Genomic DNA, 144,179 nt, shown 5'->3' on the forward strand with positions numbered 1-144,179 from the left:
TGACAGTCTGAGTAAAGTTTATAAAGGAATATGTGAGCAGTAATCCATCCGGCCTCGCTTTATTCCCATCGTTTTTGTTTAGTTTGTGTATATAGTGTGGGTTTGCGTTTACGTTTGTAACTGTTTTTGATGTATTGAACGATCATTCCACCTCACAGCTCATGACCATGCCAGCTATTCAAAAGTTATTACTGCCATTTTAATATTTCCTTTTATTTTAAATATATTTTTTTTAGTTGAAATGAGAATTTAAAAAATAATTAATTAATAACTAGAGAAACTGAGGAATGAAAGAAAGAGAACGGTCTATCATTAGCTGGCATTTAAAACAAACATGCTGGAATTGTGTATATAATTTAAAATAGGAATTGATACAGTTTGTATCTTACCTGTAAAATCAGATTTTAGAAGAATTTTAGAAGGAAAAAAAAAGAAGTTATGATTTGGTCTACTGTTGGAAAAAAAACCCAGCTGTTGTAAATATAGAGTATAGACTTTATTTTGTTTATAAAAGTGTATAAGTTAAAGGTGTACATTTTCCCTGTATGTTTTGGTTTGTTTTGAGGTTTTAATAAAAAAATAATTGTTCCTTTTTTGCAGTTAGATTTGATTCTTTGGTTTTTCCTTAAAATGGATATTCACATTAGGCTTACGAATTTCACAACGTTTCAATGGAGACGCAAACTTTCAAATGTGGAGAAAAGTGCAGCTAAAGTAAAAGTGGTGGCATGCTGTTATGGGAAAATAATCAGCGCCAGAGCGGTGTGATGAGGCGGGATAACTGACCACCCTGACGTTGATTACTTTCCAATAAATAACACGTCCCTGAAGTGATTCATTTCCTTTATACTGCAGCAGTATTGTACATAATTTTTCATTAAAGAACCTGATGACATACTTTTTTATCCATTTATGGTTACATTTCATGTCGTGGAACATCCACAAAACAAGTAGGTTCCTGTTTTCACTTACATTACAGCAGCTGTAAACAGTCCTTTCCTACCCTGCCTTTTATTTTCTCTAAGAAACATCAAGATAACATGACATTACAGCTTTACCTCTGACACTGGAGCCTCCTTCCATAAATGTTAAACAAAAAATCTCTAATCAGAAACCTTTTAAAAAAAAAAAAGTTATGTGGAGCATCAAACATGCAAGTCCCTGTTTAAGTTGTTTACTATAGAAAGTTATACAACCCACCCCACCCCACCCCCAAAAAACACAACTTCAGACAAATCAGCATCAAGCACATTCTATCATTTCTTACACTACTGAAAACTTACACAGACTTGAGAGCAACGCTCTGATCTCACACTATAAGGGGGGAAAAAAGCAAAATGTAAGCGTGACTCCAAATTAGCCTTGGAAATTCGACAGTGTGTGCGAGTGTTTGCTTCAGGATATCCTCGATAGAAGACTTCCTGTGCTCGCTTTCCGAGGAACAGGGAGTGAACGCGGGTCATGAGACAGAGGAGACGGGCAAAAGTTCAAGGATGAAACCCAAATAAAAGAACACGCACTAAACCGACACGTTACACGAATCTCCAGGCAGCGCTTTTCTCCTTCATATGGAAACCAAGAATTATAATGAACAATGTAGGGTTGAATTATTGATCTATTTTTAAGATGTTGAGTTAAAATGATTGCATTGCCACAAAAATAAATAAATAAATCTAGCTACTGAATGTAAAAGGTCAGCAAACAAACATCTTTGTGTTGCGACGTTATAGGAAAATAATCATGTGATGAAGTTACTCTTACCATCTCGAAATGTCCTGAACTGTTTTATTCCTCTTATAGCTACTACAACAATTTGCCAACACCCAACACATCATACTTTTTATCCAGTTGTAGTTACATTTAGACTTGTGCAAAGTCCATGAGACAAGTTAGTTCCTGTTATCACTTATGCTATAGCAGATATATATCTATATATATATCTATATCTCTATATATATATATCTCTCTCTCTATATATCTCTCTCTCTCTCTCTATATATATATATATATATATATATATATATATACACATCTCTCTCTCTCTCTCTCTCTCTCTCTCTCTCTATATATATATATATATATATATATATATATATATATATATATATATATATATATATATATATATATATATATAAATTGTTCCTTCAACTGCCCTGTTGTTTTCCCGTCTTGATATTAATTACAAAGAAACCACAAAGCCTAAAAATACCTTCCAATGTGTTGAAAACAAACTTGGACTGATACAAAGCACTTAAAAACGGAGACTCCTTCAATAAACGTTAAACATCTCGTTCTGGCCAATCCGAAGAGAGAATTCTACAGGGCCGCTGTAAGAAGACGATCAACCTTCTAATGATACTATTCAGTCTGGATTATTCTTTTTCACGGTAAGTCCACACATCTTACTGTTGTGTTCAAGTTCCAATTATGATGGCCAGATGACTGGGTCAGAGCACTGGGTCCAAAATGGCCCAAGGAAGGACAACCGCTAACCGCTGACCTCTGTCCACTGCTGAAAGTGGCACCACATATCTAAACATTGTCGCAGACCAAGTACACCCCATTCATGGCAATGGTATTCCTTAATAACAGTGGCCTCTTTCAGCAGGATGATATGCTGCAAAAAAATTGTTCAGGAACAGTTTGAGGAACATGACTAAGAGCTCAAGGTGTTTAGGGCCCATCTCATAGCTTACAAGACTTAAAGGTTCTGCTGCTAACGTCTTGGTGCCAGATACCACTGCACACCTTCAGAGCTCTTGTTGAGCATGTAGAACATTTAGAGTTTTGCAAGACCGACCATTAAAAATAAAAGCGTCCCCCTGAACAACAAACGAATCTGGAGGAGCTTGTTGAACTTGCCTTAAAATGGGCAAACCAAAGCATTAAATGCTTACTCAATTACTACATTTAATAATTAAATTCAACTAAATTAAACCATTATTCAAAATGAGAATGTAATCATTTACTTTTAATAATTGAAAACTACTTTTAAAAATGTAAGTTAAAAAAAAATTGAATAATAATAATAAATAAATATTTATTAACTTTGTGGTGGTATTTTTATTTAAATAAAATAGCAGTTTAAATCATTCTGTGGTTTCATAATATAAGAATAAATCCCCAAATATATGACTTATCTGACATCTTTGGTTGAATGCTACATGCTGATACAGATATTCTTCTAATAACATCACTGTACTTCAGCTTACTGGTATTTATTAACACGAACTCCGCACACAATTCTCGGTGAAATGATTAAATGACAGTTTTAATTCAGACATTTTTTTTCTTTTAATGGAATTCTTTAAGAACAAAAATGTTAAATTACTCTCTTCGGCGCTTGAGCCGAGGTCGAAAGGGTCATTGTACAGTACAGTATCGTCTTTTTCACAATATTTCACAGTATTTACATTCACTTCAAGGTCACATGTGCTCTTCACCGCAAACCTACAGCGCTCTCTGGTGGTGATGAGTCTATACACCTCCATACAACTCCTGTTTCATAGTGACCATGAGAAACACTAGGAACTGGTCCAGTCCAATTCCAGGTACAAAATGGTAATGTCGAGATTAAGAGAAAACACACTGTTAACTGTACACTGGTTCAAGTCAGTTCAGTATATTCACAGAACAAAAACAAACAAACAAACAAAAAAAAACACCCAAAAAACAATCTATCACAAAAGAACTGCAAGCTGAGAAAATAGCTGTAATGGAAAAATGAAAAGAAAAAAAAAAAAAAAAAAAAACAATAATAAAATATTTAAATAAATCTAAACACTGACTGATGCAATGAGTTACATTAAAGATTTTTAACACTAGTGCTACTTCATATGCATATTTTAAAAAACATGGCCCTTCACTTTCAAGTTGGTTTGTACATTTTTACTGTGTGTGTGTGTGTATAAATGTATATTATATATTTATAACTCCGAGCTTTTCAGATGTGCCTAAAAAGACCAAAATTTAAGTACTGGCTTTTTTTCATCCCTCTCAGAAATCTCAGTACCAAATGGTAACTCTCCTTGTCGCCAGGCTGGTACCATTTAGTGTGTGGACCTTTGATTCGCTTTTAAAGCTTTAAAAAGGCTCACAAATGCTCCTTAAGGTCCGGTTACATGTCTTAAACGAACATGCAAAAGATGTCCTTGATAGTGCAATGCTTGCGCCAAAGAAAAGTACCTTTTTGGTACCTTTATTCCAGAATGACCGTTAGCATCCGTTTGTGTTTGGGGGTTTTTTTGTGCTAGGGGTTTTTTTTGTGCTAGATTATTTTCTTTCTGGGACCACCTTAATGAGCAACATTCACATATATACACCTACAGAGAACATTAGTGCATTTCATTACAGCAGCCACGCTCTCAAATAAAAAGGCAGCAAAAGGTATGGTACTTTTACGCTGGTCTGGTGTGGTACCGTTAAGGGTACATCGTTCGTTTGTATCTATATTATCTCTCTTTTCACCTTTAAAAATACCGGAAGGTATAAAATCGGACGTTGTACATTTACGCTAAAAGCGGATTAATTGTAAAAGACACGCACTAAATGGTACTTCAGTGACAATGATCAAAGTCAGTTCAGTACCTTTACTTCTGAGAGTGCAGAAAAAAAAGAAAGAAATTTGCAGACTCACAAGCAGCAGCACTCATAACCATGTCTCCAAAAAAACAAAACAAAACAAAAAAAAAAAAAAACCCCTAAGAAATCCTAGGAAGTTTTCATAAAAACACTTAAAATTGGAATAAATAATAGACGAAAGAGAAGAAAGGAGAAGTCAAAGCCAGGACAAACTCAGCATGGTGACATCAGATCATTTAGGATCATTAGTGACACAGTGGCTACAAAATTATTCATGGTGTTTCTGAAGTGCCTCTTGGCTCCAGTTATTGCCCGCAGGTTCGCCTGATTCATTATTAACCAGCGTCGTCAACCATTAATGCACCTGCACCTGAGCGGCGGGGACGCAGGATAACGCACGGCTACATCTAGCTCATCGACCTCGGAAATCAATCTATTTTTACTTTGGTGTGAAAATGCCACCTGGTTTGAGAATAGGATCAGGATTCGCACTTTGGTGAGGAAGAGATTCTAGTTGGAGAAAATGTCAAAAGCAAAGCAAGAGATGCAAAGGTCAAACAAATGACATGAGGTTAAATTAGAGCAATACCCCATCATTAACATGACTTAATATCTTAAAATATAAAAGTTATTACATCTAAATAATATTTTAAGTTAAAATAATTTTAAAAATTTTACGTTGAAATAAGATCTTAAATTGAAATAATGACGATCTGTAATAAAGTTCAAACAAAATGTATCTAGATATTGGCTATTAAATTGAAATATTTGTCGTTACGACAACTTAAGTCGTTATTTTAAGATCTTACTTTCAACATAATTAAAAGTCAAGCTATGGCCTTATTTTGACGTAATGTCTCATTATTGTGAATTCATATTTTCCAAGTCGAAATAACGATTAATAAGTTGAAATCACAACCTAGCTTGAAAATAAATTACGTTGAAATAATGGCACAATATCTTGAAATGAGTTATTAAAGGCAAATAATGAGATGTCATTATTTCAACTTAACTCGTTATTTCAAGATATGATTATTTTGATTTAATGCAAGATTTCAAGATGTTATCTCTACGTGATGTACGTCAAAATAACACAGCTTGAAGATCTTAAGAGCTCGTTCTTTTGACAACTCTACTTCAAGGTACGTCATTATTTTGATGTAATCTCATTTTTTTAAAACTCATTACTCTAAGATACGTCCTCATTCCAACTTAAGATCTCATTACTTCATGAGAGGAGATGTCGTTATTTTGACTTGGTATTGTATTATTTCAATATAATGTTGCAATTCTGTCTGTGTCGTATTATTTTTATTCTCATAACACTTAAAATGGACAGAACGATCATATCACAGCGCTCGTTTTGTTCGTTCGAATTTGACTCGTTCGTACCTGAACGCATTTTAATGAATTAATAATCACTAGCCATAACAAATGTGTGAACTGAATTTCCACTAAAGCAGCGCCTGGCTTACTGACTATCAGGGAAACAGTTTACAAAATAATAACCGTAAGCTAATACACAATAAATTAATTTTTATTGTTAGATTGTGAAATGTTAAATATTAAGCCAGAATAACAAGATATGTTTAAAAAAAAAACTAGACAACTCAAAACAACAACTTTATAAGAAATACGGGCATATCTCTATTAACAGTAAAGCTTTTGTTCCAAACAGAGGACAAGCTAAAGGACGTGGCTTAGTAAGGTGCTTTGGGCCACCACGAGCCACCAGTACAACATGAGTACACCTTGAAAACTATTTTACACCTCTTTGGAACTGGATTGAAGCGATGAACACCAGAAGACATTCTCTGAAGTGGTTTTTTGATGATGATGGTGCTGGAGAGCGCTGTCTAACTTCTCCCCTCATACTGTAAGTGTCCGATTTTGTTGAGATTTGATAAGTGTGAAGGCCATAGCATACGAGTTATATCAGTTTTGTCCTCACTGATAGATTTATTGAGCTGTCGTGCTCTGTGAGTGGGGGCGGAGTCAAGTTGGAAGAGACCACGCCTCTATTCAGGATTGAAACATAGACGATCACTCGTGATAACTCTGCAGTGACACTTCACTCGAACGGGACGAGTGGAACCAAAAGATTGGCAGCAAAATATATAATCCTAACCTTGTGGCCCAGGTTTTTTTTCCCCTTTCGTTTGTCACCTGTCTGCTGTGATCATTAATAATATGCACTTCATTAGTGTAAAGGTTATACCTGAATCTATTGCTTCAAGATCTAATGTGTGAGGAACTCGAGCCACACAAAGCCTTAACATCTGCTGGATCAAATTATGCAACGAGCTTAAATAACCTCCAGCACCTTTTTTCTTTCAGGAATTGGTTGAACAGATTGACGATTTTTTTTTTTTTTAGTCATTAGAAAAAAAATTCCCAGTCAAGCTTCTGGGACTTTGGTTGCCCGGTATGTCCCTCGGCAGGTAATGCGAGGGCAAATGGAGGAGGCGGAGGCCGGGGCTGAGATTTTTCCATCACCTGCGCTGAGTGGAAAATTCAACAGAGTTACTCGTTACCATAAAAGCTTAAAAGGCAGAGAAAAAAAAACCCTGGTCCCCAGAAAGAGGAGGACGATTGGCCCCGGTGGCCTTAACCTCTCAGGAATGTCTGGAGTGCAAAAAAAAAAGAAGAAAAAAAAAGAAAAGTCAAAAAACTCATGCTTAACCAAGCATAGGATTCCAGACTACCACATATGCTGCTTCAGGTCTGAAAACTAATTTCTGATTACAATTTTTTTGGACAGCAGAAACTTTTCTCTCTCTCTTGCTTGCTCTTATATATATATATATATATATATATAAAAGAAATAAAAAAGAAAGAAAGAAAGCAAAGGCATTAGTTATATAACTGCAGATACACACTGTAAAACTCCACTGCAAAATAAGTTTGGGTGAATGCATGCAATAATATTTATATAAAAGTGAGTCAGAAATAAATAAAGTGCACCAAAAAACAAAAAACAAAAAAAAAACAACAAAAAAAAAACACGCTTTATGATGTGATGAAATGTGGAAGTAAATACACACATGTGGACCGAGTTGTGTTTGAGTGGAGGGAACCAGGAACTCGACCTGCCCTCATACCCACCCGTGCTGTACCCCAGAACCCTCCCCTTTCCAAAAAAGGCTTCTCCATTCCCAAGGGCAAAGCAGCAGCTTAGCTTGTTGTCTCCTCTCACTTCGGGATCTTCAGGGCCATGACATCCGGCTTGGTCTTGAAGTACTGGTTGAAGCGTAGGACGGCGTATCTGGAGGGGGGAGGGGTGGAAAAAAAGATCAGGGGTACTCATTTTACAAAATTATTAAAGGACTCCTAATGACACGACTAACTGAAACACATACACCAAAATTCCTCAGCAATTATAAGTTCTGAAGGTTAAGTTAGCTTTAATTACACTAGAAGATAAGATAAGATGTACCTTTATTCATCCCTGAAGGGATTGAAGTTGAGTGCAAAATCTTTCAAAGGCCAAATAGCCAAGTAAAAATAACCAAGTACATTCTTGGCACAGATTAACATTTAGCCACGCCCACAATATAACAAAAGTTCTCGAAACATGGAATAAAGCTTGTTACGGTGCTGTACGCCTCAAATCGTGTCTAATTCTGTTCACCTCGACTGTCAGATTGTTATTATAATCACACAAGGACACACTGGACTTCAGGTCTTCATCGAACCCATTTGTTTTGTTGTGCGTGCAGTGCGTGTTTAAGACTGGAAGTCATAAGATCCAGTAGAAACAGAAATCCTGCCACAGGTTGATGGGGGTAGTGATGTGCCAGAGCCTGCCGGTGCTTTCTGTTGACTCATGTTTCTGTGTTTCCGCTGCAAACAGATACCGGCGTCCTTTAGTAACTGTACCAATGGCGTTTGGTACTTTTTATTCAGGCGAGCAGACGAGAAAACCGCTACGTCCCCTAGTGAGGCTTTCATTCACATTCCACCCCACACAGATGGGCAATGTATTTTTAAAACAGAAAAACATTACCCGATACATACACTAGCTGCGACAAGCATCGTTTTACATGCTTTAAATATTTGTCGAGTATCTGACTCAACTTGTTCTTGAAAGAAATATCACTTTCATGATTCAACCATAATTCTGCTTATAACTGCACTTCAAAACGTATCCAAAATTCGGTCGAGTTTGTTTTGAAACATTTTGTCCGAGTATTAATTATGCCAGGGTTAATAATAAACCTGAGCACGGCCATAGTTTTGAATGTGTTCTATAGATCAAATTTGCTTTTTTGTGCGATGTTGATTATTGCCTTGCTTGTGATTTACCATTTTTAAAAAAAAACAAAAAAAACCCCAACAACAATATAAATGATGTAATCTTCTAGAACTGACAGCTTAAGACAGGAAAATGAGCATTTCTACTATTTCAGGTTTAAGGGGTGTCAGGGAGTGCATAATATTATCTGCTTGCCAGGGCAAGAAAGAAAAAAAAAACCCAGCATATTTAATCACGTTCTAATTATAATCAACATTATAACTGGAATTGAATATAATTGTTTGTTTGTTTTTTTAAACTAAACTTTCTTAGTCAAATAAAAGCCAATGAGATGAGAGTGCCTTGGGAGAGCTGCTTACCCAAGGAAGTCAAAGTCAATGGTGGAGTACTTGGCCTGGATGAGGGCCCAGAAGCCCCAGAAGAAATGTGATGCCTGTCAGAAGAGAGGAACAAAAGGTTCATCATGATAAACGTCACTCTCTCAGGCTTCGTCCATGCCTGTACAGATATTTTCAAAAATACATTGTTTTTGGGTGACTGAAAATGAAGAACCTGTTCTGTAAATTCTTATTTAAGAACATGTTTGCAATTTCATTTCAATTTATTTTGTTATTAGTAAGGGTGAAAACCTCAGGCTTCCACATGATACGATGGTACAATTTCCATTCAGAGTTATTAGCAAATGAACAAATGAACTATTTACACATCACGTACACTACCAATCAAAAATTTAGACACACTCATTCTTTATTTCTATTTATTCCCCCCACATTTTAGAATAATAATAATAAAGTAATCAAAACTCTGGAATAACACAAATGGAACTATGGGAATTAAGTTGTGATAAAAAAATCCAAAATAAATCAAAATAATTTAGTATTTTAGTATCTTCAAAGTAAACATCCTTTTCGCCCAGAATTTCCAGAAATGTATTTTTGGCATTTTCTTAACTGATTTCTTGAGGAATTTCCCTGAGACGCTTTTTAAACAGTATTAAAGGAATATTTCGCTCCATTTTTAAACATTTAAATCATACACCTTCAAATCAAAAGGTTTTTAAGATCATGAGAAAGATTTCAGTCAAGTGTCCACAAACTTTCGACCAGTAGTATATTATTTTGCTCCCCACACCGGTTGTCTGTCCGTTTTCAATAATAATATTTTATAAATAACTTAAAATCAGCAACAATCTATTTATGATTGTTGCCTTGATTCGTTTCAGTCGTTGCCCTTTAAATCGATTCATCGATCCAAATCGTCAGTTACATTTTGGATAAGACCCGGGCGAACCTTTAGCAGTAGTTCCACTTCATCATTATCCCCCCATCCCCCGCCCCCCCTTTGCCATGATGGGGTTTTGTTTCCCACATTTTGCCTTTCTACCGCTCAATACGCAGCTCATAACAATTCTCAAGCCATTAATGGTTTGTGTTATACTATCTCAGTGATGAGAAAGTTTCTCTTTTTCCACCTTCACACTCTCATTCATTTCCTCACCAGTGAAAACTTGTTGACCTGAACATAGAGTGTCTCAAGCTCAAGCTGGCTCACTTCCTCTCCCTTCTTGGTGAAGAGTTTGTAGGCCTTCAGGTAGGTGTGCAGCCAATCCAGCTGCAGCTCCCGACTCGGGTACAGACCGTAGTCCAGTTCACTCATGCCTGTCTCACACACACACACACACACACACACACACACACACACACACACACACACACAGCACATGACATCAAAGCATTAATGCTCCGGGCTACAGTATTCATCATTCTGTGTGACTCACTCACCTGCAAACTCGTTGAAATGGTTCCCAATGTCAAACGCCTGGTAGTTGTAACTTGAGTACTCGTAGTCTATGAAGCGAACGTAACCTGTAAAAGCAAAACAGCTGGAAAAATTAACAGAGCCACACTCTGATCATTTTACTCAATAACCTCGAATAAACGTGCTTTCGGGGGATTCGAGGGTGTGGATATCCTGGAGGAAACTTTCAGTCACAAAAAATGCATGCTACGCTCGCTAGCCAACTATAACGAATAAAGCGGTTAGGATTGTTATGGTGTGTTTCAACAAGCTTTGAAATTCATACACAGGATTGCGAGTTAAATTACTTTGTTAGTTAGTGGTATCACACTGTTCAAGACAGCTAAAGATGTCTAATTTGCATACTTGTGCATATTCATAGATGCTGACATTTTGAATGATGGTGTGGAATGATGTCGAGATGTTACGACACCGTTTTAGTCAGCTTTTCGTGATTAATTGCGTGCTGTTATAAGAAAATAATAAACGACTGGCTGGCGCGATTAGGCCCGCTACGTCAAAGTTGATTATTTTTAGATAACAGCATGTCCAAAAGTGTGTTATTCCTCTCAGATTATTGCAATTTGCCAATAATTCAACAGTTCCATGAAATAAGTTAGTTTCTGTCATCACTTATGTTACAACAGCTATAAACAGTCCTTTTTTAATTTTATTTTTTAAACTCAATAAGGCCAAAAAAAAAAAAAAGAAAAAAATTGCAAAGCGTGGACTTCACATCCACACACCTTCCTTCACATTGTGGACGATATTTTTGCAGAGCAGGTCGTTGTGGCAGAGCACCACGGGCGAGCCGAGCTGAGACAGGTGTTCCTTCATCCACGACATTTCCTCTTCCAGAACTTCCTTACTGGGAACTTCCTCTCGGATTCTGGGGAAGAGAAACGTAAATGGTTCAACCCATAATTTTATTGATTTATTTTTTGGGAATTTCTCCAGGCATCCCGCAATGCTCTTCAACATACACACACTTCAGAGCTCTTGAGATGCTTGAAAAGAGAACCAGCTTATGATCGATGCTGCTTGATAACCGATGTAACCAATAGCCAATGTGGCATGGAGGATCAGCTTTATTATGATTGTTAAACATTAAAATGATATGTTTTCCCCCCTCATGAATACACATCAAAAGGCTGTTGGTCCATGTTCAGAATGTGCTCCTAGACTCATAAGCTCTGAAATGTTTTTTTTTTCTCCTAAAATACAAGAGAAAAAAAAAAAAACAGAAACAAATGTATGTTATGCTGTATGATACTCTAATACATCTAGTACAACATAATGCTAGTATGACTCTCTTCCTATTAGTGACCAAAACCCCCCCCCCCGAAAAAACCAACTGCAGGCATGTACAGTATTACAAACATGTTGTGTGACCTAGCTCAGATAAACCTTATTATTTATTGTTTATGTATACCATCGCTTTATCAGCTGCTCCGCACTTAATGAAGCGGTGCGCTGAAACCGATCAGAGACCCATTGCCATGGAGAACTCTCCTTGAGTAATGGATTTAGGAGACTAATTCTGGAGCTGAAGTCGTCTGCAAACACACAAAGACACAGAGACACACACACAGCAACCACGACTGACCCTCCCTCTCTCTCTATTGGATTGGAGCAAGTCACCCCTTGACCCTAATCTGAGACCTGCTTCATCAACACAGGTAGTGAGTCTGAAGGAAACAGCTGTGATGACTAATCAAGTCCGTGATATCACTCACACGGTGTAATACGTAGAGCCTACGGCCAGGTGATCGAGAGAGAGAGAGAGAGAGAGAGATTATATATATTTATATATAATAGAGAGAGAGAGAGAGAGAGAGAGAGAGAGATTATATATATTTATATATAATAGAGAGAGAGAGAGAGAGAGAGAGAGAGAGAGAGAGATTTTATATATTATATATATATATATGAGATGAGATCTGGATAACATGATGAATGAAATCACAACCGACTTTTTGGAAATATAACTAGTATTGTGATTTATTTATTTATTTGTTTTTAAACAATTTTATAAGCAACCGTTAACTAGCTAATTTTGTGTTAAAATTGCTAACTGAATGTTGAAAAGTGCAAAATGATATAATTATTATTATTAAATTTATTTGTTAAATTACGCATGACCTCACAGCATGTACTATTGTTTATTTTCATTGCTGCTCATCATTATGCTCGATACGCAATACGATGATATGATCGTCAATATTGTGAAAAATTTATACCTCACAATACGTTTTTATCTGACACATTTTCATCACAGCTAGTATTGTTGACCTGAAAGAAAAAAAATTCTAAAATCCTTTGTACTGAATCCTAAAATCTGTCAAATATGTCACTATTACACGTTGTTTTGCTGTTGTTGCCGTCATTAGAAGATTCGTTATTGATTAAAATTGAATAGTTATCAGAACGTATTATTTTTCTCCTTTTAAAATTTTAAATCATTAATTCGTGCAGACGTTATGATAATAATAATAATAATAATAATAATATCAAACTGTACCGAGAGAGATTTTGCAGAAATGGAGCCGATAATACGGATTCAGTAAAAACTTTCGATTGCTGCCCTGCTCTCAATGACCTCGCAGACGGTCTAACGGCTGATAACCACCACTGCCGTGTCTACACGATGCGTCACGCTGTTCCTGAAAAACGGAGGAATGTAAACATCTGCAGGGCTCCGAGAGCCTGCGTCTCTGTAATTCACCAGCTGGTGATGACTGACTGTTCCTACATAATGGACTTACAGGTGCACAGTGACACTGATAACGCTCGTATCGTCAATAATTCTGCTCGAGGAGATCTGCTGCAGGGTGCAAAGAGAAATAAAATGCACCGTCACTTTTACAAGTTACAAGAGGGAGAAGGAAAAAGAAAGAAAAAAAAAAAGCATTAAAAATGTTCAAATATTGTATATAAAAACTCAGTGCAGCAGTAAAAGAAAAATACAGGCTACATATGCCTGTTATTAGACCTACAAGTGTCTGAAATGAATTCTTTTATTTTTTTGTGGCAGTGTTAATTACATTAACACCATGTAAAACTAGGGCTGTGTTGTGTTTTGTCATCTGGTCATTTATTCAAAGTGCACAGTGCGTCTGAAGCTCGTTCACGATAACGCAAAGAAATGACTTGTCATGTGACCTGAATTAATCGCTTTAAGAGCGCCGTCCGCTCATCCAGGAAAAAAAAAAAAATGCACAAAAAATCATGTCCGGCATTGACGTCATCTTTTTTTTTTTGCTGTTAAATAGCTTAAAGTGGATTATTTCTTTTTTAAAAAAACTTTAAGGATCACAAGATTAAATCCTGAAGACGCCACAGCCATCTGTGACCGAGAGCCAATGAAACAAAAATGGCCGTTCTGTCTGGATGGGAGAGACAGCGTTATACTCTATATATACACACACTACTCGACACAGCGTTATGTCTCTCTCTCTCTCATTAATCACATTGACACTAGCCAATTGTGGGCATCAGTAAGTTCATGTGTGCAGAAGAGGGCAGATCCTCAGCAGATATAAATAATTTAAAAAACAAAAAACAAAAACATAACACCACAGAATGGGGCTGATTTCCTTTCTAGCCCAGATTCCCTAGCCCAGATAGCCCCTGTAGATTCTCACAGCCTATTAAGGGACAGTCATCTCAGTTCAAACTGCCTTACAAGAAATAAATAAGTGAACATAAATGATCCAATCAAAAGTATATTGTTTGGGTTGAAGGAAACCTCTGCCTATTCGGAAGAGATGGGACATGATCAGCCACAAAAAAAAATGGTGTTGCATTTATGTGTCTTTCAGTGTTTGCATTCCCATGTAACGGTTTCATGCCTACGATAGGACCCAGTGCTACACGGCTCAAGTATAACGGTTTCACAATAGTAGTCTTATACATATTCACTGATCGTAGCAGACGTCATATCCATCAATTCTGAAATGACTTGCTGGTGCTCGCTCTGTTTTGGGCGTTTCTGTATCGGAGCTTGGCTTACCTGGCGTTGGAGGCTTGGTCGGTGAACTCGGTGGCCACTAGGGAGAAGTACTTGCGCATCTTGATCCACAGGTTGGGTTTGGGGATGCAGCCATTGTGTGCGTGGATGGCGTGGATGCGGGCCATTTCTGTAGCAATGAGTCTAACGAGACACATACAGATGAGATTAAGACTCGACGTCACGTGCAGGAAATTAAAAAAAAAAAAAAAAAAAACCCCACCAGACGCTTAATAATCCTAGCAGTGGAGTATAATTTCTCAAGGTCAGGACTGGGTAGTCTATCTACATCCTGAAGACAAAGGAAGGACATTCCTTCACGTGCAACATCATAGAAGGAACACAGCTGGTTTGGAAGTGGAGTGAAGGACGACGAGCTGGACGGACACGCCTGAACGACCATTATTACTCCCAATTCACACGTTATCATGTTTCATGACGTTATAAGTGTGAAGCCTCTATAAAGATCTACGGTAATTACTGTATTTTCCCACCGTCCTGTAGAACTGTTGAAGCACCTCGATTTACACCAAAGGTCTGTAACTCAAGACAACTACAGAAGACCTGCCATGGACTTGTTTTTTCAAAATAGCCCTTGGAAGATCACATGTCTGAGGTAAACACCAGGCACCTGGGAGATAAACCTGCCACTTGTCTGCTATAGTTGATTCTTTCTTTCTTGCTAGACGTTACATTGAGTAATTAATAAGAAAGAGTCTGTTGGGCGTCCTCTTGCTACCTCACCTGAGCAGCACGGGGTCCCTGACGTCCTGCGTGCCGAGAGCGTCTCCTTGCATGAACTCGTAGCAGATGCCGTTGTTGAAGGTGCAGTAGAGTCGAGGAGCACAGCCGTTGGCGTGGAGAACCTGGAAGCTCTTCAGCTCATTGTCGCGGTCCACAATCAGCTCGGTCTTGTTGCCGTACACCCTCACCAGCACCACGTCCTCCGGGCTCTCGTCCACGTAGCAGCCCACCAGCTTGTTGGTCGTTCCTTCTGTGAAAAGCTAGCATAAGGAGACACGTGGTCAGACATGAGGTGGAAATTGTTTATATTTCCACATTTCTAAATTGTAGTCTTGAAGAAACTATACAAGCTGAAAATATCTGCGTGAAAAACAGCTCAACTGACAAGTGGTATTAATAACAAGATATCCCTGAATAGTTCTTTTAACAAGGTTAAAAATTATACATTTTATCATATGAATAAAAAAAATATATGATGAATGAACAAAAAACCTTCCACACCAGATGTACAAAAGGAGTCCAATTCTGTGTGGAAAAACAGAATATTATAAATATTATTGTTGTTGGTATTATTCAATCGCAAGTAACAGATGACTGTTCTTTTATAACTAAATGATAAATAGCTAAATAACCATAAACTTATTTAGCTATCCTGGAGGTTACTTTTCTTCATACAAACTTACTTATCCTGGAACTATTCCTGGAGCTAACTTGCATACTTCTCCTGGAACCCATCATTATACTCACTTATTTGTTCTGGAACTTGCTTACTTATCCTACAACTAACATATCCTGAAACGTATCCTCATACTAGCTTACTTATCCTGAAACCTAACCTGGTACTCACTTACATTATACTAACATAATTGTCCTGGAACTTGCTTACTTCTCATTGAACTAACTTACTTGTTCTGAAATTTACCTACTTATCCTGGAACTAAAGACAAAAATAGAATCTGACTTGAATTGATGAAACTTTTACTTCAGCTCGCTGGATGAACCCGTTGCGTTTCAGGGAAGTGCGTCCCGTGAAACCAACCAACACAACCCACAACTCTTTGCCCACCAGAACATTTCTGACATTCCTGACATGGTTTACATCGAGTTGGACCAATGGTGGAGATCCTGGGCACGGATCAGCGCTCATACCCGATTCTGTTGGCCCATTCTTCTGACCAATCTATTCTGGGAGATGAAACAATGAGGCGAGTAACACCTGCTGTTTCTCAGTTACAAACCACTTGGTTCTCTCATTTTTGCTCATGTTAAGCCTGATAAGGCACTCGTTTTTGCTTCTGTTTAGGAAACAGGAAGTTAACCCACATCTTGATGAACCGATAAACGTAACTAGTTTTGGCGGATTCTAAGGCAAGAGAAAAAAATTCAGCGGAAACGCGTTTATGCAAATTAACTCAACACGGTGAGAGGAGTCGTGAAGGGGTAATAGCGTCAAAACGACAACAAAAAAAACGAGTGGAAATGAACAAAGGAGTTCAAGAGAACATTTTGGGGGGAAAAAAGATAAATAACATTTTTTTGGACATGTGGCTCAGGTAGTAATCAACCCAACAAACTTCACTTCGTACCTCTCCTTTGTCTTTCCGGCAGGTCACGTGACCAACGTCACCTCACGTCCCCTAATCATCCTGTGATGAAGGTGACACTGACTGCTGGTAATCGTTCTAATCTAATGAATGATGGTTCTTTGAGGCTCGGGGCCAAACTCTGGTCTCATCTGAATGGCAGCGTGCAGCCCGCAGTGAATAACTCACTGGGAAACAATGCGGCCCTTCTTTCATTTATAAAGCTATGGAGGTTATGTTGAGGGAATGTAAAAGCTAGGGAGGTTATGAAGGAGGAATGTATTATAATAAAAGTGAAACTGATAGTGTTAGGGGGCGATATACCGAGAAATTTCATATCATGATACTTCAAAATGAAATTATTTTTGTACATTTTTACAATTTTAATGATTCAGCATGGAAATATTTACATGTACTCAGCTGCTTGCAGAATTTATATCTTTTCTTAAAAAATACTGATAACACACTCATTATCTCAGATGTGTACTGTGACAATTTATCACGACATTGATATTATTTAAGCAATAAAACAGTCGGAAGGGTGTGCTCTTACACGTTGCCCAGTGCACAGCGTATTATTCTCCAATGACAGCACATCCTGAAGTTTTATTCCTCTTAAGCGCCAGCAACGTGTCAAGAATTACAATCATAAACATATTAAAAGAATGACACATCACAGATTTATCCGTTTATAGTTACCATTACAGTTGCGGAACGTCCACAAACAACTTGACTCCTGTTATCACTTACGTTACAAAAGCTATAAACTTTCGTTCCTCCACCAGCCTCTGTTTTCCCCCCCTCCCTCTCTCTTGAAGTAAAAAAAAAAAAAAAAAAAAAAAAAAAAAAAAAGCAGCTTGTCTTGTTACAGAGAAACAAGAAATTGTAAACTGTAAAAGAAATCTATCCTGAAGACTTTCCCATGGTGGAAAACGTACTGTTACACAGCGTCGACACTGGAGACTGCTTCCATTAAAAGCTGCACCGTATCAACGATTACATGTGTTAAAATAACTTACATATATATATATCGAATCGCTGTGTTAGTTGTACCTGTGATTTTAATTTCAGCCTGGACTATTATCAAAGTCGCCGCTACACCTTCTGACCAATCAGAATCGAGAATTCGACAGTAAAACAACGGCGTCCAGCTGTATGTAGACACCAAGTATAGGACAGTCTGTACTGTAGGCACTGAAAGTTACTCTAGTATTCAACACAGCCGTGACTTTATTGTAACACTAAGAGTGCAAACAAATGACAGCAGGAAGTAAAAACAGGTCACATCCTGCATCTGAGCAGTAGTATAATACGGGTGATACGGTGCAAAGGGAGAAGGTGATTTGGATAATGAGTCATCTGAAATAGACAATGGTGAAAAATCAGAAGCTGCGACATGGCAGGGTCCAATGTTTTGTCTGACCTCAGCGCTAGAAACTTATCGCATTATCCTGTGTTACAGCTGAACCGCAAACTTTCACAGGTTACGTACTCTTCAAAGGTGTGACACCAACATACGTTAAAGCATCTTCACGTGTGTAATGAAGAAAAGAAGAGTGATTATAAAAATTAATTAGTTATCGGATAGAAGGCGAGAAGATTATGTTGGTGAGAAAGAGCAAAGGTATTAAAAATAAATAAATAAATAAAAATCACCAACACCTGATGATACTCCTAGTACAATACTTATAGAAGTGTATTATGGTCAATCACAGCCCAATATTAATAACGTATCATCGGTTTGCGCTTTTTTGGGAAGCAATTTCCATTTATTGCAGCAAATCGATACAAATCCTGCATTTCAGTCGTGATTCCGATATTCCGTATCAGATCAGCACGCCTCTGGATTCGTCCTGATGTCTTGGTTCGACGTGCTCTACGCCATAGCCAAAGTATGAACGAAGGCAGGTGTAGCCGATGTGTGCGCATCTGTACACTTCTGCCTCATTTTCTTCATGTGGACACGCAAAAAAAAAACATTTGTACTTCTTAACGCTCCCGTTGCTTTGTACCGAAGACCTCCTGCTGTAATCATAAAGACTCATTCACAATGCTCATACTCCACACCCTCTGTACTGTTTGTCTCTACTCTTCTACACCTGTAGTAAGGATTTATTTAGAATCCTACTATCCAGGGTCATGGAGAACAGGACCAGTTCCCTTTAGAGCCTGGTTCCTCCTCGACTCCTGTGTGTTCATTAAGGGATCGAAATCGACATCCAGATGTCTGTGTAAATATGATACGCAAACAAAATGTCATCGCACTGTACATAAAGACAAAGTTAAACCTACAGGTTAGTAGCTAGTATTAACAAATCCTGAGAGGTTAATGTAAATAAATGAGAAAGCCTGGAAGTTGAATGTATATAAAGACAATTCCACTCACAGGTTAATTCTGAATTAATTAGCAGGGCGGTTCATTAAGATAGATGGTTACTTAGTTAGTCAGAGTCATGAGGAGACAGACTTCTGAGTGAAAGCTCCATCCCGTCACTACCAGCTGCTCAATACAAGACAGCTAGCTAACTATATTATGAACTCATTGACGTGTTGGAGCTTTTTTATTATTATTATTAAAAAATGTTTTAAAACTAGTTAGATAAATAACTAACATCAAGCACTTAAGCTTTGCGACAAAGCCTCATTCAAATGTTACAGGAGACATGGCTAAGCTTCGGTTGCTATGCTAGGGCTAACGCAGGTATCATTCATAAGCTCGAGCGCTAGCTTAGTCACGCGCGTAAGAAAACAAACACACACACACGTATGTATATATACACACACCTTTTAGTGGTGATATATTTTCGCTTTTATGGTCACAAAGTGGTGTTAAAAAAAGGTAAGGTTAGTTTGGAGTGATAAGGTGTTAATGGAGAGCTAGCTAGTGAACATGACAAGACATGGTTTTAAAATGAAAACGCACAACCTACCTTGGTCTTGACCAGGTTAATGTCCCATGTTGGCCGCAGCTCTTTAATTAATTTTATCGCCCCATCTTTAACGTTATGCTCATCGACGTGTATTGGGAATTTTCTGATTGTCGGCGAGCCCACAGGCACGTGTATTTCCGTCTCCATAATATGTTTTTTTTTCCGTTTTGAGTTAGAAATGCCTGATATTATTCGCTCTTGCGACAAGAAAAAATAAACCAATAAATAATAAAGTTTCACACTGTAGCTGACTGTATGAAAGGACTGTTGGACTTTGCGCACGCGTTTGATATGAGCAATGAGACACAGATTAAGAAGCCGGTACGACTCGATTCAGGCACCGCGCACTATGGCTTCCTCAATAGGCCCCGCCCACAAAGAATCATCCGATCACTGATCACGGACAGATGACGACCCATGGACACGCCTACTTTTCCAGATCACTCCAACGCCCGCCCCCCACTGGAATAAAGTTGGTTTGACGTTGTACGTTCGATATTCGTGGATATGCGGAAATTAAGGGACCGTCTCTAAAGTTACATACGACATTGTTATACACGTTTCTACCTTCAATAGCATTCGAAGGGAATGACATACATTATTAAATTAGATATGAATTTCACTAGAGAATGGGCCCATACGCAAAATATACCATTATTTAAAGCTCAATAGCATTTGAAGGGAATGATGTACAGTCACACAATCAACTGTAAAGTGTTCATCTAGGTGTCAGGTATGACGCACACCTTTGAGATTTTTTATATTTGTTAAACTAAACTATTAAATCACATTTAAATTTGACATGTATTTCATTACTGAATGGGCCCATACACATCATAATTTAAAGCGCAATAGGATTTGAAGGGAGTGACGTACAAATATGAAGCCAACTGTAAAGTGTTCATTTAGGTATCAGTTATAACACACACCTTTTAGATTTCTGATATTTATTCAAATAAGCTATTAAATCATATGTAAATATTGCCATGTATTTCACTACAGAATGGGCTCATATACAAAATATACCATAATTTAAAGCTCAATAGCATTTGAAGGGAATGATATACAGTCACACAACCAACTGTAAAGTGTTCATCTAGGTGTCAGCTATAATGCACACTTCTTAGATTTTTGATATTTAACAAAATAAGCTATTAAACCACATGTAAATTAGATATCAATTTCACTAGAGAATGGGCCCATACGCAAACTATACCATGATTTAAAGCTCAATAGAATTTGAAGGGAATGATTTACAATCATGAAGCCAACTGTAAAGTGCTCATCTAAGTGTCAGGTATGAAGCACAACTTTTAGATTTCTGATATTTATTAATATAAACTATTAAATCATGCGTAAATATTACCATGTATTTCACTACCGAATGGTCCCATACACAAAATATACCATAATTTAAAGCTCAATAGCAGTTGGTTATATGACTGTAAGTCATTCCCTTCAAATGCTATTGAAGTTAGAAACGTGTATAACAATGTCGTATGCAACTTTAGAGACGGTCCCTTAATTTCCGCATATCCACGAATTTGACGTCCAACGTCAAACCAACTTTATTCCAGTCCCCCCCCCCTTCCATCGCGCTCTAAAACCAGACTACGCCCACTTATAATAAGACACATCTACTATAATGACGTCAGCATATACATAAACACGGACACGCCCACAAGCCGCTGACAAGATATTGCGCTATAGATACGTTTTACTAGACGTAATTACTACTTTAAAACATGTATAATAAATAATGTATAAACAGGTATAATAGTTTGACATAAATGTATAAGAGGAACGTAGAATTAGGCTGTTTTTGAGGAATATATTTAATATAATTCATCATATAATAATAATAATAATAATAATAATAATAATAATAATAATAATAACTATTATTGTTGTTGCATTTATTTGTAAAATATTTCTTTTTTTTAAACAGGAAACAATTTTAAGAAATCATCATCATCATCAAATAATAATAATCACTGCATTTATTGGAAATCATCTTGAATTATTATTATTATTATTATTATTATTGTTATTATTATTATGAGGAATGTGGAACTAGGCTGTTTTTGATGGATATTTTTATATACATTCATCATACAACAACAACAACAACAACAACAACAATAATAATAATAATAATAATTGCTATTATTGTTTTTGTTCCATTTATTTGTAAAATGTTTCTTTTTTAAACAGGAAACAATTTTAAGAAATCATCATCATCATCAAATAATAATAATTACTGCATTTATTGGAAATCATCTTGAATTATTATTATTATTATTATTATTATTATTATTATTATTATTATTATTATTATTATTATTATAGAGCGTCAACAAATAACTTGACTGAGCATTTTTACAGTTTTGAAATGTTTAACGCATTATCATAATTATCCCTACTGTGTCATATAATGATCTACATTTCCATCATATTATTGTTTAGTAAATAATCGTTTAGTCTCATTGATGTTTCAGTCAGTGCCTCTTTTACTACCAAATGCAGCGGTTTTCTTTCTTTTTCTTTTCTTTCTTTAAAAAAAAAAAAAAAAAAAAAATGAAATAGCCTACTACTACACTAGCCTTGGTTTTCAGTTCCCTGATGTCAGTTAGTGTACAGAATACACGCTAGCTTTTGTGGTGGATTGCTCATGTAGAGGACATTTATAATTCTGTCATGTGAACCTTACTAGATCTTTCCAGGCCTCCAAGTCACTTACCTGGAGATTTGCTGGGTAATTGTTGTGCATCATCTAGTGGCCAAAACTCAAATTACAATAATTCTCAGTCGGACCTTTCCAAATGTACGTTTACGACTTGACCTTTTGGGTGCATTTTATATAATTCCTTAACATTAAATTATACTTTTTATACATTTTATACATTTCTATACATTTTACATTACATAATCATATACAGACGGATACTGATACTGATGTACGATATACAAATTTTTTATGCCTTCTTCCTAAGCTACGGCATAGACCCTAAAGAGGAGTACGCCAACTTCATACATCATCACTTTCTGTAAAAGAAATATTATTATTATTATTATCATTATTATTGTTGTTATTATTATTATTATTACATCTATTGTAAGTATTAGAATTTAACTGAATATGAATACATTATTCAGAATGAACATGATTATGGTGTAGTTACTGTGCAAAAACTTGACATTCAATAATTCTTTGGTATGATAATTGCACTATAATGATGCTATAATCAGCTTCAATGTACATGTTACATTTTACATTTATTCGGAAGCACTATATAACGGACGGACGGACGGACTTCTGGATATTAATACAGTTAATAACATCACTTCAACAATCAATTAGTACGCATAACCAGCTATAACACTTACTACATATCGACGGCAGAACAATTCCATAATCTTCGAGAAGAAATAGGCCTCCAGATGGTCCTGTTCATCAGTTTTGTCAAGACACTTCTGTGATTTCTGCATGATATATCCAATCAGGTCCTCCTTCTGCATAGTTTTGCTGCAACAGATGTTGGAACAGATGTCTTACGTGGATTACAGCACACACATATTAAATTCCTGACTCTATGGTTTGGAACATTACTGCTTAAAATTAATTTTCAAATTCTGTGTATTATATGAGAGGTGAAAGAGGGTCTCACCTCATAAGAAGACAAGGAAAATGATGCTCAACATTACACTCTTCAGGTTGATGGACGATGTCTTTCCCTGGAGTGAAAAAACTCAGGGTTACAAAGTAATTACACAGACTCTATGCTCATATAAATCTTATTCATTTGACGGTATTGTACTGTTTTTATTTCTAGCCTATAATTATGTCCAGGATGAAAAACTACAAAATAAATATTATTAAGTCTCCTCAGGACTTAACACTGTCTCATATGAGCACTTTTTTTTCAGGCCCAGCTATTGTCTATGAAACATTATGTATCATAGATCCCCTAATCTGTAATTTGAGTCAGATTTGAGAATCTCAAGTTCTCCACAGGATTTATTGTCAGTCAATATTCCTTTACTTCTAAACTGTACTGTGTGTGTGTGTGTGTGTGTGTGTGTGTGTGTGTGTGTGTGTGTGTGTGTGTGTGTGTGTGTCCTACCTGAACCTGAAACATAAGGTTCTGCTCAAGGAAGGGATGTACAATCTGCACTTTGCTTTATTATGTCTGTCATTTCCTCAACTTTCTGGAAAAACTATGGAACATTAGCAGTGTATAAGGTTATTCCTATTCATTTTCCAAGCTCTTAAACACAAACATAATGGTTCAACAGCGGAGACAAAGCTATACCAGCTCTCACCACCAGAGTTCACCAGAACGTCAAACAGCTTATTAAAAAGTTTTATTATATGAATAATATAGCGTATTGAAAGCTAATTGTCCTCCATTTTGTTTAATTGTACATATGGGGTATTATTTGTTATTTTGAAGTATCACAAAATGGCGCTGATCAGAAACGTGGATCGGGGAGTCACAGTTATGCTTTAAAGATCACCTTGAGAAGTTTTGATCGTTAATTTGTTTATTAATAACATGTTAATTTACCCAACCACTGACATTTAAAGTAGTGTCCCTGAAAAATAAATGGAGTGTTTGATATTTTAGGAAATATTTTATAAACTCTGTATATACTCTATACTAGTGTATAATTTATAATCGGACAGTCTCCTCTGCTCAACACGAGTCTAGTGTATACTTCAGTATTTTCAAAAAATACTTCCGTATTTTTCACTGAAAACTTCTCTTGTAACTCTGTGCGAGTTTGTAGCTTCAAATCGAGCTGTGAATAAAAGAAAGTTGTCATAGAAGCCTGCGGTTGAATTCAGAGACCAACAGTTTTGCTGCTGATTAAAACACACCTTAAATGTTATTTTACAAGCATTTGGTATACTCAAAACAGATTTAAAACAGTATTGCACAAAGAAATGTTTTTTTTTTACCTGATTTTGTTTTTGATCTTGACACAAACCTGGATTTAAAAAAAAAACAAAACCTTATAGTCTATTATACATTTTTAAACTTATAATTAACCTTTATAATCATTAAAAGGATTATATCATATCATATCACATATCACATCACATATCACGTCATATCACATCACATAATATATCACAACACATCACATAATATATCATATCATATCACATAATATATCATATCATATCACATAATATATCACATCACATAATATATCATATCACATTATATATCATCTCATGTCATATCATATCCAGGGTTGAGATGGTTACTTTAAAAATGTATTCCATTACAGTTACAAATTACTTCATTAAAAAATGTTATCAGTAACGTAATCCAAGTTTCACAATATGAAAGTAATGTAATCTGATTATTTTTGGATTACCTCAAGGTCACGTATGTAAATAAAGTCAAGAGAAAAGCATTATGATCTAAAATACTTTTATTTACAGCTTATTTTAAAGTTTAAAAACATGTTCAATATTTGGATTTGTTTTAGCTGATTAAAAAATAAATAAACAATGAAACACACAAACAAATAAATTTAAAAAATTAAAAGATCACTGTCCCTGATGCGGGTAACATTACATCACGGTAGCATTTTAGAGAACAATTTGTGTTATTTTCTACCAAATTAAAACTTTGCGCAAAATTTATTTGCACATGCACCTGGAGGTTGCTCATGTGAGCCACGACTGGCAAGAGAGAAAATATTCAAAAGATTCAAAATATTCAAAAGATTAATTTCTTTGGTTTTAAATGAAAAAAAAAATCTTGGTAGTATTTCTATTTTTTACTAAACGTACCTGTAATTTTATTACTTTTTTTTTTACGTAACTGTAACAGATTACAGTTACAATTTTTTTGTATTCTGATTACGTAACGCCGGCCGTTACAAGTCTAATCATATCAGATGAGATCAGATCACATCATATCATATTCCCTACACTGTATTTAAAAGGTCTGTACTGTTAAATAGCAATTAAACATCAACAATAAAAACTATAAATGAAAAATAAAAATGTTTCTAAAACAAAAATAGTAGCCTAATACAAACCAATTCTGTTATTTATTAGTGTAATAATTTGAAAACCTAAACCAATTTTGTTGTATACAATACTTCCTGTTTGCCTTCAAAAATAGTAACATGTGTTAAACAAACTTCTACCTTTAATTTTGTATGCTGACTGTTACATACAGACTTTATTTGTAAATCATTGGTCTTTTCATGAATAAATACAATGCAATAGATTATAAAGCATACAACAGCATAACGACCAATATTTTTGAAGTCAGTTACATGCTACTGGTGTGTGTAATTAGTTTCATAAATTGATTAAATCTTCATAATGTTTGCAGTGACAGCAACAAATGACAACTTTGAGACAACACACGTTTTTTTTTTTTTATTGAAAATGGATTATTTTCAATTAAGAGGTGAGTCTGTAGGTCAGCTACACAACTTAAGGTTTCCATTACTGAGCGCTCGCACACTCTGGCTCATCGCACGCCGCAGCGCCGTCTGCAGGGGAGAGCATGACAATGTAGACTATTACAGCATGCTTTAGCTCGTATTAATTAGGTCTATGTGTCATCACTGTCTTACCTAGACTTTGTCCTGAATTCCCTCAACAAACCACTCGTGCCTGAGTAAGTCCTCGAAAGTTGGACGCAATTGAGGGTTGAAGTCCAGGCACCAAATTAGCAGCTCGAGCAATTCTGTAGTGATGAGAGTATGTAGAGGTTGAGATATAAAAAAATAAATCAATATTTAAATTGATTTAGCTATGCATGTTGTACATTTTTATTATACAGGTATGAATGTGTCTCACCTCGAGACACACCAGGACATAAATTCAGGTATGCGTCATCAAAGCTCTTCTTTGAGTTAAAGGGGTATTTTCCAACGAGCAAGTAGGACAGGAGTATGCCCAGACCCCAGATGGTAGCAGGAATGCCGTTGTAATCTTCGAACAGCACCCGCTCAGGAGGCCAGAAAGCAGGAGTGCCTGAGTGTAAATAAGAGGAAACCACTAGCAATTTCACAAAAAAAAAAACAGCTCTTCACTGCATTCCCTTTCATTCGATCCTATATCTATTATAACATTACCTGCATATTTTTTGTAGGGGGTGTCCTTCAGCAAGTCACCACAGCCAAAATCTATCAGCTTGACTTGCAATGTATCAGTATTTATTAGGAGATTCTGGGCCTTGATGTCACGGTGCAAAACTCCACGGTCACAGCAGTGACGAGCAGCTTGAATCACCTGCAGCATGATGTCTCGAGTCTGTGCCTCAGACAGACAACCGTTCTGAAGTTTAGTGAATTCTTTAAGGTTCATACAGGGGATGGGACGCTCCAGGACCAAGACAACTTGAGCGGGCATGTCAAACCACTCCAGTAGCGCAACTATGTTGCTACAGCAAGGTGGTCGGGACACCATCCTCAATAGTGTCACCTCCTTGTTTGTGTTGTCCTTCTCTCCGGGCTAAAATTAAAACGGACACAGTTATCACGTGTTTGGTGTGAATATATGTAAACTATTTTAAGCAGAGTTGTTACAATCATTATTGGTAAGTAAATGGTGGCATAATGTGGACATGAACACCTCAGAGATATACCCTTCCTGCACCAGAATATTTTAACCAAAACATATAAACAGTAGGGATTAGAAAACTGTCAATTTAAAACTACAGGGATTATAAAACTCTTCCCTCGGGTGCGAGGTGTATATACAGGTGCCTATAAACCACAAAATACTATAAAGGTTACCAATCATAATGTAATGTTATACTGTTGTTCAGTGCATTCGAATGTTGTATAAAATACAGATAATAGATCATTTGAGTAACCCCTTCAATGTAAAGCACAAGCCTTAAAAAATGTTGCTGTTTTTTTTTTATCTGCACATAAATTACTACCCTGAAGTAAATATTTCATTAAAAAAAAAAAAGTACTTCCTTGGGATCGTGTTTCTTATTGCCGGCTATGGTGAAATATCACCATCTACATTAGGCATAACTTTTTATAACCTACAGTTTCTGCACCAAACTAGTTCAAAAAAAGAAAAACTACTCTGAATGCCATAGACTTTACACCCTGATTTATGATCGAACTTACATGTAAGTACATTATATAGTGCTTCTTATTTGGACCCCATTGCTTCCCTCAGAAAATAAACTAAATGAAATAAATAAACTGATAAATAAATAGATGAATAAATTGGTAAACGAATGAATGAATAAATAAATAAGATTACTTACAATGTTAAGGAGTTTGTTGATGTGCCTCTTGTTCACATATTTAATGGCAACCTGTTCACAGATACAAAACATAATTAGTAAGTTCTAAAAGTCATGTTGTTTTGTAATTAGCTTTAATTAGTACAACCGCAATTCCAAAAAAGTTGGAACAATAAGGAAAATGTGGAAAAATGGAACAATGTGGAAAAACCACATTATTAACACGTTATTTGATGTTTTACTTTGTGAATGTAGTATATTTTTGAAAATATACATTCATTTCAAATCTGATGACTGAAACACACTCCAAAAAATTCGGGATGGTCGACTTTGTAACATCACCTTTTCTTTTAATAACATTTATTAAGCGTTTGGACGCTGAGTGAAGACACCATTTGGTTAAGTTTAGCAAGCGGAATTTCCCCCCATTCATCCATTATGCATTTCTTCAGCTGAGCAACTGTACATGGTCTTCGTTGCCTTATTTTGCGCTTCATATTGCGCCACATGTTCTCAATCAGAGACAGGTCAGGACTGCAGACAGGCCATGTTAGCACCCACACTCTCTGTTTATGCAACCATGTGCTTGTAATCATGGACCGAATGTGGTATGGCGTTGTCCTGCTCTGGATGGCAGCATATGTTGCTCCAAAATGTGTACATATCTTTCTGCATTAATGATGCCCTCACAGACATGCAAGTTACCCATGCCATGGGCACTGACACACCCCCATACCATGACAGACGTTGGCCTTTGGACCTGACTCTGATAACAGCTTGGATGGTCTTTTTCCTCTTTGGTCTAGAGAAAACAATTTGAAATGTCGACTCGTCAGACCACAAAACGTGATTCCACTGTGCTTCTGTCCATCTCAGATGAGACAGAGCCCAGAGAAGTCGGCAGCACTTCTGGGCAGTGTTGATGTATGGCTTCTGCTTTGCATTATAAAGCCTTGACTTGCATCTGTGGATGCAGCGGCGAATGGGGTCGACTGACAAAGATTTACCAAAGTATTCCCGAGCCCATGTCAGGATATCCATTACAGACTCATGATGGTTTTTAAGACAGTGACGTCTGAGGGATTGGAGATCATGCGCATTCAGAAGTGGTTTTCAGCCTCTCCCTTTACACACCAAGATTTGACCTGATTCCTTGAATCTTTTAATTATATTGTGCACAGTAGAAGGTGAAATGCCCAAAATTCTAACGATTTGTCTTTGGGGAATGTTGTTCTCAAAGTGTTGGATTATTCCCTGACACATCTGTTGCTCTGAGCCTCGACCCATCCTCGCTCTTGAAGGACTAGGCCTTTTTTGGAGGCTCCTTATATACTATGATTAGATGATTGCCTCACCTGTTTCACATCACCTTCTTATTTCAACTTCTCACTTCGCTATTAGTCCTAAATCGCTCCTGTCCCAACTTTTTTGGAACATGTTACATGCAAAAAAAACTATGCAGTTGATTAGATAAAACATCAAATACCTCGCCTTTATAACTTTTTTGTTTAAATACAAGCCAAAGTACATTTACAAATCACTCCTCTTTGTTCTTATTTGCATTTTCCATACTGTCACAACTTTTTTGGAATTGGGGTTGTACAAATCAACAGTCATTTCATTATATACATGTTAACAAAAGTTTCGCAGAAAAACAAATCTTGTAGATGGTGAGGGAGAACTTTTACCTGTTTCCCATCTTCATTACGTACACCTGCATAGACAGAGCCAAAGCCTCCCTTTCCCAGAAGCTCTCCCATGGTGTACCGTGAATCAAACACATCTATTAAACACACAATAATTCAGTGAATTTAAATTGAATTAAGAATGAAAATGCAGAATGAAATTCTCAGTGTCCACTCTTCTAGTAGACACTTAAGAACGACACCTTAAATTTTCATTTACAGCATCTAGCAGATCCCATTATCCAGTGCAACTTACATTTATCTCATTTACACACCTGAGCAGTTGAGGCTTATGGAGCTTGCTCAAGGGCCCAACAGTGGCAGCTTGTCAGTGCTAGGGTTTGAACTCATAACCTTCTGCCCACCAGTCCAACATTTTAACCATTGAGCTACCAATGCCACCAAATTACAGCATCCTTATGACAATGACTAACAAGTCTTTAGTTCTATAAACAGATATTTCTACAAACTCATATATTATTATAATATATTCTCCCCACACATCACTGTACATAGTTTGCTATGTTATTTTGAAATGTTCAAAATAGTTCTTGTCCAATACTGGATTAACATACCCTCTGGGTCAGTGTGCTGGTCATAAGCAGGGATCTCGCCAGTGATCGGGTCCTGAATCTCAGAACCCAGATCAGAGCTGGTAGATGGCATGCGCTGCTCTGGTACCGCATTAGCGTTTGCATTTGCATCAGCTACTTTGACACTGTGAAGCCGGCGAAGCTCTAGCAGCCACTCAGCTTCATTTTCCTCTTGTAGCTCTTTGTGCAAGTTGCAAGACAGCTAAACAAAATAGGTGATTAACACAACACCGTGCATCTAAAACCTGGAAACCATTTTACAATTAATAATGAACTTATTTACCAAAATAACCCGTTCCATAAAGGTCCTTTTGAAGCTGCCAGGGAATGTGATGACTGCCCTAGCGATGGTCTCACAGTATGCAATGGCTAAATCATAAAGTGCAATCATGGTCAGCCTGCTGGCATAATACAACTTGAATATCTAAGAGAAACAGAGTCATTCATTTTTAGTACAGTGGCTAAATCAATGCCCATGAAAACGTAGAGCAAAGATATACCAACCTGGAAGTTTGGCTGGGCCCGCCCTGAGGTCAACGACAGCACGTATTCATATGTCTCGGTTGTCTGAATGATATCACTCAGGATTCTCAATCCAAATGGCAATCTGGTGCAAATAGAATAATGGGTGAGTGGCAAGTCTGGAACACACACACACACAAACACATACACACACACACACACACACACACACACACACACACACACACACAAATTACCTGTTGCATCCAATCAGATCGAACTGACCATGCGAACCAAGCTCCACTTTCGCCACCACGTAGCAGATATGAGCTGCATAGGTCAGTCCTCTGGAGGCTGCAGATGAAAAACCGAACATGCATGTGAGACTCAGGGTCCATGACTCATCACAGACTTCATGATATGATTACAATATGTTTGTTACGGAAAAATGCTGTTACTGTGGAGCGTATTCGTACCAAAATCGTCTCCCATCTTGATCATAAGCTCTCTGTGCTCACCATCCGGGGAATTGGAACACACAAGTTGCGCGAGAGGAAGGCACCAGTTCTTATAGTTCTTAACACCTCTGAGCTGCAGTAGAAAGTGTCATGTTAGTCAGTATGATACTGGCAAAAACAGTCCAACATTATATAATCATATACAGATGGATTCTGATAATGATGTACGATATACTTACTTCTGATGACTTCTTCCTAAGCATGCCATAGCCCCTAAAGAGGAGGGTGCCAACTTCATACATCATCACTTTCTGTAAAAGAAAGATTATTATTATTATAATTATTAATATTATCTATCGTAAGCATTAGTTATGTAACTGAATATATCAATACATTATTCAGAATGAACAGATAATGCGTTACACATACAAAATACAGTAGTAAGTGCACTATTCATTGTTTTAAAAAGATTGTCAGCTCGGTACTGGGAGCCCATGGGATGCAACAAAATGTTCTGTAAACCATTGTGAGCTTAATTCTGAAATTCATATACATAGGTATACACCTAAATACTCTGGATCTCTGGATACTATTACTATTCAGTTCAACAATTCATTTGGACACATAACGAGCTCTAACACTTACTCCATTTTGACGGCAGAACAATTCCATAATCTGCCAGAAGAAATATGTCTCCACTGGGTCCTGTATATCAGTAGCATTGAGACACTCCTGCGATTTCTGCACCATAAACCGAATCAGGCTGTCCTTCTGCATCTTTTTGCTACAACAGATGTCAGAACAGATGTCTTATGTGGATTACAGCACACACATATTAAACGCCTGACTATATGGTTTAAAACATGACTTATATAAATGATTAAAAAACAGGGTCTCACGTCAAAAGAGGGCCAGGAAATGCAGCCTCATCATCAGGTTCCTCAGGTTTATACATATTCCCTGGAGTCATAACGAGTCATTACTGTACATGACTCTATGCTGATATGAATAGTATTCATTTTACAGTGTTGTAATGTTTCTATTGAATTGTCACACACAATTTTGTGTGGGTGTCCTACCTGCTTCAGGAAAGAATATATAACCAGAACTCTGCTCTGTCATGTCTGTCAGTTTCCTTATCCTTATGTAATACTCTGAAACTTTAGCAGTGTGTATGGTTAGTCCTGTTAATTTGATTAACTCTTAAACAAAAACAAAATGGTTCAACAGAGGAGACAGAGCTATACCAGCTCTCACCACCAGAGGTCGCTGTCACCAGAATGACACACAGCGTGATAAAAAGTTGCATAATTTACTTACGGAGTCAGTACTTCGGTATTTTTCACTGGTAACTTCTCTTGTAATTCTGTGCGAGTTTGTAGCTTCAACTCGAGCGAAAGGATCAAATGTAGAACATACGGGATATCTGATTCTTTTAGCTGTGACTAAGAGTTGTCATAGTAATCCGCGTTCGAATTCAGAGACCAACAGTTTAGCTGCTGATTACAACACACCTTAATTGTTATTTTAAAAGCTTGTGGTGTAACTCAAAACCGATTTAAAACAGTATTGCACAAAGAAATGTGTTTTTACCTGATTTTGTTTTTGATGTTGGTACAAACGGATTTATCCTTAAAAGTACCATATATATCATATCATATCATGTCATGTGATGTCATGTCATATAATTTCATATCATATCATGTAACGTCATCTCATAGCATTTCATCTCATATCATATATCATATTTCATGTCATGTCATCTCATATCATATCATGTCATATAATATTTAAAATCAGATCCTTTTAGCTGTGACTAAAAGAACTCATAAAGATATCATAGAAAACCGCATCATTTCATATCATATCATATCATATCATATCATATCATATCATATCATATCACATCATATCATATTTAGGATTTAGGTTCACATATCTGCATCTGATATTTCATCAGTGTTTGTACTGGACAAAATTCCACAGTGGTAAAGAGCATTTGCCATGAACTGTAAATTGTTCGTGCGTTTTACATTGGCAGGTCTCTCGATTTAAGGACATCACTGGCACAATCCAAAATGGCCTGAGTGCACAAAACATGGAGTAGGACACAGAGTAATGTTCAGCAAGAAATTCCTTATGTATAAGAGAGTAGTGGTTTTATTTGTGATTTTTTTATCTTCAGTCTTGTGATGGTCTGTTTACGACCTGTTGTCATGCCGCTATTGTCATCTCTGTATTTTTCACTTATGTCTCCAGTGATAGATGTTTGAAAGAGGGGTGTTTCTTTGATAGCCGAATCCACCCGCTGGTGCGTTAGCAACCTGACAACTTTGGTACGGGTTAGAGTTAGAGTTTCCTTTCTATCTTGAACATCTTTTCTTGTACAGTACATCTCCTTTTTGCACTTTTCCTTTTCCAAGTTGTGCTTTTCGGTTTCTGAATTTCATTTCGAAGTTGAATCTTCATTCCTCTTGACTGGACTTTACCTTTGCTGTGCTGTTTAAAAAAAGTACAAGGAGTACATATATTCGTTCCTAATTTATAATACATTCTAAAGTAGTTTTGATGTAGCTATATTTTTTATTTACTGTAAGATTATTTAAAGCTCGCAATACCTGGGAATAAGTTTCATTAACATTGGTTTTCACCGTGCTGCATTTGTAATTATGTACAGGCATAAGAAACACACAACAAATCCTTAACAAAATCATTTAGAGAGATGCCTTGCACAATCCTACTCTGCTCTGTGGATTCAGCAGTAATGCCTTGCAGGGCACCAAGCCTTCTTTATGCTTAAAAGTATCCTGACTACATATAAATGACTACATTTTCTTTCCGTCTGCCTAGGAGACCCAAACCTGCAAAGGTCAGAAGACCCATTAAACCACTGGGATACCTTCACCTGTTTGAGGTTGTCATACAAAACTTAGGATTTTTTTCTATGGCTAATGAAATAGAGAGCCAGAGAAGAAGCCACCACACACACACACACACACACACACACACACACACACACACACACACACACAGAGTTTCACAAGCACATTTCATAAAACACCATATGCATTGTTCCTTCTCCTTGTAATGTTGCACAAGAATATTTCCCAAAGCCCAGACACACTTAATAATGAAGTCTTTCCTCACACAAAGCTGTTCTCTGTTGACTTGACTTGACCATGGCTATACGCTGCTTTAACAGTGCAACATGAAATGTATGTGTGATTAGGTTTCCTCCTCATTTCATCTTGGGGAGTTTTTCCATGCCACCATCGCCACCAGCTTGCTCAATAGGGATTAATCCACACACTTAAAATCTGTATCCTGTGTTGATATATTTCTGTAAAGCTGCTTTGAGACAATGACTGTTGTAAAAAGCGCTGTACAAATGAAATTGAATTGAAATTTGTAATCATACGGATTCATAGATTGATTATAACTCCTGATGCGTTCGTGCTGTTTTCAGTGACGGCAATGAACGACAACTTTGGGACGACACTTTTATTGTAGCAAAATCACATCCGGAATATATTCACGTACATAGTACACATTAACGGAGACATTTAACAGTATCTCACCAGAAGAACAACGAACACATTGGCACATAACAGATTAAAACGGCTGTTATGATTTCTGAACTTGCTTGTTTCATGGACGTTCCACAACATTAAATGTAACTATAAAAGTACATGTTGCTCATTAATAAATGAAAATTATGATTGTTTGTCAATCTCTGTGCTATAAGAGCAATAAAACACTTCAGGATGTGTTGTTATAAGCGAGTTGGTTATGTTAACTCCACTACATCACATCACATCACCCTGTTGTTCATTATTTTCCTATAATATGTCCAAGTGGGTTTTTTTCTTACATCAGTGGAAGGATTTTTGGATTTTAAATATTCCAAGCATGTTAATGTTTAAAGGATGAAACACACATACACACACACACACACACACACACACACACACACACACACACACACACACACACTGGTGTCATGTCATGTCTTTACGCTTGCAGATACATGCCCCTATGTCCTGCTTCCTCTCAGCTCATATACTGCTCAGTTGTTCATTGGGAATGGAATGCTCTTTGTCAGTGTGTGTGTGTGTGTGTGCGGTTCATGTGTGTATTCTGGTAGTCATGAACTTGCCACTCCTAAACTGGGACGAGCATTAGGATCTGTAAGCTCTTTCTCCGCCACAGCACTGAGGAAATGTTTGCTCTGACCTCTTTCACTTTCTCTGTGAGATGAATCGACTGTGCTGCTTAAAAACAAACTCACTAATGCACAGAGATTTTCTCTACTATCCTGAGAACATCCACACCCAAGATTCTTCATTCTTCTGTTAGAAGTTCAACTTCAAGTTCATGCTGATACTTCTAGGCTTTAAATTTGTCCCAGTTGTCATAATTAACAGAAGCTTTTTTCGCATCTGGATGAAAGTGTAGTCCAGAGTCCTCCGTGTAGCTCTTACTCTATATCACACAATATCCACCAGTCTGGGAAGGTGAAGGCTAACACTCGCTAGCAAACTTGACCACACAATTTAATCACAATTGTAATATTGCTAGTGAACTTGGATAATAGTTCTAAAACAAAATATATTGCTGGCCTATTGTTCGCTAGCTTGCCACCATTTAATGTAATAATAATAATAATAATAATAATAATAATAATAATAACAATAATAATAATAATCATCATCATCATCATAATTTTAACTGAAAACACAAAGAGATTTTTGGATTGATTTTTATTATATATATATATACTTTTGCTTTAGTGTATGTATTAGATTTGCAATGAAAAATGAACGGTAACTTAAAAATAATATGAAGCAAATAATCAAAGCTAAAAAGTGAGAAAAGTTTTTTTTAGGTTTTTAAAAAAAAAATGTATTTATTTATTGTGTAGAATGTGGAAAAGACTTGCACAATTTGTAATGTAAAACATTTTGCTAGCCTTTTAGCAAACTTAGCTGGCTTCTCCACAAATAGCTGCTGCTGTAGATGGGAAAAAATATAGCTAAACTCACTACTTAGTCAGCTAACATTTGCTCAGTAGCTCAGTGTTTATAGTAGGTAACTTATTCGAACATATATGGCTAATACTGCCCAATCAGAACGTGAAAAAGCTGTTAGGGTGGCAGATGGGAATCAGAATCCATTAATTATTAACTCTGCTCTATTGAAAAGCACATTTATTACCACGAACCTCCAGAAAAACCCAACATGGATCAATAACGTGAAACTCCAGACCATCAAAGCAGTTATGCAAAGTATTATTACAATATATTCTAGATGGATGTGACTAAATATATCCAATTCACAGAAACACCAATGAGTGAGAATAAAATTGTATTGAGATGAAAAAAACAACAAACAAATCCAAAACAAAACATGAATGTATGGGCCTACATACACATCACAGCTCTTAGTCAGCTAGCATCGTGAATCCAGTGCACGAAGGCCATCTGCTGTTTCAGAAGTCTTTATGCCCCTTTTTATGTCTCTCTGAATGGAGAATCCTAATAATCCTCGACCCCCTTAGACACCTCGAGTGACTTGTATAGCCTCACATATGTCCCCGACTATAAATTTTTTCTCTAGTCCTATGATAACATCGCCTTAAATCTCAGAAATGATGATTTTTGTTGAATTTTCTATCAGATTTTTTACGATGGTATGAAAAAATTCACACGCTTTCCAGGTCTTCCTGGTAACTGTATACAATATAACCTTTGCGTTAACAACTGTGACCCAAACTCCAATCTATATAATCAGGACAGCCGTTTTGGAGCTCAGGTGTACCTTAATCCCTGTCTGCAGTGTTTACATTGTGTTTTCAATGTCAGACGTCTCTTAACTCAACCTCCAACTCTCCAATGACACCCTCTGTGATTGAGAATTTCTTTAAGGTCACTTGCTTCATTGTTACTTCTGCAGCACGCCATACAGTGTTATAACCATCACATAGTGCAGTACAGAATCCATGTAAACAGCGAGTTTACTTTCTTATTGACTGCAGCTATAGAGATACGTTATGATAAGAAACTGCTCAAATAACCCTTAGAAATTCTATGACACAACGAATCAATGGCCCACTAAACGTTAAGCATTGAACACTAATGTTTGCCTTGTTTTGGACCTTGACCTTGATTCCGTGTTTCCTCGGGAGGAGTGTGCATATGCGATGAACTGGATACATAACTTTACATTGCTTTGGACTAGATCCAGGTCTGGGAGTGTTTGAGATAGTGAGTGTAGTGAAACTGTGAAGGTATGTGCTGTGTGTGTGTGTGTGTGTGTGTGTGTGTGTGTGAGAGAGAGAGAGAGAGAGAGAGAGAGAGAGATGTAATACTTCGTCTTTATGTGGGCGTTTTTTTAGGATGCTTTTATGCTTGGCGGTTTTGTGTGTGTGTGTGTGTGTGTGTGTGTGTGTGTGTGTGTGTGTGCTGATATAAAGAAGTGGCTCACTTGACGTACACACTGTAACCATAGCGAGACTCTTACCGGTCCCAGCTACTGTGCTATCAGCTAAGTCACTAGCCTAGCTTGCTCTCTAGATTAGATTTGTTATTAGCAGTAATATAGATGAAATAAAGATGTAATACGGAGGTAATACGGAGGTTGTTTTTCTTCGCTGTAGCTTTAGAGGCAGAAAACCCAAGGACATTTAAGCTGAGCGCAAAAGTAGACGTGTTGTTATACTGTATTTAGTTACATTGTAACGTTGGCATATTAGCAAATTCAAACTTTTCACCTCATATTATCTGCTCATGTTAGCTCATTCATATTCTTTGATTGTTTTTTCTCTCTTGCCCACCAAACTGCAACCTGATTGGTCAGGAGGTAAAGAAATAACAACAAAAACACCTGATTTCACTACACGCTTTTCTGAAAAGGTGAACTTTTACAATTTTTGAAGCTCTACTGTGGAGAAAAGCTAAATAAACCAAAAATAAAATAAAAACTGAAGACGTTCTTTGTATGTGTGTTCTGTCACATAAAACATTATCTAAAAGTTACTGCATCATTAATTGAATTAATGACTAAGAAGTGATATATTAGAATGAATGCATTAAAATTAAAAAATTTATATATTAACTAAAAAATGTGCACTTCTTTCTATAAATTGAGATTGGTTTATCCAGTTATTTTTTTTTCTCTTGCTGTCACTGTTGTTTTAAGTTAAAATATTTTTGTCATTAATATTAAAAAATACTAACAATATATTATTTGAGAAATATAATTGGACAAAATAAGATGTATTTATGAAATTCTTCATAAATACTGAAAGAAATAAATAGACTCTAGACCCTATGTCGTGTATTTTGTGTATTCAGTATCATAGCTGAGTTTAATAAGTGAGGTTTCTTGTGTCTGTATAATGTATAGCGAGACATATGGCTCAAACAAAAGCTCAGGTTGCAAAACCCAGGTCAATACTGTAGGCTATGTCCCCTAAATTGGACAAAAACCTAGTGTTTGTCCCCTCCCTGTTCGCTCGTGACCCCTGATTCCACTTCCTTTTATTATACATAGAGTGCTGATTCTCCACAGGCCCATTCAGTTTCAAATAAGATCCATTCAGCCAAAATAAACAGGCTTTGAAGAAGCAGCTGCTGGCTGGGGACACAAAGACGAGGTCGCTCGTCCCAACGTCTCAGTGATCCGACGGAGGTTCGTTTATCTCTCAGCTCATTATTTACCAATGTGGGAGGCTTAAAAAGTCACCATTGACAATTACAGGCCATTATTAGATACGGACAAGGAGAATGGGCATCTCTGTAATTATTAACGTCATAAGAAACATCAAGAGACAATCTGTATAGAACTACAAACAGAATAAAAAATGTACAATAATTTAGTACAGTATTTGAAATAAATAAAATGTGGTAAATCGCTGTGGTACAAAAGGAATAAAACACTTCAGGACATACTGTTATAGGAAAATGACAAGCTCTATGCTTCATCACACCACCCTGTGGTTGATTAATTTCCTGTAACAGCAAACTACAGCGTAATTCATAATGCAGAATACACATTCGTCTAAACACTTATTTATTTATTTATTTATTTATTTATTCATTTAAAATCCACAGAATAAATAAACACAGATGACCTTTCTAGTCTGAGCTTGTCTATTCAGAACGATCCACACTCGGTGTGATAAAGACAGAATGAGAACTCGAGGAGACGTGGCGTGATCTAGCCATACAGATATCACGATTCAGACGAAAAACAACAAAAGCATGACTGGCGGCACGAGTGACTCACTTTCCTACAGCTAGAAACGAAACCTCACCGTGTCAGAAGTTGATATCGCTTTCCTTTGTGTTCAGTGTTCAGTTTTAACAACAGTACCTTTTCGTTATGAGTCACTGAGAAAATAAACGAGGCCCTGTGGTCTGAAGTGATTTAAAGGACCTGGTGAGTGGCGAACAGTGAGGAAGTCATTCGCTTTACCTATCCATCTTACGGATATATGAAGCTTTATGACGCTAAGCTAACAGGTCAGAAGGCGATGAGTCATTTTCTATAATGGCAGCTCTGAGTGTAGTGCAGCAGCAAATCGCAGGTTTGTATTAATGCGCTTCTACAGTAACAACACCTACATGACTGTCCTAAGATATTGCCCGAACAGACCGCAAAAAAGAAATTTCAGAAAATTGAGCGCAAATCATTTTGTTGCCAACATTTTTGTTCACCATGTTAACAATAGCAATATTTTAGATGCGTATTGTATGTATATACAAAAAAGAAGGTCCTCGGGAGCCACGGAGCAATTTTTTGGGGCTTGGCCTAGTGTATAGCCGACCTCTGGTTAATGCTGATTATGAATAGTCCGAATAGTTCGTTCTGAAAGTAGTGCAGACAAATGACAATGTATCATTTATGTGCTCGTTCGAATACGTTATCATTTCTGTAGTAACAGCTCATTCACAGGGACGACTTGTGTAGTCAACACTAAAATGATCTAAGACTAATAATATACAGATTGAAATATGTCTTTATTTAACAAAGAAAAAAAAACACCCATATAATCGCTGATATGGTGAACGTTTCTGTGAGGAGATGTTTATGGAAGGAGTCTCCAGTGTTAGTGGGTTGTAACAATCACAGCATTTTCCTCAGGATAACCTGACAATCTATGTTTGAAAAAAAGTATTTTATAGAGAGAGAAAAACAAGAGCGAGGCTGTTGAAGGAACTACTGTTTATAGCTGCTATAATGTAACAGGAAAACAGGGACTAACTTGTTTCTCTGACTTTACACACATTAAATTAAATTCAACCATAAATGGATAAAAAGTAAGACACTTAAATAATAACATTTATTTTATGGATTATGGACAAATTGCTGTGGGGCGCACATTGCCTTAAAGGTTAGCACGTTTGCAGTGCACCTTTGGGGTTGGGGGTTTGAATCGCGCCTCCGTCCTGCGTACGCAGGCGTTCACCTAGTTCAAGGACATGCATTGTAGTCTGATCGTCATTTCCAGATTGTCCATAGTGTGTGAATGGGTGCGTGATTGTGCCCTGCGATGGGTTTGCACCCCGTTCCAGGTGTCCCTGCCTTGTAGTTCCCTGGGATAGACTCCAGACTCCCTCCAACCCTGTGTAGGATAAGTGGAACAAAAAAATGGATGAATGGATGGATGGACAAATTGCTGTCTTACAAGCGGAATAAGACATTTCTGGATGTGCTCTTATAGGAAAACAATCAACGTTGGGGTGGTAACATTACATTAAACCACCCGGTTGTTGATTGTTTTCCTGTAGCAGCATGTTTGGAATGTTGAAGTAAAAATGATTTATATACAATAGGATACATATGATGATTTTTTTGTAAGGGAAAGACTTTTAAAGCATGTAAACAGAGGAGAATGCATTCTGCAGAATTTATAACTAACCTGATCTCTAGCCCAAAAAACTTTCCCTGCACAGTGTTTTCCAAAACATCCAGTCTGGCAACCCCCGGTCTGATCTTACTGATTGCTGTGCCTGCAGGCGTCACTGTTTTGATCGCGGTTCAAGAGTCTAACCTGTGCGCAGAAGTGATTGGGCGAGGCTCAGAACGTTTGCAAGTCCAGAGCTTCATCTCATCTGTCAGTCCTGCGGGTGGAGGCGGAATTCAGGACTTCTTTCAGCGCGCACACTGAATCCTCATAATTCCTTTCTCTATTACGAGTTCGTCTGATGCTTTCCACTCCATCCCTCCCTCAAGAGCTGCCGATTTCCTCAGCAACTTGCGTGTGACTTTATAACGTCAGAAACGCGAATGTCTCGAGCGTGTGCGCCGCCGCAGCCTATTCGCGCCGCGCGCAAAACCGAGTGGCTCCGCTGCGCCCTCGCGCACCACTTCAGCCGTGAGCCCGAGGTCGAGAACGAGATCGTGGTGCTGGCCACCGGCATCGACCAGTACCTGCAAGAGGTCTTCCATCACCTCGCTTACGCCAGCAGCAGCAGCAGCGATCTGGTGTCCGAACAGGACTTCCGGCTGCTCTGTTCGGTACTCGGTGTGAGCGCGGATGAGGACAGAGCGCGCGAGGAGAGGGAGGTGTGCTCCGAGCTTCCACGCGCGCTCAGCTTCAGGGAGTTTCACTCGCGCCTCTGCGGTTTCTTCGCCGTCCGAGCGCGAGACGCACCGACATCCGCGCGCCTTCCGGTCACCGAGGAAACGGAGCACGTTGAGCGCGAGATCAGGCTCCGGTGGCCGCGAGTGCGGCGGAGAAAATGCGTCAGCTTCGACTTAAGTCGGGACGGTGCTGCAAACAGGATATCACGCGACAGGAAGGAAAACGTGAAAGTGTCCGCACCGGATGCAGGTACAGGGCCCAGGCGCGTGAATGATCATCCAGTGTCCTGAATAAGCCTATATATTTTTATTCTGTAATTGGTCTTTTTTTTGTGGTGTGACAGGTTTACACTAAATGAAAATATACGAATTATGACGTAAGAAAACCACACGACTACATGTTACAATCTTCAGAAAGAGCTTTATCCTGGTTGTTGGTTTCAGAGTATATCCCAGGAACGCTGGGTGCGAGGCAGGAATACACCCGGGACAGGATGCCAATCCGTACACACACACACACACACACATTTGCACACTCATTCACACCTAGGGGCAGTCTATAGTAGCAAGTGCACCTTTCTGGACAGCTTTGGGCCGTGAAGGAAACCGGAGAACCTGGAGGAAACCTACACAGACGCAGGGAGAACGTGTGAGACGCCTCACAGACGATATCCCAAGGTCAGGATCGAACCAGGGATCCTGGAGCTGTGAGGCAGCAAGGCTACATACATTACCATTCCCCATGGGACATTTTGAAATGTTTTTACGTTCTAAACCCAAGTGTATGAGCTTTAGTTTACATGTTGCATCACTACTTCATATTTTCGTATTTGCTAGACAGAAACGCAATCATTTTTCATTTTCTATTTAAATGGCCTGGGCATGTACCTGTCGCACAAAATGAAAGTTGAAAGCAAAGGTGCCGTAGGACTTAGGGCTAAGTACCATGTCACAACAGCATCAATTAAATGTAACTGACCTGGCTAACAAAGTCGGTTTGGTCAGTATAGGCCACTTTTCCAATTTAGAAGCAGAAAGGGTGGACAGTGCGGTGTAGAAAGTTTGTAAAGATGTAATGGGGACATGCTGTGGTGAAAATAGCAAATAGTCTAGAGAGCAACAGAAATCAGGAAAATGATTTATGTTGCATCACGGTGACCCCCTGGAGGTGATTCACATCTTTTCAAAATATGTTGATGTTTTCCTAAAACAGTCAATAAGTGTGGACACTATGAATGAAAAGGTACAGTAAATTAAAACATTTTTTTTTATCCATTCCATTAACTGCAGGACAGCAAGGTCAGCAGAGATCATGGCAGGAACAGGTTGAGCTGGAGAACAGCAGTTTGAGAGAGCTTGTGGAAGACCTGCGTTCGGCTCTCCAGAGCAGCGACGCTCGCTGCATGTCCCTTGAGGTGGCCCTGAGGAGGGAGCGTCTGTACGCACCTGGCAAAAACTCTCCACAAATCAATGAAAGGCAAACCTGCTTTGCTGGCAGTGAGCCCAGACTGACGCAAACTAAACAAACCAGGCGCACTAAGGACCTGCTCCGAGAGCTAGAGTTGATCCGGGCTTCACGTGACGGCCAGCTGGAGGAGGCGATGAGGTTCAACCAGAGGCTGGAGGAGGAGGTTATGTCAGCATACAGTGAGGTCAGCAGGCTGGAGGAAACAGTGGCGAGGCTGAGAAGAGAGAGCGGAGAGATCAAGAGGAGGGCTGAGGATGCGAGAGCGGCTCTTGCTGCAGGTCTGGCGAGGGTCAAAGACATCCAGGACCAGGCGGAGCAGGTCGGGCCACTGCAGGAGAAAGTCCAAAACCTCGAGGTGGAACTGGAGACATTCAGGTAGCTATAATCTGAGATTGTGCTTTTCTGGTAACGATTAGAACAAATCCAACGAACCAACAATATCTCAGTGGAAGAGTATTGTGGTACAAAGTAAAATAACTGCTGATTTTCCAATTTCAACATGAACTCCTGAATCTCCTGAATGTCCTGAATTTTAGTAGCTTGGAATACTGGGTAAATCTAGGAACCTCGAAAATAAGAAGCACATTTTGAGGTACTGATGTCCTAGTTGCAGTTACCTCCAAGTTCATACTCAGGGAGGGAGGTCTCTTAATACATTACGTAAAGAATAAAACTCTGTCTCATGCTGCCATAGAAAAAGAATCAACAACAGAGTGGTGTGATGAAGCGGAGTTACTGTTCCACCCTGAAGTTACAAATATTACCATATCCTGAACTTTTATTCACTTACACCACAGCAATTCTCCAAATTACAATTTGTATTTATTAAAGAACATTACTTCTTTTTATTTATTTATTTATTAAAAAAAAAAAATCCATTTAATGTTATGGATCATACACAAAACAAGTTAGTTCCTGTTATGATATACATTATAGCAGCTATAAATGTAATTCCTCAACAGACTCGTTTTGTTTCTCTCTCTCTCTTGTAGTAAATAAGGGTAAAAAAAAGGATAAAAAGCCATTTGTTATATTAGTGAGAAAACACAGCGTGTAAATTCATCTGTCCGGAATATGTCAGAAAACTTAAAGTTACAGAGTGTTACAGAGCACTGGCACAGGAGACTCCTTCTAGAAGGTCCTGGAAGGTCTCAGGGACAGTGATGTTTGGAGGTGTGATGAAACATGTTTGGTTTTGTTCATGTGGTTTTGTTTTATGAATTGAATCACTAAGGCACTGACTGGCTTTAACACAGGATTAAAAAAACACCAATTTAATCAAAGTAAGCCTGTAATGCTGCTTTACTGAACAACTGTTGTATAATCTTGTGATTAGGTTCTCGAGTTAAAACAGCAGGTCAGTCTATCTTTTCTTAGTTGTCTGAATCATACACTGAACGTATTATAGAATCCTACAATTTCACAGATTGATTGGGATCGATGTGATTTGTTATAACTTAAACTTGTGACACGTAGCATAGTTTTATGGAGAGGTGCCAGAACTTTTGTCTGATTCTCAAAATCATCAATAGGTCAGTACACGTCGTAAGAAACAACCCAAATTCTCTCCGATCGTGTCATTGGGTTTAGTTCTACCTGACTAGTGTAGCAGGCTATTCGTTTTGTATAGATGGCTGTCAATAAAACATGCTCATCAGAATAGTAGGCCACGCCCACCCCAGATTGTTCCAGTCAGTGAGTTCAGTGAATTATTGAGCAGCGATTGATTATGTATTGGTTTTTTTTCTTTTTCAGAATTTTATGGATGTTTACTATGACACACTTGGCATTATGAAGCCTTTTTTTATCGTTATACTGCATTTCTTGTCTTGTATTCACACACACACACACACACACACACACACACACACACACACACACACACACACTTACTTCCACTGTGAAAAAAACAAACCCAGGACTTTCTGACAATGCTTCACTATTGAAAATACACCATCAAAGTTCCTCCTGTTACTCCCATAATCACAGACATTTTTTTTTAGAAAGAATCTCGGTTTTCACTAATGGGCACAGGAGCACTCTCACATCTTGCGCATGTTTAGAAGATTTCATGTCTAGGATATTAATTTGAGCCCCGAGGATAAGGAGGATCACAGATGAGTCATACGATGGGCGTGGTCTGGGAGCGGAATTAAAATCGATGAGCATGTTGGTAGGGATGCGAAACATTTAGGGATGCTCACTTTTCCTTAGAAACGGCATGAGCTTTGTCGCAATCACAATACAGTTCAGGTTAGTTTCCTGTTATAGCCTATTAGTCATTATCCTTTAAGTATGACTAAAGTAGAACACTCACTGCAGCGTGTCATTACAGCATTTTAGTGTATCCTGTGCTAGCGCCAGTTTTACTCTCGAGTCTGGCAGTGAATCAACTGCACACAGATCCCATCAAACTTCAAAGCTGTGTGGTTTATTCTCCTCCCTCTTCAGTCTAGAGCTCACTCTCATTGTGTTTGAAGCACCAGAACAGCCAGAGGGGACGATGGCAGTGACTTCAATTGAGGATAATATATCTTGTCATCTTACACATATACAGAAGATAAAATATCCCAGACTACGGTGTGACACCAAGGCTCTGTATAAAGAAGGGGTTTGGAAACTGCACTAGTAAAATGGGCTCCTGTATTAAGTACGAAATAAAACAGATGGAGGTGTGATATTATAGGAAAATAATCAATGACAGAGTGGTGTGATGAAGCAGAGTGTCTGTTACCACCTTAAAGTTATTATTTTCCATTAACAACACATCCTGAAGTGTTTTATTATTTGTATACAACAGCAACAACACGTCATAATTTCATGCATTTACAGTATAGTTATTGCATTTAACATTGTGGAACGTCTATTAAAAAAAAAAAGTAGTTCTTGTTATCACGTCTTTTCTCTCTCTCTCTCTCTCTCTCTCTCTCTCTCAGTAAGGCAACAAAATAAAAAATAACAGCAACACAAGATTAATAGTAATAATACTAATAGTAATAATACTAAAAGAATAATAATAATACTAATAACAAACTTTATTTTATAAAGCACCTTTAAAAGTAGCTTCTCGAGGCGCTTTACGTAAAAACCCCCCACAATCACGTATAGATACAAATCATAAAAAATAAGCATAGATACCAACATTCATAATAAATAAAACATTTCAAAAGTCAAGTTAAAGCTAACCTTAAAAAAAGAATGTTTTAAGATAAGATGAAAAATACCAAATGTCTGTGCGTGTCTGATTGATATCAGTCTAAGTGAATTCCATCATTTAGGAGTATAAAAGGAGAAAGCCCTATAACACACGGAACGTAAACAAGTCTGATGGACAACTAATAATGCAACCGAAGACGTTCCCACTGACACTGGAGAATCTTTCCATAAATGTTCTTAAACATAAATGTTCTTAGACTTGTTCTTCCATACAAGTCCCGGTGAATGAGCTGTTACTATAGAAACGTATTAGAAACGATCGCATGGATATACTGTAAACCTGTGACTTGCAGCTGCATGGCTTCTGACCAATCAGAATCCAGAATTCCATTTATATACAGTTATGAAATACCTTGTAACCATCTGATTAAGTTTGAAAGGTGTGTGATGAAACTCGAGGTGATACTGAAAGAAATTCCAGTTTTTATGAAGCAATCATATACATATTTGATGTCTTTTTCAACATCACGTTTATCATGATAACTGGTCTGCCCATACGCCTGGGGCTGTGGTTTTAATTAATCTTCAGAGTAGCTTAGAGATGGTGTAATGCTCATTCCTGAAACGTAAACAGACACGTTTCAGCCTGCAGGTTAGCTTACTGTCTACACTGGCAACACACAACGCTGTACCTACACTCACACACACACACACACACACACCTCGTATTAACTATATTGCTTAATATATGCAACTCAGCAGCGTAGTGCTTAAAGCAAAAAATCCACCCTGAATAAAGTGCATGTTAATCTTAACATAATAATTAACATGCGCTTCAACAGAAGCCAATATTTTATTTTCTAATAAAATGATAAGTTTTCAGTTCAAACATCTCGCTCTATTTGTATTATTGCCATTCCACCTGCTGATTGTGGTGCAGTGAGGTTCAACCCTCACTTCATCTCTACTTAAAGAGAGCGATGCAGCGGCACTTTAGTCCTATAGCGTGTCCAGCTCTCTCACCTGGTCAACAGCACACGCTGCTCAAATAGAGCAACTTCCAGAACTTTCATGCTAATCTATCACATCTATCATGCTTGTCATCTCGTAGATCGCGGTCTCTGCCTGCAACTGCGTCATATAGAGTAGCTGCACTGCATTCTGGGCTTTTGGGTATAATGTTTACTTCTGCTTTTACACTGGATTTATTCTGGATTTCTTGTGAATGTGATGTTGAAAAGCGAAACTTGATCACTATCACTTATGTTTGGGATTGTTGACTTTTTTTTCTCTCTCCACTGGATCTGCTCTAGCAAGAATGTCGTCGTCTTGTGACATCGATGCAACACAGAACCGCTAACCTCTCATAGAAATTACAAAGATAAAGCAACAAATTAGCAGCAGAATCACTAAACACATTTCAATATAAACATGTTTAAAGTGTTTCAGGCTGAAGTTTTTCTTTAAAGTGGAAATACACAAAACAATTGAAACCATACAGTACGTGCTGGGCGAAAGAATCTTAAAATCATTCTTAAAGCGCACCTATTATGGTTTTGAAACGTGCCTAATTTTGTTTTAAAGGTCTCATACACTTTAACATGCTCATAATTTAAACTGCAGCATTAACTTTAGCCCCAGTTTCACAAACGACTCGTTAAATGATCCGGTCTAAAGGATTCGTTCTAAACTCCTCCTTTTAGAGAGCATACACTGCTCTGATTGGTCAGACGTCGCAGTCTGTTGTGATTGTTCTACCACTGTCAGTGTGTTTCAAAATGGAAACGTCCACTACCATAACGAGTTTCAGCTCCGTCTGTTAGCGAGCAGCAGATGAAGAGCAGAGGCGGGGCTCTTTGTTATGAACCTACGTAGATTAGTACAGGGAGTAAGTCTCGAATCACTAACGACTTGTTTCAGCTGTTCAGAATCGGTTCCTTCTTTTGGGAGTCGATAAATCCGTTTGTCGTGCGCTTTGATTTTTTAAACTTTGCAGACGTTTTTACATTCACAAACAGCTCTATAACACACTACATGAAAGGTAATATTTGAAAAACCATAATAGGTACACTTTAAATCATTTACACATCTGACCTGAGAATTATAAATGGAAATTAACGTGTAAAAATTTATTGGTCGACCTGAAAAAGGAGACTTTTAGTCGCAAAATTTCCTTGAGTTCTTATTTTACATGCATGTGATTCGCTCACAGATCTCGGTGCACCTGCAGAGCTGACCATGAGAGAAGAACCGAACCTCCAGTCGAGTCAGTGGAACCCACAGCGCGCGCAATTCCCACAGGCCGAGATGAGACGCTCATCAGAGGAGGTGAGAAAGATCAATTTAAATTTGCATACTTATTTTTCACATTATGAAATGTGAAACCCCCCACCCCCACACACACCCTCCCCACTCCCATGCCCAATTTAAAAAAAAAATGTTTTAATATTTTTGTTTGTGGTACTTTAATAGCAAATGTGTAATTAAACATTGAGGAATAAAACACACCTGTGCTACTGTGCCTTTGATTAAAATGATTTTTATTTATCAATATACTTTTATCAGCTTTTCAAATTTTATAACTTTTGTACTTTAATATAATTATATTATAATTGATTTTCATGATTTACTTATGTGTTGCCTGCAGTGTAAATGAATGTACTCTTGACTAATTCATCTCGTTATGGCAGAGGAAGACCTGCAGAGGGCGGTGGAGGGCCGAGCAGCCTCGGATGAGGAGGAGGATGGGAAGGTGAAGGAGGAAGGCCAGTGCTGTCTCCTGGAGGTGAAGCGACTTATTAACAAACTTCACAACTGCGCAAAGGGGTGAGGGGATTAGCACAACACACACACACACACACACACACACACACACACACACACTATTCCTCCATTTCATTATTTTGTTGTTAGTATTGGCTCCTTAAAGCTGCAGTAAGCATTATTTTTAAAGACCACGTCAGCAAAACGTTAGATAGCCCTCACTGAGCGAGACGATTAAAAAAAAGTCTATGTTGCAGTTCTGGGTTTTGTAATCAACTTTTAAAAACTGTCTGCAAACGAGACAGCCCATATGAGAATAGGCTATACCAGAACAGGAAATAAATTGCTAGGGTAATATAATAGAGTAAGAAAACATCAGCTGATATTCAACTTAAAGTGCTGGGTCAGTTGCTGCCAACAAAAATGTAACAACATAAACGTTAGCTTTTTTATAGAGTGCAACAGAAAATTGCCATTATCTATAAATTAATGTACTAGTAGCATCTGTATAGCTACATAAGCTAGTTATATAAGCTAACTATGAGAACAGAATGGTTTGTTACATAGATTTTTTCATAATGCATTTGTGATGAGGTGCTTCTACTCTTTTTTCTTATCATTGCTTTTGAAAGCAGGGAAACAGAGTGGGTAGACTACTTAGCAAGAACAGCTAACATTGCTTACAGCCAGTTTAAGGGTTGGTATTATTTCTTTTGATGGCAGGGATTTTTTGCTTATAGCTGCTTTAAAGAGTGGTTTGATACTCAAATGAAGTTTAAATTAGATGGGGCTCAATAGAGTGTAGACTTCAGGATTAGAATTTATTCAGAAAGCACTCTTTTTTCTTTTAAACACAGAAGCTGTTTGTAAATCTATGTACACACTTGAATATTTTAGAAATATAACGTTCGATTTTTGAAATGTTATATTTCAGCCGGGTTTTACTCAGCCTGCTGTACATCTATGCTAATGTAATTTATTCGAGTAGTTAGCAAGCTGTCAGATTAGCAGAATTATTCTGTAGACCACAGGAGCTGAACTTGCCCTGATGGAATTACAATTCTTTCCAAAAGATAACTTTTGTTACTTGATTTTGTGTAGCCAAGTTTATGTAGTTAGCTTCTTAGCACACTGATAAAGCTATGCACACGATTTCAGTAAAACTGACACTGCAGTTTGCCAAGAAAATTACTTCAACTTCATTTTATTCTCACTGCCAAGGTTAAATGTGTAGCAAGCAGTACCGAGTAACAAGGGAATGATGACGCAGCGCTGACCACACTACTGGAATGCAGGGAGTAAAGTTTTTCTCCTAAATGTATGTGTGTGTGTTTTTCTAGATGTCAGAAGATGGCGTTGTGTCATCTGCTCCTGTCAGAGAACTCTACAGGTCATTATAGCAATCAGACCGGCTGCACTGGTCCACCAGAGTCAAAGACAAGGGGACGAAGGCACCACATGCTTCTGGATGAAAAGAAAACGGATAAAGTACGAACACAGCTGAGAAAATCCTCTTCCTAATCCGCAAAGTAGCGTTTAGGCTATTATTAAGGGTCCAAGCACCGTAGGAGCGAAACCTACTTTTATGAATTAGTCCATGTATTTTTTTGGTGTATCTTGGTAAAATTAAATTAAAATAAAATATAAAAATCAACCATGTGTCAAACATTCTAACGTCTGATGTAGTGAATGTGTTTGTGTGTTCCGTTTTGGATTTCTTTACGAATAATTAATTTTATTAACGTTTTTTGTACCTGAAAAATGACCGGTTGTACTAATAATAGTGCTACACCCCCATCTAGTGGTCAAAAGTTTCACTGCACTGCATCCTACTTTTTGGTGGTGATGAACTTTTTATAACAGAAAAAAATGAGAGAAAACATTTGAAAACACATACTATAATGTACACCCAATTATATTTAAAAATATATCCAGCATGTTCATGTGTAAAATGTGGCCCAAATGTAAGCCCATTTCCTCGCTTAATGTAGGAGTATATCATTCTGTATACTTCAGTCTTCTGTACAGTTTAGTAAAAAGTTCCCCTCAGTATTCCATACAATTCAGTCTTCGGTTACACTTTAGTATTCTGTACAATTCAACATTATGTATACTTCAGTATTCAGTACACTTCAGTGTTCCGTTCAAATCAAATTGTGAGATAAATTTTTCTCAATAATAAGAAAACCTCTCAAAACATAATCTTTTTCTCTTCATCCTGGCAGAGAATCTCGCGGAGAACCCTGGGTAAAATCCTGCTGAACACACTAGATCTGTGCAACACGAAAGGCCAAGGTAGAAACTATAGATCTATTTTATAATTTATCAGCAAAACAATCCTGAAAAAAAAATTCAAACTGAAATGTGGCAATAACCCAAAAGATAAAGCAAATTTACAAATTTTGAAACCTTGAGAAGCATGACTATTTGACACACTGAGGGTGTGATTTGTTTCTTTGATACAGAATCGATTCCCGTCTTCCAGGTCGTGGACGCTCTTTGTCAGCAGCTGGTCTCCAGCGAGCTGGTGTGTGTGGAGGGAGATGTCACGACGTGGCGAGGTGTAAACCCACATCACCGAAACAGCACAAACCCCCTCCTCATCTCCTGCTGAGACTGAGACTTGTGTACTTCATCCAGGTCTTTGAGGAAGATCCTTAAATCCTTAACATGTGATAGTTAGATCTCTATCTAATTTGTTTCACTGCATTATATATAAGATTAAAAGAACCTCATAAAAAAAGATTCCTTTGTGTGTGTCGAAAACATTGTCTCACTTCCAAAAAAAAACCCCTAGTGGTTGCCATTAACACATTTTCCCATCAAGATATAATTGTTTTTCCAGGATTCAGTTACAGAGCCATACTCGTGTATTACAGTATCTCCTTACTTACAAGTGATCCGTGCTGGAAAAAGAAAAAGAAATATCGGAATACACTACAGTGGAATTGCTGTAAATATCTATCCATCAGGATGTAATTATTTTCATGGTTTCCAAAAGCTAGTTTTTTAAAATTATTCAGCTCCAGGATCCCAGATTCAAACGCAGGAAATCTCAGGATCTCCCTGTGTCCATGTCAGTTTCCCAAGGATTTTCTGCTTTCATCCGACCATCCAGAAACATACCAGTAGGTGGACCGGTGAACTTTGAAATGCCGCTAGGTGTGAATGTGTGGGTGAGACATAAATAGATAAGACATCCCATCTAGGGTGTATTGTCACCTCGTGCCTGGTGTGTTCCTGGAATAAACCCCAGGATAACGTGCTTACTGAAGAATGAATGCTTTTAGCTCATTAAGGCACTCACCATTGGAGACCACTGGGTTACTATAGGATGCGTTTGGCTTCCATTAGAAAACCACCAGAGATATCTAGAACTTGTCACAATTGCTAAAGTTTCAATTATATAATACACATTGACATAATTGACTGGTTTTCATCAGATTCGTACAAATTCCTGGTTACTTTGAACCCTTTCCCGCAGTACACCAGCATTCTGTTGCGCTGGCAGAATAGAAATCGACTTATTGGACATTTTCTATCAGTATAAACAAATGAATTATTTTATCTCAGTAAGTCTGTTATAAGATTAGTCAGGACACTGTTGGGTTTCTGTGTCTAGAGTATCATGACTGTGTTAAGCTGCTGGTGAACACACGGATGGTGATGGCAAAGGAGAGGGGTGTGAGCCCCCTGCTGGACAAACAATTCATACATCTCCAAAATAACACTGGTACAGAGATAAAACGGACAGACTAAAGTTTATTTGAGATTAAAATATCGTATACAACTGCAACAGTATAATTGTAGTTATAAAAACAATAAAAATGGCAAATTCTTAAAGCCCTGAGTCATTAACCACTACTATGGAGTGTGACATGACAAATAAATTCCATGCTGAACATGGGCATACCCCCAAAACAGGTGGAAATTCCATTTTTGGCCTCTGGTATAAAGAGTTAAATAGCACTACAAGCCAGTTTGTTATCAGTGCATGATTCCAACAGAATAAAGTCAAATCGGCCATCAGGAACCATTAGGAATCGCACTTTCTGTTAAATTACAATTCCAGTCCATTAGGAACCATTACAAATCCCTGCTAAAGCTTTAGGACTCTTTCGATATTACGTCCCTTCGTCTGGAGAAGCCAGAATTTGTGTAAAACTGTAACGTAACTGTTCCCATTATGTTTCTAAGGAGGAACGTGTTGCAATATAATGAGAGATGTATGGAAAGTATGTTTAAAATGCTTAGAATCCAGCCAGAGTCCAGCCTCTTTGCTATGATGTTAAGCACAGTTGGAAATCTCCAGACATAACATTTTACATTATTAGGTTTGAAGATTGTTTATTGTGTCAAAAGCAACAGTTTCTAGAGGTGGATGCTTATACAGTTACATTTATTACACTTTTCTTCCCAAGGTTGTCATTTTTGTTTGTTTGTTTGTTTGTTTGTTTGTTTGTATGTTCCACCCTTGTTTAGCACTCTGGTGAGAGACGTTTCGACACATCTGTGTGAGAACAATGACAGTCAGTCATTTTCCCAGAGCCTGCCTCTTTCTCTCTCATAAGAGCGTTTTGTTCATGACCCTACGGGACACTCGGGTCCGAACGTCTCCACATTCCTCCACGTATCTATTTATTACACATCTCGGCTTTAACCGTTCTCGAAGCTGTCTTTCGAGTCTGATCATTAAGTTCTCAGGATTCTTTTCTTGCTCTGTAGAGCCTTGTGATAGTTATGACAATATGATATTCATGATAAAGTGCCTGCAAAACAGTAGCACAAGTGTCTGAGTGTCCTTAACCCTGCATGGTGTTGCCAATTGTATCTCCAATTTTTTGATAGGCGATAATACAAAAATACAATTTTCTTATGTAACTGCTAAAAGGGGGCTTTAAGTTTGACATCATAAAAAAGTCATGTCATATGACCAGGAAATGCTGTTTGCGCTTCCTTTTCTGCATTCGCATGGCATGGTAAATGTCATCACTGGCAGTCTCTCACAATTGTAATATATTTTTCAATGTTTAGGCAAAACTACTTGAACAAAAACATTTAAACTCTGAGAGAAGTTAACATTTTTTTTTTGTCATTTACACAAGTTTATATATTTGGAATATTCTGTTCAATGGTAAAATGTAATTGTTGCCATATGGCAACAACATGCGATCATTGTACTGTGGTATGCGCATTCAATGAATTGAAACAGGCCTACAGAGCAAAAAAGACACCAGGCTTCTCTAATAGTGTATTTAGATTTTTTCGCATTCAAAGTAATAAAAACGATTGTAATTTCAGACGTTTTTGCAATCGCACCTTATTTATTATTATTAATAATAATTCGAGAGAAAGAATTAAAATGATACATCACCCAAAACGTTTGGATCTCATTTTTGTATGCATTTTGAGTGAGTAAATTCATCCACATTCTTATTACAACTGTAATTCCTTTCTAGAAGATAGAACTTTTATATGTTTACCAGGTGGCAAAAATAATCTCTGCAATTTATAGTCTGGAAAATGCAGGAATTGTAATCTCATACATTTTGTGTTACTTTTGACTACATGACACTTTCCACCATTGCACATTGTTGGCAAAAATTGACCAACTACCCCCTAAAAGATAGTTTTCAGCATTTTAAATTATATTTTTATTACTAGAACTGTTTAATGTAAATTTATTATGATGCAGTAGAATATTATAAATAAATATTGTTTATTTAAATAGTTTACCTTAAGTAATAAATTGTCTGGCTTTTGAGTTGGTATGGTTGTAGATTTTAGGCTACAAACAATATTAATAAGCAGTCATTTAAGAGTGTAAAAATCAATCCTAACCCATAAGAGGAGTTAGTTTAAAAGTAACTTGTTTTTGACTCTTATTTTCCCCTTTTTACTTGAATCCACCCTTTATTTTTCTTCTATTTCTGAATAAACACTCAAATCCTTTTATGTTGTGCAAGTGAACAATTAACAAATCATTTTTTAAATGAAATAAATTTGTACACCATGGAATTTATTTTACAATGAACTACAAAGTTTGAGAACTGCTGTGCTAGATCATGTTGCTGGTGATGCAAACTTTTAAGCTTACTACAAAAAAAAAACCTGCTTAGTCCATGTTGTAATGGGTTTTTGATCGAAAAACACCATTGGATAAAATAAAATTTAAAAAAAGAGGGGGGTGCAAACTTTTAGGTTAACAACATTGCATCAACTTCAAACTTAAACAAGCTTTCAGTGAGGTTCTGAGTCATTGGAAAGGAAAGACGGCCACATAGACGGAATAATATATTCCTTTATTTCCAGCAATTTTACATGTACCGCTGTTGTGTCCCCTCTGGAGCAGCAGAGTGCAGGTGCAGAAGAAAGCAGGAAGAAAGACTGGATAACACGTGTGTACATCTCAGTCCACGTCAGAGACAAAACACACACGTCTGCTCTCTCTCTGTCCTGCTCTGCAAAGTAGCTGTTATACAGTTTGGCTCCTCTTACAAGAAGCCTTAACACAGAATGAATGGATATCTGAGCTCACGTAAAGATTTGAGCTTGGCTCGGTTTTTGTGATTATTTGTCGTTTCTGCTCTTCTACCTGCGATCATACGCTGATCTTCTGCTGACAGAAAAACAGCTTGTTCAAAACAATCAAAACAGTTTTGTAATTTTACTATTTCTGCATTAAAATAATTGCGGTATACAAAAAAAAATAAAAATAAAGGACAAACAAAAAGGACAAAACAACAACAACAACAACAAAACAGCTAGTTGGTGTTGAGCCATGCTGCAGTTAAGGCCTACGACGTTCAGTCTGCTACTGAACCAGCTTGAGTGTGAGGTTTCATAAAATATTAGGCACCGACATCTGATATGTTAAGTAAAAAAAAAAAAAATACAGTAAATTACATCTCTTCTGGCCCAAAAAAATGCAAAAAAAAACCAAAACAAACCAAAAAAAAACAGACATTGAATAAAATTAAAAATAAAACCTTATTTATAGAATAAATATATTATATATACATATTTTTGCTTTGTATGCATCTCTAGAAATAAATAAACAGAGCAATCCCATACCCTGAAGAAGTATTCACAACCAGAGGGCTGTAATGGGAACGGCGGTGGCGCGAGCTGCACGGCGAGACGACTTCAGGACGGCTGGACGCGTCTGGACATCGGGACACGTTTTTTTGCGTACGTGCGTGTGATACGCGAGACTGTGGGAGTCTTATTAATTAAATTTGTGCTCCCTCGATTTCAGTACGCTTCGCACGGTGATCCGTTCGGATGTCGTGAGACGACTTTTACAGTGTGAAGGGAATCCGTGTCGATTATACGCACAGTGCTTTTTTTCGTTTGTTTGTTTTGAAATGTTCTGTGCTCAGCACAATCCATTCTGCTGGCCCCATTGTAGCATGAAGCATAACATAAAGCAAAGACAGACCCTCCACTTAAAACAAGTGAAGTCAAGGGGGTTACAAGTGACTCTGTGTGTGTGTGTCTGTGTGTGTGTGTGTGTGTCTGTGTGTGCGTGTGTGTGTCTACACAGAGGTTCCAACACTGCCAGATAACAGGCATTCAACTACAAAGTGTAAAGGTCCTGTTACATAAAATTTTTCTATTAAAGGTTCAGATAAACAACTAACATGACAGAATGGTGAGATCCGGTACCTTTAAATGCTTAAGCATTAACGATTCGCTAATTTCATAGTTTATTGTTTCATAGTGGTGCTTCATGGAACCACTTTTTAAATAGTTCCATGGATAGTCAAGAATGCAAGGAGTCCCAAGACCAGGGCTAGGCGAGATGGAGTCTGAGACAGAGTCTTAATGAAAGCAAGACAGGAGTGAAGATCGAGAATCCATCAAGGCCAAACGTTTACTTCAGCTAGTCGGCTTCGTTTGTGCATTGTGCCAAAAATGTTTTCTAAAAGAGACGTTACTCTCTCTCCTATGTCACACTAGCCAATCACAGGTATCTGTCATGACTCACTCATGACTGACTTTTGTCAGTTCGCTAATCAGACCGGATCAGGTAAAAAAAAAGAAAGAAAGAAACTACGGACTACGGCTGTCGAAGGCGGATCGGCTCTGCTACGGTATTTTTCGAGTGCTTGGTTTGGTCTGCTGAATTATTTTGTTGGATCAGGTGATCATATCATAAATGATTAACAGCACATTGCATGCTGCGCTTTTACCGACCGGAGACCGCACTTGTTTTATACTGTTCGCAAAGCCAACAGAAAGTTTTGCGAATTCACAGACGAAAGTCCACCAAGTAAAAGTTGGCACAAGGGTAAAAGAAACTACAACCAGAAGCAGCAAATGAGCCTCATTCACATCCTGTGTCCTTTCCCCTTCGGTGATTTATTCATTTTTTTTTAGTATCCATATTGACGGAGCGCGGGTTCAAAAACGAAACGATCAAATTAAATGTTGGCACCTCTGTGTACGTGTATTAACTGATTAAAAGACGTTAAAGGGATCCCTGTTCTAAAGCCTAGTACCGAAGATTATCTGCTCTTATAAGGCAAACCATTAGCGAGTTCAAGTTTTCATAGGGTGGTATTCGCATAATAATATTACAAAAAACAAACAAAAAACATACAGTTATAATCTTCATCCTGGAGTTTTAGTCATGAACGCATTAACGTCTTTAAGTCAAATGTAGGCGTGAAACCCTTTCGGCTCATCTCTGAGAAAGCCAGCATTTTTTTTTTCTGAAATCCCATCCAATCACATCCCATCATGCAGCAGATCTGCATTACAAAATAGCCCTTTTAAGCTTCGTAGCACGGTTATTAAAAAGACAGTTTAATAGGAAAAAAACGTTGCTCGCAAAGAATCGGGGGAGGGGGGAAGCACAGCGTTACTTGATCTGCTCACTTTCCACTGACTCTGCCTGAAAGTGAAGTGCATAACCACATTTATTTCTCTAATCATACAGTGCAGGAGGAGATATTATTACCAGCAGTCTTGAATCATTTTGATCCTGTTTCATAATCCACGTTGGGGGGGCAGTGTACACCGTGGTATATCTGAATTCAATCTGATTTTAGATTAAACTGCTGGGTCTGTAATTCGGACTTCTTGCCGCGTGTTTTGCCAACCAAAATAATGAGCGACTAAATTGTTTCATCGCACATTTGCATGAAAACCATTCACAAACGTTTACCATTTGGAACCCGAAAGCTGATTCGTTCCATCGTCTGTGAGCTAAGAGCACTTGCTTGTCGCTCGGAGAATTAAAAAAAAAAACGTTCCAGTTTTCCAACTTTTCAGTGATTAATGAGGAACTTAAAAGAGGTAATCAACACATACTCAAGGTCACTTTGCTGTGGTCTGGAAACTTCCACTAATTGCTTCATTTATATCACTTACACATAGAGCACTTGGTGTCTGAGCGTCCTAATTTTCAAGAAAATGTCGAGTTTGAGTCGACCTTTCCTTTTAAACCCCACCACGTTGCTGCCAACACCTCTGAGCGTAAAAAAAAGGGGGCTGAACATCCCCATTGAAAAATAATGAGGATTCTTGTTCTCCCATGAGAAGATAAGCCATAATGTAATAATCATTACATACCACTACTACAGCAATAGTATTATGAGTTATTATTATAATCATAGTGGCGATTGTAGCCATAATTTCACAGATCGTATTTTTTTGATAAATAAAGGCTTGTGAGGTTTCCGTGGGGGTTCGGCAAAGCCGTTCAGTCTCCCACGTCCGTGTCCCTATCGCCGATCATCCACAGGATATGGAAGCACAGAGCCAGGAAGCCCGTGCCTAGCAAGTCGCCGAGGGCCGTTAGGTAGGGAATGGAAAAGTTATCGGGATCCATTCCTCTCTTCCACATCCACTGCACCATCCAGTCAGCCAGATACAGCAGGATCATCACCTGCAGGAAACACCACAGTGGTAGGGGGTGAGTTACTACCATATCAATACCACATACTGCAGTTGAATCACGGATTGTTCAGTAGCTCGGACAGTAGTGCATCTACAAATCACAGGTTATTAATTTATGTGCTCGTTCTCATATGTTACTGTTTCTATAGTAACAATTTACAGGGACTCTACGGCAGATGGTATAGTGAAGTTTTCTTAAAGTTTGTTTAATGCTTATGAAAGTCTCCAGTGTGTACCTGGAGTAAGGCAGCAGTCAGGTAGAAAGCAATGAAGACGTAGGTGAGGGTGGTGTGTCCGGCCCGCATTAAGCTGATGGTGTACAGGAAAACAAGGTGACCGGGAGCCACCAGGAGGAAGAGCACTCGGGCGGAACGAGAATTCACGCCTGTGGAGAAACAGTGGAGGAAACCCTGTCTGTCATATGTGTGATTTTCAGTCATCGAGGTCAATTAAAAAACAAAACAAAACAACAACAAAAAAAAACAAAGAAAAAAAAACCTTTCATGCACAGTTGGTGTTTTTAGGAAAATAACTTGAGACCATATCTTTCATTTGAAATAAATCATTATCTTTTAAATATACCAGGAGCCGTGAGCAATTTTGAGAAAATAAAGAATTTGGATTAAAAAAAACTGTGTGAAAGGGTTAAAGGACCTTTTATGAACCTAGTTACTTGAACATAGTTATAAATCTAATGTAACACTATATTATATTATATTATATTATTATTATATTAGAAAATATTTTTTAATGGCAAAAGGAGAACAAATATAAGATATACAGTACATGTCTCTTAACAAGTGTATTTATAAAAATAAAAATATTCTAGTTTATTTATTTATCCTTTATTTAACCAGGAAGATCCCATTGAGGTATCACAATCTCTTCTTCCAGGGAGACCTGGTCAAGACGGCAGCACATAGACTTTCACACAGAGATAATCACAGAAAACAATACCCATAGAATACACTTAACAAGAGTAAAATCATGAAAAACACAAAAAGACTCCTTTAACATCGTTTCCAAAAGCCGTTTAAAAGTACTCAGAGGTGGCAATATGTCTAGTTTAACTACATTTTGTAGATCATTCCAGGCCATTCCAGGAAGCATAAAAAGAAAAAGCATGCTTGCCAAATTCTGAGTATACCTTTGGGACTTTTAACCGAATGTGTAATTTCCCTGATTAAATACTTATGTTTAAATACTACCTTGTCATTCTATTAAAAATAATTTTACAGTCTTTCTACTGTTTTTTTTTGTTTTTTTGCTAAATGTAAAAGTAATTTATTTCTCATAACTGTGACAAACATAATATCCATCATCCTTTAAATATACACATATATAGTTTTCCAGGTCTGGATATATATTTTTCAAAATATCACAGATTTTATACACCACAATTTTTTTCTGTATACCACGTCTACTCCATATACTTCCAGTCACTGACATTCACTGACATGCCCACATTTAAAATCCATTCACACAGGCTGGAGTGACCGACCCTGTGCTCATTTTGTTACCTGAGCCGAAGAACGTGTTGCAGACTGTGGGACATTTCCGTGGAGGTGGATTCGGCTCGGCAATGGGGAGGCCATTCATGTGCAGGTATGTGGAGATGCGACTGGCCTGCACCGCCACCAGATTACCCGCCACGCCTATAACAGGGCAACACAAACGACATTAACCCTCCCTAATGCACTCGTGTTCAGGTCTAAATAACCCAGCTTTGTTTAGAAAGAGGAACAATATTAAAAAACCTTATGTGGGTTTATTATTGTAATAAACATGAACAGTCATTTTAAAGAAACACATTTACAATTTAGAGAGCTAAATAGAACAAGTATTAAAGTAGCCACAAACTCAAAAACATGTTTAAACGATTTCTTGAATTGCTGATTCTGTTTATATAGCATGGTGTTTACACATTTTTAAGTTCAGCTAATTTACAGGCAAAAGCTGTCGAATACAGAACCTCTCTCTCTCTCTCTCTCTCTCGCATGCTTTGTCCAAATGAATCGTATAAAAGTGTTAGAATGTTTACTTTGTGATCCACGTTATACAAAGACAGAAGAAATTGTCAGAGTTAGTCAGAATGCCTAGAATTAATCTGATGCTCACCGTTGATGACTGGCGTAAACACCGCCATTCCAGCATAGTTGGGATTGGACACAGTTTTGTCCAGGATGAGGCCTCCAACACTGAAAAAAAATGATTGAAATGATTTTTCGGATCTTCCGATGTTTGAGATGAAAGCGCTCAGGTGTGAGAATATCTCTTTATTGTACCTGCTGATCGCCATGGCAATAATCACAGGCTCCCACCCTGAGTAGAGCACTTCTCGGGTGGAGGGGATTCGCCGGGCGATCAGGATCCAGATAGGTGTCAAAGCGATGAAAAACACGCAGACTAGCGGGTTGGCATAATCGTTATAATCTGTGAGAAACAAAAGAATGACAGAGCGATGCAGGCAAACTCGGCTTTTCTTTTGACACGAAGCATGAAAAAGTTGCATCTAACGAGCAACGATATGAACACAAACATGACACAACACTAACCCCAAATCAGACACCTGGAGAGACTAAACACAAACATCGCTCTGGGGGAAATTCTTTCAGGCGTAATTTAGCTCCCACACTCTGCGATGTAGACATCGGGTAAGTGTTGGTTCACCTTTTATGAGATGTTTACATCTGGATGGCTTGGCCTTGGATCAAAATTTTGGCCATTTGGAAAAACATACAATTACTCTTAATGTTGCGGTTTTCATGCCTTTTTTTATATGCAAACAGTCCCTCAGAATTACACTTTAAAACCAAAGTGCAGTCACAGACACTACTACAAGACTGAGACTGAGAATTTCTGCAGCTATATTTCTATTTTATTATTATTATTTTTATTCTTTTGAGATGTTCTTTCTGTTTCTGCCAACTTAGTCATTTCCATCCATCCATCCAGCCATCCATTTTCCACAACACTTATCCTACACAGTGTCATAAGAAGCCTGAAGCGTATCCCAGGGAACTCGGGGCACAAGGCGGGGGACACAGTGGACGGGGTGCGAACCCATCTCAGGCCACAATTGCACACACACTCACACACAATTTGGAAATGCCAATCAGCTTAATCGTGTCTTTGGGCTGGAAAGGAACCGGAGTACCTGAGTTTACATTTATGTTGATCTTTTTTCAGAACTGGTAGCTCTTTTCAAACCAGTAAACTCTGAGAAAAATCAAGGAACATTAAACAATTACAAATGCCCAAAGTGTTTCATTCCCCTTCCCACCATGAGCGCATGCTGCCACTAGATGCCACCTATAAACTACAAAAGTAGTAGATTACCCAGAATCCTTCACTCACCCAGCTCCTGGTAGAGTCCTGTGCTGATGCCAGACAGTAGAGCCAGAGTAATCAAGTCTCCGAGGCTGGCGGCGATAGGCGTGGCCACGTTGTCTGGGTTAATGCCAACCTTTCTGGAGCCAATGATCACGCCAATCATGATAAGACCTGTTTTGCAGGAAATATTGGCTGTGATGGTGTTGAGATGTTCAAGCAAACACAGGAAAGGCTCTAATCTGTACACAATGAGAGCACTATCTGACTGATCTAGTGCACTATAAGGCTGATCTAGTGCACTATAAGGCTGATCTAGTGCATTATATGGCTGATCTAGTACACTATATGGCTGATCTAGTGCATTATATGGCTGATCTAGTGCACTATAAGGCTGATCTAGTGCACTACAAGGCTGATCTAGTGCATTATATGGCTGATCTAGTGCACTATAAGGCTGATCTAGTGCACTATAAGGCTGATCTAGTGCACTGTAAGGCTGATCTAGTGCATTATATGGCTGATCTAGTGCACTATAAGGCTGATCTAGTGCACTATATGGCTGATCTAGTGCACTATAAGGCTGATCTAGTGCACTATAAGGCTGATCTAGTGCACTGTAAGGCTGATCTAGTGCATTATATGGCTGATCTAGTGCATTTTATATAAGGACTTTCGTAACATCATAACATTTGAGCTTTTTTTGTTACACATCTACCAACTGGCTCATTTTCTTAAAGTATGGGACATCATGGAGCCGCCATATTAAATGCCACAGTTCATATTTCAACCTCCTCACCTCATACAGTCTTCTTTCTTATGGAATAATAAGGGCACTTTCTGTACAGGATTAAACAGAATGACGTCAGTCCTCTCACCTAGCAGCAGGGAAGCGATAAAGGCTGTAGCTACGCTGCTTGCACAGAGCAGAACAGCATGACCTATCTTGAACTGGCCCTCTGGGATCCAGCCAAAAATGACCGCCGCGATGGAGGCTAGGAACCCGACCACAGTGGCTTGAACCTGTGATATGAACAACAGGGTCACACTTATACACTTTATCTTATCAGGCTTTTTGCTCTCTTAAAATTCCACTGTGTTCACAAACACAAAAGGTCAATCTCTGCTTTCTATCAGGTCACATTCATATGACCACTGTCCCCGAAGTAACATTGGAAACATAGTAAAGAACATCGGTCCAAATTTGGATTATTTCCATGAAAAACAACAACAACAACACAACAACAACAACAACAACACTGTTCAAACATCTGATAGTCTCAAATCCGCTCTGTAGCTGCAGACGTGTGTATAGTGAGATGATATGTAAACAGGAAGTTTAAAGGGTCTGGTACCTGAATTAGTGCGAGGTTTCCCACGATCATTTTCCACATCTCCTTGGCTGTGTCCATCTGTCCAATATTAGCCTAGAAAGACAGAATACAGGAAGCATATTTACAGCAGCTCCCATTATAGAATGAGCACAGAGAGCTTTCTTCTGAGAGGGTGAGAGGATTAGGAAGCTTACTGCTACCATCTAATATCCAATATTCCAACAATGTCACTTTCAACAGTTAATAATTAGGAATTAGGAACGTAACAATATCAGTATTGACGTATACCATAATGAAGATATCTAAAGGTTTTATAGGACTATTAATGTTATGCTACACATGTTGTACTTCTGCATTTCCTCTATATAATTGCATACCAATAAAAGCCTATTTTTACACTAGCAAGTGACAAAAGTGACAGGAAACCGTTCGTCTATTTGTGCACATGCCTGACATGGAGCTGCCATTGCCATTGCCATGTGTGTGTGTGTGTGTGTATGTGTGTGTCTGTGTGTGTGTGTGTGTGGCCTGACTTTTCTTCAGGAAGTAGTAGAGACCATTGGTGTCTCTGGGAAGTGTATCCTTATGCTTGCCCATTTTTCCTGATTCAGTTAGCTGCAGGCTTTATATTTCAGCTACCACCATTTCTCACAAAAAAATTAAATGGTGTGTGTTTTTTCTAACCATAGACAGAAATGTAATCTTGTCACTGCTATCACAGCTACCATGATATACTGGAAACCGTCAAATCATTCCACGGCAAATACATATAAACTGATCTCAGATCCTCTCTGGCCGAATAGAAAATGTGCGCGGTGCTCTCTAGAGCGTGAAAAACAGAGTTAGTCATGTTGGCAGTCAGTAACTCTGACAAAGCCAATACTTTAATCTGAGTAAGAATGTTGATTGTCAAGTTTGTTGGACGTTGTTCAAAGGAGTCGGCCTTTTTTTTTCTGTGGCTGAATCTCAAATAGCTTTCAGTCAGACATGTAGTGCACTAAGTGTTTTATACAATATAACTACGGTAAACTTGGTGCAGGAAGAATACTGGGTACACCGATCAGCCATAACATTAAAACCACCTGCCCAATATCGTGTAGGTCATCATTCCTTGTGCCACCAAAACAGCTCTGAGATGTCAAGACGTGGACTCCACAAGACCTCTGAAGGTGTGCTGTGGTAGCGGGCACCAAGACGTTAGCAGCAGATACTTTAAGCCCTGTAAGTTGTGAGCTGAGGCCTCCACGAATCCCGTAGATGCTTGATCGGGTTGAGATCTGGGATAATCTGGAGGCCAAGTCAACACCTTGGTCCTTCAGCACACATGAACCTGTCGATGGTTCACCGGTTTTCCTTCCTTGGATCACTTTTGGTAGGTACTAACCACTGCATACCGGGAACACCCCCATAAGACCTGCCATTTTGGAAATGCCCTGACCCAGTCGTCTAGCCATCACAAATTTCTCCCTTGTGACAAAGTCGCTCAGATCCTTACGCTTGCCCATTTTTCCTGCTTCCAACACGTCAACATCGAGAACTGACTGCAAGATAATCAATGATATTCACTTCACCTGTCAGTGGTTTTAATGTTATGGCTGATCGGTATATAATGAACAGTATTGGGTAAATATATAAGAATGAATCTGTGAAACTGTGACTCATGGTAAATTTTTACCCTGAGTGGTTTATGAGATACATGCATACGCATACATAGCACAGCGCTAGTGCTAATGTTGGTTCTGTCTGTTCAAGCAAGCTGTCGACTTTTTGACCAACTATAATCCTAAGTAGCCTGTGATTGTTTTTTATTTACATAATTTATATAACTGGCTGTCTGAATTTTGACACTTAGTCTGAAGTTACACTTCTGCTAGTAAACTGGCTCATGTGTAAATACTGTATAGTTAAACACCTCAGAATGTGCTGTTGCAGCAAAATAAACAGTGACGGAGTGGTATGATGAACCAGAGTTACCGTTACCATGGTAAAGTTGATTAATTTTCTATAATGACTCTATATTCCTCTTGTACCACAGCAATTTGCCAGTGATTGCCATTTTTATTAAATAAATGACGTCGTACTTATTACGCTTTTTTTTTTAGCTCCATTTAATGTTGTGTAACATCTGTGAAGCAAAAAAAAAGTTCCTCCTATCATTTACGTTATTACAGCTGAAGTCCTGAGGACTTCTCAGTTTGGGAAAACTGATATAAATGTTCTGTAAATTTTAAATAAATGTCTCCTTATACCATGTCGATGAGTACACAGGATTCTTAATCGGTTTATGTGGAGCGTGTCGTAAAAAGCCCCTTTGAATGAGGTTTAGTGCATAATAATAATTGCATGCACGTGAACATCAAGTATGAAAAGTGATTCATGTGTTCGAGGACTCCACTGCAAAATAAGCAGCCATGAGCTGAACATCTACCTTCGTGTTAAGACAATGAGAATATCCAGTGTTCTGAACAGCATCGGCTTGAAGCCTGGTTAGAACAAACGGCGGTCAGTTCTCGGGACAAAAGGGGGTTTGAGCCACTGACGCATGCGTATCCATCTCATCTTCCTCCTGCTGACTGACCCCCACTTATCTCATCCCTCTCGCTAACGATGCTAATGTCAAGTGGCTCGGACCCTGCGGTATGGCTTTAAGGGACGGTGCGAAACCCAGAGCTTTTCCTGCATTTCAGAGAACCGAGCATAGGTTACAATAATCGCTTTTAATCTCGTTCCATGATTCTCACCAAATTAAACCAGGGCATTGGGATACAAACCGTGTGTAAGGGTTAAGCAAGCGTATGCTGAATTGTAAACCTAAAGCCGGCTTCTTTACACTGACCAGTGGCCTCCTGCTGAAGTATAGTGGAAGCGCAGCTTTGGCCAAACCGGCGAGGAAGGACAATAGTGTGAGGACGAGAAAGGAATACGTTTCCCCAGAGAGGAGCTGCCTCTCGCTCCCGTTGAGCTCGGCTCGCTGTGTGCTCACTCTTTCATTATCTTTCAAAGGAGTAGTAGTACTTGTGCACTTCCTGTGCACTCCTACACTCTATCGCTCTATATTCTCACTTGTGCAAGCACATCAGAGCTGCCTGATGTGAGCTAAACCGCTCTGCGCATACAGAGTCACCTCCGACTTATTTAGGAAATCAGGCTCTGCTCATTCCACCTGATTGGTCACACTGGGATGTCAATGAAACGGCCAGCACTCTTTTTTACCGCCGCTGCTCAGGGAATATTAGCTACACTGCTATGTAACAAATGTCCCTGGCAGCAGGATAAAGGTGGTAGAGGCCAATTGAAGGGGGAAGTACCATATGTGGATGTGTGAGGATCCGGTTATGTGTGTGTGAGTTTGTAATTGGAGGAAACAGGACTTGTGCCAGGAGTTTACGGCGCCTCTTCCGCAGTGTGAGATCTTACGTGGCACAAAGGGAGGTGGGGGTGGGGGTTCAGGGGACGGAAGCCCAGCGAGTCCGGCACCGCTGCTGTCTCTCACACCGACTCAGCCCTGATAACAGGCAGCGTGATAAGCTGTGTGTGAATTCGGACAGGACCGTGTTTCCTTTACTCCGGCTGTACAGCGTAGATTTGTGATCTAAAGCTCCAGGGGTTCGCCCTTCAAATTTATACAGGGTCACGGCCATATTATCACAATGAGGACAGAATTATAGAATCAATACACGACAATATACTGTGTTCTCCAAACCGGACTGTACGATGCAATGACGATGTATTGTAAATACTAGTCCTGACGAGTGCTATTACGAATTTCAGTGTAGTATTTGAATAGTAACGAATATTAATACGAGTAATTAGAATATTAATTAGGCATACAATTAGCCGGAATTTGATGCTGCCTTCAGCAAACATATTGTGAAACACGGCCTTTCGTGTGTTTGAATGTTATTGCATCGTCACTTTAATTACTTCATTTGCTAGCTGTAATGTGAAGGCTTTGTGGCAATATAACCTGTGGCTACTTTTCCTACGTCAAGCATACTTTTCCTGGGTCAAACAGAACGTCTGGCAAACGTGTTTCTGTCGCTACTGAGCAATCGTAAAAGATGGGATCTTAAACATTCACACATGGATTTTTTACCCTTGACATGAAAATTCGAATAATATTCAATAAATAGGACATTATTCTTAAAAAACTAAACTTACTCATGCCAAGTATTATAGTGTGTAAACAAAAATGTTTCCAGTTTTAAACAAACTAAGAGTACAAAAATAAAAATGTCCCTGTATAATATTAAGATAAAACCTAGCAAGTTTAAGAGCTGGGCAATATGAAGATATAGAGTAATATAGATATCATGATAAATAAATGGCGTCACAATACACATTTCTGAGATACCGATATTGATTCAATATAAAAAAAATATCTTCAATTCACAAATTTTCATGGTTAAATGGGAGAAATTTGGGAGACATTATGGTCATTTTTTTATTAATGCAACACTATTGTGATTTCATTAGCAAACCTAAATATCGCGTCACATATCGCATGGAAACGTTTTCATGGAAACGTCTTGAAGTATTAAGACAAGATATACTAGCATGTTAGTTCTGATTAAGTTCTGTTTATTCCGCCGATATCGGATCTCTAGGCAAAACAACTTCGGGTGCATTTAATTCAGAAAAATAAATAAAAGAACTAAAAAAGAACTAAAAAATAAGAACTAAAAAATAAAAGAACTAAAAAATAAAAGAACTAAAAAAGAAAGAACTCCTTGCTTTCGGTTTCTCCACACACCCTCCTGACCACGTTTAAAAATATCTGTTTTTAAAGCTGCTTTTAAAACTCTCTGCCGTCCTGTCACAGACATTTTATAGTCATGAATCCGTTTTTAGGATGTTTTCCCTCGTGAACAGCATGTACAGAAAATGTGTACGCTGCACGCTTCTGCACACCGTCGTCATGCTGCGAGCGTGTTTAAAAAGCCTAAATCTGAGTCTTTAATGATGTGTTAAAGTTACTCGTGGAGTCTTTGTGGTGACCGAGCGCCCACAGGAATGTCCGCACCAGCAGTCCGTCTCCACGCGATTCGGCTCCAGCTGTTTAGGGCGAATCGAGGGGAGTACAAAGCCGCTTTCGGGTAACAGGTGCGCTCGTGTGCTGAACAAGATTATTGAGGCTTTATTCGTGTACTGTACACGTTTCAGTTTTTTCATCCAGTGTCGCTCAAATCGCTCTACTCTAGTATTTCCATTTCTAGTACTAACAGCAATTGAAATGACACACCTAGTTACAGAAGGTATTCAAAACTACCTGTCCGCTGACGAATCGGGTGACGTCCTGCTACAAACAGATGTCCTGCTACAAACTTCTGGCGGGAAACTGGTCGTTTCGATCGTTTAGTTCTGATAAGAAACGATAGTAGCTATGCAGTTTACCGGTGGTCACCAACCCTGTTCTTGGAGATTTACCTTCCTGAAGACTTTATCTCCAACCATAATCGTGCCCACCTGACCATCTAATCATTGCTTTAAGACGTTCTCGATCAACTAAAACAGGTGTGTTAGATTTTAGGTTGGAGATGAAACCTGCACGAAGGTCGACCTCAAGGAAGATTAAATCACACACTAATCAGTGCGAAATCTGACTGTGTGAGTTACGTGTCACGTGCTCGGCTTCGTACTCGCCTTATTGGTAGTTTAGAAAATCAAGCTACATCTACTAGCTTTGGATGTTCACGAGAGACCAATGATCTCTGCTACTTCCTTCCAAGCTTTATTTTTCCATAATTTAGGCTGAATATGGCAGGATAAATTGAAACCATATTTATTTATTTATTTGTTTATTTTAGTCCAACAGTAAATGGGAACTAGCAGCAGGTAGGAACGAAAGATTTGTTGCTTTACTTGATCACAGGGGTAGTGGTGGCTTAGCGGTTAAGGTTACTGATTGGAAGGTCGGGGGGTTCAAGCCGTTGTTGGGCCCTTGAGCAAGGCCCTTAACCCTCTCTGCTCCAAGGGCGCTGTGTCATGTCCGACCCTGTACTCTTACCCCAGCTTCCTAACATGCTGGGATATGCGAAGAAAAGAATTTCACTGTGCTGTAATGTATACGTGACCGATAAAGACATGATCATTATATAATTTGCCTAGAATCATGGGACTGTTGGGCCATTTTGAGAGTTACTTTCTGCCCCATTCATTCTCATACATCACTCGCCCCACACTTTTTGCACCTTTGCAGACCACCAGTTCTTACTGAACCTGGCGATCGCTTTGTGATGATGCGTTACTGCCGGTGAGAACGCAGGATTCCAGATTGAGTCACTGGCTGTCAAATTCTTTTATTGCAGCTATTGGCTTGTGAGATAAGACTACAGAATATACACCGATCCTCAAAACAAACGGTACCTGGCGACCCCGATGCTTTCCTCTGCGTCCTCTTTGTTTCTACTGATTATCAGCTGGACGAACATTTTTGATGTCGCTCGTCATTTACTCAAAATAAACCGTTCATCTTAAACCACAAAGAAGGGAGCGTTCGGCGTAAACACACTCTTGCAAAGCTCACTTTTCCTGGAGACCCGAACACACCTTCGGGTACACGTCAGCCGGGTGTCCGAAGGATAGGTCGTAAAGCTGCGAGTGAGAAGGAATATCAGACTTCGACTTGTGCTGTGATCGTTATAAAAAAATGAATAATTAAAAAAAATAATAATAATTTAAAAAATAAATAAATAAAACGTTTAGCAGTGAATTAAGCTCCTTTTCTGAAATTAAAACACTTCAGCTGGCTGGTTAGCTGATAGATAATATTGGACGCCTGGAATACCTTACTTACGAAAATAAAGCTATATAAAGCTATATAAAGCTACTCAGAGATATTGTTTAGGTTTGAGTCAGATGACGACGTTAGAGGAAATCTTTAATCGCAGTTGTTGCGATTACTGAAAAATGTGTCTTTGTCTTTAAAGGTGTGCTCGAATAGCAGGATCTGGACCTAATCTGTCCAAAAAGCCTACATTTACATTACATTTATTTATAAAAAAAATTATAAATAAATGTAACTACTGCCAAATTTCTGAAGTGTAAGAGGAATAAAACACTCTGGTGTGGTAGCAGTAACTCTAAGATGCTCCATGACACTACCCCATCATGGATTATTTTCCTGAAACACCGGTTCACACCGGTTGGTAGGTTCTTTGATTAAACTCACTGCGGTGGACAGTCTGGAGGCCAGTGTCATCTCCAGGTTCCCCTTCAGGCCCAGAAGAGCAGGCACCAGGATAAAGACCTCGTTCACCTCGGAGAACACCTTCCAATGCTGCAGGGAGAGACGAAGAGAACAAAACAACCGTTTATCGCATTTCACCACGATGGGTTCTCAAGCACGTGGGGTCAGAGGGTTCTCCGCGACCTTCATTTACCAAGATATTGATTCAGTGCTGTAACTTGATATAACTCTCTCTCTCTCTCTCTCTCTCTCTGCTGGATACTGTGCTGGGAAAAAAGCTGATGCACTTATAACACCACAATACTCAAACTAGAGAAGTCAGCTCTGGAATTATTGGCACCCTTGGTAAAGATGGGTTTTGAAAAAAATATCTTTGTGGTTAATTAGCGTAATCTCACACTGAGAATGTGAGAGAATTCTAACCTTTAACTGAAATAAAACGATTATTAAAGGAAAACAAGCTGTAACCTCTTGGCAGAGGCAGCTTTCTATTTATAAAAAAAATACTGCAATGCTATTCATATTAACCTGATCTTTTAATGGTCACTATGTAAGACATGCCAGTAATAAAAAACATGTTTAATTATACACATTTCATATTGGATATTAATACAATATAGTACAGTGCAAAAGTATGCTCAACCACCGCCCGAGAGAAAATGACTGTTCACTTTTTGATTGTCGCATTGTTCAGGAATACGTCCATGTTTCATCATGGACTTTTAAAAGAGAGGTACATTTCCCTCTATTTGATTACTTTTGCACTCGACTCTGTAGTTCTTTACTTTTTCGTCCACTGGCTATAATTTTTTTTGCTGACACAGATTTCAATAACATCGTGTGCCAAAGGTAGATTCAGTGTCATCGCTGATCGCGTCCATTTGAACCTCATCCAACTTTTATCCTTAAGAAATAGTTGATGACTCGGACTAACTGGCAGCCGGTAGCTCGGATTTTTCCCCCTCTTTTTTTCGAGCAGATGCAATGCAGCGTGAGTCCGTGTGGATCGATAAGTGGAGAAAGTGCTTATCTTTAGAGCCCATCCCACTGGCGCACTGCAATTACAGCCCTGACGTTGGACAACTAAATCAATGCACAGGATTCACCCGAGTTCTGAGACGAGAGAAAAGTGCTGAGCTATCCAGGCTGAAACGCAACATCTGGGAATTAACAAGAGCAAAAATGTAGCAGAAATTGTACATAAGGGTTTTCTGCTTGGCCGGGTACAACCAACAGGGTTTTTTTTTTGTTGTTCTTTGGCAGTACAAAGGCCACTTTGGAGAAAAAATGGTCTACATCAATTGGAAATTGGCCACCTGCCACATTGGCTTTGGTTTCCTTGCTACCGAGAGCCTCTCTGCTCTCATCTCCTCTTGCTCACTCGCCTTCTGAGATATACGATGATGTCTCTGGGGAACAGTGCTGCCTCAGCCAACGCCTCCTCAAGCCTGTGAACTTGCAGGTTTAGTGAGGCTCAGATTGCACGGTCTCTAAAGCGCCAGTATATATGGTTACGGAGGAATTCAGTGACGCATCACTAGCCGAAAAGGCTCTAGAGTCATGGAGTCAGTGCGCAATGCTGATCACCATGACCCTTGAAGCCGTGATGATGAAAACTAACTAATTAAAAACTCTTTCTGTGAATCGTTGATGAATTAACTACTTAAACATACAGGGTCTAGAGTTCTCGTCCAAGGTCTAAGCTTCTCGTAACTTTATTACACCTTTATTATTTTTACTGTAGTTACGGAATAATGCGCTTTATTACCAATTTAGAACAAGATTGAAATTTTGTCTCAAACATATCTTGTTCATTTTTAAGGTTTTTCTTTTTAGCTTTAGACTTTACATATACATTTTCACATACCAGGAAAAGACTGGGATTATACTTTGAGTTTTTGGAATTCGAAACGTTTACATATAGAGACTTGCTTGTATTTTTTGTTAGGCTTGATGATTGATGTTTATTTTATTAATACTTTGCAGCGTCAGTGTACATCATGTTTTTAGCTATGCATTTTTCCCTGTATTTTTTTAAGTTATTCAAAATTTTTTAAATTATTATTATTATTTTTAAAGGTGAATGATTTATTAAGTGAACAATCTATGTGCACAAACGTATATATATCTCGCAGCTGAACTTTACAGCATCGTAAAGTCAGTTCAGAATCCGGGTGTGATCCACTCAGTCTTTCTTTCGGTGACTCAAAACTTCAGGAAAACTTCGCTTCCTGATGACCGACCGTGCTTTTTACCCCCCACAGGAAGTCAGGAACACAACCTCTCGCTTTGGCTTAGATGGCAAAACAACGTTACTGTTAAAAACAGACCGAAAAAATTAAAGCTCCCTTCCCCATAATATGTAAAAAAAATTCTGTGGAAAAAGCAGAAGGTTGCTAAGAGAGTGTGTCACGAGAACACAGCACTGCCCACGCTTGTTTGTCTGCACTGATTCCTGCAAGAATGGGGTGACAGCCTGGATGTGGTAGACCCAAAATGGCTTCCTGTGGGAGTGCTGCGACACCGGCTAGTGTAAGGGCTTGATGTTGAGTCTGTTTTCCGTCCTGGTATAAATAGGCTGACTGACTGTCTGGACTGTTCTCGCCTGGTGTTTTTTTGTTGTTGTTGTTGTTTCTGTTTTTTGTCTTGACCAAACCACTAGCCACTTTCCAAACAACCTTTTTAGACAGAGGCTTTCAGACAGGTTCATTTAAGGGGAAATATCTTTAGTTAATTCTTCATTGATTGATGCTCATTCTTAAATGTAGTTTTTCTAACACCTATTTTATGACCAAACACCATATATCTAGATCTAATGCTTCGGAGTCATCTAAATAATAAGCATAAAATATGGGAACAGATGAAAAATGGAAGGAAATGAACAAAACCAAAAGATCCAACTCCTTTATCCTTTATTATCCAAGTATTGATTAGCCGTGCTAGCAAGACTGAATGGAGAAATTGCTGAATTAATGGTTTGTATCGTGAATTATGACATTTTTTTCATGAGGCTATACACATGAAATTTTCACCAGACCTCAGTATTAACTCAAGAAGTCTGGAAATATAAAGAATTCACAACATGAAAGTCCATAAATGAAGTTATGTGTAATAAAATGGAATGACACCGGAAAAAAGTATTGAACACGCTAAGGAAAAGTAGTCCTCCAAGGCAAGGTAAGGCAAGGAACCAAGTGAAATCCGTAAGTACCTCCAATCTGTACGAATTAATATCAGCTGGGTTAGTAAATTGATGGTATATAAAAAGGCTTTTAGTTACCAAGGTGTCATGCAAGAAACATCTCACGATGGGTAAAAACCATGGATGAAGCAGATGAGGAAAAATCATGATCTTTTCCCCTGCAATGCTACCGGATTTCTACTGGATATCAGAATGATCGCTTTAGCGCACTGTGTTGCCATATGACAAAAATTAATTTATCTCCAGTTTTTTGATAATAATAATAATACAAACAATAATACAAAACTACTATTTTCCTACGTAACTGGAAAGGTGCAGGGTTAACTTTGGCATAACAACATAGACCTCTAATCCTAATCTAACCATCTCTACCTTACATCACATGGGACATATGCGAGATAAAATTCTGAGCAATACTACGCCATCACAGAGTCATCGATATCAGAATTTTTTACGGTAAATACATATACACCAGTTCCAAAGAAACACCTTTGGGGTTTCACGTTCATTTCCTGCCTTTATGTATCACACATACATAACGTCATAGTTTATGTCTAAACTTTCTACACAAAAAGGTTTCTTCGGGTAATATCCTGTTTAGACTGTAATGCATTCTCTTTTGGGTTTGGTTCAAACAAGACATCTTTTTAACTTCGAACCTAAACTGCGCAAGTGTCGTATGTGTTACAAAGGTATTTTCAATCATTCTGCGCCTCAAAGTTTTAAAAATGCATAGTACAGAGTGTTTGAGACCTAAAATGTGCAAGTATTTTTTAATACCCATTTTTTTTGTCCTTTGCTTCCTGTCGAAAGTGAATGCGGAGGAAAAAACGAGGTTAAAATGTATTTGAATTTGCAGGCAATTATTGAGTGAAAAAAAGAAATTTTTATATGGATATGTTTTTATAAGTTATGCACAAAAGCGTTCAATTGTGCTTTAAGTCATGTTAGTATTTAAATGTAACAGATTTCAGCATGTCATATTTGTAATGAGCTACATGTGTGTCACTGAAACTGGGAAGTAAACCATTTGGTGCTGAATTAATCATCAATTTGAGGCGATTTTGACCTTTAGTTGCATCCTGATGTCCTGATGCGAAGAAAGAAAAAAAGCATTGCACATCACAGAGCCGCGATTTGGTCCGATAATCAGTTCAAGAATCCATTTCCCATGTGGGTCGGGTTTCCAGCGTGGGTGAGTTATGTACTGAATTACTAGACAAAAATCTTCTACTTATTTATTTATTTATTTATCTTTAGATGCAGTCTAAGACTTCGGATTAAACATGACATTAACGTGGAAACTTTGACTGAATATTTGCAGTTATAGCAGCAGTTCTGAAACTTTCAGCACTTTTGGACTGCTTTATTTATTTTTTAAAGAATATATCCATGTGTCCACTTATTGCAGGCTAGATCGAAAGTGAAATCCGAGCACTGAGGGGCGGGGCATGGAGGCATATATTTTTTCTCTTTCGGTGCATCCCTAAATATTAGTCTCATTATTCAAACACTTGAAGCTTTTTTATTTGATTATTTGTCATTTATTTATTTTAATTATCTTTTTTTTTCTCTTTAAATTCCTGAACTTTCAACCGACAAAACACATGAGGTCCAATTATGGCTGGGCGATATGAGAATATTATTAATTATTAATGCCACAAAACACTTTATCGTAGCGATATCGAAGGTATTTTGATCTTTTTTTTAAAAATAGTTTTTCATTAAAAATAACGACAAAACGAACAGACTAAGTAAGCTGCTAATTATAAAAGCTGTAGATTTTTGGTCCTCCATTTGTGTGTTACTGTGTTATTTTAATATAGCAACCTTTAAATAAAAGTATGATCAAACTCAGTTTTGTGCAGTTTTATTCAGCACCAGTTTTTCTTGGCAGGTTTTGAGCAAACCTAAAAACGGTGATGCATATACAATATATCGTGCATCAAGTATTGTGATATCACATCGCCCACCCCTAGGTCAAAGCTGATGTGTGGTAATTTATAACTCGGCCTGTTTTTCTGTTCGGATTAAACCCTATTGAAGCGACCGGTTCCAATAACATACTAGCTACTAGCTAATAACATAATAGCTACTAAGTACAATAATAATGTGATAATAAATATCAATATAATCATTTTAATGAATAATTCATAATGATTGACTGTAATTTGTACCGATGGAAGAGAATGATTTTGATTCTCAGTGCTTCCCGGATGTCGCTTTGAGAACACATCGGGTATTTAAAGTTATTTTTAAACCTATTGAAATAAAAAAGCGCACACAAAGTCAACAGGGGAAAGAATGGGTGAGTAATTACAGCATCTGCGCTCTCTCTCGCTCCGTGACCGTTAACATCCCGAGTCACTTTGCTTCGCACGAGTCCCCGGGAGAGTTGACTTGTTGAGCGAGCAGCATGCGTTCAGCTACGAGTACAAAGGAGACGTTTTTGTAGCAAACGATTCGAAACGTCGATGTCACAATTCAGCATGTTAGTTGGAATTCGGGCGATTTGATGAAGCGTTTCTTTCTCATGGTTTCGAGGTTTAGATTAGAAGACAAGTCGAAATAAATATCGGTATTGTCGTCGTCTGATGAAATTCCTGACGGCTGCAAGATACGTTCGTATACACCTTGCGGAATGGCGGTACGTCGATATTATACTGATATCGTGGTAAAATATGTCACGACACACTTTTTGGAAACACCGTGATATTTAAGAATACATATATACAAAATTTAGCAATTACAAACTGATTTTGTTCTCAGACTTCAAAACTGTAAAAGTTTTTTTTTTTATCCTTTTCAGTTTGTAGGAAGTTGTTTTTTCTAGACGTTTTCGGCACCAGTCGGTTAGCAGACACATACAGATATTTAAACACGTACTGTGTATTGTAGAGAAGTATCGCAATACCATCATTTTTGTCACATCGCCCAGCTCTGACTAATAGTAATAAGCAAATAAATAAATAAATGGCATATTTTCCGGAAGCGTAAAGCTGCTGTGTGTGGATGCACCGTCATCTCACCATCTTCTTGTTTCAAAAGACATAATTTAATTGTTAAATGATTATAATTATACAGCTATGAAAGAATTCCCAATACACCCTGACGTCTGCTCAATTAGGAAATCAGGGATAATATGACGATATAATATTGCGAACATGATTATTTGTGAATTTTTGAATTGTGGGTACTTTCTTATCCCTGATTCTCGATGCCATGAGAATGTAATGTTTATTTCTTCGTGTAGAAGTTTCCGTTTAGTGTTTGTCGGGGTAATATCTGACTAGCACATGACGCTTTCTCGGGTGTTATCGAAACAGTATCGTGATATGATGTTTTGTTGTTTTTTTAAACCATATCGCCCAACTCTTCAAGAAATACCGATAAGGCCTCTTTCGAAAAGATCGAGACTGAGTAAATGTGCAGAAACAAGCTATTATTAGCTCTGTTCATCATTGACAGAAATGTATTTCTACTTATACGTTCATAAAAAAGGCTCATATTTAAGACTACACTGGAAAAAATCCAGGTATGGAGCCTTGGCTATTGATTCAGTTGAGAAAAACAGGAAGAATCGACTCAAGAGCACTTGAGTAATAGTGTGCAGTCATATTCGAATATTGTTCTACAAACAGCCATTGTGTAGATTTACACTGAAGCAGTGTGTTAAAGCCTCTGGGGGGACAACATCATCGAGGAGCAACCTGCTTGGATCAGCACATCCAGGGGCTTTTTATGGTGTGTAATGTAAACACCTTGACTCCTACTATATTTCCAGTGGGTTAATATCAAGCAGAGCAAAACACTGGAAAAATCCTGACTTTGAGGAAGACAAATAAATCTTCTCTGCTGGTGATATACAGGAAGACTACATGGTCTTGGAATGGAAATAAAAGCAGACATGTTAGTAGTCTGGTGGTTTAATTTGTGTTAAATGTCTGAATCGACGTTTGAATTGACACACACTTACTTGAACGATGTCAAGGACCATACCGGCGGCCACCGTCCCGAACCCGGCCAGCAGGAAAGGGAACACGACTTGCAGTCCTATGGAAAAAGACGTCTCCTTTAGAGGAACCGGAGGCACCGGGCTTTGGTCCGTGCATGTGTCATCGCTCTCGTTGCTTTGGCTGCCGTTCTCCAGCAGAGCGTCCTCCTCCCGCTGACCCTTGGCGTTAGCGTGACAGTCGATCACCACCATCTCCGTCCGCTCGTTTTCCGCCTCGGGGTGCTCAGGCAAAGACGTCACCTCGGTGAGCTCGTACTCGCCGCCGCTCGGCTGCCTCTCCTCCGACCCCTCGGCCAGGATGACCGGGTGGACCGAGCCGTTCGAAGAGATGAAGTCCTTCTTCACCTCTATGATTTCCGTCCCCGCGGACATGTCGGGCAGTTTGTCTTGCTCTTTCGACCAGAGGACCATGCGGAAGCCTTGAAGTCGTGAGTCGTATCAGAAGAAACAAAGGACTTTTTTAAATCGGTGCTAAGTTTCGATCGGTGCTTCACGATCTGCTCTATGGTGTCGAGCTATCCCATCCAAGATGTGGATCCTCGGCTCCTCGATTTATAATTCGCGCTCTACAGGTTGAGTAAAAGAGGCAGGTGCTTTAGCCCTCTCCAGGCTTTGCATAAGATCCTGCCTGAACTTTGGTAGCATACAAATTATGTTCCCCATTCACCACAGCCGCTCCTTCTTGTTGTTTTTTTTTAAGGCCGACCGATAAGAGGAGGGTACATTTCACAATCCGGTTAGCGGAAACCTATAAGAACTTCAATGCAATGTTTAAGTCAGGGGAAGAAGATCTGAACGTCCGAGGAGAACAGGAGAACTGTTCCACGTCCCTTTTCTCTTTCAGTGTGGGGGGAAAAAAAGAAAAGAAGGGCACTTACTTGGCAGGACTGTCCCGAGCAGCTCTGGACAGTTGTACTGGCTCACTTTACACCACGTGGACCCTAAAAATGTATTTAAAGGTCTCTGGAGCTGAGGGATCGTGTTACACGGCTCAGAAAAAAAAGTACGTTGGTTGAGATCGTTGTCCAGTGATCACCTGATAAAGGAAAGGAAATGGAGAAGGTCAAGAAATACCAATCAGAGATTGGCATGGAAACTGCATCATGGAAATCAACTTTTGAAAATAAATGAATTACTTAAACATCAACCAGGGTTGATGGGAAAGAACTTCTAACCTTGGATTGTTTTGTTTTAGACTTCAACAACAACAACAAAAAAAATGGTGACTTTGACAAACCTGGGAGATCTTTTTAAAGGGTTCTGCTGAAGAAAAAAAATCCAGCTTGGTCTGACCGGCTTCCAGCCTCCAAACCTAAGCGAGCAGTTCGACCTGTGTTTTGTAGGCTGGTAGCCAGTCAGACCATGCTGGGTTTTTTTTTCTTCAGAAAAGTTCCTCATTGCCTCAACTTTAAGTATTGCATGATATATATATATATATATATATATATATATATATATATATATATATATATATACACACTCTAATAACTCTAATCTTTAAACAAGCAGCCGCCTCTCAGTTCCACGGCAATGGAGCAAGGCCAGTTTCCTCAATTACCTCATTACCCCCAACACCGAAACAAACTCCCCTACTTAGTAGTCTGATCAAATACACTCCAACACCGAGCGGCGTAAATTAAAACCTCCCGGTTTGCAGCTTCTGCCTCCTGCTTCTGCTTCACATTCTCACGCATATACCATATACATCCAACCAACCCATATTTATCAAGACACCATGCCATCATTAAACTAAATACAATCAATTATATATATGTATTTATATATATTTAACAGAAAACGCACGAGTGTAAAAATGGGATTTAACACGGGTTATGCACTCATAATGTACATCTGTTTGTTTATTATTATACATAAGTATTATTTATTATGATGATGACGATGATGATGATATTAAATAGCCTATAGAACTATAAGCACCACGCACGCGCGCACATTAAATCAGCACCAGCTGAAGAAGAAGAAGAAGGGAATATTGACCGGACACTCGTCATTACCTTCCTGCACTGACGTTCCCGGTATCCTCCGGCCTCCACGCCGCTTCGCATGCCTTATGTATCGGGTTTGTTGCGCCGGTCACGGGTTAATGAGTAACCGAGCTGTTAGTTAGTTACACGGCTCCACTGGACTCTGCGCGAGCTCTCTCTCTCTATTTCTCTCTGTCTGTCTCTTTTTATTACTCGCGCGGAAGCAGGAAGCGCCTGTAAGAGCGAGCGCTACCACGCGGGTCGATAATGATAACGGTGATGGTAATTTTCCCCGGCTCGAGTAGAGCAGGACGAAACGCACTGGACCAATCACGCCACCGCTCGCGCCCTCGACTCAGCTCTGCTAGCGGCGTTTCGAAATGTATACCACGTGACGCGAGAGGCGCGCGTGGTAAATACTCTACGCTGTGTGGCTTGCGCAATATCGCTAAGCATATATTATTATCACTATTAACACAGTGATACAGTAGATTACAGATAACGATTATTATTATACAAATTTATTTGTTTAAAAAAAGCTAATAAATACTGAAAACTAATAAAATGCCAATAAGATAGCAGATTTCCCTCAAATCCTAAGTTTAAGTTTAAGTTTACACAAGCGAAACAATGAAGCCACAAAGTGGCCATTTTGTATTCTGCAACAACGCCTCATGGACCCTTGAATGATTTCGAAGACATTATTTCCACTCAAGATTTTCTCAATTCTGTATAAATTCAATTGCTCGAATGGTTCCTCGGTCCAATCCTCTGACGCTGACATTTTTCTAGGTTATTCACTCACAACTGCAATTATTTCTCGTTTATGGTTTGACATGCAAAATTGGTAGGAAAAAAAACCCTGTTTCATTTTATCCCATCGTATATGTCCTCTCATTAAACATAAAGGTGTTATAGAGACATATATAGAGACATTATAGATGTGTATAGAGATGTTACGATGAAACATAAAGCTTGGAAGGAAGTAACAAAGATCGTTGCTGCCTCTGGTGAGCGTGTGTGGCTATTACAGTTAGCTTGCTTTAATATGGCAATGAGGCTAGTACAAAGACTAGCACGTAACATAAATCTGACCACCACTTTATCTGAATTGTGTATATATAGTACATATTTAGCTATGTTCGGCTATAAAAGCCTAACCAAGAGAGGAAGGACCAACAATGACGGTCAAACAAACTCAAGCGATATTTTATGTAGACGTGTCTAAAAATATAGCACACGGAACCTTTTTTATGTGGGTCCGGATCTCTGCTGCTGGATGTAAAGTCTCCCACAGCAATATTATCAAAACAAATAGTTTTCGTTTTTAATTCACCAAAAGTAAAACACAACAACAACAACAACAATGGCAATAGAAATGCTCAACTATTGCGAATAGCCAATCAGTAGCCTCTTTAACATTACGTAATCATTACAATTACAAAGTTCACCTTCGTTGTCAAGAAGCGAAGCCTACTGTCACGTAGCATGCGCTGTAGAGTGTGTCATGGTGAAAAAAAAGCAGTTATTATTACCAGCATTTTTAAAGAACATGAGCAAAATACTAAAAATGCAAGAATCTGAGAGAGAGCTAGCGGCAGCAGGTCACTGATGAAGCAGTTGGTGACCGTTCCCACGACTTGCAGTGAGAACGCTAGCCTGATTGTGGAAGGTTTTTAGAAGCGCTTACGAGGCTAAACGTTGTCAACCTGCACATGGCTTTGAAGGTGATATTGACTGTCTGGAATTAAATAGAGTTAACAGCTCACGTATGGTCGTTCGGGCTTTTAGGGAGTACAGGCACTCAAATAGATAAAAAGTTCCAGAAGAACTGAGGCAGTTGTTGGCTACTGTGAATATCACACCGATCTCGAGTGGAGCGCGAGCAGGGTTTCTCCAAAATCAGTCTCATTTGTAGCTCGCATCCGTTCTCAGCCACACCATCTCATCTGTGAGGTTTTTGAACATTGTGGGTCTACCGCTTACAAAGTTCAATCCCGGGCCATTTGTGCGCTCATTGATACGTACGGGACACAGGGAAGAGTAGGAGGACACTGACATGACAGCTTTGTGGAATATTTTGTCTTAGGTAAGATGATTTGTTCTTGCCACATCACTACCCTCTTAGTGTTCTGGGACCTGCAGATTTACAAATTAAGCAATGCATGTCGGAAACCTTACAGCTACAGCTTCACCTCTGACTACGAAGCATTGAAGCAAGGACACTAGAAACTCATTCCATGAATGTTAAATAAACCTATCCTTACAAAAATACAAACTTTTTAATTTTATTTTACATATGTTTTTTATTATTATTGTTCTTAGATTATGTGGAGCGTACAAGATACTGTTAATTAGCCGTTGCTATAGAAACGATAACTTTTTAATAAGAAAGAAAATAAACCTGTGATTTGCACACAGGTAAACAGGTATTTATAGAAAATGAACACCTTCTGATCATCTGAAGGTGATGAATGTACAAACAGTGTTGCAGCAAGATGTGTTGGTCACAGTTCAATCCATGAGCTGTGGTTACTGTCTGAGAGGAGTTTCACGAGTTCTCCATGCATCTGTGAGGGCTTGAATGAGATGCCCTGCAATATACTGGTAAAACATTACGTTTGTTAACTCACAGATAAAAATCCCAATTTACACAACCAGTAAACTGAGCGTGTGCAGTATGGAACCCTACATAGCTGGTGGAACCTTCTGAAGGTCGATCACCCAGCCCATTTCCAATAGACTCATGACAATGAACAGCAGGCTTACTATTCAAAGAGCAGTTGAAGATGTGTCATCCTGAGCACTTTTAATTAGAACAAAAAGGCAAGCCTGGCAATTTCACAGCAGCTTTTATTTTTAAAACCACAAAAGCACACCTACAGATTTTTTATTTTTATTTTATCATTCTGTGTCACGAGAAGACTCCTTAGATTTTATCTGAGGACTCAAGGAACCTTTCATTGCAAGGTGCACTTTTAAATGCTGACACTCTTCAATCTCTCAGAAGAGGTCTCAGTGCGTGAGTCAAGTATGTTTACCTAAACAGGAAAATGGTAATTTCCCAGAATTCCTGCCACCAGCGTGTTGATTATAAGAACACGAACCACTCTTCTCTCATCAAGAAGGAAGTAATAGAACATGCTATGAACAATGCTAACAAGTCCAATGCTATCCAATTTGGAACTGTACCCTTAGAAACAATATGATCAGTGCATCAGATTATATGTCTGAACTGAAAAGGCACAATGCAGTACATTGTTCTCGGGACTCTTGCTCTGACAGGACGTCATCTGAGAGAGAGGATCGACGTGCACTCATGGGGCCACCACATGCACTACTTACTCCCATAGGAATTCATGTAAAGCACCATGTACTGGCCCTAACAAGATCCCTCGGTACACTTGTGGTGTTTCTTAAGGACCTCGGGCTTACAGATTAGAATGCAGGTTACTCGGTGACACCAGCAGCTAGCAACCAAACAAAACTTTACATCTGTTGTTTATCTGAAGAAATGGAATGAGAAATATTTTTTATTTTATATACAGGCACCTGGGGCAAGATTTTTATCAGATTTTCTTCATAGTTGCCCAGAAGAGAAGTAACAGAAAAAGAAAAACATACTAATTATTGACTTTTGTTTGGGGTGTACAGTATATTTAAAAAATAATACTGTAACTAAAGTGTTAGCTATACGAGTCCACTGCATGCTGCACTACACACATCAGTCAGGCGTGATCGGACCATTAGAATACGTTCAGACACATAACATGGTTAGAATTTTTTGTTAATGAAAACAAACTGTCAGGAAGTTCTGTGATTGATATATATATATATATATATATATATATATATATATATATATATATATATATATATATATATATATACACACACACACACACACACACATATATATATATATATATATATATATATATGTGTGTGTGTGTGTGTGTGTGTGTGTGTGTGTGTGTGTGTGTGTATATATATATACACACACACACTGTTACCACAGAGTTGGAGGCACAGAGTTATATAGCACGTATGCTGTAGCATTACAATTTCCCTTCACTGGAAGTTAGAGGCCCAAACCTGTTCCAGCATGACAGTGCAAAAAGCGAGCTCCATGAATACTTGGTTTGCCAAGTTTGGAGTGGAAGAACTTTAGCATCCTGCACAGAGCCCTGACCTCAACCCCACCTGAACGCCTCTGGGATGAACTGGAACACCGACTGCACTCCAGACCTCCTCACCCAACATCAATGCCTGATCTCACTAATGCTTTTGTAGCTGAATGAACACAAATACCCACAGCCACACTCCAAAATCTAGTGGAAATCCTTCCCAGAAGAGTGGAGCTTATTATAACAGTAAATAGGGGATTAAAACTGGAATGGGATGTTCAGCAAGCACATAATTGTGATTGTCAGGTGTCCACATACTGCCCTTTTACTCCATATAGAGTATATTTCAGGTACGATGTGAGGACAAAACACCAAATCTCATAGCTGAACACAGACTTACCTATCTTACGTAAGTTTGGGAACTTGCTATTAAGAATTTCACTGCAGTAGAGTAATTGTGCACTGTATAACTCTCTGTCTGTGACAAATAAAGAACTTACATGTGAAATATTAGATAGTGACATGCTGAGAGGTGTTTTTGCAGAGTTTGCAGACAAGAGGATAATGAGATTCCCTTAGTCTGTATAAATGCACTTAACTTGCAAACTATACGTTATATATGTTATTACATTCAATTAGCTAACACATGTAAAAATGATCACTTAGGTTTCTGGGCAAAGAAACGTTTGAGTTGTTTGGTGGCCTAGCTTATGAATCTATGATCTGTCCACATGTTCCCACTATATATGCAAACTCACTGTCTTTGCCTTGACAGTGACAAATAAAGGACAAATGTTAATATGGTTTCTACCCTGAGGCCCATACACGCTGGAGAAACGTCTCTCCATGATCCTAATGTCCTGCATTAAATAAGAGGCATGCATTTTTCACATAATTTAAATCTTTAGCATAAGAGTGCATAGTAGTATGTTTAACATCTATACGTCAGCAAATGCCGTAATGTTCTTCTTGAAGAAGTCTGACATTCTTAATGCAATATGTTTTTCTACGCTTGTTTTTGTTTTTTTTGTTTACTGATGCCAGTCCCTAAAGAGGTCACGGAAAATGTCTTACTCATTCCTGAGTCAGTGTTTCCTTTATTTACAAATAATGATAGTGTAAACAAAGTTCCCTCCACATGACTAGAGGTGTGGATATGATGTAGATATTTTTGCTTTGATTTGAATTCGTAATATCTTTTAAGAATTAGGGAAAATGCAGTATGTGTAACCAGGTCTCTAAAACCCTAGACACTTAGAAATGCTTTTGATAATATAAGAAAAAAACTGTCAGGAAGTTACAGAGAAAGCGAGAGAGAGAGAGAGAGAGAGAGAGAGAGAGAGAGAGAGAGAGAGATCGTATGAGCAAAAATCTGTATAGCTATAACGAGACCTACGACATTCCAAGAGCCAACTCTGTGTTTCACACAGGACTCACTGCAGTGCACCACAAAAGTAATTAAACAGATGAAGAATGTAGGGTTAAAGAGTTAGGATCATTCACGTGATGATATGGGGTCAGCCTGTGAAAACTGTCAGAGGCCTACATCAAGACAAAAGACAGATGAAATAGCAGGGCAATGTGTGTGTGTGTGTGTGTGTGTGTGTGTGTCACTATACATTTGCAACTCAAAAAATTAGAATATCGTGGAAAAGTTCATTTTTTCCCGTAATTTATTTATTTATAATAGAGAAATGTCGACCTGAGAAGAGCTCTAATCAGCGAATTAACTCAAAACACCTGCAAAGGTTTCCTGAGCAGATCGGAGAATCTGAGAAAGACCAATCAGATCTCAGAATTCAACAGCACTGTGGTATCAAAAATATATAATTCTTATAAGTGTCTAGAAAAAAACAGTGTGAACTCGTGGTCCTGTCTCTAACCACGTCTCATCCTCCTGGTATATACTGTACAGTTATATATATATATATATATATATATATATATATATATATATATATATATATATACAGTTGTTGAACAACATGATCTGTTAACTTTGAGATGTCAAAGCTGTGGAAACCTGGCTGAATTGGTCATTTGGTCAGCATGGATTCTCAGAGTTAATGATTTTCTCGAGCACCGATTTTCCCTCCACTTTTTCCAAGCAGGAAGTGATGTGGCAAGAGGAAAGACAAAACAAATGGCTTCATAGCGACGATTTCAGTACAAGCTCTCTCTCCTTGGCAACCTTCAGGAAACTTCTGCCAGCTCTGTCCTCTGCACTCGTTTTTCTTTTCTTTTTTTTTTTGTTCCCCTTCTGAGAAGAATGTTTGGTTGGACGTGGACAGTGCTGAATAGCTTAATGCCACCCTGAGCAGCCCCTTTAGACCAAGCGAGGCAGACAGGAACAAACATGGCTGTCACAATACTGTGGGTTTTGTTTGTTGGATCAACTCCTTGTACAATTTCTCACCCAAATGATAAGTGTTAGGTTTTCTAACACTAAGTAAATGATAAGATTTTGTCATTCTTGAGTTTTGTTTGGAGTTGATTTTTTTTTTCTTTTCTTCCACACATAAAAATCAACCAAATTAGAGCGTAAGCACAGCAGACTAAATAAACACATTTCACAATTTAAAATAGTCAGGGCGTTATGTGGGTGGTCATTGTGTCTGAAACGCAAAATAACAAACACCTTATTCCTTAGCCATTTTTACTGGAAATGTTTTATTTATCATATTCATTCTATATTCATTCATATACAGTATACACTGTTACGAGTTACAATGAATAATGGATAATGTAAAAGGGAAACTCTACTTGAGTAAGATACACTCATTACAAACATACAAATTAGTAATGCACTAATTAATATAATAATAAATATGAAATTACTTCATTAACATGGGCTCATTTTATTTTAATTAGTATTACTGGAATTAATTACTTGCTTATTAAACCTCAAATTAGCCATTTATGAAAGAATGTTAAAATGTTAAAAATATTACATTTTTACTGAAGTGGTGCTCGAAGATTTATGAAGCCTTTAGAATTTTCTAGATATCTGCATAAATATGACCTAAAATATCATAAAATTTTCACTCAAGCATGGCCGATCACACGGACAAGCCAGAAGGCTATTGGGACCAAAATAGAACTTTTTGCTTTAAATGAGAAGTGTTATGTTTGGAGAAAGGAAAGCACTGCATTCCAGCATAAGAAGCTTATCTCATCTGTGAAACATGGTGGTGGTAGTATTATGGATTGGGCCTGTTTTACTACATCTGGGACAGGACGACACACCATTATTTATGGAACAATGAATTGTGAAGTACACCAGCCAATTCTAAAGGAAAATGTCAGGACATCTATCCGTAATGTAAATCTCAAGAGAAAGTGGGTCATGCAGCAAGACAACGAGCCTAAATACACAAGTCGTTCTACCAGGGAACGGTTAAAGAAGAATAAAGTTAATGTTTTGGAATGGCCAAGTCAAGTTCCTGACCTTAATCCAATAGAAATGCTGTGGAAGGACCTGAAGGAAGCAGTTCATGTGAGGAAACCCACCAACATCCCAGAGTTTAAGCTATTCTGTACTGAGGAGCGGGCTAAAATTCCTTCAAGCCGATGTGCAGGACTGATCAACAGTTACCACAAACGTTTAGCTGCAGTTATTGTTGGACAAGGGGGTCACACCAGATACTCAAAGCAAAGGTTCACATACTTTTACCACTCAGAGATATGTAATACTGGATCATTTTCCTCTATACATAAATGGCCAAGTAAAAAATTTTTGTCTCATTTGTTTAACTGGGTTTTCTTTACCCACTTTTAGGACTCGTGTGTAAATTTGATGATGTTTCAGGTCACATTTTTTGAGAAATCTAGAAAATTCGAAAGGGTTCACAAACTTTCAAGCACCACTGTAGGTTCCTTGATTGAAAAACTCTCACATATTAATACTGTAGATTCCCTTATTTATGTGTTTATGTACTTGAAAAATGTTCTGAAGAGAATTCGAGATGCTTAAATAAAGGCGATGTAATATAGTTTGATTCATGTTTGCAAATTCTTAACACTTCACCCAAGGTTTACTGTAAGGGTTAAGGTTTTGGGTGGGGTTAGAGCTCATATCTTTTCTTATCTTCAGAAAAAAACACTCGTTCGAATTTGTACGACTTTTTCTGTAGATCATGTTCAAAACAGATGGACGCTCTCTACGTTGGTTACATAACACGGAGTGACCGTTGTATTTATACTGTCCTCTGGTACCCTCATGGTATTACACTATTTATTTACTCTTGGTGACATTTTATACTGGAGAAACAAGAGGACAGTGCACACTGACAGAGGGCATAACTCACACAGGTTGTATATATATGGGTCCTTTAGTTACATTACTGTGACCCCAGTGTGTATGTCACAACTTTGTCTGTGGTCAAACAATGAGCCATTTGTGAAACAACCACAAGAATGATCTGGTGTAAAGTCCACCAATTACAGTGGATATAAAAAAAAAAGTCTAAATTGTTAAAATCGCAGGTATTTGTGGTGTAAAAAATTAACCCAAGATGAATCATGTCAGATGTTTTTCCACCTTTAAAGTGATTAAATCCTATTCCATTTGATTTGTATAGCGCTTTTAACAACGGACATTGTCTCAAAGCAGCTTTACAGAAACATATAAACATAGGATCCAGATTTTAAGTGTGTGAATTTATCCCTGTTGAGCGAGCCGGTAGCCGGTAGATATGAGGCAGAAACCTTGAGAGGAACCAGACTCAGAAGGGAACCTATCCTCATCTGGGTAACAACAGATAGTGTGAAAGTAAAAGAAAGTTCACTATGGTTTTTACGTGAAGTCTGTTTGTTGAAAAAGGAAAGTGTGTGATGTATGTATGTGCACAACCCCTTGACTAATGCTTTGTTAAAGAACCTTTTGCTTGTAATACAGCACTCAATCTTTTGTGTAAGAGTCTACCAACTTAGCACATAGTCTGATGTGACCATTTTATTCCAACCTTCATTGCAAAAATGTTCGATTTTTGAATGATTGACAGGTTCGATAGGATTTAGAGCTGGGCTCTGACAGCATTGACCATTCCAAAATGTTCATCTTCTTCTTCTGAAGCCATTTCTTTGAATGCCCCAAAAGTTCTAACTTGGTCTTATCAGACTATAGCACATTTTGCTACATAGTTTGTTTGTTTTTTCATGCGAAATTGCTTCTGTCTAGCCCACCCTACCCCATATCTCATACATGTGAAGCATATGAGAGACTGTTGTCATATGCAAGAAGTGATCAGCACTTGCCAGACATTCCTTCGAATGTCAGCTCCGTTAATATTGCCATTGGTCTCTTGGCAGCTTCCCTGATAAGTTTTCATCTTGGAGGCACATCCTGTTCTTCATAATGTCACTGTGGCGCATCGGTTTCTAAACTTGATGAAGGCCTTTACATGTGGTGTTGCATGGTACGTCTGTTGTTTTGGCCTCTTCCATCCCTCTCCTGAGCTTTGTAAGCTCTTAGCAGACCATGGCTTCAGCAGTCAGATGAACATTCTAAGAAAATCCTACAGAAACCTTTATTTGGGAATAATGAGAATCAGCCATTAAAGACAGGTGCATGATAATTACTTTTGAAAATGAGTTTGAATGTGAATGTTTCATTCTGGGAACAGTCACACGCCCCATTATAAAAGGGTGTGCACACTTATTTTTTTCTTTTTTATTTATTTGCCTAAAATGTTTATATTTGTTTTTCACATGAATGTTGTTGGTTGCTATACTACATGAAATGTGGAAAATAAATCTGATTTGTTTTATTTAGATTTATATATATAAAAAAAATTATAATAGATTCTTGATTCTGATTGGTCAGAAGTTGTTGACTAATTTTCTTTAATGGCAGCAAATCACAGGTTTATATGAATACTTTGTAATAGGTATATCTGTAACTTGAAGTTTTCTGACATGTCTTCAGATGTAAACGATTGCTCTGTCACTAATCTTATTAACTTCAAGAGTGAGAAAAAGTCAAGGCTGCTGAGGAAAAGACTGCCATGACGCAAGTAATAACAGGAACGAACATTAAATGTAACTATACACACGTAAAAAAAAAGTAAGACGTGTCGATCTTTAATAAATAAACTATTGAGACCAATAAGACACCTCAGGACGTGCAGTTATACTGTAGGAACGTAAGCAAGTTTAGCGTGGTATCAGTAACTCCGCGTCAATTAATATTTCCCTATAACGGCATTCCTCAAAGTGTTTTATTCTTCACTTACTTCCACAGAGTTACAAGTTCCCGTTTTTATCGAGCAGTGATGGACGTCAGAGCAGTCAGCGCTAGGTGATTTCTTACCCAAGGTGTAAACTGTGAAAGAAAAAAAACACACTAAAATTGCAATTATACATTTGACATGCATGGAAATATAATAAATATAGTAATGAAATGCACAATGTTTACTACTTGCTTATCTAAACATGATTATCTATCACTTAATGCTCCAGCAGTGAGAAAGACAGGCAATGCGTCTTGCGTAAGGAGACAGCAAAACCACTACAGGCTATCTAAATGGTAGGTTAGTGGATTCTTTGACCTGGAATTAAATGTGCGGCTTAGTCTCTGTGACATGGACACGCTGCGGCAATGCTTTTTAAAGTGTTTCGGTTGTATTTTTGCTGAAACTGACATGACGTACGTACTGTAAGCCACTCTATTTTTAGCAGGATTGTTGTTGTGAACCTGTTTCTCAAGCAAGCTTTTGCTTTTGTCCCATCCTCATTCTCATTCTTTTCAAAACAAACGAATGGCATGTTAATGATCAGGTACATAAACCTTTTAGATTTTTTTGTTTGTTTTTATTTCCATTGTATTCACAATTTCCAGTTTACACCCACTGGTACTTCTCTATTATTCGACAGCATACTTGGAGGATGACGTGGTACGCTGAAATATGCAGCTGAAAATCCTGTGTAGTAAACTAGTGCTAGTTTACCTGAATTTAATTAGGTTTTGATTGTTATAGTAGATTTAGATCGCACCTGACACCTCCGACACTAGCTAGCTTTGATTCATTTTCTATAAAGGCGGTTCTGACAGCAGTGCAGCGCAGATTCGTATTAATGCGCTCATTCTAATACGTTATCGCTTCTGCAGTGTACGTGCCACGTAACTGGATTTAAAAATGTCTCCAGTGTCAGCGCATGGTACCAGACAGAGATAAAGCAGTAACTTTAAGTCGTGGAGGTGTCAAGCTGTGATTTTTTTTTTCCATCTTAATAACTTCAATCAAGAAAGAAGAGATTCTATTGAGGGAATGACTGTTTATAGCTGCTATAAAGTACGTGAAAACAGAAATTAACTTGTTTCACAGACGTTCCACATGTTAAATGTAACTACAAACATTATGAACATTCTGTTATAGGAAAATAATCCACTTTATTGATTGTTTTCCTATAACAGCACAACCTTTCGTGTTTTATTTCTTACTTAGCCAGGCCTGTCAATAATACGATGATGCAAATCTAAGCGGAAATGCCGATTTCTGACAAATGAGAAGAAACAAAAAGTTTAGTAGCAGTTGAAATGTATATTTACAGAACCTAGCATGTTAATGAGAGAAAGACATGCAGCAGATCCTAAATCATTATGTTTTTAAATTTTAATACACTGAAACATTAGATCTGCTAAATTCAGGATTCAATTCGAATGGATTATTATTATTTATTTATTTATTTTTAAAGAAAATCATATTCCTAATGCTCATAAACGTCATGGGAGATTCCCAGTTTACTTGTTTCTTTGTAAAACACGGTAAAAAAAAACAAACAAAAAAACCTTGTTCTTCTTGTTTTTCTAAGTCTGCTATTTTGGTGTGCTGAGCTCCCATTACCCTGCCACCCCCCCATCATTGTTAAGTGGCCATACCCTGTGTCGAAAGCCATTTGAGATTACATTCCGAGCAGCACTGCACACTACTTAGCCTGCTTAATGTGGAAAAATCTCAGACGGGGCTCGGCATACAGTATGGGCGCCATCCCCAATGGCAGACTACCAGAGGGAAATGACCCACTTTGCATAGGAGGTCAACGGCCATCCAAGGATTAGGGACGTCACATGACCGCTTAAGTGCCCGAGTGGAAGGAGCCAGGAGGCACCGTGCACAGGAAGGCCTGGTTATAGAATAGCTTGACACTAGCATTAACCGTGTCTTTACAAAGGTACTTCAACCCCAGAGAGTGTCGCCTTGAATGCCCCCAAGAATTTCAGCTTTCTAGGCTTGGTGCAAGAGGCAACAGATTTACAAATGTGTTTTCAGCTAAATATGACACGTATTTTGTCCATGTTTAATACATTTAACGAAAGGGAATAGAATTACACGCACTAAATCCCTACATTAAATCTTTCGAGTTGTTCTGAAGGCAAACACAGTTAAACAATGTTGAATTCTCGAATCAGAAGGTGTTGATTTGTTTTCTATAACAGCACAGCTCAGACTGTACTGTACTTCTGCTGTTCATTCAACATTTATGGAATGAGTCTTCAGTGTCTGCACTTGGTAAAGGTCAGGAAGTTTCCCCTATTGGAAAGTCTTCAAGACAGAGGAGTTTGCACTTTCCAGTTCCTGGGTAACAAGAAAAGCTGCTTTTTTTTGTGTGAGACGGCTGGTGAGGGAGTGAATATGGTGGTTAGTGTTGTTATGCAACGTAATATAGCATGATAACAGGAAATAACTTTTCTCAGGGACGTTGCACAACATTACATGTGTCTACTTTATATATAAATGCTTAACAATCTCCACTTGTTCATTAATACATGTAAAAAATGGCAAAAGTCTGCAAATTTCTGTGGTTTAAAAGGAATAAAACACTTTGGGGGTGGTAACAATAACGCTGCTTCGTATCAGGCCACATCACACCACCCCATGCCAACAGCATGCCCCTTGTACCTGTAACCACTTGTCATGACAACCAAGCAAATCAATTGCAGCTCTTGCTGCTCCCATGAACATATTTAACTCAACCTCATACTACAAACGCATCCACATCTTAACATTAGAAATAGATTAGGATAGACTTGCTCAGATTATAGTGTTAGCCTCAAAATGGAAGAATAAGGAAGGTACATTGGCACGATGTTTCATAAAATGTCTCAGATCTCTTTTACAACTATTTCATGGTTGTTTCACCATGAACAGCTATTTCATGGTGAGCTTTTATTTATGGCGAGATAAATAGCAAAATGAAACTTGGTTATTTGAGTCGCACCTCCTAAATCACACGATGATCATAAAAATGATCATTATTTTGCATACGTCCAATAAAAACATGAGAAAAGGTGCAATTCTTTTCTATTTCCTTATGCTTCATATTAATGGAATCACAATAGACATTCAATGGGACAATGGACAAAATAATTCAGCTATAGCTTCCACCACACACATTTGCATTCGGCTTCAAAGACATTATTTCAACTTGTTACTGGTTAAAAAAAAAAGTTGCAGGCTCAAGAACTTTGTAAAAATATATAAACAACTTTAGGTACGTTATATGCATAGCTTTAACCAGCACTGTAGAGATAGACATGATGTTTTTGAGATTAAAATTAGCCATTGTAGACAGTGTGGTGTTAATAGGGTCGAAAAATATTTTACTTTCTCATAATATTAGATCATCTGTATCCAACTGTTCAGATAATACAACCACGGAGACATTAGACAATGAGATTCTAAGACATGAAACTCACCCAGTGTAAAAGTCAGTATTCATCTGAGGCATTGAATCAGACGTGTTAAGAGATGCGAGTCTGACACCTCTGCACTAGCTAGTAGCACCGTAGCAAGGTTTTGGAGCAGAATGTTATACCTGCACTCTAAAATGTGTGATTTGCACCGTTTTCACTTAGTAAAAAAAAATACTCCACAGCTAGGAATGTCACTGTACTGAGAGGTAAAATATTTAATTAAATTAGAGCTCTTGTTTAAGTACATGAAGACTAGAAGATCTAATTAGGGTTTCACAGTTTGCTCAAGTGTTAAGCTCAGGCATTACGATGGAAATGTAACATCGGGAATTAAAGTGACATGCTGAAGAGCATGCTAATGCCACTGAATCTTGTTTTATTTAGAGAAATACCTCCTTAGTGTTATGATATATTAAATACTATATCGTAGAGTGGCACCGTGAAACAGTGGGTAGTTTTGCTGCCTGTCTGTGTGGAGTTCCCCGAGCCTGTGTGGGTTTCCTCTGGATTCTCCAGTTTCCTCCTACCTCATAAAAACATGCCAGTAGGTGGATGAGCTATGTCGCTACTGTCCCATCCAGGGTGTATTTCTGCCTCACAGCAATTGTTTCAGAGATAGGATCAGGACAAGCCTGTTACTGACAAATGAATGAACAAATGAATGAATGAATAAATATACACTATATAAAAAGAATGTGGACATCTGACCATCGTACAGTACAGATGTGTGGGTTTTCACAGACATTTGCCACAAAGGTGGAGGCATACAACTGCCTAGAATGTCTTTGTACGCTGTAGCTTTACAATTTCCATTCACTGGAACTTAGAGGCCCCAGACCTGTTCCAGCATTACAAGGCCCGTGTGCACAACGTGAGCTCCATGAAGACGTGGTGTGTTAAAGTTGGAGTGGAAGAACTCAACTGTCCTGCACAGAGCGCTGACCTGAACCCCACTGAACACCTTCAGGATGAACTAGAATGTCTCCTTGTCTGACAGCAGTGCCTGACCTCACTAATGTTCTTGTGGCTGAATGAACACAAATCCCCACAAGTATGTTTCTTCACAAGCACATATGGGTGTCATGGTCTGGCCCACATACTTTCGGCTATATAGAGTATATAACCAGTGTTCACATGCGCACTGGCATAACCAATCCATCTACTGTACCGCTTATCCTACACAGGGGAGCCTGGAGCCTATCCCAGGGAACTTGGGGCACAAGACAAGGGACACACTTTAGATAAGGTACCAAAATCACACACACACACACCAACAATTTGGAAATGCCAGTCAGCCTACAGCGCATGTCTGAGGTAGGAAGCCGGAGTACCCGGAGGAAACCCCCGAAGCACAGAACATGCAAGTGAACATGCAAGCTCTATGCACACAGGGCGGAGGCAGGAATCGAACCCCCAACCCTGGAAGTGCGAGGCAAGTGTGCTAACCAAGGTATCTAAACTTTTTGCTAAATGTCTTGCTTTTTGAAGTGCTATGTTAATGGTAGCACCACTTTTTTCATTGAAGTTTTGAAGTAAACTATGATCTCATCAAAAATTCTGAAGTATCATCCTATCATTAAATAAGAGCATAAAACTGAACATGACTGCAAAAGCAATTACAAGCATTTAAAAGTACTACTGCTAGTATTGAAAGCTAAAAATAACTAAAACAGCCTTAATAAAATAATAAAGATGATGGGTTTTAAAAATGCCCCTCAAAAATAGTTATTCTCGGTTATTCCACCGTCCTTTATGAACAGGTTGAATAAAGCTGAGGCAACAATTTTTGATTGCAGACGCTCAATTTCTGTTGCTTTTGATAAAAAGGTCTTACAGGATGTTTTTAATACTTAATAATATACAACAGGTTAATGATTTAATTGTTGTATGTACATGCTATGAATTAATTATTGTGATAACTGTATTTACGATATTACACAATATACTTTCAGTAGATATCTTCAGATTCATATATACATATATATTACTAAAAGTATTCGTTTGATCAATTGGTCCATATTATTGCAGCACATTTACTGTGTAACAGTGCCACCAAGTGTTATATGACATAATTACACACTCAGGGCTATAATAAATCACTCCTCCATAATCTAGACATAATTTAATTTATCATAAAGCTCTCGAGACACACAGGCACACACGCACAGCTTGAAGCTGAAAGGGCGGAGTCTGTAAAGTTGTGCTCTTGTGTTGGCCATCATCATATACACAGAGTTAAATACACTGTAAGCTCTGACGACTCAATCCGAAAAACATTAAGGCAAGATGATCCTTATTTCAACCAGCTGCTCAGCTTGCGGCAAGTGGAACTCTGACTTCATTAAAATCTGGCGTCGGTGGCACTGCCTAATTAGAGCTAAACTGGCTCATACATCATCCTGAAGCTCATTTAGCTGATGAACAACCTTATAAGTGGGCACACTAGTGTTTTTTAACTGAGCTCCTGTAATGTAAGGCTGAGCGAGAGGGACACTGTAACTAGCAGCCGTTCGCCTCTGCAAAATGTACAAGACAGAGGAAGAACATCGATAAGGACAAATAAACCCCGTGGCTAGGACTTTGAAGTCTCCTCTCACTCACGGTAAAGTATTTTCCCTGCCAAGATTTGGCAGAGAGTGCCAGGTACCTAATGTGATTAAATCAAAGGAGACAAAAGAAAGGGCAGTGGAGGTCAATTGAAGCCTTTACACTGCACAGGTTACAAGATCCAGGTGAACATGCTGAATATGGGGGGGAGTAAAGCACGATTCAAAGACTTGAATAAGCAACATAGCTTGTTTAATGCAATGAAATGCAATGGTGCAGTCCTTTCTACAAAATCGGCTTTTGTTACATTGTGCTGGACTTTTATTGCTCTGGTTGTTTTTCTGTTAAACAAATACTGACAGGAAATGTGAATTTTTCATCTGACTCACAACGGTGCATAATCGTTATTATTATTATTATTATTATTAAATAGTACATTAAAATACCTTCATTCTGTACTAAGAGCAAGACTTCAAATTGTGCCTTTAAGTCCAAAGCATAGACACATGGGGCCTCATTTATCAAACTTCATTTGCATACAAATTGAATAAACATTTTGTGGAATTCAGTCAGGAAAACATCAATTAAGTCTAGCCATTCGATGAGGACAAAATTAATAGCACCCTATAACAGGAGGAAGAGTTAGTGTGTGTCTAAGGTAGCTGATGCGCTGCAATGGCTGAGCTGCGTTACTGGAAAATTTCTTGCACATCACTTAGATGGGGCTCTTTCGACATTTAGACACTTTTGTTTTTTTTAAAAAACTTTTCAGTTTAAGAGTTTTCGATTCGGTTTGGCCTACGAAAGCGTTTACACACAACTTTATTAAAAGCCTGATAAATGAGGCCCATTATTACATGATCTATTATTATAAATTACCTGGTATGTCCCCCAGAGCTACTCTATGGATCAAACTGCTATGGAGATAAATCTCCAACAAGCTATTCTGAAACATAAAATTTCCCAGAAACAGTCAGAAATTCATATCCTAAGGAGCTTGTTACAATACATCACAATTCACAAAACGCAGGCACCGAAAACAGCTGACATAAAGAGTAATTTGACTAGGCTACCTCAACGGTGCGCGTGTTTTGGCTATAAACTTCACTTTGTGAGAGAGAAACAGAAAGAATTCTCAAGGCCATAGTCGGGAGTACAAATCTACAGCAATAGCAACCTGACTGTTTTAAGTAAAGCTACAAAAATACCCTGCAAATATCTCAGAAGACACTTTCTTTAGAATAACACAGAGTCCAATACTTAGTCACTTTAAAATACATAACATATATAATATAAACTACATTCTCACATGCTTGTCTACAGTATTCAAGTGTATTGTCTTTTGCCCTGTGTGTGTGCTGTCGAATAGAGAACAATGAGAACTATAGCTGGACGCTTTGTGCTTTGGATTTTATATTATTTGATTTTGTATAATTTTCCTATCAAAGATTCTACAACAGGCAAGCATGTTTAGCAGTCTACTGTCATGAGGAAGGCAAATTTTTGTCGGACTACTGAATGGCTAAACAACCTCCTCGTCCTTCACGTAAAGAATCTCGTGGGCGGAGCTCGGGATTTGATTGACACCCCCCACCACCAACAGGCGGTCACGGATCATGATGCTGGAGGCGGAGCAGCGAGGAGTTGCCATGGGAGCCAAACTCTCCCATTTTCTTTTTTCAGGATGGAAAGCCTCGACAGTATCCAGCATGGAGGGCTGATGACCTACAGTTGAACAAACACATAACAAAAACAATATACAGGCTTACAGCTCCTGATGAATGTGTAGTCAATATAAGTGGTGTTTTTTTGTTTTTTTTTAAACATACCCAGTCCACCAGCAACAACCATTCTTCCTCGTACGATGGCTGCCACAAAGTCTGCCCGCTTCGTCTTCATGGAAACGATTTGTTCAGACTTCAACCAAGATCCTGTAGTGAATATTTACACATCCATTTACTCAAAACGTCTTTGATTGACATGTTGTTCTATTTTCACTTTTTTGTTTTTTTTCCTGTATTACCCGTAATGCTGTTTGACTACTTGCAGAAAGAGTTGCAGTGGGGATTTATCTCTGCTTCATCTCTACCTACAGAAAATGATGCAGCAGTGCTTTAGTCCTTTACTCTGCCCAACTCTCTCATCTCCTCTGCTCACCGATCAGCTTTAAAAGCTTTCATGCTACGACCGTCACTGCACCGTCGTGCTCATCTCATCTCTGAATATGTAAATGTAGAACAATTTGGAGTTTGGGTGCAAACTCCTGAAGCCGCACAAGTTTAGACTTTGTGTTTTGAAGATGTCATCTATGATTAGATCTGACGGAATGGATTTTATTTCCTGTAATAGTCACTGTAAGGACTGTAAGTTTGCAATAAAGCGCTGAGCCGGAACACTTTGAGGAGGAAGAACTGAGATTCTCAGTCCTCTGCATTTCAGGCATTAGAGACTAGCTTGGCATATTATTTACACTCCACGTTACATCTGGCTGCCAGAAAAAGCAGTGCTGCCATCCAGAAGATTGGTGAATAGATGCCAGAGCCTAAAGCCATTTATTTTCTTTGTCTCTGATGCTGCAACAGCTTTCTTCTTCATGCTGGCTTGCATGTGTAGCTGCAATAAAGCAATCCCAGGCCTAATGACTTTCCCAAATCAGTTATTAATCTGAAGCGAGAGAAAGCCAAGCGTTGCTCTTTAGTACTGTTCCCACAGCCAATAGTCCCTATTTGCTTTTTGAGTAAATTAATCAGTATGGCCTTTTTTTTTTTTTGCTCGACTACCTGACTTGATTGAAAAATGGGGAGTTTAGCAACTTTGCACTACATATTGATTGATTCTTGGCAGGCTAGATCTTACTCTGTGGCCTTATCCCAAAAATTCTGAGATTATTTATTTACTTATTTAATTATTTACTTTAGTACAAGGTGGTAATCTCACTTAATATCTCTCAAATCGATTCTGAGGACCATAAAAAAAATGAGTTGTACACGTTTTAATACACAGCTCTATATGGGATTTAAATGGCTTTGTGACAAATCATTAAAAATAAATAAATAAACAAACAAACAAACAAATTTATCTTGCTTATCAAGTGTCATTTTGACTGAAATCTCCATGTCAGGCTGCGTGAAGACAGACGAACAGATGGACTCGATGAGGATGAACTAAAAAGAGCAACAGCTCTGTAAATAAGGAATTGCCATCTGGTTCTGAACAGTGTTGTTGAATCACCCTCCTGCGATGCACACCCAGATCTTATCGATCTTATAGGCGGGCTATATTAGATTGGAAGATTTATTATTTTATTGCCTCTTTTAGTTCCCAGCCGAGGGAAATTAGATATCTAGGCGTTATCTCCTAGATTCCCTCTGAGCACGCCTACAACACCTGTAGAGTGACACGCGCTGCAGTAATGGAATAATTACAAAAAAAAAAAAAAAGATAAATGATTTATTACTACAGTGTGTGCGATGAGCAGAGGGGTTAACAATGACCTACCGCCTTCGCCTACACAAGATACAAGGCACCTTCTGGGCTACAAAAGGGGGAAAAAAAAATACTATTATGCGTTTTTTTCTGCTCGGTGAGCCTGATTAGGAATGATCACATTTGAACGGGAACGGTAGAGGGCAAAAGCAAACAGCAAGTACCTGCAGAGAAATCAATAACTCATTTCGGCTAGCCGTACATTTTGTCACACCTTGTTTCTTCCCATCATCTTTTTTTTTCTTCTTTTTTAGCTTTTTTTTCTCCCCCTGGAGCTAATGTGAATCAAAATCGAACAGAAAATGGCAGTTATCTCTGAATGCGAATAAAGTTGTGCAGTATAATGATCCTTCAGATCCATGTGCTGTTCGATTTTGAAAAATTACCTTGTTCTGGATGAAAAATGAGTTCTGCCAGAAAAAAATGATTTCTTCGGTAAGTACGTACTTATCTTTCGCTAAACGTAGTTTGTCATTGTTCTTACCGACAGTGCATTTTTAAGTGGATTACACATTATGTACATATGATATAGATGCCGTATGTGGAATATTCCTCATGTATACGGTCTGTTAGTAAGGTGTTTTGGGCCACCGCAATCCACCAGAATAGCGCCAATGCACAAAACCCTCATTACAAAGATGAACGTACAACCATAAGCAATGGATTACAGAGAAAACAAGGGCATAAGGTCAACTGAGTCATCCTTCAGCATATTTGTGTGCCTACACCAACAGAAGTACAGTTCCTGAGAGCTGCAGTGAAGCTGTTATGGTGGCCCAACACCCTGATAACACACTTTATGTTTCCTTTTCTCATCCAAGGGAACATATGCAATCTCGGTATAACTACACCAAAAGGGTGGTTGATTCTCTGACTAAATGACCTCTATACCCGGTCACTGACTTTTGGTTGATGGCCTCCTCTAGACAGACTCACATATTTATTTGCACTCTTCATGAGATGTTCAATCTGAATAAACATTATTGATATATTTTTGATAGCATGCTGTTTACTTATATATGTACTACAACAATCTCTCACGCCTCCCAGGAGCAGATGGATTCATAACGACACTTTAATTCCACACAGTTGGACTCCATTCAAGTAGTTCTGTAGTTACTAATTTTGGGGTTTCACGTCAACTGGGGTGAATACTTGTGCAATGAAAACTTGTACTTTTTAAAAATTTGCCTATTTGTGTACTTAATTCCAGTTATGTCCGTTTCAGTTCCAACTTGTAACACTACAATAATACGGAAAAATGCAAGGGGGGGGGTACTTATCATATCATACCCTGGTTGGTGTCAAAGATGCTGACGTTCTTGGTGAACTTGGAGCTCTGATGGATGCCTCCTTGACGAAGACCTCCCAGCCAGCAGAGGCGCCCTGTGTTGTCCCACAGCACCCCGGAATAGGATCTCTTACAAGGCATGCTGGGTAATGAAGACCAGGTGCGGTTGTCCATGTCAAAAACTTCAAATGCTTTTACCAAACGCTTGCATTGACGCCCACCTGGGGGTGGGGAGAACATTTTTTGAAATAGGTTGACAGGCAGAAGGGGATTCACACAAACACACACACACACACAAGAACAGCCTTGAAATGTTCTGACAGATGGAGAGAGGCGTACAAATGCACATGCACACACAAAAGTCTCTGAAATGCTCTGACAGTTATAAAGTCGCACACACACACACACACACACACACACACACACACACACAGAACCTGCTACATATATCTTGGATCCCTGAAGGCAGATGCTAGCATCATAGCGAGGGGTGGGCATGGGCGGCAGAAGGGCCCAGACATCCTTCCGAAGGTCGTACTGCTGGAGAACGCTTCTGGGCAGCAGGTCTGCTCCCATTCCACCAACAGCGAAGGCTCTGCCGTCTGATTAGACACAAATACGGACGAACATTTCACCACCTTTCACAATAAACTCTTTCACCTAAACTGAAGTGTGTGATTTGGGCGAATGAAACCCGTCCGGTACGCTTCAGTTTCCTGGTATCTTATTCAGAATAAAAAAACACATACGGCAAATTGAAGATACAATTTTCAATTAAAAGATAAACATACCGTTTAAATAATAAAATAGTTAACAGTTCTGAATTTAAAACAGCCTATGAACTTTTTTTAGCAGTCTGTCTACTGTTTTAGAGAACGCTGACTTATTTATTCATATCGGCAAAAATGCTAAAAAACCCAACCTTTAACAGTAATGGCGAGCCCCATCAACTCCTCCCTTAGTGAACTCCTCTTCCTCCACTTGCCCTCCTCCGTGTTGTACACCTCCGCAGCTTTGAGCGGGTGCTGCTCCTTGCCTACGCCTCCCACCACGAGAAGCTGCTTGCCTAACACTGCTACGGCAGCGCCTGCTCTGGCCGTGGGCATCGGAGGCAGGCTCACCCACTGGTCCACCTCCGGACAGTAGAGCTCCGTGCAGTTGGTGGGTCGTCCGGTGGCGTCACAGCCCCCCAGCATGTACAGCTGACCACCGACTTCGGCCAGAGAGTGATAGACGCGCCCGCTCGAGAGGCGTGCCAGGTTCTGCCAGTGGAACTCGTGAGCCGCGGGCACCACCATTGCCCTGACCGACCAATTCCTTGGTGTTCTAAAGGGGTTGAATTTAAAAGATAGTGATCATTAGGGGTTAGGTTGTGCTTGTTACAATCCTGCTGATATGCTGATCTCTGCAAAACTCCGGGTGGACAGTAAAACCTCCGTGTTGGTTGCCTGGAAACCTAAGTGACCAGGCTAAAAAATGGAAGCTAAAGTAATGTAATAACATATGACCAACTAGTTAAAACTGACCACAAAACGACTGTGTATACAATTATTATTCTCTTCTAACAAAGTTTATAATGTGGTTCTAATGTTGCACAGTTGGCCATCTGGCCATGAGCTGTGGTGTTCTGTCTTTGTATCACCCTTAAAAGATCTCGAGTCAGGCTAGTGTTTTTATTCGCTCTACGCATGTTTAACCATGAGACGAGTTATATATATTATATAAGGTTGTCATTCCCTGCGTATGCGCATAACTTTAATAAAACGTAGCCAGGAATAGCTGAAGAAGAAACAACTGAATACAAAAAACCCTGGTTGTTTAATGTCCATTACAGCTGATAATATCCACCACTTTTAGAGAACTTATTAAACATCTTTAGCCTATGGAAAACCAGGTAAGCACATGAAATTAAACTTTCCATTTATATCTAAAAGATTCACCCATCATTTTAAGGCATACTGTAAAAACCACAACATAGTGGCATGTTACTACTCATTCACTTCATGTCTCTGTATGACTGAATCATTTCACTACTCAGCCTACTCCTCTGACCCTCTTCAAATGATATTCATGCAGGAGTATTTTTTTTACTCCTATTTTTATCTGAGCAGACAGAGAGAAAGAGAGAGAGACAGAGAGAGAGAGAGAGAGAGAGAGAGAGAGAGAGAGAGAAACGGATCGAGAGATACACTGCTCCATTTGGAACAATGCGGCTGTTTATGCAATCGATTCTTGCACGACCGTTCTGCTGTGGCTCTCCTCAGCTGTGTACACAATTAGCTTGAAGTGGGTTGTTGTAGCACAGCTTAGCATCCCATCAGTAACCAAGCAACCACCTTTCTCACCCCCCCCCCATCTGCTTCATTCCCTATCTTATACCAAGCAACAACTCCCTTATTTTCTCCCCACACTTACAAGGACACCTACAAGGAGAGGCATCAAAGGAATACATTAATTCCACCGAGGCCTTCGTCGAAGCGGCGTCGTATGGCATCGTGGATTTCTCATTACACCGACACTTCATTTCACCAGAGACCTGCGCTTGGTTAGCATGACACGGCACTGGGTTTTGGCACTCGTCAAAGTCAAATCTAATTAATATCGGATGCTGTGTTAAGCTCTAAACCCTACTGTGGCACCAAAACGGCTTCAAACGGGGCTTGGGTACCTGCGAACACATGAAAAAACATCCACTTTATAATCCCCCCCAAACGACAAAAAGTTCCTGCGTCATTCGTCGAATTTTTAGGCAGATGAGATGGTGTCTCAATGACTGGATGAACCGCCGGAAAAACTCGATTACCAAACTAATTTTTGGCAGGCGTGTTTGCATCATAAGCCATCTAATTGTACTGTAATAATGATTTGACTGGCTTATTACAGGTGGAGTGCTCCGGGTCTCTGGTGATGGAGTGTTAAGTACGTACAGACTCCCAAAAGTGCTGAGCACTTAATCAAGCTCAATCATGCTGTAAATGAGGTGGGTTCTCTCTCCCATTTCTACTCTCTCTATCACGCGAAGACTTGCTAGATTCATTTTCTAATGTCGCCCCGTGGAGGTCCAATAGCTGACAGGATCCAAAGCTTTTAATATGGGTCTTAAACGAAAGTCATTTTTTAAACCGTGGACTCTCTTCTCAATTAACGCTGAAAGTCAAGACGATCGTTTCGGAACCTCTCGCTTATAAAGATAAAAATGTGAACAGTGAAGAATACTTTCTGCAAGGTTATTCTGAGGCATGGCTCGCTCCCCAAGGCCTTCGCGTTGAAATCTCAGCGATCCGCTCTGGGCTTTTACTATCTCCCTGATCGTTTAAAGGCAAGCTGTCACATTCCATCCGCCAGGAGACAGCAACATAAAAGCAAGCTCAAGGAAAGAGACATTTCTCCAGACGCCTTTTCTCGTCTCCCCCTGAATGATGCAGAAGTGTGTTGCCATAGAAACAATAGAAGAAGATGCACAGGTCTAATTTTTATTTTATTTATTTTTTACTAATTTTTTTCTTCGAAATAGAAGGCATGGATAGTTTACTTTCAATAATACTTTCAAAAAATAAACAAGGACCGCCACTTTTGTTTTTGTTTTTTCCATCAAGCCGTGGCAGGCGTTTTCTAGTTAACGAAGCGAGTGGCTTTCTTCTGGCATGCCTCGCAAAGCACATTAATTCTCCAATCTGTAACTGATTTGCTTCGCTACTTCTCTCCCTGTCTTTTTTTTAATTAAATGCTCGAACAGCTTGAGATCAACTGTAGGCCTATAAGCGCCCACGGACGTCGTTTACAGTCCGCATGCTCCGCGTTCAAACTTTCAATTAGTTAGTCTCTCTCTTTTCTCTTTAACTTACATCTAACTTTGGGACTAATTTATTTCTTTAGTTGAGCTATTAGCTTGGTATGATCCAGTGGGTCTTAGTTGAATGCTGCTTTTGTCATCCTTTCCTCCAGGCCCAAGGCGGCACAGCGGGTATCCGTTTTACTGGCTTCCATTTAATTAGCATCCCAGTTCTCAAATGCTGCTTACTCTCAAAATCACATATATGCACTTTCTCTCTCAATCAGCATGGCAGCGGGTTTTATTGGTATATCTCTGTAGTGTCTATTTGGTTCTAGGGGAATCCTCTTTAGCCAGATGGGTTTTCGCAGTGTCTGACTTTCTATATTTCTTCCAATTTCTGTGTCCTAAATGTCTCCTGTAAATCTGTTCCAGCCTGACGTCCCTTATTATAGTGTTGGCTGCTGATGATGCATCAGGGGAGAACTTGAGGCACTGTATGTTTTGTACAATTTTACATTAAGTCCAGACCTGCCAACCATGAAGGAGGAGAAATGTGCAGTGCCTAAAAACTAAAAACATAGCAGTAAACAGTAAAAAACAACAACAACATTGAAAATGTTTCTTTTCACAAGTTGCTCATATAATGTCTTTTGGAGAAAAGTAATGTTTCTACATGGCTTTTTTTTTTTACACCACTAATAATCATTAGGCTACCATTAAAACTATTTGCAAAATGTTCATAGTAGGCCTATTTATTCTTTGGTCTAAATTTTCAACCAATTTTCTCTTTTTGACCATTTTGGCCAAAAAACTCTGCACAATCCATAATAATAATAATAATAATAATAATAATAATAATAATAATAACAAAGTTAACTGGTGTTAAATACAGCCTCCCGAATGTATTAGAACTGCAAGGCTAATCCTTTCATTTTTGCTATACACTGATGACATTTGGGCTTATGACCAAAAGATTACGAGACAATAGCTTTTAGCATTTATTTCCTGTTAGTTACATCTAGATGTGTTAAACAACTTAGACCATATCAGACCACTCGATTTTTAGGTTACTGGAACAGATAGTCTTAAACTAAATGAAAGTAAATAACATTTAATATTTGGTTGCATATCCCTTGCGGACAATAACTGCATCAAGCTGGTGACCCATTGACATCACCAAAAAAAAAGAGAAAACAATCTTCTTTTGTGAAGTTTTACAGGCTCTTACCACATCTTTCGGGTTTCCTCCCTTCAGTCTCCTCCTCAGTTAGGTTATGGTCTGGTGATTGACCTGGCCAGTCTAAATCCTTCCACTTTTTCATCCTGCTAAACTTATTTGATGTGTATTTGTGCGTCATTGTCTTGCTGCATGATTAGATTGAATGTATTTCTCTGTAAATTGGACTTCAAGGTTCTATCAAGTTCTTTGTTTCCATTCTCCAAAGAAAGCAATGACTTGATTAAGAGGAGCTGATATTCACACTGAGCTTGACATATTGATTTTCTTGCCGCAACACCTGCTAACATGACAGAACATTTGTACTGTACTGGAATGTGATTCTTTTTATTGCAGACAGATAAATGAACATTCAGCAGAGCAGGTGAACTCCAAGACCTACGAATCTCACCTCGGTGTCAGCACAGCAATGATCAAATTGGATCTCCACATGCCGAAATTGTGTCATGACCCAATTACACTCGAGATGTTGTCTCAAGTCTGTGCCTCCTCCCTTTTCTGCAGAGTGGAGCGCTTTGATATCACAGCGCAAAAAGGCTCGCTCTGCGGACTCTTCTGCTAGTTCGGGGTTGGTTGTAGCAGAGACGATCGTTTCCATAGCAACCCTGAATTCAGCTCACGGGTGCACATACAGATGAGCCTGTGTGCTGTTTGAAATTTCATTACTGTTGTTCTTCTTCGATTTTCTTTTGAAGTGGAGGTGCGGCGGGACATCCTCTGTGCTCGACTACTTTTCAATTTTGCAAGGATCGCACGGGTGTGATATTAAATATTCACAAGATCACCAGGCAAAACGCGGTGTGTAGGCGAGACCTCGGGCCGTCTGTTACCAAAACAAACTCAGCTTGCTGAATGCTGAAGACAATTAGTCGAGTAGCACAACTCGCCACCCCCCCAAAAAAAAAAAAAAAAACCACACAAAAAAAGAGGAAAGAGCCTGCAAAGGTTTAATATAAACACAATCCCCTCTAAGCAGGATGAATTAGTATGCATGAGCTCGATATTTCAGGCTAATCGGATGTTTTGCAGGAAGTAAGCCTGTAATTTCTGGAATTTAATTTGGGGACTTCACTGGTTTGATTAAATGTGCAAACAACATCTGGACAAGTACTAAACAAGCTCTCATTACTGCTAATATGTAAGATATTTACCTAAGCCAAACAGGGTTTGAAAAATTTTCACTGTACGATAAACAGTCCAAAATATCACAATTTCATTACACACTCTATGGCCAAAAATTTCTGGACACCTCAACGTTGCATTCTTATGTGCTTGTTGAACGTCCCATTCCAGATTTAATCCCCTTTACTATTATTATAAACTCCACTCTTCTGGGAAGGCTTTCCACTAGATTTTGGAGCATTGCTGTGGGGATTTGTGCTCAAGAGCATTCATGAGTTCAGGCACTGATGTTCGGCGAGGACGTCTGGGGTGCAGTCGGCGTTCCAGCTCATCCCAAAGGTGTTCAGCGGGGTTGAGGTCAGGGCTCTGTGCAGGACGCTCGAGTTCTTCAAGTCCAACTTTAACGCACGTTGTTGGAACACGTCTGAGCCTCTTAGTTCCAGTGAAGCAAAATTGCAACATACAAAGACGTATTTATCAGAATGATTCTTCCAAAAAAATCTTTTACATTGTCAGTATATCAAGTTGTTGCTATAAGCTGAAAGAGTTTATGTGTCTTCTGTGTTTTGGATAGCCGTCGATGGATAGCGATTGAGAGGATCCTGTAACAGATCACTCAGCCAAAGGAGTTTCAGTGCAGTCTCGTCCTCTGGGCCAAGAAATGAAGGTTGCTGTAGTGAGAACTAGGTTGGGTCTAGAAGAAGGGCGTTACGATTTAACATCGGCGCACACTAGTACGAGTTATCACTCACAAGGATGAATGTTTTCTTGTCTTTTCTTAGGCTAGCATTTCTGGATGATTACATTGTTTAGCATGATGGAATGTAGAATATCACAAGCAGGGAAAAATCAATATCGGACAAGCTTCGGTATTTTGAAAAAGTCAACTGTGAGGTAACTGTCTAATCGTACACCAGGACTAACAGTGGCACTGCGACGACCCTAAAGCCGATAAAATGTGAAAAATTCTGAATAGTTAAGGTTAGGTTAATACTATCTTTAAAAAAGCGCCTTCTCTTTGATTACTAAAACATATCAGACAAAAGGCACCTTCAAAAACACCCTTCATCTGAGACAGTTCAATTCAATTATCAAGGTTTTAAGGTGCTGTTAGAAAAGAACTGCCAAAAAATAATGATTAGGAAAGTAAGACGAGTGAGAAAGCATTTAGGAAGATTACAGCTGGGAGCCAGGGATAAGTCTCTTTAAAGTGCAAGCCCAAAAGGCCTTATGACTAATTGCAATGGAAATGCCTTTGTAAAACAGGAATGAGTCTCAAGTACCACACATCCTCAATACTATATTCCTGTGTGATTATTTTTACAGACCAGCATAGTGGAACTTCTGAAACTTGGCAGACGTTGATGTGAATGTGCCAGAGAGTAAACGTTTTGAGATTGTAGACATATGCTGTGCATCAATTTCAGTGCTAAAAGTTTCCAAAAAAGGATGATGGCTCACGTAGTTTGTTGGGATTATGAGAATGTAAGTACAGTTGAGCTCAGGTAGTAATATTATTTAAATAATTTGTTCAAATACTATCTTCATGAAATCAGTAAATCACACTGATAGACAAGCCTTAGATGGCTATGCTAACACCCTTCTACCTAACGATCATTCAAGTCCTTGAGTGCTTTAGTACTATGATTCTTCTCATCCTGCAGATTGTTACAATAACGCGAGTGTGTTTTCACTCAGTCCTTTCTTATTTGCTAGAAAAAAATATCACGATACTTTAACATTGAAATAGCCTAACGCAGGAGTATCCAACTAAACTTTGTAAAGGCTCAGTTACATACAATTTCTTTGAATTTCTTTGACTTGAAGTGGTATGTTTTGTTGTGCTTCACATTACCACTTTTGACTTCAGCACAGACTCTGAACAAATGGCAATGAATTCTTCTTATTATTGTAGTTGACTTTTTTTTAAACAATCCATGTTTGCTGATCACACAATAGACAGAAAATAAAATGAATAATCTACAGAAACTCCCTCCTTTCTGAGCTAGTCTCCAGTTCAACGAGCTACCATGAGCTAAATAATTTAGATAAAGCATGTGAATGGCTGCAACTGGTTCATGTTTCTCCAGACCGTAAACGGTGCGACTGAATTCTCAAATCTGATTGGTCGGAAAGTGTGCATGGCTCAGACATTAGCTCCCGCTGTAACGTTAACAATAGGTTAATATTAACACACTTGTTACGGGTTATTGTTTCTATAGTAACAGCTCATACACAGGGAGTTGTACAGCAGACGCTCCGCATAATCTAAGACTAATAATCCATCCGTCCATTTCCATACTGCTTATCCTACACAGGGTCATGCAGGAGCCTGGAGTCTATCCCAGGGAACTTTGGGCACTAGGCAGAGGACACCCTGGACAGCGTGCCAACCCATCGCAGGGCACAATCACACACCCATTCACACACTACGGACAATTCGGAAATGCCAGTTGGCCTACAACACATGTCTTTGGACTGGGGGAGGAAATTGGAATACTTAGAGGAAACCTCCGAACCAGGAGCACATGCAAACTCTGAACATATAGGGTGGAGATGGGATTCGAACCCACAACCCCAGAGGTGCGCAGTGCGATTTGTAGGTATAATCGTTGATGTGGTGAGGTTTTTGCTAGGAGATGGTTATTTAACATTAACGAAAGGTGCTTTGAAAAGTTTCCCAGGACAGAGGCGTCCCAAGTCCTGAGAGAGAGAGAGAGAGAGAGAGAGAGAGAGAGAGAGAGATGCTGGTGGGGGAACGACTGTTTATCGTGGCTATAACATAAATGATAACAGGAACTGCTCTAGCTTGTCTCTCAGACGTACGACAACATTAAATCTAACTGTACAGCTGAAATGTGCGACTTGTCGTGCGTTAATAAATTAAACATTGTAATCGTTGTCAAAGCGCTGTGGTATAAGCGGAATAAGACGGTCTGTCACGTGTTATTCCTTACATAACATTATCTAAAGTCATTCAAAAGCATTCTGTCACATAGCTACTCGCATTGTAAAATTATCACTTATATGTCTTCCCAGTTAATCAAACAAGTCTTCATACATGAAAATATTTCAAATTTGACATGTACAATTAGCATTGCCATTAAACCCTGCAAACGACTCCTATTTAATTATCTAGCTAGCTCGATAATTAGATCCTCGTGTAATTTAATGACAAGCTGAATGAGATGTGGATTTCCAGAGGTAACGACTACAAACTGTTTTCAAAAGATGTTAGTATTCATATTCTTAAGAATTCGTACCACTTTGTTTGTATGGATAAAATAAAAATAAATAAAAAAGAAGTACAAATGCAATACCCATTCTTAACGCCAACGCTAACCCTAACCTTCATTATTCAGTTATATATAGTTCAGTGACCAAGAAGTGATAGTGGTCTAAGTGAAATTACCCCTAGATGTGTATGAGTGTGTGTGTCAAAGTGTGTCTGAATGTCCTCCTAACTAGTTTAACAGCTTTAAGGTCTCACGTTTCTTTGTCTGAAGAGAATCAGAAGCTATCGTGATATCGTTTTAATGACAGAGATGTTGTTAAGCTCTTAAATTAAAGGAAAAAACACAGCAGATATCGTTTTACTCACATATCACATACCGTATGACTTCGACGTCGAGAACTTCTTAATGTTAAACCAAACGCTACTGTTTCACACACTTCCTTTGAAACCCCAATCCTCTGTAGGATGGCTGAATTTTCTGGAAAATTCTCGGAGAGAATAAATCACAGCAGACGTAGGGCCTGCAAAGTAGGGTAACCTTTAACAGCCATTTACCAGTTGTATTTCAATGAGCAAGGCAAGCTGTGATTGGCAGCATAAGGAGGCAATGACCTTTCAGCTGGAATAATGTGATACCAAGGCATCATGATGACCAAAAGTTTTGACACACTGAACCTGGCACTGAATCCTGAACATGATTTGCTATGCAGCCTGGCATATTTATACTGCAGATGATATATAATAATAACAGCCTAATTATAGCTATAAACTAAGCCTACTTATAGCTATAACTATATCTAGTAGCCTCTATATGTATATATAAAACTAAATATACAGCTTTTATTCGTTTACTTTGAATATACAAAGATATTTGAGCACATTTTACCTCATAAAAATGTATATTGTTATTTTGTACTGTAGCAAGCGGTTAGCATGACAAACCGTTGGTTAGCACATCATGAAGCGAATGTTTTTTTTTTGTTTTAAATAAATATATATATATATATATATTAGATCCGTTAGAGTTGAATGTTCACATACATTTGAAACATCACTGGACTGTGATAAGCGATAACAGAGAAGCACAATAATACCGAGAAAAAAAAATCGCATTTTATGTAATAATTTCATCACTTACTTTCTTTTCTTTCTTTCTTTCTTTTTTTTTTTTTAAACGTAACGGCTCCGCTCTGCTTCTCCTCACGGCACGCGCCTTGCTATTCTTCGCGGCTCGCGGCAGCAGGCGCGAGCAACCAAGCGACTGTAAATACGCGCGTGAGGCGCACGCGTCCTCTTTTCTTTTTTTCTTTTTTTTCCCGCCCAGAGCTCTCTGCTCTCTTCATGGCTGTATCTCCTCGAATCGCATAGTACGGTTAAAATAATACGCATTCAGAGGTTAATACTGAATGCGTACTACATTTCCATACCATTAAGTACTGAAGCAAGAGGTACAGAACACAGATATTCCCTCTAATCGAAATAATATAGGCTACTTGCATACTGCGAAGTATGCACTGTTGATTATATAGGCTACTACTCCTGGTAGTAGGCTAGTATTTAGTAGGATTACTGACTGATTAAAAATTTTGCAGAAATGTGACCCACTTCATATACAGTATACCACAGTGTTGGATGTATACTACATCAATGGCCAATTTCTGGTCTTTATGTTATACCTTCATTCTTCCAGAAACTGTTCTGTCTCAAGTTTAGTTGAATATTTTGTTTTACAGTTATCTCTCACTTTCTCTTCACCTGTGCTCATACTCTTTTTTCTCTTTCTTTTGCTTACTGAAAAGCACATGTCCAAAAATGTCATGAACATCAGATAACGTTGATCATCTAACGCTGCTGATCATGTAACGCTGCTACAATCAACTTCTGTTACTGTGATTGCTTATGGATACAGTAATCACCTGGCATTACTGTAATCAGCTAACATTACTGCGATCAGCTAACTTACTGTGATCCGCTAATATTCCTTTGATCAGCTAATGTTATTGTGATCAGCTAAAGTTATTGTGATCAGCTAACATTCCTGTGATCAGCTAACATTATTACAATCAGCTAACATTATTATGATCAGCTAACATTATTGTAATCAGCTAATATTATTGTGATCAGCTAACATTCCTGTGATCAGCTAAAGCTATTGTGATCAGCTAACATTCCTGTGATCAGCTAACATTATTACAATCAGCTAACATTATTACAATCAGCTAACATTATTATGATCAGCTAACATTATTGCAACCAGCTAATATTATTGTGATCAGCTAACATTCCTGTGATCAGCTAACATTATTGTGATCAGCTAAAGTTATTGTGATCAGCTAACATTCCTGTGATCAGCTAACATTATTACAATCAGCTAACATTATTGCAATCAGCTAATATTATTGTGATCAGCTAACATTCCAGCGATCAGCTAACATTATTGTAATCAGCTAACACTATTGCGATCAGCTAACATTATTGTGATCAGCTAACGTTATTGTGATCAGCTAACATTCCTGTGATCAGCTAATACTCCTGTGATCAGCTAATGTTATTGTGATCAAATCAGCTAATGTTGCTGCGTTCAGCTAATGTTTACTGTGATTCTACCTAAAGTTACTGTTAGTTTATTAACAAAATTAACTGGAAAACAAACAACAAATATGTTACAAGGTCAAAAAACTATAACCCTGATCTTAAATTTTGTAAACTAATGGTCATTGCAGGAAATTACATCATCATCATTAAGCAATGCTATCAGTGCTTCAATTTCAAAGTTTTCAGAAATGTTTAAAATATTATAGTACGAATTATCCACAATTATTAGATCTATATCGATATAAAGAAATATGGCTTACGGCTCTTACAACACCTTTGCCAGATGTGTGGTGCATATCTTTCAATAAAAGTCTGCTTAAAGTGTGGAAGTGTCACATCTTTTGAGAGTTAAACATAATGGGTGATTAAATCTGGCAAACCAAATCACAAAGTATCGTCCTCAGCAGCTCAAATGAGAACCATCGTCCACATAATAGACTACATTCTGCATAGTAAACTACAAACAACTGGAGAGGTAATATATTTGGGAGGTAATAAACAAAACCTTCTGAAACTTCTGAAGCTGTCCTCATAGTTAATTATGGCCATGCATAAAATGATTATTTGTTATATTTCAATTCAATTCGACAAGCTTTATTAGCATGAACATTACGGTAGTTACAGCATTGCTAAAGCATTGAAATACAAATGTCAGACGCAGGTGGTGTTACCTCAGAATTACCTCAGACAGCTACATTTTTGTTTTTTACTTACTGTGACCCAATCTGTGTTAACTTTTAGTAGTTCAAGCCAAATATGATGCAATAAGGTGATAGAAATGGGCTTTAAAGCAGTAAAACATGCTTCAGCATAACTAATTCATTCTTAATTCATTCATTCTTTCATCTTTAGTAACTGGTTTGTCCTGGTCAGGGTGGTGGTGAATCCCATGAACACTGAGTGTGAGGTGGGAATACATTCTGGATGAAATGCCAGTCTTTCCCAAACACATTCACACACTCGTTCACAGCTATGGGGCGATTTAACATAGTCAATCCACTTACAGAGTATGTGGTTTGGCACGACGATGTTTTCTTTTTCAACAAAAATGGGTCACATGTAAAATATTCATGCCAGACTTTTATCACAGGCATTCAGATATTCATTTTTACAATGCTCCAGGGAGTCACACATTGCTCTCTTCTTTTAGAATAATAAACGTACCTATTTTGAAGGAATGGTTCAATAATAATAATAATAATAATAATAATAATAATAATAATAATAATGACAAAAAAGTAACACTTTATTACTTTATAATGTGTTCACTTTATAATGGAAGTGTTTATAAGGCCACATGACTTTGACAAAAACCTTCTATGACAACTGACATAGATTACTTTAACCTACATGAACATTTAGAAACTTTTATTCCAATAGGTGTCATCAGTCATAAAGAATTCATTAGGAATTGCCTGTTCGTTAACCTGGTAGTGTGTAGGGGGCTCGTGAGGCACATTTAGCACATTCATTCATTTCTGTCTACTTCAGGGCTCAGTGCACTGGCCTACAGCATAGCCTACATTCGCTTTACTGGTCCACAGTTGTGCATCCTTGCTATAAGCCACTGGAGAGCTAACCTGCATGTGTGTTTGGAGTAGTTTAGACAAAAGGCCTACTTCCAACAAGCACAAGCATACATCTACAGTATACCTCACACTACTTTGTGTTTTAATACTAGTTTTAACATTATCTTTTTTACTTTCCCATCACATTTTCCCTTGTGAGAACCTCAGTCACCATTAGGGCTGTTCCAATACTTTATTAGCTAAAGTGAAGTTCGATAGATGACCCCTTGAAGGGCCCCTTGATAGATACCCCACCATGGCTAAATCTCTTTTTCAAAAGGAAAGTAAGTGTCAGGTACAGCTGTTTGTAAATGTTAACAGGAGCATTTAAATGTTTAATTTAGTGTAACTTCATCAGCTACTTTATTCTGCAATCTACTTAGCATTAGTAATTAGTTAGTAATTAGCATGCTAGCTAAATAGCCAGGTATAAGCACGTCCAAGTAATTTAGCATTGATTTACTTGCACTTCAAGGGTGCATTAAAACAGCATTGAAAACACATTCAAATAGAACAAATAAGAAACTAGTTTGGCTAGTAGAGGTGCATTAACCGTTTCTCTGATAGCTATCACACACACACACACACACACACACACACACACACACACACACACACACACACACACACACACACAGCTTGGGGAGCAGGTGTGACATCCTGATGCTGTCAACCTTCAGTTCCCAGTTTCCCATGGAGGCACCTAGGCATCAAGTTTGAATTAATTCAAAAAGAGGCAGTGTTTCCCAGGCATGAAAACAAAACATTCACAATGCAGAGAGCGACTGTCTAACCCTGGCAAGATTTGAAACGTGAACAGCATCGTTTTAATTCTGCAACTTTGATCACCGGAACAAGCAAGAATGCCATGAATCATCATCCAATGTAGTGCCTAATCCGTTTATCCATAAACAGTGCCCACTAGTGAACTGAGGATCATACAGGTTTTTTTTTTAGAAACTCAACTACAATCACATATCTATAAGTCAACGCTGGTCTTATACAACTGTTCAGACTAGAAATACATTCAGACATTTCTAAGGATGTAAAAAATGATAATCAAGAGTGGACCATTCACTAATTGACTATAGTTTCCATTTGGGATGTCGTTTGTGATGCACCTCAAAGCTGTAACTGCAACATGCTGTACTGGTTTTGAATTCCACCATGTGCCGCACTACATACATCGGCAAGGCTACATTTTTTTACTCCGCATAGAATGATTCTTACTCTACAGATTAATTAGCATCCACGAATGACAGATGGACTTTCCGGAATCAGAAAAGTGCAAAGCTGGCATATGCAGTAACTCTCCTGCTTACTATACACACCCACCTCATGGTTAAACATACAACATTTATGATAATATTCCTCTCAGAACATTCACACATACAGTGTCCTCCACTGATATTGGCACCATTGGTAATTCAATATTAATTATCTATATTTTATTCATAAGTTTATATACTTTATATCGTATTTTACCCCAAATTTCATACAAAGGATTCAAACTTACTGACTTAATGCTATGTTTAAAAAAAAAAGAGTTTCTTTAGTAAATATTTATTTAGTTTTTTAATGGTTGCACATTGCACATAATGTTGTCACTCTTTAATCTGTCCTTCTACAATCTGTTATGTTTGTGCACCTATTCAAATGTAAATTTAAGATCTAAGATATCCTACTCAGTGCTGTTTACATACTTGAATATTCTGTTGAGTGTACTGGTGCAAACAGATAATAACTGTATTATTATTGTGTATATAAATGCTCCCACAGAGCTATCGTTTTTTATTCTCAGGTTTGGGCATGTCCTTGAATAAATTTCCATCATTCTTATTCAGAAAAAAAATTATTCTTGCAGAGATTTGATTGAAGATGCCTCAGATAGCAAGATTTAGAAAGTTAATCTTGCATCAGAACTGGTCTGGCTTTTAAAAAAATAAATATAAAAAATAAATTATTTTAGCAAAGTCTAATCTGGCCTTTCTGTTCTTGAGTGTTACTAGTGGTTTGTATCTTGAGGTAAACGGACTGTATTTACATTCATGAAGACATCTCTTGATTGTAGACTTTGACAATAATACGGCTATCTCCTCCAGAATGCTCTTGACTTGGCTAGATGTTGTGAAGTGGTTCTTCTTCAACAAGGAAAGAATTCTGTGATCATCCACTTTAGATGTCTTTCGAGGTCTTCCAGGCCTTTTGGTGTTGCTGAGTTCGCCAGTGCGTTCCTTCTTTTTTGCCACTCCTAAAGTTTCTGCTATCTCTCTGATAGGCCTGTTTTGTTTGTTCAGCCTAATGAAGGCCTCCTTCACTTGCATCGATACCTCTTTGGAATGCATATTGAGAGTTAACATGAACAGCTACCAAATGTAATTGTCCAATTACTTTTGAACCTATGAAGATCAAGGTACCATGTAAAAAAAATAATCGGCTGTAATTCCTAAACAATTAATTCAATATTATTATTAAATCCCTTGAATTAAAGCTGAAAGTCTACACTTTCAGTCACAGCTTCATTGACTCCTTCATTTCAAAAATCCATTTTGGTGTTATACAGAGGCAAAATAATGACCAAAATTGTGCCACTGTACCAATACTTATGGACCCAACAGTATTTGGTTTATGGTAATCTTATAATTGGAAACACTAGATAAAATTGACTATATTCAAGATAATTCCACTTGCTAAGATAGTAATATTTTACAGTGAAAAATGTGTAAACCATTAGAACACAAACATGCTAACTGTTTTTCAGGACTCCCTGCCTGGATGTAAAGTGCTTTGAAAAGTTAGACTGCAATTTTCATATTCATGGGCAATGTGTCAAGCTGAGGAGGAAAACCAGAGTTAATTAGAAAACAAAAAGCTTTTCAGTGAAAAACACATTTGACAGAACTTGAATGCCTATTAAAATTTCCAATCACACACACAAAAAAAAATGAATGCGCAGAGTAATTAGCCTGCATGGGATGAAATGGCTAAGAGAGGGCATGGGGTGAGCAATGTGTTGCTATCTGACGATCGCTTTGTTTCAGCTTCATCTTCAGAATCAGTGCTTCATCACTTGAGAAATGTTGCCTGCTAATTTGTTGTTGATTTACGCAGCCCTCAAGGGTGTCTGAAGATGCCAGTATTCCCTCGGTCAATCTCCAAGGGTACAGTGAGAAGGATTTATGTGATTCACACAGTAATTGAATTTATTTCTAACAGTAAAATACAGCGGTTCTATACAATACGCTCTTCTGGGATGTGAAAGGAGGTGTTATTAATGGCTACAATTTGACTTGCAGACTCATAGTCTTGTTTCTAAACCCTAGCCAAGCTCTGTGGGTTTTTATTAGATTAGCTTTTTAAAAATATTTTCTCATAATATTGATCTTCAGCACTTTCACTGAGTTTGGAAAGTAGTCCTGTTTCTGTTTGAGCCTATATGCATATACGATACACACACACGCACACACACGCACATATATATATATATATATATATATATATATATATATATATATATATATATATATATATATATATATAAAATTAAAGAATTGTATGTCAGAATTTTTCCCATTTATAGTTACATTTAATGTTATGCTAATAAGTTAGTTCTTGTTAACACTTGTTATACCTTATACCAGCCTCACTTTTATTATTTCTGAGGTTGACAAGGCCAAAAAAATGCAGCCTGTCATATTACAGAGAAAGCACAAAGCATAAACGTCTCTGTCCTAAAGAAGTTCTTGTGTTCGGAAAGTTAAACTTACAGCTTTACCGAAGCACTGACACTTCTATAAACGTTAATTAAACATCTCCTTACAGAAAACTTTAGCATATCAATAGTTACATTACATTTTGTTTACGTGAAGGAGATCCGAGGGTACAGCAAGTGAATGTCACGGTATTAGATTCGAGAAAAAAGAGAGCAGAGCGGAATGCTGTAAAGGCACTGCTAATTAATAATCAAGAGTGTACAGACCCTGATAATATTACTAAAGAAGTCTTCCATTTCTAATGGTTTTCATGTACACATGTACGGTTGCGATTTACACACGTGCGGTTGTGATTTATGCGTGTGTGTGTGTTTTTAAGTCTTTTTATTCCATACACAGAGAGTAAACCAAGCTCAGGATTGAACCATGGACCCTGGAGCTGTGAGTCGGCAGCACAAACTGTTACGATACAGAGTCACCCTTGAAATTAATTTAATGGCTTTGTGAAATCTGACAACAACAGATTTTATTAATAGCATTTAGCATCTTGCCTGTAAGGTCCACATGAGAGTAGCCAAACCTTCATGTCAGAAACCAGGCTTAATTAAAGGCAAATAGTAGAACACATGAACGATGATGACCTTTGCTGATCAGACGGTAAATCAATAGTGAGCGATGTTTGCTAGTCACACTCGTAGTTGACCGATAATGTCACAAAAGCTCGAACAAAAGACCTTGTTTTGCTTATTAGGAGACATTGGGAAATCAAGGGTCGCATAACTGTGATGAGGTATTTTTGTATCCTTATAGAACAACAGCAGCCCTTGAGCTGCACCTTTGAAAAGAATCCATGAATGGAGCTGCATGAAAGCACTTGAAAGTACAAAGTGCTCACACAATAGAAAGTGCAACAGAGGAAGAAAAAAAAGTCAGCACAGAAAAGAGCTGAAGCATTTGCACTTTACACTGGCATCTGTTATATTTCTTAAGCACCAAGAAATGAAAAATGACTTGTTTTCCCGTTGTTTTATACACGTTGTTTGTGTACTTAGCTACCTGTTGTGTTTCCTGCTATATTTCACTATGATGTAGCATTTTTGCAAATGAGAAAAATTGTTGTAACGAGCGTTCTGGGTCCTCGGTCGGCTCTGTTAAATAAAGGAAGATACTGACGTATAATCCGTATCTAAGACGCACCTGTCTCATACCAGCCAGCTCTCACGAGGCCGAACTATTTTCAGGTTGCGTTTCATCTTTCTCTCCCAGCAGCTGAGATTTATTTATTTATTTTTTTACCAATTAAGGTGATAAAGACAACAGCTTGCCATATTTTTCTCCGCTGAGATACCGGAAAACTGGGGCAGAGAGATCGGGAGGGTGGAACCCATGAGAGTCCAGAATGATGAATAATGCTGTAACTTTACAGGGCAGCGTCGTGTTACGTTATGACACACTGACCTTTTTAAAATGCTCACTTGGAATTCATTGGGATAAAATCTTAATTTGCACCTTAATACTATATCGTAACATGTTCTCATAGCTTAATGTCTTCTCGTAAAGAGCACTGCGCTCCTTTCCCGCTGCTGTCGTCCTCTCATCCAGTGAGAGCTTAATTAAGAATATTTAAGAGCTGCTATGAGTTACTACTTTGTGTCCAGCAGTATAAACTGGTCAGATGTGGCATTTTAGTGTCTGGTGGTGAATCCGAAGTATTTAGAGAGCTGTGTATAGTATGGTGTAGTATGAAACCTTTGCTTGGCTTGATTGGCTCTATTTTACACCATCACAAATAATGGTGGTGTGATGAGGTGGAGTTCGTCTTACCATGACTGAAGAGGCTTATTTTCCAATAACAGCATGTCCTGGAGTGTTTTATTCCTCTTATACAACAGCAGCAAGTTGGCAACAATTACAACTTTGCATTTATTAAATAACGATGTATACTTTTTATTCTTTTATAGCTATGTTTTGTGTTGTGTATCTTTGTCGACACAAGTTATTTCCTGTCATCGCTTACATTACAGCTGCTATAAACTCACCAGCCTCTCTTTTTCCTCTCTCTTGAAGTTACGCAAAAACCCCGTCCTACCTTCAAGCCCTTCTGAAGATTTACTGACTGTTACAAAGCAACTGGAGACTCCTTCCAAAAATGTTACATAAACATATTCAAGCTTCCCTATATCAACTTTTTTTTTACGTTTTTGTTAATTATTAGTCGTAATATGAAGTGTCTGCCATCCAAGTCTCTGAATAAGTTGTTAGTATAGAAAGGATAATGCATTAGAACTAGTGTATGAATAAATCTACAATGTGCAGTTTAACTGCTGTCAGAACTGCTGCTATAGAAAATTAATCAACAATCTGAAGCAAGCTACACATATAAAAACTACACTGGCTACCTGTTTCAGGCTGAATCGAATACAAATTCCCGGCACAAGGGGTCCAAGCACCAGAGGTTCTGGAATCCTGTTGTTTTTGCTAGGAATCTTCTTCTCTTCTTCTTCTTTAAATGAGCCATGGAGACCAAACTGTAAGATGTAGAGAAATTAATCTTGGTCATTAGGTAATACAAATCCTCCCCAGCCCTCCCTCTCTGCCAACCCACCACCCCTGAATCTCCAATCCGACCAATGGTGCATCTGTAGTACAGTGTTTTATGTCTTTACGTCTTGGCATTGTTTGGGTACCAGAGGTTGTGCCAATAAATTTATCTTTTAAATGTTTTCTTCCTTATTATCCTGTCATGAATTGTCCAAAACATATCACGATTTTGCTATAATATTTCATTATTTTTGTTTGGATAGCTAGTCACCATGTGTAGGTTTGCTCAAGTCATTACTCTGTTTAACCTGACCTGAACTGACATAAGTTGTCAAATTTACCCTAGGCATATTTGACATGCTACATTCAAAACAATCATACAATAAATTGTGCAATAGAAGCTATCATTCAGTTGGCTATATATAACTTCAGATACACTGCTATTGATAAAAGCGTTACGCTTCACCCCACTTGTGATTGAATCTCATCCGATTGAATAAACTGTCATGCATCAGTCAGCCTCAAAGCAAAAGTTCGCCTCAGATACAGTACTCGTCATGATTAGCCGCAAATGTACATTTACATTCCAAAGACAGAGCCAGCATGAAAGCCACATCATTAGCACCAATTATTCTAGATAAACAAGAATAAAGACTTGGAGTACATGCTGCAATCACATGCAGTCAGAGCTCATTAGGGTAGCATGGCAGCTTTACCCGGAGCCGTGAAGCATCCTCCGCTCATTAGGTCAGGCGAAGAAGAAATCTGGAGTCGTGATGCACTTGACGTCCCACTAGTCCCTTGCTGTGGCAGGCAAAAGGGTTGCGTAAAGCACCTACAAGAAATGTGGCTCGTCATTCATTCCCAGCTTTCTGTTTTTGACCTACATTTCCTGTCACACAAAATTGCCAATGCCACTATTGCTACGTGAAGTGTGAGATTGAATGTGGGTGGTAAAAAAAAAAAAAAAAAAAAAAAAAAAAAAGGGATCTCGAGGCAGTGTTGTTGGAGCTGACTGCAGCTTTTCCTCACTCCTGTAACAGTGCAAACATTCAAGTAAAGGTGAGTAATGATTCTGACAGGTCCTGAAACAGGTGACAAGTGAGAGACGAAAAGCCGAGCAGCTCTTATAACTGACTTTGAGAAGTCGCGGTGGAAGAAAATGACTGCACTGAATTACTGCATGAAGAATTAGTGGTGTTTTCACGCTTGACTGAATACTCAGGTTATTATCGTAGGGTTGTTTTCACACTGACGAATTCCTCACAAATGGCAGGTTGATAGCAAATTCTGTCTAATGCAAAAACTATGCAAAATGGCAGATATTTCATGGGTGAATTGCAAAAATAATATCTGGGTTTACTGGATTTCCATACAAAAATGGGGATAAAGCAGTCATCAACATATTGAGAATATTATTCCACCTAATAACTTAAAAGGTTATAAAAGGTTTTTAATAGGTTCTGTTTAATCCTGTTTAACATGTCAAGTGTTTTTTTTTATTGTCATTCCTCTACATAGCTTGTATACATTATTGGAGTGAAATGTCCTTTCCTCAGGACCAAGGAACAAATAGACAGGACAACAGAACAGTGTTGAGTGGAAAAACGAATGCAAAAATTGTCCGTTGCACTAAGACTCGACTGTGGTAGCAATGATAAAAGAGTCACAATAGTCAAGTGAGAGTCATAATAGTAAAAGTGGCCAATAGTATCGTTATAAAGTGCAAGTGTGCAGTGATAGATGTGTCCTGGTAGCTGTTTTGAGGTTTTGATTAGTCCAGGTGAGTGCTGGGAGGCATCAGGGTCTTGAGTATTCTGACCACTTCAGGGAAGAAGCTGTTGCAGAGTCTGGTGGTGGTAACATGGATGCTCCAGTATCTTCTGCAAGATGGCAAGAGGGCAAAAAGTCAGTGAAAAGGGCGAGAGGGGTCCCTGATGGTCTTCTCAGCTGTCCTCACAATTCACTGTAGAGTCTTGCAGTCTGAAGATGTGCAATTTCCATACCAGACAGTGAGACAGCTGGTCAGGATGCTCTCTATTGCCCCACTGTAGAAGGTGGTCAGGATGGGAGGTAGGAGGTTAGCTCTCTCCAACCTCTGCAGGAAGTGGAGGTGCTGCTGGGCCTTGTTGGCTATGCAGGTGGTGTAGAGGGTCCAGGAAAGGTCCTCTGTGATGTGCACACCAAGAAACCTGGAGCTTTTGCCTCTCCAAAGTTGTTCCGTTGATGTGCAGTTGTTGTTGGATCGTCTTTAATTCAACAATTAACTCTTTGGTCTCATCTACATTAAGAGATTGATTGCTGTCTCTACACCATTCTCTGAGCTGCTCCAAATCCCACAACTGTAGTACCACTGATAAATTTGAGAATGTGATGCGAACTAAGCACACTCAGGGAGTACTGGTGTTCAGTGTGGTGGTACGGGGGGTGGTGCTCCTGATCCTGATGGACTGGGGTCTCCGAGTCAGAAAGTCCATGATCCAGTTGCAGAGGGAGTTGGTTAATCCCAGCAGGCTCAGCTTTGCTGTGGGATGATTGGGATGATTGTGTTGAAAAGGTACAAAAAAACAAACAAACAAAAAAAACCACTTAAGCCAGCTAGTGATTGTGAAAGCATTGCATTACTTAAACGATGGTCCTTTGCTCAATATGGCTGTATACACATCACTGATAAGCCATTACAGGGTTATTGCTGAAACCTGTCCCAGTTCCTCTTGGTGCATAAATACCCTGAAATGAGAAAATGAATAACTCAAGCTCTGCTGGAATTCTCCGATCATGGGGTTATCTCCATACTTTCTCAGAAGGTCTCCCATTAAAATGTGCATTAATATACTGGCGACACTGCAACAGAAGTATCCTTGATGGCTTTGGCGAGCTCACATGAAACAATTATGAGCTGCTTTATTACTTTGCAATGCACTTTGCGATTCCCATGGAGGTCCTAAGGAGCTTGCAGATGAGTAGAGATGAAACTTGCCTCCTAATGTCTCTCTCTCTCTCTCTCTCTCTCTCTCTCTCTCTCTCGCTCTCTCTCTCTCTCGCCTGTAATAGCTCACCCAGGGACCAAGATGCATTGTTTAAAATAAAACAGCTATTAGAGGCTAGATGCTCGAGTGAGATATCACTGTACACAAATAGGCCATTTTGCTATAACTAGGACACGCTTGTGGAATAATAACAAGGCCCAGAAATTACCATTTCTGAAGGGGGGAAAACAAAAGCTTGTTGCAGGGATTGTGAGGAAACAGGAAATGCAGCTGAGATCAAAGCAGCATCACCAATCATTGGTAATGTTGATGAACACTTTGCTACTTAAAATATGAGCCAGCAATGGGATTCATGTTTCAGCGTCTGGCTTGCCAGCTTCACTGCATCCTACTTTGGCTGAGGTGCCTATTTTTATCTGCCAGTTTGTGATTTATATAATTAGTCTCACTAGATTCCATCCCACACAGTCTATATTTACTCAAAATCAAATTAAAATGGCAACGTGTTTTCTCTGTTTTCTTGGGCGGTATACAACAAACATCACATTTCCATATTTTATTTTATGGAGCCCATGTATTTTCATTGCAGTGTTTGGATATAAACATGGGCTTGCACTTACACTTGCAGATTTATAAATTGCACAGCTCAACAAAGTTGAATGAAGTTTGGGGTTAGGGAGTTAAGTTAAGGGGGGTCTTGGGGTTTATACCTTTTCTTACGAAAGTGAATGAAACCTGAACATGTTCTTTCTTAGGAAAGACCAGTTTTCCCAAAGCCATCATATAAAGCCAAGATTGTTTTAAATGGAAGAGAGAGAGGGAGTTTAATGCCAAGCTTGCTCCACCATTTATTGATGATGTTTGTGCTGTGATGCTTTAGGGACATGGCTCAGATCTGGAATATAGAAATGAATTAAAGAAATGAATTGAAAAGGAATTGAATAAAAATGGTATTTACCAAAAAAAATGCATTTTATATATATATATATATATATATATATATATATATATATATATATATATATATATATATATATATATATATATATTTTAGAAAGCTGTGACCCAGGGTTGAAACTAAACTAGATTTTCAGCGGGACTTGGATCCTGCAGGATGCAACACAAAAAGTGGGAGGTATTGTGTTCATTGGGGTGTGAGCAAGTTATCAAATATAAAGCTCACTTGACAAAGGAAAATCTCATACATTTACAGCATTCATTCATTCATCCTTAGTAACTGCCTGGTCAGGTTTACATAGTGCTTTGAATTAAGCTATTAGTTTGTTTATATTTTGGGAAACAGAACCAACTAAATTCTTTAGATAAATTCATTAAATTACAATATTGCAGACAGGCATAGCATAAGGGTTCATATTTACTGAAAAAAAACCCCCTCCAGTTTAGGCCGCATCCACTTTGGGTTTAAATTCAAATACAGATACAGATATTTGGAACATTAAACAGATACAGATACATAATGTACATAAATGAATAAATGATTTACTTAACATGATACAATATATAATCAATGGAAACTAAATAAATAAAGACAATTTTTTTTAAACCCCATAAAGGTTATTTATATATACTGTAAGAGGAACCTCAAATGACCCAGTATACAGCCTTCTGGTACTCTCGATCACATCTATTTGCATGATATAGAGGTATTAATGGTCAGGTGAAGTTTAATTTGAATTAAAGGTAGCTGTTTAAGCATTGGTAAAGAAGAGCTGGTAAAGATTTTCCATCTTCTTCTTCTATGAAAAATAAACAGTGAACTGTGATATTCAATAGCAAAAAGAAAGTAAACACGATGCTAGGCATGCTAATGAAATGCTATCGAGTCCCAGTGACATTTCCTTTAGTTGGTTCCCCTTTTTCTTTCTATAATAATAATAATAATAATAATAATAATAATAATAATAATAATAATAATATTAATACCTATTATTATTATTATTATTATTATTATTATTATTATAAAAATAACAATAAAAACTGACGTTCAATACTGCAAAGAAAGTAAACTGCAGTAGGCATGCTATTCAACCACTGAAATGTCATCCAAAGTCACAGTGACATTTTCCACCTTTTAACACAGTTGGATAAGGGGCTACTGGTTCCTCAATTATGTTACAGAGGAAGGAATAAATTCCAGAGTTCAGATTAAACTAAACAGACAGCAATGTCACACAACCCATTATCCATTTACCCAATTTATAACTACTAATACAGAAGAAATGATTGTGTGTGTCTTCAAATAAGCTCGGCAAAAGGACACAAGAACAAATACACCCTCACCTACGTCTTCAGGTCTGCTGCAATAGAAATGGTTCATTAAGACACTTAAATAGCAAATAGGAATCAATCAGAGTGAAATATATTGCAATTGTAGTACTGTATGTAGATAGGGCTGTAAAAAGGATGTCATTACGACATGATTACATTGCCATTATACCTACACAAGCCCCATATAAGTCCTTGCAAATAGAAGCTATACGACTGATATCATTATGTTTTTAACCTAACAGCTGATCACATTTAAAACCCGAGACATTAGTTTCACATTGGCAAAGTTTGCGCATTTAATCATTCGAAATAACAGCCTTTTCACATCTGCCCCAAATTCCCATTACACTTGCTGTGATGCGTAACAAATCAGTACATTCGATGGACTTAGCATTATAAACTGTTGTTTATAGCGTGCTCCCTTTCATTACGTTCTAAGATTCTGGACTGCGTCATACATTTTACCACAGGTTTCGTCAACAGCTGCCTAATTTCTCAATTTCTAGGCATTTCCAGACATTTCTCCTGTTCTTCACCTTCAGTGACTTTCCTCTTCACTGAACATATCTCACATCCTTCAAAGTTGTCCAGGAAAATATAGGCTTCTGTTCTCACATGAGCGTTTAGATTTCTCTCGATTTTGTATTACCTCTAGTCCTACTCAATTGGTACTGTAGTACTGTAATCCGTGCTCCTGGGATTTTCGAATCATTGCAAGAGGCTTCAGACTAGCCAATAATTTATTAGCTACACAGATCCCTTTTGGGTTTGTAAACAAAAAGAGACAGTAGGGCACACAACCTGGTTTCAAATAGACACGATTAGCCTAGCAACTTGACACTACTTGGTTATAATCTGTCTGAATTTTATTTAGAAAACAGATTAACATAAACTAAAATGTTATCCACTTATTATTATGGGTTAGCACAAGAAGACAGGAAGTGCTATTCAGCTAAACTTAGATAGTTATGAGTATATTATATTTACATTTGTGTCTGTATTAATGTATTGAATTATCAGCACAACAATAAACCAGTATATCCAAAATAAGAAGGTTGTTAATATACATATATACAGTATATATATAATATAAAGTTAATATGCACTTTATTCAAGTTCAATCCCGGTATAAAAATCTTTTAAACAACACTAATAAAATGTTGAAATAAACTTTATAAGAATAATTTGTGTGTAAATAAATAAACGCAGCTCTACAAACTCAGTGACTCGGTGACTAATAACACACCAGCCCGTGTTGATTTGTTTTAGAATGGAAACCATATTGAGATAAATTATCACTCTGCAGATGTTCTATTAATTATTTTCCCATAATCTTTAACAGCTTTGATTAAAAACTGCATTAAAAACTAATGGATGAATACGGCTCCATAAGTCAAACATGAGTCGGAGTCTCGGATATAAAATACTGTGAGAGTAAAAGGAGATTGTTTAAAAACGTTTAAAAAGAAGGAAATACCGGTAACGCTATATTTGAAGGCCCTATATAAGACCTTATTAACACATTCATACACTTTTATAAAGAGAAGCTGGAGCAAAACTTGTCAGGTGACATTAAAGGTTATTATTATTATTATTATTATTATTATTATTATTATTATTATTATTATTATAATAATTATTATTAGTAGTATTATTATTATCATTATTATTAGTAGTAGTATTAGTAGTAGTAGTAGTAGTAGTAGTAGTATTATAAAGGTGTTGGAGTTTTTCTAACACAACGTTCAAGGCAGAACGTTGTGTTAGGTTTCAGTAATGCTTCAGAACAGGATTATACGTGCACATTTTATTACTATTAAAACATTAAAATCATTTCTATGGCTGACATATGAGCTATGTTGTAATGGAATGATGCTTCGTTATAGTTTTCAATACATATGAACCACTGTAGCTCTCTTTTTCATGTCAAGACCAAGTGATTTACTTCAGAAACACTTAATGTAAGCCTTACATAAATGCTCAAATATTGCTATAAAATTTTGCTATAAAATATTGCTGTATTTATGCAAAAGCTTCTGAATGTGTTACGATGGTCCAAAGTAGGTATATTTAGGAGAAATATTTAATATGCATAAATTATTATGCATATTAAAGGAAGGATTATGAAATAAGGGGATACAACTCAGTATGACATTTTTTCACAGAAAACGTGAGTTTATAGCAGATTTATTACGCAAACAATAGTGTTACTATTCAAGATGGACATTTAGTATTATATGTGCTGCACTCTTATAAAAAATATTTAGAAAAATGAACTCCCTATCAAAATTTTTTACGTGGTTTGAGTGACACAATGCATTACGCTTGAACTGAATCTGACGAACCGCAAGGCAGCAAGAGAAATCTTCCGTCCAGAGAGAAATATTCCAAGCGAAACATGGATCGAGACAGCTGTGAAGGAGCTGACACGTGAAAGTGGAAGATGAAAAGGCTAATGAATGAAGGTGAAAAGCCCCGGCTGTGGCGTGAGAGGCAGCCAGTTAGCAATTCACAAGTGCCAGGGTATTGCTAAGGGCCTGAGAAAGAGGCAGCAGTGCAGATATAATGTCGGAGCAGCCAGACTGATGCAAGCGGGTGGGGGGTGGAGGAGGAAGCCCTCTGGAGAGCGACGAGACTCCCCTCAGGCAAGACACAGCGGTGTTAGAAAAGATTCAGCCAGAGTTTAAAACCTCAGGAGTTCAGCAAGGCATTTCAGAGGTCCTAGGATTGAAAGCCAACAACTGTTTTGGGCTTAGGTCATTGTCATTGCCATAAAAAAGGTTTATGTCAGTTGTTATGAAGGGCTTATGTATGTAAGGCGAGGTAAAAAATGGCCAATTTATTTATATAGAACAATTTATATACTAGACAATTCAAGGTGCTATTTAATCAATAATAATTTGGAGAATGGGTATGGTAACTCTATTTGTCATTATTGGGACAGGCTTATGTAGGATTCATGTACCTTTACTAGAAATTATACTTTTTCACTAGCTTTAATAAATGTATATGTAGGTTTACGTCTGCAGTCATGAAGGGCTTATGTAAGCTTCGTGTAACTTTACTTCCAATTATAATTTTTCACTAGCTTTTAAATGTATATGTAGGTTTATGTCTGCAGTCATGAAGGGCTTATGTAGGCTTCATGTAACTTTACTTCCAGTAATACTTTTTCACTAGCTTTAATAAATGTATATGTAGGTTTATGTCTGCAGTCATGAAAGGCTTATGTAGGTTTTGTTTAGCTCTATTTTCCATTAACATTTGTCACAAGCTTTAATGTTATTTGGAGAATGGATTTGGCATTTAGGAATAAGCTTTTAAAATGTTTATGTAGGTTTACGCCAGTTGTCATGGCAGGCTTATGTAGGTTTCATGTGCCTTTACTTGCAATTATACTTTTCACTAGCTTTTATAAATGTACTCTGTGTCAATCCAATGATTGTTCAGGCATAGGTTGCTGTCTCATAGAAAATTGTCATTGCCACACAGTATGTGTATATGTGGTTTGATGTCAGTTGTTATGAAGGGCTTATGTAGGTTTCATGCAGCTTTATTTGTAATTATCACTATTCACTAGCTTTGATTTACTTTGGAAAATATGTCAAAATAGAATGTAGGAATAAGCTTTTAGAAATCCTTATGTAGGTTTATGTCAACTGTCATGAAGGGCTTATGTATGCTTCATGTAGCTTTACTTGTAATTATCATTATTCACTAGCTTCAGTTTAATTTGGAGAATGATTACGCCATGTATGAACAAACTTGTGTAAATGCTTATGTAGGTTTATGTCAGCTGTCAAAACAGGCTTATGCAGGTGTCATGTAGCTTTATCTGCAATTATGAGGAATGTAAATGTTCTAGAAGATCTAATGTCTGTTTGCGGCTTAGGTTGTTATTTCATTGTGTGGTTAGGATATTGTGATGGTCATAAACGTATATGTAGATTTACGTCAGCTGAAGGGCTTATGTATGTTTCATTTATTGACAATAATCCCCCCCCCACACACACAAACTAGCATTGATTTAATTTGCATAATGTATATGGCATGTAGTAACAAGCTTTTCTAAATGCTTATTTGCAAATATGATCAATGTGAATGTTCTAGAAGATCTATGAGCACCACAAAGTCAGCTGTTATGTCATTTGAAAGTAAATAAGTGATAACACAGTCCCATAGTGATCATACGTCAGCAAACATCGATGACAGTTATTGCAAGTATTATGTTAACATGGCAACAAATTAGATAGAAATCTTAATGATAGCATGTAGGAACAAGGTTGTATAACTGTTTATGAAGGTTTATGTTAGTTGTTATGAAGGGCTTATGTAGGTTTCATATACAGTAGATATTTTTGCAGTTATGCATTCTGACTAGCATCGATTTTAATTTGAAGAATGTATATAGGACAACGGAATAAGCTTTTAGAAATGGATATGTAGGTTTACTGTATGTCAGCTGTTATGAAGGGCTTATGTAGGTTTCATACACTGTAGATATATTTGCAGTTATGCTTCCTGACTAGCTTTGGATTAACAGATTTTTAAATAGCAACATTCGGACAGGAAGGAAACACAGGAAGTCGGATATTAGTAAGATAATGACATGTGGCATTAAACGTGCAAATACAAATGCGTGTAAATTGATAAATGTCTCTCTAGAGGAAGCCTCTGTGTTGTTTAACGTCCATCATGCATAACCTGAGGGGTTTGCTGCTGTCATTTGGAAACAGCATTGCTCCATTCATGTGTGAATTTCATAGATCACCATCATAATGAAATCCATCTTCAGATTCAGTATATTGAGTGCTGAGGCTGACACCTAGGTGTGTGTGTAGTGGGGACAGAGAGAGAGAGAGAGAGAGAGAGAGAGAGAGAGAGAGACTGAGAGAGAGAAAGAGAGAGAGTATCACATATTTTCTTTCCTATATCACCAGACACAGATATTGCACAAGTTCGATTTCACGAGCAGCAGAGCAGGAGGATTACTGCCTGGGCCAGGATCAGACGATATCCAAAGGACCACAGCGATGCGAGCAGCGGTCATAAGGTGGCACTGTTCAACCGTCAACGTCCCCGAGATACCCCTGCCTGAGATCCACACTGTGCTCCTGAAGACATATAGCTTGAGGAAGACGCGGTATAGCCCAGAATGAAATCCCTGATTGCACTATTTGTCAGACAAAGAGATGTGATTGTGATAGCATGGACATTAGCTCACGGGCCCTTGATTTATCTGGGAATAACAATGCATCATTATACGCCACGGCTTTAGATTTCATGCTGAGCTAAAAGTATCAAATGACATTATTAGCACACTGATTAAATACTTTGAGAGTTAGAGGTGACAGGCAGGGGCCGTGGTTTGAGGCGTGACAAGCGACTGTAGTTTTCCGATTTGGATGAGATCTGAATAGATGATGTGTTTAGGAACAGACAGAGACATGCTGCATTGCTTTAACGGCTCATCTTCTCAAAGGAGGAAAGAACACATAGCTTAAGATGCAAAAAAAAATTGGTTTGGTTTTTTTGGTAGAAATAAAAATTGGCCACAAATATGAATAGAATAAAAAGATGTGTATGGGACGATAAAGCGATTCCAACACGAAACGATACGATCCAATCTTTACATTGTGTGATGGATTTTCCTCGAGTAGCAGTCAGATATTTGACATCTAGAGACGTTTATAGATAAGGCCGACTAATTCTACACAAATAATACCTGCATTTTAAATTTTAAGTGAGTCTACTGTATGTCTACTTCCTCCTGAGAGAGATTTCAGAAAGGACACATCTTGGCTCCTCTCCTGCATTCGCCCTCTCCCATATTCCTCAATTGTAATAAGTGTCAATCTTCGAGTCGATCTAACTTCATTGCGGGATGCAATATGCGTGAGTAAACAGTCTCTTTGGGTTTCTGTTTACTTCTCTTTTCCCCCCTCATCGACGGCTCTGACGCAGATGTACCGAGCCGCAGAGTGCATTGTTTTTCTGCCGTCTGTCAATAGCGAGAGATTTGTTTTTAATAAAGCAGCCAAACAACTTGTTCAACAGCGCTGATCCAATTGCCACACTTGTGCATGCAGCGATCAAATAGTTTGATATGAAAGTTCAGCACTGCTAGAATAATACACTGATTGAGTATCGTTTGAGTGTACTTCAAATTAGTACTGTATTTGAATAATTATACACCTTTTTTTACATTTGAGTCGCAAAACCCATTTGGACAATGATCCACAACATACATCAAAATCAACACAAAAATGGTTTACTGAACACAAAATCAAAGTCCTGCCATGGTCATCCCAGTCCCCTGACCTGAAACTCATAGAAAACCTGTGGGGTGAACTGAAGAGGAGAGTCTACCAGCGTGGACCTCGAAATTTGAAGGATCTGGAGAGATTCTGTATGAAGGAATTGTCTCAGATCTCTTGCCATGTATTCTAAAACTTCATCAGACATTATAGGAGAAGACTCAGAGCTGTTATCTTGGCAAAGGGAGGTAGCACAAAGTACTTACTAAAAGGGTGCCAATAATTGTTGCACACCTATGTTTAACAAAGATATTCTTTATAAACCTGTGTTGTGTTTGCAATTGTTTGATATCCATGAGAGCAGAGTATTTTTGTGAATTTTTTGAGCAAAAGATTAAAAGGTAAAACAATAAAAACAATTTTTCACAGCCTTCTTTGCTCATATTTACCACGGGTGCCGCTATTAGTAGAGGGCACTATATATATGTATATAAAACAAGCATGAAAATGAGCATGAACATGAACATTCACCTAATTGGAATTCCATCAACTTCTCAAAAGATCAAACCTTTTCACACTCTTGATCAAAGACAATCTGCATCAGATCCCACAAGTCAAATTTTCTTCTCCAGCATAAATATTTGAGCACTTTCCACTTTTCGTAATCAAATAATTCCAGCGAGTAGAGAACATTGCTGAACAGATTCAAAGAGGCTCTTTTTTTCCACCACTCCCTTTTAATGCACAAGAAATTACAAAGGCACATTTGGCAATGGATGCAATTTTGCTCTCATTAAAAAGGAGCAAAATAAAATGCCCGGGTGATGTGGGGAGTTCAAGCTGTTTATTCATGCTTAATGGTTAGTGACAGAATAATAAGAAGTCGTGTGAGGGCCTGCCCATTCCCTCAGACACCCCCCCCCCCCCGCCCCCCCATGCATTTAGATTAGTTAGATTAGATACCACAAACTCAATATGCTGAAGCTATCAACCGGATCCAAACACCCTGGTTGTTTGTTCGATGGCTGCGTTTTTTCCTCTGTTCTTTGCCCCCCTCTTTCTCTCATCCTTTTTCAGCAGGGGCCGAAATGTAACATGATGCAAAGCGTGGCAACTGGAGCAAGACCATGCACCCTTCTCTGACTCCCCCTGGCTCGACTTCTCAGGGCTCAGAGTGAAGAGAAAGTGCCTCACCAACATGGTCTGACGACTGCAAAGCCATAAAAAAAATCCAGCCAATATCCTGAGAAATCGCTTCCTTTTGAGTTCATAAACATCTACAAGATCAATGATGATTGCAAATATGTAGAAAAACTCATATTCAAGTTGACAATATAGCCCTACGTTCAGGTCTCAAATATACTATATACTATGTACTTCACTATGAAGTACCTTTTATAGTAATGTCTTAAATAAAAAAAACTAACATTTTCCACTAAACAGAATTGATCTTTTACTCGTTTCAAGTCATTGAACCACACCAAAACAGCTTCCTCAGGAGAAAAAGGAGCCATTTTAAAAAAAATCCAAAACGCTCCACATTTGTGTGTATGACTTAGCAGCATTCTTCCTCTGTGTGTTAACCTTTCATGGAAATATAAACTCTGATGGTTCTAGTTATTTGTGTTACCTAGAGCAGTGGTTCAGTTTTTTTATAAAATACATCATCCATACATTAATTCACTACATCTCAGTGAATTTCCAAGTTAGAGCAGACAACTCACACTACAAGTATGCTAGGGGTCCAATATAGCAACATGCTAGCATGTTAGCTGTAGAGCACATTAGCTCTATGGAAATCACAGGCATGGAGATTGGCTATGTATTGGTACATGCAACTTTAGAATGCTAATCCATGTTAGTTAGATATGTTAGCTAATGTTTGCTAGGAATAAAACATGACAGAGTGGTGACATGAAGTGGACTTAATTATTTACTTATAAAAACATTTCCCCAAATGATTTATCAAAACGTACAATTTTTCTTTATTAAAGAATGACACATCATACCATTTGCCATTTATAGTTCCGTTTAATGCTATGGAATGTACATTTTCGATTATGTTATAGCAGATATACGGTCCCCCCATTTGTTTGTGCTCTACACCAAAGACAGTTGGGTTTGAGATCAAAAGATGGATATGAGACGAGAGTTTAGCCCAAGCCATAACACTAAATCCACCATGTTTCACAGATGAGTTTGTATGTTTTGGATCATGTGAAGATCCTTTCGTTCTCCAGACTTTGTCCTTTCCATCACTTTGGTAGAGGTTAATCTTGGTTCCAGAACTTTTGTGGCTCGTCTCTGTATTTCTTTGCGAATTCCAATCTGGCTTTCTGATTCTTACTGCTGATGAGTGATTTGCATCTTGTGGTATGGCCTCTATATTTCAGCTCTCAAAGTCTTCTTCAAAGGGTGGATTGTGATACCTTCACCCCTGCCCAGTGGAGGTTGTTGGTGATGTGACTGACCTTTGTTTTTGGGGTTTTCTTCACAGCTCTCACAATTTTTCTGTCATCAGCTGGTGTTGTTTTCCTTGGCCAACCCATTCTGTGTCTTTTGCTGAGTACACTCAGTGTTTTCTTTCTTTTTCAGGACATTCCAGATTGTTGTATTGGATATGCCCAATGTTTTTGCAATGCTTCTGATTGATTTCCCCTCTTTTCTCAGCTTCAAAATGGCTTGCTTTTCTCTCGTAGATCTCATAGCTCTCTGATCTTCATGTTGGCTTATCCTTTTTAACAACAAATACATTTTTACAGGTGAAACTGAAGGCGAAAACCAAGAGTACAGTGGTGCTTGAAAGTCCTAAAAGTAGTCACTGAGAACCCATTTAAACAAATGAGACAAAAATATTATACTTGGTCATTTATTTATTGAGGAAAATGGGCCAATATTACATATCTGTGAGTGGCAAAAGTACAGTATGTTTTGGTTTAAATGAGTAGTGTTATGTTTAGAGAAAGGAAAGCACTGCATTCCAGCATAAGAGCCTTATCCCATCTGTGAAACATGGTGGTGGTAGTATCATGGTTTGGGCATGTTTTACTGCATCTGGGACAGAACGACGCGCCATTATTGATCAAACAATGAATTCTGAATTATACCAAAAATTCTAAAGGTAAATGTCAAGACATCTGTCCATGAACTGAATCTGAAGAGAAAGTGGATCATGCAGCAAGAGAACGACCCTAAGGACACAAGTCGTTCTACCAAAGAATGGTCAAAGAAGAATAAAGTTAATGTTTTGGAATAGCTAAGTCAAAGACCTGACCTTAATCCATTAGAATTGCTGTGGAAGGACCTGAAGGAAGCAGTTCATGTGAGGAAACCCACCAACATCCCAGAGTTGAAGCTATTCTGTACTGAGGAGCGGGCTAAAATTCCTTCAAGCCGATGTACAGGACTGATCAACAGTTACCACGTTTAGCTGCAGTTATTGTGTCATAAAGGGGTCACACCAGATACTCAAAGCAAAGGTTCGCCTACTTTTACCACTCACAGATGTGTAATATTGTCCCATTTTCCTCAATACATAAATGACCAAGTGTAATATCTTTGTCTCATTTGTTTAATTTATTCTCTTTATCTACTTTTAGCACTTGTGTAAAAATCTGATGATGTTTTAGGTCACATTTATGGAGAAATATAGAAAATTCTAAAGGGTTCACAAATTTTCAAGCACCACTGTAGATGTTCAGAGCTATTTATTTCTTAAACAATCAATCTAACAGGACACACCTGGGTAACAAGAAACACCTGTCACCTGACATGTTATATTTTTGCTCTCTTACAAAATGGTCTGTTACAAAATATCCTATGTCTATGTTTAACACATCTACGTATAAATACCAGGAAATAAAAGCTGAAATTCTAACTCCAATTCTAAGCAGAAAATGCATCTTGTCACGTCACCGAGAAACCTGAATTCGTAAACAGCTCGGTCTCGAAGATTTTCACGTGGTGGATGACGGACGTACTGATGGTTATAAAGCGCTGACACTAGAGACTCCTTCCATAAATGTCAAGAAATATGACCTTACAGAAAACCTCACCATATCACTTGTTCAATAATAACACATTTTGAATGGGTTTATAATCAGTTTAAGATGACATGGCACACCCATCATACAACGAGTCGTTACTACAGAAACGAAAACGTATTAGAACGAGTGCAATAATATAAACTTTTGGTTTGCAGCCGTACTACTGAGAAAACGCCCAGTCAGAATCTGTAAGCAGGTATACGATGAAAAGTACTATGTTGGTTCTTGTAAAAAATGAGAGCTCAAGTCTACGCAGTTATTACCTCACTATTTGTATGAAAGGTAATGAATTGCTTCTTGCTCCACTGACTTCATTTTCATTTCGCACATTTCTCTGTAGTCCCACGTTTTGTCGCATCCACACCTGAACCTTTAAATCCATGCTGCAGTACGCTGCCTGTTCCACACAGGTTGCATTTCATCACAGCGGAACCCTGTCTCACTGAGCCACAGGGTCGACACTGTGTGTTCCCTGCTGATTAGATAACTGAATCTTTCCCAGCATCAAACGTAACACATTCTCACACAGCAGCCCACCCAGCACCGCAGCACAGTGCAGCTTCAAAGCGAGTCGCAGGCTGTCCCGGTGTAATTACTCACTGCAAGCACAGATAGCGATTGATTAGAGCTAAGTCATTAAGGAAGGACTCGGCCTAGCGCAGGTTGATTACATTGCTTATCCAATGGCTTTTTCTCCCCTCCAGCATGTTGTACTGGTGTTTCCTGCTTAATAACAATAAGATTAGATATTTGCTTTAGAAATGAACACACAAGTAATTTGGTCGAAACTTTCAAGCAGGGATGCATCAATACCACGTTTTTCAGGCTGATTACAAGCACGAGTACACATTTTCATCAAGGAATATTTGACTTCGCTCTGATTTAGTTTGCCGGGTTAAATATGGTCATGATTTCACTTGCATGTTCATTTGCGTAGTCGTTCTTTGTTCTTCGTCTAATGTTAGCTGGTTGATTTTTTAAGCTAGCTACTTGGATCGAGTAAGGTAGCAGTAGAGAAGAGAGATTTTTGTTTCACTTCTGTACAGCTGCATGTAATGATTTTAATTTTCTTTGTTCGTTTGCATTCGTGGCAAAAAAAATAATTTGCTGCAGTGCCCATTGGTGATTGGAGTTTTATGTTTATGTTTACTTATGCAGTAGTTTCCTTTTCTTGATATTTTCACTCACTCAGAGCACACTTTGCAGTCTCCTTCGCTTTGATTGCCATCATTAATCGTGAAATACGTCCAGATTGCTGTCATTCTGCGTCGTCTGTTCCTTAGCGCACACTAATAACGTACACTAGTCTTATGCCACATAATATCATAGTATGATATCGGATGTTGGTATAAATACATGAGCATGGTATTGCTTCGATTGTGCATCCCTGAACTGTAGTCAGTCCTCCCAACACCCAATCACACAATCTCACACTCACACACTCGCAACCAGAAGCAAGAAACTGAGTGCTCTGTCCTCTTTGATGGCTTTGGCAGTAAAACAGAAAAATGAGGTCTGTGGTATTCATGGGCACGGCTGGCCCAGATCTGCAAGAAGCTTTCAGCTGTGCTGGCCTCATCCGAATCTTTCCAGCCTCTGTTAGACCTCAGCTGACCTGTCGCGCACCCTGAATTAGCCACCAGCTATGCTTCTTTCTTCATGTAAATAACCGAAAGAAATGGAATTATCGACTAATAGAACAATATTTCAAGCTTGAAATTAGACATGAATGTCTGCTTAATATATAATATAGGTTGGAAATCATACAACCGATTTCCCACAGTATATCATTTTAAAGCATCGGAGCCACATGAGTGCAATTTTCTGGGTCCTTTCTCCAACAAAAGGCAGATACAGATGCCATTCTTCTGCTTGAGTACATTATCAGCACTCCTTTTTCATAAAGACTGAGTGGATGCTGCCACTGAAAACAGACTGATAATGCTGCGTCTCACTTTGTTCTATCACAATTGTTACCCTCTATGACAAGTGATGGAATAAGTGTGCTACAATTAAAGGGTGAGGGTAACAATTTGTTGATGCATTAAACATACATTAAAGCATAGCAACATGTAAATAATAGAAGCAAGGATGTACTGTGATGTAGCCATAGATTGCCTTGCTTCACATCGACTTCTTTTGAATTCTAGATTCTGATTGGTTGATTCATTTTTTATAACTGCAACCCAGAGAGCAGTACAGTTACAAATCACAGGGTTACTGTAGTGCATATTAATGCTCTTGTTCTAATACGCTATCGTTTCCAAAGCAACAGCTCATCCACAGGAACTTAAACATTAAAAAACATTTTTGTGATTTAACAAAGAAATGCGTATAATGGTTATTTACGGAAGGAGGCTCCAGTGTCAGCGCTTTGAAACAGTCAGATGTAAAGCTGTAACTTGAAGATTTCTGACATGGAAGTCTTCAGGAACTGTGAGATATTTGTAGCTTAGCAAATTTGATGAATTTTTTCAAAATGATTCAACCCCCATTGTAAATCAGGTTTATTGTCAAAATGTACAGACTTTCAGCTGTTTGCGACAAACAAAACAAGCTAAAGCAATCGAAATAGTTTGACACGATGAATGCTTCAAGTGGTTTCTCCAAATTCAACTGAAAATGCAACTTATAATGACTTTTCCAGTCTCAAAACCCCTTGAGTAGAATCCCTCACAACAGCACAGCCTTTACAAACTCCAAGCGCACGGGGCGAAGGCAGGATTTGAATCCCTAACCCCAGGGGTGCGAGGCAAACATGCTAACCGCTAAGCCACCGGGCCCACAACCAGCATTTATGAGAATGAATGACTGCAATGGGGTTTGGATTTTATACGAATGTAGTTATGAACACTACCTTGAAACGCACGTCTTCATTTTTCACAAGAGGTACACAAAATGATTCATTCGAGGGCTATTTTAGGTGTCAAGAGTGTTCCATGTCAAAAATTCCCACCTTGTACTGACGTTAATAGTTCTTGAGGTTAAATGTTACCTCAAGACTTTGGACGATTCTCTTCGGGAGAACTCTCCAGACCAATTTGTCATTTTGTTGAGGTGTCTATCTGTACCGGGGCTTTGCATTCTTCTGTCACAACAGCTGTCAGTGAGCTGACGTTGACTGAGTGCTCCCATTCACCCCTTTTTCTCATTGCATATTCGGCCCTTAATGAGCTCTCCTCCCACTCAGCTGCAGAGGTTTCAGAGTTCTTATCACATCTATGATATGCACATTTCTTCTGCCTGCACTGGTGCCCACCCACGCAATCGATACGCAGCAAAGATATCAACTTAGAACTATTTCGACTTTGATGCTCGCTCTGTTACCACCTACGTTCTGCTGGCTTAAATTTAGCATATGCTCATTAGCCAATCTTCTTTTTTTTTTTTTTTTTTTTTTAATAAAAAGTGCTCTGTAACTATAGCATTAGGATGACAAAAGGATGTCAGGAGATAAATCAATATTTAATCGTGATCACGCAGCTTTTGGTGTGTTTCTCCACAGTCTAACTTCAAACACAAGTCTCCTTACAAAAAGGAGAGGAAAAAAAACAAAAAAGAGGGTATGCTAGGAATGTTGAATAGCACCGAGATAGAACAAAGTGCGCTATTTATTCGGAACAGCCGCTTAATGAGAACCTTTAATTCCACATTTAGTCAGTAAGCATTGACCTGCGAGGATTATGCCCCCTGTACCGGAGCCTGTTGCTAGGTTACCGGAAACCCCGGGAGGAATTGATGGATCTTGGCCTTTTTCCACCCCGCCACGGTAAGCTGAAGGGACGGAACTGACCACTTCCCACAACAAAGATTTCACCAACCCCCCCCCGCAAAAGAAAATCCTTCCAACGACTTTCTCTGTTGGAGGAGAACTGTCATCGCCTTCACACGGTGCGAGACAGAGACGCACAGATATATTGAAAGAATAAAGAGGAAGCCAGATGGAGAAATGACAGCGAGAGACTTTCTGAAGGAGATGTTTGTTTTTCTTGATAGTGCTCATATTAATATTAATAGCATTTTCTATTCTCTAAGCAATATTAAACTCCATTATTCCACAATTTCTTTCTTTCAAAAAAAATTTTTCTCTCTGAGTGGTCAGAAGGTGATCGATTAATTTTCCGACAGTAGTGAAGCTGCAAATGACAGGTTTATATAAATAAATAAATAATAATATATTAATAAACATTGTTATCTACCCATGAAAATCAAAACCAATCACTGAAATGGGGAACTTTTCAGACAGGTTTATGCTGAGAAACCGGCTGTCTATAGGTGCTAGAACATAAATGGTACATAAGTAAGTGCAACTATAAATGGATAATGGATAAATGGATAAAAAGTATGTCATGTCATTCTTTAATAAATAATACTTTAAATTGTTGGTAAGCTGCATTCCATCCATCTTCTACCGCTTACTCCTTCTTCAGGGTCGCAGGGGAACCTGGAGCCAATCCCAGGGAGCATTGGGCACAAGGTGGGGTACACCCTGGACAGGGTGCCAGTCCATCACAGGGCACAATCACATACACATTCACACCCATTCATACACTATGGACACTTTAGGCACGCCAATCAGCCTACCATGCATGTCTTTGGACTGGGGGAGGAAACCACCACAGCACAGGGAGAACATGCAAACTCCGCACACGCATGGCCCCGGCGGGAATCGAACCCCAGACCCTGGAGGTGTGAGGGGAACATGCTAACCACTAAGTCACCGTGCGGTAAGTGGTAAGCTGCATTCGTACAAGAGAAATAAAATAAGTCAGAACTTGGTGGTGATGGAAAATACTCAACTTCAGGGTTGAAGAGTAAGTCCACTTCATCACATCACACAGTTGGTGATTTTTTTCCTATCACAGCATGCCCCCAAGTGTTTTATTCCTTACTTCCGTCATGTCAGTGGAACTTTTTTTTTTTTCCATAAAATGTGTTGTTCATTGCTGAAAAGTTTTATTTTGGTCTCATGTAATGTTCGGTGAGGTTCAGGAGCCGTATCTCGTGGCTTTTCCTCAGGAAGAGTATCTTCCAAACAGCTATTTGTTTTGACAATCACAAGAATGAACAACAGCGTGTTTCTGAATCTGTGACTTTTGGGCTTTACTTTCTTCATGTTTGAAAATTCCTAGTTTTTATTTTCCCACTGGAATGGACGAAAAAGGATTTTACATGTGTGCAACTTCATATTTATACCTCAGCATAACAGGACCTTGTTAAAGGCAACAGCGGCGTTCCCGGACATTTCCTGAAAAATAATATCAACTACAGTCTACAAAGCTGTACAATAAGTAACTCACTGTATGGTAATGGTACATAATGATATTATTAACCACTTCTTTTCTTGGTAAAAATGATCTGCCCCTGCTATATTGAAAGTTTTAGGTTTTTAGTGATGGACGATTACGGGATTATGCATGTGTGTGACCTCATTTTAGGATAAAGGCAACAACAGAGTTTCTGAATGTGCTGTTAGTCACAAGGATCTACACTTTCTACAACAGTCTGGAACTGAATAACTCACCTCTTCTCTCAAAGTCAGCCTCTAATGTCACCTCATAAGATGTCACCTAAATCTTATTTATTCTTATGGGTATGGCATAAGGGATCAATATAGACATCTTTCATTTGAAAAAAAGTCTTACCATTTATTTTATGCAATCTGTTCCATCTATTATCTGGAAAAGTGCCAATACTTTTGGATGTGGCGATTTAGAATTGGAGTGAATTAGACAGTGACACAAAGAGAGAGAGAGAGAGAGAGAGAGAGAGAGAGAGAGAGAGCTGTATATCCAATTAATTTTAATGAATTCAAATTCAAAACAACCATCTCTAAAAGTATTGGCACCCTTCCAGATAACGGGGAAATGATGGAAAAACAGTACATGGTAAAACATGTTTTGAATGGTGCTAATATGGTGGAGTGAATTATATTGATGAGTGGAAGAGAGTGGCAGAGAGAGACAGACAGAGAGAGAGAGAGAGAGAGAGAGAGATGTATACTTTTTTGTCGTTTTGATGAGATTAAGATTTGCAGAACTGCAGCAATGCTTCTCGGACGTTTGCCTTTCATGGGTGCTTGTGCAAACTTTGATTAAGAAACGTAATGATTTCCCTCAAAAATGAACTCGTTTACCAGTTTTTTTTATTGCCAAATGATTACAGTATATCTGTATTATAAGATTATAATGTCATTTCACCATACCTAGGCTTCTGAAGAAGGAGAAGGAGAAGAAGAAGGAGACTAACCAGTCAGGCCATGGAGACACAACGGGATTAGTTACAGTGTGATTGAAGAAATCCTCACTGAAATCCTCAACAATCCGCTTGGAAACAGTGGCAGCCCTGATATCAAGCCATGCCACTGTTACAGTGTCTGTGTGTGTGTGTGTGTGTGTGTGTGTGTGTGTGTGTGTGTGTGTGTGTGTGTGTGTGTGTGTGTGTGTGTGTGTGTGTGTGTGTGTGTGTGTGTGTGTGTGTGTGTGTGTGTGTGTGTGTGTGTGTGTGTGTGTGTGTGTGTGTGTGTGTGTGTGTGTGTGTGCCTACAGAAAAGTTTGAATCTAGACGATAATGAGGAGCAGTGAGAATGTGTTCAAGTCTAAGGTGCAAAAATGAAGACACTAATGTGCTCAACAGTGCAATATAGTGAAATTTGTGCAGTGTAGATGCGAAAGAGTGGTCATTAAAAGCCATTTTGACTGTGCAAAGCTTGCTAAAATGATCACAAAGACCCACTTCACTGTGCAAATTGTACAAAGATGTTTTATTCAAAAGCACTGGAGTAAAATGTCTTTATTAGAAAACATGGCTTGCACAGAGATTAGAAAGTATATTCCAGTCAAAAAAAAACATTTAAAAAAATGCATGCATTTATGGTTTCATTTAAACCAAACGGGGGAAAAACCCTCCCCAGAAAACGTAATTACGTACATGATTATTGGGTTTCGATTGAGTTGTAGGCATTTTAGTTTAGCAGGCATTGCACAAGCGCTGTTCTCTCACCAAGTCAAGTCAAGCAGCGATCACAGTAATATGTTTTATTAATGAAAACATTTGCATCTCATTTGGCTCGATCATGGCTTATTGAGTCTATGGCTCTCTTGGGACAAATATGCATATTAATAATTGGCTTCTAATATATTGGACAAGGAAAAAAAAGGCACACAACTCATTGCACTCACATTTTCAAAAGAGATTATATAGGACATCGTTCCTAAACCTGCAAGTTATAAAATACAAATATAGACTGCTAATTATTGTGTATTTAATTCATTCTTAGTTATTATTGTTGTGTATGTCATCAGTCACAGTATATGTACACCAGTATACAGAAAATTACAGTACCATTGATTACACTGCGAATGTAAAATATTTGAGCTCTAACT

The 144,179-nt window shown here is 38.4% G+C and overlaps 5 protein-coding genes and 1 long non-coding RNA gene across 8 annotated transcripts; 1 reads left to right on the forward strand and 5 right to left on the reverse strand.

Moving 5' to 3' along the window:
• Positions 1-3,256: 3,256 nt before the first annotated feature.
• etnk2 (ethanolamine kinase 2) lies at positions 3,257-20,268 on the reverse strand. The gene is made up of 8 exons (XM_017450441.3): positions 19,903-20,268; positions 15,390-15,649; positions 14,649-14,789; positions 11,383-11,525; positions 10,621-10,704; positions 10,337-10,497; positions 9,199-9,272; positions 3,257-7,849 (listed from the first exon to the last, which is right to left on the reverse strand). The coding sequence occupies exons 1-8, from the start codon at positions 20,047-20,049 to the stop codon at positions 7,777-7,779; spliced, it is 1,083 nt and encodes a 360-aa protein (XP_017305930.1). The 5' UTR covers positions 20,050-20,268; the 3' UTR covers positions 3,257-7,776.
• A 6,032-nt stretch (positions 20,269-26,300) lies between these two features.
• On the reverse strand, positions 26,301-32,771 carry si:ch211-122l14.7 (probable serine/threonine-protein kinase MARK-A). Its single transcript, XM_017450440.3, has 16 exons — positions 32,667-32,771; positions 32,426-32,506; positions 32,246-32,306; positions 31,992-32,130; positions 31,586-31,657; positions 31,365-31,479; positions 31,146-31,242; positions 30,931-31,033; positions 30,710-30,850; positions 30,409-30,628; positions 29,837-29,931; positions 28,170-28,220; positions 27,016-27,394; positions 26,738-26,914; positions 26,512-26,624; positions 26,301-26,427 (listed from the first exon to the last, which is right to left on the reverse strand). Exons 2-15 carry the CDS (start codon positions 32,466-32,468, stop codon positions 26,512-26,514), a joined length of 1,806 nt encoding a protein of 601 aa, XP_017305929.1. The 5' UTR covers positions 32,469-32,506; positions 32,667-32,771; the 3' UTR covers positions 26,301-26,427.
• Positions 32,772-40,347: 7,576 nt separating this feature from the next.
• LOC108254939 (uncharacterized) lies at positions 40,348-41,394 on the reverse strand. Its single transcript, XR_001809986.2, has 2 exons — positions 41,269-41,394; positions 40,348-40,971 (listed from the first exon to the last, which is right to left on the reverse strand). It is a non-coding gene; the product is annotated as an uncharacterized LOC108254939 (long non-coding RNA).
• A 242-nt stretch (positions 41,395-41,636) lies between these two features.
• Positions 41,637-52,246, forward strand: si:ch211-112f3.4 (EF-hand and coiled-coil domain-containing protein 1). 2 transcript variants are annotated; one of them, XM_017450438.3, is made up of 7 exons: positions 41,637-42,183; positions 43,224-43,776; positions 48,770-48,885; positions 49,248-49,383; positions 50,661-50,808; positions 51,546-51,615; positions 51,806-52,246. In XM_017450438.3, exons 1-7 carry the CDS (start codon positions 41,637-41,639, stop codon positions 51,979-51,981), a joined length of 1,746 nt encoding a protein of 581 aa, XP_017305927.1. In that variant the 3' UTR covers positions 51,982-52,246. The 2 variants fall into 2 exon arrangements, with proteins under 2 accessions (XP_017305927.1, XP_017305928.1); XM_017450439.3 differs by having other exon boundaries at positions 51,786-52,242.
• A 3,357-nt stretch (positions 52,247-55,603) lies between these two features.
• Positions 55,604-80,645, reverse strand: slc41a1 (solute carrier family 41 member 1). Its single transcript, XM_017450437.3, has 11 exons — positions 80,312-80,645; positions 78,258-79,332; positions 71,062-71,169; positions 63,912-63,983; positions 63,435-63,579; positions 62,584-62,730; positions 61,512-61,659; positions 61,345-61,424; positions 60,747-60,881; positions 59,463-59,611; positions 55,604-59,215 (listed from the first exon to the last, which is right to left on the reverse strand). Exons 2-11 carry the CDS (start codon positions 78,705-78,707, stop codon positions 59,030-59,032), a joined length of 1,620 nt encoding a protein of 539 aa, XP_017305926.1. The 5' UTR covers positions 78,708-79,332; positions 80,312-80,645; the 3' UTR covers positions 55,604-59,029.
• Positions 80,646-96,884: 16,239 nt separating this feature from the next.
• On the reverse strand, positions 96,885-112,037 carry klhdc8a (kelch domain containing 8A). Of its 2 annotated transcripts, none has more exons than XM_017496570.3 (6): positions 111,934-112,037; positions 102,349-102,752; positions 101,864-102,028; positions 101,429-101,647; positions 98,479-98,580; positions 96,885-98,374 (listed from the first exon to the last, which is right to left on the reverse strand). In XM_017496570.3, exons 2-6 carry the CDS (start codon positions 102,722-102,724, stop codon positions 98,172-98,174), a joined length of 1,065 nt encoding a protein of 354 aa, XP_017352059.1. In that variant the 5' UTR covers positions 102,725-102,752; positions 111,934-112,037; the 3' UTR covers positions 96,885-98,171. The 2 variants fall into 2 exon arrangements, with proteins under 2 accessions (XP_017352059.1, XP_017352058.1); XM_017496569.3 differs by lacking the exon at positions 111,934-112,037 and adding an exon at positions 111,173-111,310.
• Positions 112,038-144,179: the final 32,142 nt, after the last annotated feature.

Source organism: Ictalurus punctatus, chromosome 21 (genome assembly GCF_001660625.3).
Source record: "Ictalurus punctatus breed USDA103 chromosome 21, Coco_2.0, whole genome shotgun sequence".
Classification (NCBI taxonomy): Eukaryota; Metazoa; Chordata; class Actinopteri; order Siluriformes; family Ictaluridae; genus Ictalurus; species Ictalurus punctatus.

Coding starts and splice junctions, on each gene's coding strand:
- etnk2 (XM_017450441.3), bottom strand. CDS start 20,049: ATGGAGACGGAAATACACGTGCCTGTGGGCTCGCCGACAATCAGAAAA. Junction 15,650..19,902: donor TTAACCTGGTCAAGACCAAG/GTAGGTTGTGCG, acceptor TCCTTATGCTAG/CTTTTCACAGAAGGAACGAC. Junction 7,850..9,198: donor ATTGACTTTGACTTCCTTGG/GTAAGCAGCTCT, acceptor TCCCCCCTCCAG/ATACGCCGTCCTACGCTTCA.
- si:ch211-122l14.7 (XM_017450440.3), bottom strand. CDS start 32,468: ATGACAGAGCAGAGTTCTGGTTATATATTCTTTCCTGAAGCAG. Junction 32,307..32,425: donor TATATTCTTTCCTGAAGCAG/GTAGGACACCCA, acceptor TTATGACTCCAG/GGAATATGTATAAACCTGAG. Junction 27,395..28,169: donor TCAACAAACTCCTTAACATT/GTAAGTAATCTT, acceptor TTTTAATTTTAG/CCCGGAGAGAAGGACAACAC.
- si:ch211-112f3.4 (XM_017450438.3), top strand. CDS start 41,637: ATGTCTCGAGCGTGTGCGCCGCCGCAGCCTATTCGCGCCGCGCGCAAA. Junction 43,777..48,769: donor GTGGAACTGGAGACATTCAG/GTAGCTATAATC, acceptor ATTCGCTCACAG/ATCTCGGTGCACCTGCAGAG. Junction 51,616..51,805: donor GTGCAACACGAAAGGCCAAG/GTAGAAACTATA, acceptor CCCGTCTTCCAG/GTCGTGGACGCTCTTTGTCA.
- slc41a1 (XM_017450437.3), bottom strand. CDS start 78,707: ATGGTCCTCTGGTCGAAAGAGCAAGACAAACTGCCCGACATGTCCGCG. Junction 71,170..78,257: donor TGGTCCTTGACATCGTTCAA/GTAAGTGTGTGT, acceptor CTCTCCCTGCAG/CATTGGAAGGTGTTCTCCGA. Junction 59,612..60,746: donor CAACACGTTCTTCGGCTCAG/GTAACAAAATGA, acceptor GTTTCTCCACAG/GCGTGAATTCTCGTTCCGCC.
- klhdc8a (XM_017496570.3), bottom strand. CDS start 102,724: ATGGTGGTGCCCGCGGCTCACGAGTTCCACTGGCAGAACCTGGCACGC. Junction 101,648..101,863: donor ATCCAAGATATATGTAGCAG/GTTCTGTGTGTG, acceptor CCCCACCCCCAG/GTGGGCGTCAATGCAAGCGT. Junction 98,581..101,428: donor CATCTTTGACACCAACCAGG/GTATGATATGAT, acceptor TATTCACTACAG/GATCTTGGTTGAAGTCTGAA.